The sequence below is a fragment of the Manis pentadactyla genome, chromosome 10, assembly GCF_030020395.1.
Source record: "Manis pentadactyla isolate mManPen7 chromosome 10, mManPen7.hap1, whole genome shotgun sequence".
Lineage (NCBI taxonomy): Eukaryota > Metazoa > Chordata > Mammalia > Pholidota > Manidae > Manis > Manis pentadactyla.
The window spans coordinates 61754826-61863567 of record NC_080028.1 but is presented as its reverse complement, the minus strand read 5'-3'; the positions used below and the strand labels follow the sequence as shown (position 1 = coordinate 61863567).

The window sequence follows — 108742 nt, the reverse complement described above, 5'->3', positions numbered from 1 at the left end:
GCTTTGTTGAACTACCAATAAGTGGACCTGGAATAGATGCCTCATGAAAAGCAACCCTGTGTGGTTAGATTGTATATGAGGAAGGTCACCCTTCTGAAGTGGCAGGAAGCTCTGCACAACAGAGGTCCTCTATTATGTTGAGCAAAATCAACCCAATCAGTTCCCCTCTCTTTGAATATAGGAATGCTAAGTGTGCACAAAGAGGGTGGTCATTCAAGCACCACTGGTAACCTGACTTAGGATAAACTATCCTTCATAGATTTATTAGTCATCCTCATTACAGAAATACTGGGACCCGCATATCCTATAATTTGTAGTAATCCCTGTATCTTTGCAATAATTCTTTTATGCATTCATTTCCTAATTGATTGAGTATGCCTTACATGCCAAGTGATGGTTTAGATCCTGGGAATATGATAGAATAAAACAATGTCCCTGCCTTTACAGCTCTTACATTCTATAGAGAAGACAGTCAATACAGGAATAGATCCATGATATAATGTTAAGTAATGATGCATGCTATCATGAAGAAAAATAAAGTGGGATTCAATACTTCATGAGAACTTAATTGTGTGGCTGAACATGGTTTTAAGAGAGGTTTGAAAATGTGGTCTCTAGGCCGGATGTCATCTGCCCAGGAAGGAGGGGGAACTAGCAGAAGGCCACAAAGAATGCTCAGGGCAGAACAAGGGGAGAAGTTACATTGTGATGTAGTAACGCATTCACAAATTAACAAACAATTCACCCTACATTAAACTGACTCTCAGGGAGTTCTTGCCTGGTCAGTCATGTAAATGTATAGATAACTTGTATTTCCTGGGTCACTTTTGGGGACTCTTAAAGTTATCATCTACTAAGCTTTGCCCTATTTTGATGTTGCACTAATCAATATTTATTGTGTATCATGAGTGTGCTAAATGCCACTCACAGAATATTTCTGAGATAGAAAAAAAAAGTTTCTGCATTCTCTAAGGAAAATCCCTGCCTCAGTACCTTCTCTATTGCTACATAAGTTATCTCAGCCAATCTTATTTGTAAAACCAGTACCTATTCTACTACATATACCAAGTGTTCTCACACAAATACACATGCCCTTATAAATCAGTCAGTTATTATTATCAAGTGGGTACCGACAAAGTGCAGTTAGTGAACCACTAGCACCAGAATCACCCGAGGTGCTTATTTAACCCAACACTATAGTTAGAAGCTCTGAGGATTAGGCCAAACTACTGAGGTTTGTGACAAACATTGGAAGCAATTCTTACAGTACTAAAGTTCAAGAATTAACAAGTAACAGATACATAGACAGTGAAAGAATACAGAAAAGGCCCCCAACTATAATCTTGTTGGGATAACATAAAACAGATTTTTAAACTAGACTCTAGAGAAACTTCCAGAACTAAAATCGTGGAATAAATATAGCATCCTCTATTCCTCCTCCTCTCAGAAATTATCCAGAAGCAAGGATAATGACACACAACAATGAAAAATCCATTTTCACTGAACACAGGATACCCCTGAAACCCTGACTACAATATATGCTGAAGTACAGTGAAGGGCAGGAAGACTCTGAAAAAAGATGTCAATGGCTCAGTAAATCTGTGGCATCTTATTACTGATGAACAGTCACTGCATTGGGGTATGGGTGGGGACTTGATAATATGGGTAAATGTAGTAACCGCATTGTTGTTTTAGTTGAAACCTTCATAAGAATGTATATCAATAATACCTTAATAAAAAATTTTTTAAAAAAAGATCTCAATGGCTATAGATCTTAGAAAACATCAACAAGGCACACTTCACACAATTCAGTAACTTACCTAAGGGGTAAACCCAACCATCCTTCATTTGAAGCTAGGGAATCAAGTATATGGACTGGCAGCAAGGCCTCCCCTCCACCTGATTTGTTATGAAAGAGAAAGCAGAGCTGGAATAGGAATGTTCAGATGTGCCATGTATGCAGGCAGCATTCTCTTGGTGAGGCCAGATGGGAAAAAGTGGACTCTGCAGTGTAAGCAGTCCTGCAACTGCCAGTCTTTCTTAGATGTAGAAGTCAAGGGAACTCCCATACAACCATCATGTTGGGAGGAGAATTCCTGTCAGGCTGGAACATGGTCCAGGCACCTCGTCAGCACAGACCTTCTGCAAATCACATATCTTGGAAGACCTCACCTTCAAAGATGAGTAAGCAACCAAAAAGGAACCAGCATATGAAGAAAGGGGAAAAAGAAAAAAAAAGGGAATAGGAAAAAATGGCAAATTAAAATTTCCATCAAAAAAATGTTGCCATTAAGCAAAATAAATTTTTAACCGAACATATAGTCATAAATTTTAAAAGTTAAGGGTGCAACTTAGAAGAGGGTCTTCACCGGAACGTAAAGCTGCTGGCACCCTGATTCCTGATATTAGACTTCCAACCTCCAGAGCTGTGGGAAATGAATTTCTGTTGTTGATAATAATCACCCAGTCTATGGTATTTTGTGATGCCAACCTGAGTGGACTTAGACAGCAGGATTATTTGTGATAGCAAACTCAGAGGCACTCTGGTGTCTATCACCAGGAGAGTGAATATGTGAAGAGGGCTGGATGCACCCCCTGGAGCATTATGCCAGTTAGAAGCAACCAGTTAGAGGCCCACAAAGCACATGGATGGATCTTAAAAAAACAGTGCTGAGTGAAAAAAAAACTAGATATATGCTCAATACCATGTAAGTACATGAGAAAGTGTATACATGAAAACAATACACATTTACAAAAACATATAAAAAGATCACATTAACACATTTGAATGGTTGCTTATCACAGATAGGAAGAGGAATAAATAGGAAAAAAAATAATACTGGCCTTGCATTAGTCAATTCTGATAATATGGCATGAGCTGATAAGCATGATTAAGTCAACTTTCTTAACTCTCTTCACCTGAAAACTTAAAAAATGAAGAAAACCACAAAAAGAGCTTAAATACAAAATTTTTTAATATTAAAAGAATTTTTAATTGAAGTATTGTTGATATACAATCTTATGTTGGTTTCAAATATACAACACAATGGTTCAACAGTTACCCATATTATTAAATCCTCACCCCCTCTAGTGCTATTGCTATCTATCAACGTAGTAAGATGTTACAAAATCACTGACTATATTCTCCATGCTGTACTACTGTCCCTGTGACCAACTTATATTGTGATTTTGAATTATTATTATTATTTTTTTTTAGATAATTATTTTTTATTGAAGGGTAGTTGACGCACAGTATTACATTACATTAGTTTCAAGTGTACAACACAGTGATAAAACATTTATATACATAATTCTAGGTTCCAACTATCACCCTACCAAGCTGTTACAATATCTTGACTATATTCCTTATGCTATACATTACATCCCGGTTACTTATTTATTTTACCATTGGAAGTCTGTCCTTTTTTTTTTTTTTTTGTGAGGGCATCTCTCATATTTATTGATCAAATGGTTGTTAACGACAATAAAATTCTGTATAGGGGAGTCAATGCTCAATGCACAATCATTAATCCACCCCAAGCCTAATTTTCGTCAGTCTCCAATCTTCTGAGGCATAACAAACAAGTTCTTACATGGAGAACAAATTCTTACATAATGAATAAGTTACATGGTGAACAGTACAAGGGCAGTCATCACAGAAACTTTCAGTTTTGCTCATGCATTATGAACTATAAACAGTCAGTTCAAATATGAACACTCATTTGGTTTTTATACTTGATTTATATGTGGATACCACTTTTCTCTCTTTATTATTATTATTTTTAATAAAATGCTGAAGTGGTAGGTAGATACAAGATAAAGGTAGAAAACATAGTTTAGTGTTGTAAGAGAGCAAATGTAGATGATCAGGTGTGTGCCTGTAGACTATGTGTTAATCCAAGCTAGACAAGGGCAATAAAACATCCACGTATGCAGAAGATTTCTCTCAGAACAGGGGGGTGAGGTTCTAAGCCTCACCTCTGTTGATCCCCAATTTCTCACCTGATGACCCCCCTGTGACTGTGCCTGTCTTAGGTTGTTCCTCCCTTGAGGAATCTTACCCGTCTCTGGCTAACCAGTCATCTTCCGGGGCCATACAGGGAAATGTAAAGTTGGTAAGTGAGAGAGAAGCCTTATTGTTTGAAATGGTTAGCTTTTTATTTCTTTGCATATTTATGCCCTGTAGCTTCTATGCCCAGCATTTGTCTTGAGGTATCTTTACCACTTGGAAGAATTATGATACTCGGTAAATTTGATATGAGGCACGAATTCTATTTAAGGGTTGTAATTAGGAAGGAAGAAGAAAAGCTATAGAAGTAGCAGGCGGAAGAAAACATGGGAAGATTGATTATTTCTTTGACATATCCTCTTGTAGAGTAACTTCAGCATGTATAGGTTTTAAGCTACTACTTAAATTGCGCACACACATTAACATAATAGGAGTATAGTTACATAACCAAAGCATATCTGTAATTACCAGCCATCTCCAGTGAAACCAAGAAAACCAGTTAGGCACCTTAGGCATTTGTGAAAACTTATCTATGATATGGTGGATATTGTCCAACTGAACTTGAACAGTCTGAGAGAAATCAGACAAATTAAAACAACCCATTCCTGGGGAATTATGTTCTTTTAACAGTAAATAGTCTGTAGTTGTAAGATTTTGGAGCGCTACAATTTGCACTTCTCCAAATTCTTGGTTGAGTTCCAACAGTATAGATCCAGTCAAACTTGTTGTTTTACTGTATGCACAGGCCAGCTTAGATATCTCCTTCATTCCCATGGCAAGTCCAGGAGCTGGTGGGATGAGTGCATCTACGGCTGTAGCAGTGCGTGGATCTTTGTTGGGGTTTTTTGATGATCATCTTCTGGCATGAGTCTTCCAGAGAGTGCTGATGTTGGAAGTTCTCTTTCATATCGTATCTTAGTTCATTTTCGGGGTAGCCCAATTAGGCTTTGATCTTCTGTATAAACGCAAACAGAGCCTTTGCCTACACTTTTATATGCCCTTTATACCCTGTGTAGAACTCATTGGAGGTTACCACACAGGAACTGCCCTTTTTTGTTTTGTTTTGTTTTGTTTTTGGTATCACTAATCTACACTTACATGACGAATATTATGTTTACTAGGCTTTCCCCTATACCAGGTCTCCCCTATAAACCCCTTTACAGTCACTGTCCATCAGCATAGCAAAATGTTGTAGAATCACTACTTGCCTTCTCTGTGTTGTACAGCCCTCCCTTTTCTCCTACCCCCTCATGCGTGTTAATCTTAATACCCCCCTACTGATTGTGAATTATTGTACCCCTTTATTCCCTTCATCCTTGCCTCCCAGACCCAACCCCTCCCCTTTGGTAACCACTAGTTACTTCTCAGTGTCTATGAATCTACTTCTATTTTGTTCCTTCTGTTTTGCTTTGTTTTTATATTCCACAAATAAGTGAAATCATATGGTATTTGTCTTTCTCCACCTGGCTTATTTCACTGAGCATAATACCCTCTAGATCCAACCATGTTGTTGCAAATTCCTTTTCTTTTTAAGGCTGAATAATATTCCATTGTGTATATGTACCACATCTTCTTTGTCCATTCATCTATTGATGAATGCTTAGGTTGTTTCCATGTCTTGGTTATTGTATATAATGTGACAATAAGCATAGGGGTGCATATATCTTTTTGAATCAGGGATTCTGTTTTCTTCGGGTAAATTCCTAGGAGTGGAATTCCTGGGTCAAATGGTATTTCTATTTTTAGTTTATTGAGGAACCTCCATATTGCTTTCCACAGCAGTTGCACCAATTTACATTCCTACAGCAGTGTAGGAGACTTCCCATTTCTTCTCATCCTTGCCAGCATTTGTTATTTCTTGTCTTTTGTGTAGTGGCCATCCTAACTGGTACGAGGGTGTATCTCATTGTGGTTTTAATTTGCATTTCCCTGATGATTAGTGACATTGAGCATCTTTTCATGTGCCTGTTAGCCATTTGTATTTCTTCAGAGAATTGTCTCTTCAGGTCCTCTGCCCTTTTTTCAATCAGGTTGTTTTTTGGGTGTTGAGGCATATGAGTTCTTTATATATTTTGGCTGTAAACTCTTTATCAGATGAGTCATTTATGAATATATTCTCCGATACTGCAGAATGCCTTCTTGTTCTGCTGATGATGTCCTTTGCTGTACAGAAACTTTTTAGTTTTATGTAGTATCACTTGTTCATTTTTTATTTTTGTTTCCTTTGCCCAGGGAGATGTGTCCAGGAAAAAGTTACTCATACTTACATTCAAGAGATTTTTGCCTATGTTTTCTTCTAAGAGTTTCATGGTTTCATGGCTTATTAAATATGAAATTTTTAAAGTGAAAGAAAAAATTAAACTATATTTAAACTTGGAAATAGTACAAAGGAGAATAAACACTTATTAAGGAAAACAAAAATAAAAACCAAATAAAATATTTTTTAAAAATCATGAAACACCAGATTGAGAAAAGCATATGAAATGAAATGGAAATGAACAAACTGTTTAAAAGGGTTAAACAGAAAAATTATGTAAATGGAAGAAAGAAAAGAAATCCAATATATGCATAATCAAGAAAACCAAGAAAAGAATCTAGATATTGGAACAGGGAAGGAAAAAAAAACTTACGTAAGTATTTTGAGAGAATTTCCAGAAATAAAAGAGGACTTAAATCTATAGATAGAAAGTGTATTTAATGTCCCAAGGAAGAAAATGGCACAGGGTAGTCCAACTAAGATATATTCTAGTAAAAGCTATTGGATTTCAAAGCTAATGAAAATCTTTTTGGTATCTAGATAGAAATGATCATAATATCTGTAAGGAGAAAAACATCAGAATATGACCTAAAGGGTTTTATACCCACGAATTTTATACCAGAAAAACTTTTTCAAATACAATTATAACAGACAACAATTTGAACATGTAAGCAATGTGGTTTTTCATTAGTTCTTTCATAGGTTATTAGTGGAGGATGAACTTCAGTCAACCAAAAGATGAATTTAGAAAAAAAATATTGCCAGTGATCACTGAATCCATTTATCTGTAGATTTAAATCTAAAATAGTGAGGATGATGGTGATCATAGAACAGAGAGTAAAGGTTATAAACACTGACAATGTAGCAATGAAACAATAATGAAGTTGAGAGAGAAAAGAAATAAGGTCAACATTACAAAAAATAACAGGGAATGGGGAGAGGAGAAACAGGAAATACGCTGCTCACTGCTTTGAATAATATATAAAACATACAGTTACAAACTTATTAAGATATACACTGGGACAAAAATACATACATTTCAAATTAAAAAATCATGTACACATGAAGAATATATAGGCTGTAGTATAGAGACAAAAATTTAAATGAGCAATATGAACTGAAAGCATAACAAAAAAAGATGAGTGGACTAAAAACAAAGCTTTCATTTTCATAAATGTAGAAAGATTAAACTTACCAATTAATTTAAAATTTTTCTCAGATGGAATATCAAAACCCAACTACATGCTCTATACATAAGATAATGAAAACAAAGTGATTTAGAATTGAAAGGATTGACAACGGCATACCAAGGAAATGAAGTCCAAGAACAAAATATCATTAAACAAAGCTAAATTCAGAGAAAAAGCATTAAATGAGACAGATAGGCCTTTTATAACAATAAAGCATGAGATGCAAAATGAAGATCTCACACTTAGGAATGTCCATATACCAAATAACATAGCATTCAAACTCATAAAGCAAAAACTTTAGCCAATTCCCAGATAAATCAACAGAAAGCATGGATAATTCATCTCTCACACAGAACAGATCAAGTGGTCAAAAACAACAAAATAGGTAAGGATGGAGACACCCTAACTAGCATAACAAGGTATATTATATGCACATGTTTATATATTTATAAATTATATAGATATGAGAGCACAAGAATACATCTTCTTTTCCTATACTCATGGAGTATTACCAAAAACTACCAAAACTGAGTCTTCATCAGAATGGGCTTCACACAGGCCTGGGGATTTTGTCCCATAGATGGGGGCTGCTCCTTTATTCTCAGCCCCCTTTTAGCACAACTGGCTTCTCTTTTATTTCCTTTGCAGATCAAATGTCCAGATGTAAAAAAGAAAAAGCTTGAAAACCACTGTGACTCACACAGACTTAAACGACAACGTAAAAGTATTTATTTTATTTTAAATGTCTTTGCCAGAAGGAATCTGTGATGTTTGGCATAAGCAAGGCTGTTTGCCCTAGGCTGGGTACCTGCAATGAAATGGGGCAGAGGTGGGGGGAATGCTTCAGCTCGAATCTAAGACAAAAAAGATGTCTGATGCTCCTAGCCGATTTGTCGGAAAATTGTGTGATTTGAGCTGTGTAAGAAAGATACTTCTCCTGGTGTGAGAATGGAAGTTTTCATGGTTGTTGACATTTTTTATGTCACCAGGTTGGACAAAGCCAAAGCCATGTGTGCACTTTGGGTTTATTTTAATGCGGTTGGAAGGCTAGGTTATGGGAACTTGTTAAAGAGATGTTTTGAGGTCAAGGACTTTGGGGAATGCAAGGACCATCAGGGGACCAACTATTCAACCTGCAGTGGCCCAAGAGACTGTGCTTTCTTGCTGGTCTGATGAAACACCTGAATACACTGAGCTTGGAACCACAGGGGAAAGGAAGGACTTTTGTTTCTGGAAATAAAGATCTCAGGCTCAAACAAGTCATGTGTATTGAGTCCAGGGCGACTGCTCTGAGCTTAATGGTATTAAGAGACTTTGAGGAGCTGCTGTACTATTTTAGTAGAAATAAAGTCCAAATTTCAGAAGACACATATTTTGATGAATATGAAACATACTTTACATTTCTGCAGATGCTTTTGGTATGCAAACCTCAACATGCATTTGAATTACCACGAATTTCTGCTATCTGCACAACTTGTTGCTAGCGGACTTTGATTTCACAGACCTGTAAGGAAACTATTCTATCAAAAAAGACACAATTTAATTAGAGTTTGAGAAGTGGCACATGAATTGCAAAATTGGCCTGAATTTTTGTCTGCATGGTTCTCTTTCAGGGAACTGCTGAAATCTAGGTTGATAGAAACTCTCAGTAACAAAAATTTAGAGTAGGAATTCAGCTATACACTGTTTGAATACATTCCAGATATCTCAAAACTTGTTCAGTTGCAACTGTGTTGTCATACATAACATAATCAAAATTAATCAATGAGTTGCTATTTTAGGCAAATATTTCAGGACCAGAAATACTCTGACATCATCCTCATGTGAAATAAATCTTGCCAGACAAGCAGACACTTTGGCTGCAAGGAATGGGCATCTGTCCCCATTTTGATGCCAGCAATGCCAGCTCAAGAGCTAAATGATTCAGATAATTGTAGAATCTGACCTTGAGGCAAAGAACGGGAAGCAGTACAGGAAACATTGCTTAGCAGGGTATTTTATAAGGACTAAATGAACAATACGAACTCTTAATTAGTCTGCTCTTGAAGCCTTGAAATGTCAAGCATAATGTAATTCTGAGGCTTTGAATAAGGCCTAGCCAAGAGAGATGACTCATCCCTAATTTTGGTAAGCTGTATGTACATTTTTATTAATAGTTGACTGAATAATTTTGAAGGACTCTTTTAATATTATCCTAAAAATCCACAATTTTTAACATCATTAAAAGAGAATTCAGACCACCCACATGAGTTTCTGATTTCCCATAAAATGTGGATATCATTCTCTTAAAGAATTAGTGAGAATTTCTGGTGTGAACATGACTAGCTATATTATTATTGTCTCTGTCTTTGGAAATCATTTAAGAGCTACAAGGTTAAAAACATAACCTATACCCTCTCCCTCCCAAATCCACAGACCTTTTTTTTTTTTTTGTGAATTAGAACACAGATACACTGCTCAGATTCTGAAACATGCGTAAGAGTTGCCAAAAGCAGCTGATATTGAGCAGAAATTGTGTGGAGGTAAAAAACACAGAGACATCAAGAAGGCCCATCTAGATACTGCTAGCAAAAATGTAACTCCTGTAGGTAAGGAACACACCCTGAATTAAGGAAACTTTATCCATTGTTTGCAAAAGGAGGTGTGGAAGGGGCAAACCATGCTGGCAATAAAAGACCCAGTTCAACTCAGATAGACAGTGCAAGTTAGACTGCACAAAGAATCATACAGATAAGCCATATTTGCAGAAAGCGATCTGTTCACGCGGCTGCAGAGAAAAGAGCCTGTAATTAGTGAAAACCAGATCATCCTCACCCATACTGAAAACTCTTACAAATAGCTGGTTTAGGAAAACACACCTCATTCAATGATGCAAAACAAGAAAGGACTTAGCACAGCACCAATATAAAGAAACTATAACAAAACTTTTGGAAAAAAAGGAGCAAAACAACATAAAAAGCAAATTTTACTAGTAAAATCTTACTGTGGCAGACCATTTTTTGAAAAATATCTTCTCTGAATTAGAAAAAAGAAAAGCACTCACTTCTCTAAAAAGAAAAGAAACACAAAGCAGAAATGCAGGAATTCAAGGAAGATCTAGTTAGATAACAGAAGGTGGTGAAATGAGAGATACAAGAATTCAGAAAAGAAGTGATAGAAAAAAACAAAACCATCACAGAAATGAAGAAAATTAGAAGGAATGTAAAAAGAAGAAATTTAAGAAAAGACAACAATATGAGAAAAGAAGTGAGGAAAAACTAGCAAAATGAAATGAAAAATGGAGTAAAAAAGATTAGAAGCAAAGTAATCAATACAGAAAATAGGCAAGGGAGGTTATTTTTAAACTTGTAATTGGTGCCCCCAAGGAAAAGACCCAAAGTAACGGAGCAAAACCAGTATTTAAAGATACAAATGAGGAAAACTTTGCTTAATTAAAACAAAACTTACTTCTCTTTATTGAAAGAATGTATTATGTGCCAAGGACATTTTACCTGGTATAGCTATTGACTACAAAGAGAAAGGAATAGTACTTTGGGGGAAGTTGCAAATAGTCAAGTTGCTAATAAAGGGGAAATAGCAGGGTGGCCTTGAACTTCCACACAGCAACGTTTATTACAAGAAGACACTGGAGTAACATATGCAAGATAATCAAATATAGAAAGTGGACACAGACTTTATGTCTAGCCAAACTGCCTTTCAAGTATAAAGACTACAGAAAAAGAGTTTTTAATATGTAGAAACCCAAGTAACATAGTTTCTATTAGCCCTTAAGAAAACTGCTAAAAGATAAACTTTGGGCAAAAAAAAGTAACTGGCAAAATATAGCAAAAGGACTGCTTGTGAACATTGTATAGTGAAATGACCCCTTCCCTGTGCCCTGTGGAATTTATCTGTCATCAGCCAGGTTCCCTAAATCCTCCACCTTGTCTCTGAACATTTCATTCACCTCCCTGCTCCAGAAACCTGGCTCTTGCTTCTGGACACCCAGCTTACATAGTGGCTGTTTTCCCCCACAGGGGTCATACACCTGGGCCTAAGGGGTAGAATAGGCCTCTGCTGTCATTGCCACTTTCAGACTTTTCTCATTCCCCTCCCTAAAGTTCCCCAGTTTTAATCTCATGTTATCAGATTAGTTCACCCAATATTTTTCATTTCTGCTGTCATCTATTGACCCCTGGATCATTCTTTCTTGTTTCTCAGTGATATTAGCTCCAGTCTGATAATATTTCTATTTCCTCTTAATTCTTGGTGATTCAGTAAACATTTTAGGAGACCCTTCCATCACCATAGTGTTTCAGTTTCTTGAACTCCTCACTCAAATGACATCGTTCTCCACCATCCCTCAGTCACCCCACAGCCATGCTCTAGACCTTATCATTATCAATAACTTCATAATCTTATTTTCATCATTCTGTTTTCTGACAGCTCACTTCCTAACTTTCCAACTTACTCCCTTTAGTATCCTAACTTCCAGCAATCCTTGGATCCCTAATCAAGGGGAAAAAATGACATATATACAAAGTCATTCGTTGCAGCATTGTTCTCTATAGGGGAAGATTAGAAACAAACTAAATGTTCAACTTTAAAGGCCTGGTTAAACAGCTCATTTGGGAGGGAGCAGTCTCTTGAGCTGGGAAACAGGGAACTGTATGGAGAGGGCTGCCTGGCCAGATCTGTCACCTTCAGACAGGGAATGCCATAACCTGCAGTGACTCAGCAAAGGAGGAACCCCAGAAATAAGGGCCGCCCTCTATCTTAGCACTCTGCTGTTTTTTGACTCAGAATTGACTAATTATTAAATTGCCTTCCACTTTGGAATATACAGGTATCAAACAGTTACTACTGGTAGTGGAGTACGTGGTTCACAACCCTAGCGCCCTCCGAGAATTGGTATCAAGCCTGCCTAAGGAACTGGTGGCCAGCCAGGGTCTCTGGATCCTAGAGGATGCACAGTGGTAGATGGGGCTCAGTGAACTGTTTTCAACACTTCAAAAAGTATCACATAACAATTGTCCATTTATCTTTGATAAGAATGTGCAAACAGAAATGTCATGTTTTTTAGCTTTGAGCTGGTGTAGTATGAATTTGTGCCAATCTGAAATGTGATAGGTGGCTTTATACAACATTGATTAATAAAGAAAAGGAGCCAGCATTCTGAAGAGACAAATGGCCACAAGTGCAGATTCCAAGGATAGTGAAATTCTAGGCTTTTTCTTATTTTTGAGATCACTGAATCTAGAATAGTCTGTAATTAATGATACTGTTTTACCACTGAGAAAATAAAATATATTCCATTATTAGACTATTACAATTAAAATGTTGCAATTTGTTCACCTGGAATTATTGGCTAATTCTCCAGGCTTAACATGATAAATAATCAACACCGTGGTATAAGGTGTTTGCATTAAAAATAGTCAACAGTATCATATAAAATAAAAACATAATATATTCTAGTTCTAAATTAAGTAGTTGAATTTGATTTCTTTTTTAAGATTTCTCAAAGCATTCTTTACTGAACATTATTAATCATGTACCTTTAAGGGTTAAGTTACATTAATAATTTTGTTTTTCCTATTTGATCTGATTATTTAAATAATTTCATGATGAATTTGATTTTCATTTTACAGTAGATCCATGTTATTTTATTTCTCTGAGAAAGAAATCAAAAGGGCACTAGAATAAAGAATATTTTGTATTCTTTGATACAATAAAATCTACTGTCTAAAGGGGTTAGTTGACTTTTAAAATAAAGTGAAAGCCAGGAAAATAGCAGATTTTACAAATGTCATTGCTGACTATCCTTGGGTAAGTGGGGAAGGGCACCAAAGTGATCTTCAGAGCCTGTAGCAGTGGAGATGCACAGGGATGGCTGAGCTGCTTAGGGAAGAGGAAAGCAGATGGGGTCCCTGTTGCTCCCCACAAGGGGTCATTACCTTCACAACTGTTAAGATGCCAAAGTGTCAACAAGATAAAACCATAAGGAAACATTTTCCCCCAAAGCACACCTGGAACCTGAGATAGAAGATACATAAAATTTCCCCTGCAGGGTTGTTTTTCTTATCAAAAAACACTTCAAATCTCTTGTCAGGGAATACACAGAGTCCCTCCCCTCCATGCTCAGCCCTAGCCCATTGCCTGACTAGTCACATCTGCCTAGATGATAAGGCTCAGAAACTCAGGCTGGGCAAAGTCAGGGTGCATAGAATTTTATCTCTTCATTTTTCCAAGTCACTTATCCACTGACCAAATAACTCAAATGGAAAGATTTTGGGTGCATACAAAATCTCGCAGAGTTGGGAGCCTGCTGGGAAGGTAGCGTGCCTTCTCAGTGTCGCAGACCTCCAGCTGGAAAGCCAGCAGATCTCAGTCAGGGGCATAGGCTCAGAACTGCTGGACCCTGGGCAAAATGCAGTGGGTATAATTAAGGCAGTCAGGTCAGCAGACTGTGGTGACTGATTTCAAATAAGATCCTCCTTTTCAAATTATTTTTTGAGGCGGAAGATGGCGGCGTGAGTAGAGCAGCGGAAATCTCCTCCCAAAACAACATATATCTATGAAAATATAACAAAGACAACCCTTCCTAGAATAAAGACCAGAGGACACAGGACAATATCCAGACCACATCCACACCTGAGAGAACCCAGCGCCTCGCGAAGGGGGTAAGATACAAGCCCCGGCCCCGCGGGACCCGAGCGCCCCTCCCCCCAGCTCCCGGTGGGAGAAGAGCAGGCAGAGCGGGAGGGAGACGGAGCCCAGGGCTGCCGAACACCCAGCCCCAGCCATCCGGGCCAGAGTGCAGGGCCCTTGATACTGGGAAAACAGGGCAGCAAGAACAGTGAGCAGGCACTGGAGGCTGGGAGACAGAGGGCATAAGAAAAGCGCGCGACCATTTTTTTTTTTTTTTGCTTTTTTGCTGTTTTGTTTTGGCGAGCGCTTTTTGGAAGTCTTAAAGGGATAGGGACCCCAATACTAGGGAAACAGGGCAGCAAGAACAGTGAGCGGGCACTGGAGGCTGGGAGACAGAGGGCATAAGAAAAGCGCGCGACCATTTTTTTTTTTTTTGCTTTTTTGCTGTTTTGTTTTGGCGAGCGCTTTTTGGAAGTCTTAAAGGGATAGGGACCCCAATACTAGGGAAACAGGGCAGCAAGAACAGTGAGCGGGCACTGGAGGCTGGGAGACAGAGGGCATAAGAAAAGCGCGCGACCATTTTTTTTTTTTTTGCTTTTTTGCTGTTTTGTTTTGGCGAGCGCTTTTTGGAAGTCTTAAAGGGATAGGGACCCCAATACTAGGGAAACAGGGCAGAAAGACCGGTGAGCAGAGGCCTGAGGCTGGCACCGGAGAATAAAGAAAAACGAACGATCACCCCCTTTTTTTTTTTTTTTTATTAAAAACTTTTTTTTTTAATTAAAAAATTTATTATTATTATTATTATTATTATTTTTTGTGGTCGTTGTTTTGTTTTGGCGGGTGCTTTTTGGAAGTCTTAAAGGGGCAGGGCGGGTCACTTAATCCAGAGGTAGGGAATCCGGGATCTCTGGGCACCCTAACCCCTGGGCTGCAGGGAGCAGGCAGGCCCCTTACGGAGATAAATAGCCTCCCAGCAGCTCCTGCTCCAACGCGACTCCACCATTTTGGAGTAGCTGCCCGAGCCAGGCCACGCCCACGGCAACAGCGGAGATTAACTCCATAGCAGCCGGGCAGGAAGCAGAAACCCTGTCTGCACGCAGCTGCGCAGTACAAGCCACTAGAGGGCGCTGTTCTCCCAGGAGAGGAGGGCCACAAACCAACAAGAAAGGAAGTCCTTCCAGCCGTCACTCGTCCCAGTTCTGCAAACTATTCCTATCACCATGAAAAGGCAAAGCTACAGGCAGACAAAGATCACAGAGACAACACCAGAGAAGGAGACAGACCTAACCAGTCTTCCTGACAAAGAATTCAAAATAAGAATCATAAACATGCTGACAGAGATGCAGAGAAATACGCAAGAGAAATGGGATGAAGTCCGGAAGGAGATCACAGATGCCAGAAAGGAGATCGCAGAAATGAAACAAACTCTGGAAGGGTTTATAAGCAGAATGGATAGGATGCAAGAGGCCATTGATGGAATTGAAATCAGAGAACAGGAACGCATAGAAGCTGACATAGAGAGAGACAAAAGGATCTCCAGGAATGAAACAATATTAAGAGAACTGTGTGACCAATCTAAAAGGAACAATATCCGTATTATAGGGGTCCCAGAAGAAGAAGAGAGAGGAAAAGAGATGGAAAGTATCTTAGAAGAAATAATTGCTGAAAAATTCCCCACACTGGGGGAGGAAGTAATCGAACAGACCACGGAAATACACAGAACCCCCAACAGAAAATATCCAAGAAGGACAACACCAAGACACATAATAATTAAAATGGCAAAGATCAAGGACAAGGAAAGAGTGTTAAAGGCAGCTAGAGAGGAAAAGGTCACCTATAAAGGGAAACCCATCAGGCTAACGTCAGATTTCTCAACAGAAACCCTACAGGCCAGAAGAGAATGGCATGATATATTTAATACAATGAAACAGAAGGGCCTTGAACCAAGGATACTGTATCCAGCACGACTATCATTCAAATATGACGGTGGGATTAAACAATTCCCAGACAAACAAAAGCTGAGGGAATTTGCTTTCCACAAACCACCACTACAGAACATCTTACAGGGACTGCTCTAGATGGGAGCACTCCTAGAAAGAGCACAGCACAAAACACCCAACATATGAAGAATCGAGGAGGAGGAACAAGAAGGGAGAGAAGAAAAGAATCTCCAGACAGTGTATATAACAGCTCAATAAGCGAGCTAAGTTAGGCAGTAAGATACTAAAGAGGCTAACCTTGAACCTTTGGTAACCACGAATTTAAAGCCTGCAATGGCAATAAGTACATATCTTTCAATAGTCACCCTAAATGTTAATGGGTTGAATGCACCAATCAAAAGACACAGAGTAACAGAATGGATAAAAAAGCAAGACCCATCTATATGCTGCTTACAAGAAACTCACCTCAAACCCAAAGACATGTACAGACTAAAAGTCAAGGGATGGAAAAACATATTTCAAGCAAACAACAGTGAGAAGAAAGCAGGGGTTGCAGTACTAATATCAGACAAAATAGACTTCAAAACAAAGAAAGTAACAAGAGATAAAGAAGGACACTACATAATGATAAAGGGCTCAGTCAAACAAGAGGATATAACCATTCTAAATATATATGCACCCAACACAGGAGAACCAGCATATGTGAAACAAATACTAACAGAACTAAAGGGGGATATAGACTGCAATGCATTCATTCTAGGAGACTTCAACACACCACTCACCCCAAAGGATAGATCCACTGGGCAGAAAATAAGTAAGGACACGGAAGCACTGAACAACACAGTAGAGCAGATGGACCTAATAGACATCTATAGAACTCTACATCCAAAAGCAGCGGGATATACATTCTTCTCAAGTGCACATGGAACATTCTCCAGAATAGACCACATACTAGGCCACAAAAAGAGCCTCACAAAATTCCAAAAGATTGAAATCCTACCAACCAACTTTTCAGACCACAAAGGCATAAAACTAGAAATAAACTGTACAAAGAAAGCAAAGAGGCTCACAAACACATGGAGGCTTAACAACACGCTCCTAAATAATCAATGGATCAATGACCAAATCAAAATGGAGATCCAGCAATATATGGAAACAAATGACAACAACAACACTAAGCCCCAACTTCTGTGGGACGCAGCAAAAGCGGTCTTAAGAGGAAAGTATATAGCAATCCAAGCATATTTAAAAAAGGAAGAGCAATCCCAAATGAATGGTCTAATGTCACAATTATCAAAATTGGAAAAAGAAGAACAGATGAGGCCTAAAGTCAGCAGAAGGAGGGACATAATAAAGATCAGAGAAGAAATAAATAAAATTGAGAAGAATAAAACAATAGCAAAAATCAATGAAACCAAGAGCTGGTTCTTCGAGAAAATAAACAAAATAGATAAGCCTCTAGCCAGACTTATTAAGAAGAAAAGAGAGTCAACACAAATCAACAGTATCAGAAACGAGAAAGGAAAAATCACGACGGACCCCACAGAAATGCAAAGAATTATTGGAGAATACTATGAAAACCTATATGCTAACAAGCTGGGAAACCTAGGAGAAATGGACAACTTCCTAGAAAAATATAACCTTCCAAGATTGACCCAGGAAGAAACAGAAAATCTAAACAGACCAATTACCAGCAACGAAATTGAAGCGGTAATCAAAAAACTACCAAAGAACAAAACTCCCGGGCCAGATGGATTTACCTCAGAATTTTATCAGACATACAGGGAAGACATAATACCCATTCTCCTTAGAGTTATCCAAAAAATAGAGGAGGAGGGGATACTCCCAAACTCATTCTATGAAGCTAACATCACCCTAATACCAAAACCAGGCAAAGACCCCACCAAAAAAGAAAACTACAGACCAATATCCCTGATGAACGTAGATGCAAAAATACTCAACAAAATATTAGCAAACCGAATTCAAAAATACAACAAAAGGATCATACACCATGACCAAGTGGGATTCATCCCAGGGATGCAAGGATGGTACAACATTCGAAAGTCCATCAACATCATCCACCACATCAACAAAAAGAAAGACAAAAACCACATGATCATCTCCATAGATGCTGAAAAAGCATTTGACAAAGTTCAACATCCATTCATGTTAAAAACTCTCAGCAAAATGGGAATAGAGGGCAAGTACCTCAACATAATAAAGGCCATCTATGATAAACCCACAGCCAACATTATATTGAACAGCGAGAAGCTGAAAGCATTTCCTCTGAGATCAGGAACTAGACAGGGATGCCCACTCTCTCCACTGTTATTTAACATAGTACTGGAGGTCCTAGCCACGGCAATCAGACAAAATAAAGAAATACAAGGAATCCAGATTGGTAAAGAAGAAGTTAAACTGTCACTATTTGCAGATGACATGATACTGTACATAAAAAACCCTAAAGACTCCACCCCAAAACTACTAGAACTGATATCGGAATACAGCAAAGTTGCAGGATACAAAATCAACACACAGAAATCTGTGGCTTTCCTCTATACTAACAATGAACCAACAGAGAGAGAAATCAGGAAAACAACTCCATTCACAATTGCATCAAAAAAAATAAAATACCTAGGAATAAACCTAACCAAAGAAGTGAAAGACTTATACTCTGAAAACTACAAGTCACTCTTAAGAGAAATTAAAGGGGACACTAACAGATGGAAACTCATCCCATGCTCGTGGCTAGGAAGAATTAATATCGTCAAAATGGCCATCCTGCCCAAAGCAATATACAGATTTGATGCAATCCCTATGAAACTACCAGCAACATTCTTCAATGAACTGGAACAAATAATTCAAAAATTCATATGGAAACAACAAAGACCCCGAATAGCCAAAGCAATCCTGAGAAAGAAGAATAAAGTGGCGGGGATCTCACTCCCCAACTTCAAGCTCTACTATAAAGCCATAGTAATCAAGACAATTTGGTACTGGCACAAGAGCAGAGCCACAGACCAATGGAACAGACTAGAGAATCCAGACATTAACCCAGACATATATGGTCAATTAATATTTGATAAAGGAGCCATGGACATACAATGGCGAAATGACAGTCTCTTCAACAGGTGGTGCTGGCAAAACTGGACAGCTACATGTAGGAGAATGAAACTGGACCATTGTCTAACCCCATATACAAAAGTAAACTCAAAATGGATCAAAGACCTGAATGTAAGCCATGAAACCATTAAACTCTTGGAAGAAAACATAGGCAAAAACCTCTTAGACATAAACATGAGTGACCTCTTCTTGAACATATCTCCCCGGGCAAGGAAAACAACAGCAAAAATGAGTAAGTGGGACTATATTAAGCTGAAAAGCTTCTGTACAGCAAAAGACACCATCAATAGAACAAGAAGGATCCCTACAGTATGGGAGAATATATTTGAAAATGACACATCCGATAAAGGCTTGACGTCCAGAATATATAAGGAGCTCACATGCCTCAACAAACAAAAAACAAATAACCCAATTAAAAAATGGGCAGAGGAACTGAACACACAGTTCTCCAAAAAAGAAATACAGATGGCCAACAGACACATGAAAAGATGCTCCACATCGCTAATTATCAGAGAAATGCAAATTAAAACTACAATGAGGTATCACCTCACACCAGTAAGGATGGCTGCCATCCAAAAGACAAACAACAACAAATGTTGGCGAGGCTGTGGAGAAAGGGGAACCCTCCTACACTGCTGGTGGGAATGTAAGTTAGTTCAACCATTGTGGAAAGCAGTATGGAGGTACATCAAAATGCTCAAAACAGACTTACCATTTGACCCAGGAATTGCACTCCTAGGAATTTACCCTAAGAACGCAGCAATCAAGTTTGAGAAAGACAGATGCACCCCTATGTTTATTGCAGCACTATTTACAATAGCCAAGAATTGGAAGCAACCTAAATGTCCATCAATAGATGAATGGATAAAGAAGATGTGGTACATATACACAATGGAATACTACTCAGCCATAAGAAAAGGGCAAATCCAATCATTTGCAGCAACATGGATGGAGCTGGAGGGTATTATGCTCAGTGAAACAAGCCAAGTGGAGAAAGAGAAATACCAAATGATTTCACTTATCTGTGGAATATAAGAACAAAGGAAAAACTGAAGGAACAAAACAGCAGCAGAATCACAGAACTCAAGAATGGACTAACAGGTACCAAAGGGAAAGGGACTGGGGAGGAGGATGGGTGGGTAGGGAGGGATAAGGGGGGGAGAAGTAGGGGGGTATTAAGATTAACATGCATGGGGGGGTAGGAGAAAAGGGAGGGCTGTACAACACAGAGAAGGCAAGTAGTGATTCTACAACATTTTGCTATGCTGATGGACAGTGACTGTAAAGGGGTTTATAGGGGAGACCTGGTATAGGGGAGAGCCTAGTAAGCATAATATTCGTCATGTAAGTGTAGATTAGTGATACCAAAAACAAAGAAAAAAAAAAAAAGGGCAGTTCCTGTGTGGTAACCTCCAACGAGTTCTACACAAGGGTATAAAGGGCATATAAAAGTGTAGGCAAAGGGTCTGTTTGTGTTTATACAGAGGATCAAAGCCTAATTGGGCTACCCCAAAAATGAACTAAGATACGATATGAAAAAGAACTTCCAACATCAGCACTCTCTGGAAGACTCATGCCAGAAGATGATCATCAAAAAACCCCAACAAAGATCCACGCACTGCTACAGCTGTAGATGCACTCATCCCACCAGTTCCTGGACTTGCCATGGGAATGAGGAAGGAGATATCTAAGCTGGCCTGTGCATACAGTAAAACAACAAATTTGACTGGATCTATACTGTTGGAATTCAACCAAGAATTTGGAGAAGTGCAAATTGTAGCGCTCCAAAGTCTTACAACTACAGACTATTTACTGTTAAAAGAACATATGGCATGTGAACAGTCCCCAGGAATGGGTTGTTTTAATTTGTCTGATTTCTCTCAGACTGTTCAAGTTCAGTTGGACAATATCCACCATATCATAGATAAGTTTTCACAAATGCCTAAGGTGCCTAACTGGTTTTCTTGGTTTCACTGGAGATGGCTGGTAATTACAGATACGCTTTGGTTATGTAACTATACTCCTATTATGTTAATGTGTGTGCGCAATTTAAGTAGTAGCTTAAAACCTATTCATGCTGAAGTTACTCTACAAGAAGATATGCCAAAGAAATAATCAATCTTCCCATGTTTTCTTCTGCCTGCTACTTCTATAGCTTTTCTTCTTCCTTCCTAATTACAACCCTTAAATAGAATTCGTGCCTCGTGTCAAATTTATCGAGTATCATAATTCTTCCAAGTGGTAAAGATACCTCAAGACAAATGCTGGGCATAGAAGCCACAGGGCATAAATATGCAAAGAAGTAAAAAGCTAACCTTTTCAAACAATAAGGCTTCTCTCTCACTTACCAACTTCACATTTCCCTGTATGGCCCCGGAAGATGACTGGTTAGCCAGAGACGGGTAAGATTCCTCAAGGGAGGAACAACCTAAGACAGGCACAGTCGCAGGGGGGCCATCAGGTGAGAAATTGGGGATCAACAGAGGTGAGGCTTAGAACCTCACCCCCCCTGTTCTGAGAGAAATCTTCTGCATATGTGGATGTTTTATTGCCCTGGTCTAGCTTGGATTAACACATAGTCTACAGGCACACACCTGATCATCTACATGTGCTCTCTTACAACACTAAACTATGTTTTCTACCTTTATCTTGTATCTACCTACCACTTCAGCATTTTATTAAAAATAATAATAATAAAGAGAGAAATGTAGTATCCACACATAAATCAAGTATAAAAACCAAATGAGTATTCATATTTGAACTGACTGTTTATAGTTCATAATGCATGAGCAAAACCGAAAGTTTCTGTGATGACTGCCCTTGTACTGTTCACTATGTAACTTATTCATTATGTAAGAATTTGTTCTCCATGTAAGAACTTGTTTGTTATGCCTCAGAAGATTGGAGACTGACGAAAATTAGGCTTGGGGTGGATTAATGATTGTGCATTGAGCATTGACTCCCCTATACAGAATTTTATTGTCGTTAACAATCATTTGATCAATAAATATGAGAGATGCCCCCACAAAAAAAAAAAAAAAAAAAAAAAAAAAGGACAGACTTCCAATGGTTAAATAATAAGTGACTGGGAGGTAATGTATAGCATAAGGAATATAGTCAAGATATTGTAACAGCCTGGTAGGGTGATAGCTGGAACCTAGAATTATGTATATAAATGTTCTACCACTGTGTTGTACACTTGAAACTAATGTAATATAATACTGTGCGTCAACTACCCTTCAATAAAAAAAAAATAATTATTAAAAATTATTTTTTGAACACTTTAAATCTGTCCTCCAGACAGACTCATACATGTTGTGTAAGGATGATTACTATAATGTGGAAAAGTGGGGACAACCTGTATGTCCACCAATAAGGAAATGGCAAAGTCAATCATGGCATATCCAAGACCTGGAATCTCAGGCATTTGTTAAAAAGAATGTTGCCACAATTCTGACAGGAAAAAATGGCTATGATTTTTTTTTAACAAAACAAGTATAGAACAGTGTGCATAATCTTCCATTTTGCAAAGCAAGTGTATCGGATACAATCTTTTGTACCTTCCCAGATCCCCCCTTCTGCCTCCTCTTTCTGACAGTAACCCCTGCTGCACATCTATCATGGCTTTTGCCTGTGCTGAGCTCCCTGAGCAGGCTGGAGTTCAGGTTGGAGCCCTGGGCCTGCATTACTCTTACTCCCTACTCATGAAGCCATCCAACTCCCAGTCCCCATCACCAGGACCATAGGGCAGTTTCTCCCATAAGAGCAGCTAATACTTACTGAGCACTTACTATAGATCCAGTACGGCTCTAGTACATTTGTGAGTGGAGGAGACCACGGTCTAGGACAGCCATCACTCTGGACTGGGATGAGATACCACACAAAGGAGTGTGGGAACTGGCTTCCTGAGCGGCTGCCAATACGTGGAGTTAGTTCCCTGTGGGATAAAACCTGGCCAAAGCGAAATGAGAGACAGGAGGGACGTGAGTAGGAAATTTCCCTCCCCTTCCTTCATGCAATGGACCACCCTGAGGTATGGTTTCTTCTTGCACCCTTTCCAGAGAAGTCCTGTGTGCCCAGCAATCACACACTACCAAGCACCTGCTCTGCTTTGCCAGGCTCATTTGTGAAACAGTGGCCAGTGAAATGACACAGCACACCACACTGCCGCTGCCTCTTTCTTACCTTTCTTCCAGTGTTTCTCACCCTCAGCATCTTTGGCTTGCATTTCCCCAGTTAAGTGGCCACACTTTAATTCTTGCCACTGGTTCTCCTGTCTAAAGGGCCCAGGCTGAGACTACAAGCAAACTAGATACTGAGACATACAGTGACCCCCTTATCTGCGGGGATAGGTTCCAGGACCCCGAGGGGAAGCCTGAATCTGCAGACAGTACCAAACTCCTGTTTTTTCCTGTATGTACACAACTATGATAAAGTTTAATTTATAAATTAGGCACAGTAAGAAATTAACAATAACTAATAATAAAATAGAACTCTAACGATATACTGTGATAAAAATTTTGTGAATGTAGTATGTCTCTCAAAATATCTGGCTGCACTGTACTCACCTCCTTGTGATGGTGGGAGAGGAAATGCCTATGTCATGGGGGGACTACTGAGTAATGGCTAAATGGCAGCCACTCCCCCCTGCATCCTCATCCCCCGCCCCTTCGCCATCGCTTTTACTGGATCACTCCTCCCAGCTGACAGACATAATCATCCCCCCTTATCCCAAGTTTCTCTTTCCACAGTGCCAGTTACCCGCAGTCAACCACAGTCCAGAAGCAGATGATTCTCCCTGCAAGGCATCCTCAAAAGGTCAGTAGTAGCCTAAGGCCACCTCACAAGGCCCATGTCATTCTCCTCACTTCATCTCATCCTGCAGGTGTTTAGCATCTCACATCATCCTAAGATGGGTGAAGATGGTCTAGCAAGATATTTTGAGAAACACATACACATTCACAAAACTTTTATTACAATGGTTCCATTCTACTCTCAGTAATTGTCTATCGCATACTGTGCCTAATTCATAAATTAAACTTTATCATAGTTGTGTATATATAGGAAAAAGTACAGTATGTATGGGGTTCAGTACTACCAGGGTTTCAGGCATCCACTGGGGTATTAGAACATATCCCCCACAGATAAGGGGGAACTGCTGTAACCAACTAAACACAACTTTAAAAATAATTCTGTTGTTGGCCCGATTATTCCTAGTGCTCGAAAAGAAGAGTATAAAGATGTTGCTACCGCAGAAACTGACAAGTCACCAACAAAGAATTAAGGTTGGTGGCAGAAGGAGCAATTGCCACTAAGGATAGCTACCATTTCGTGACCTAGGTGAAGGCCCACATCTCAAACCTGGCCTGACAACCTTCCCCTTTAGTAACTCCAGAACTGCAATCACAAAACTCGGCCAATTTAAAATTACAGGCATGAGTGGGGAAAAGAGTTGTCACAGGCAAATAGTATTCATTTACGCAATTTTCATCATCCTGGTACAATGTGCCAGGAAATGTTCTAAGCACTTGAAATTCAGCAGTGAGGCAAAGGGACAAAAATCCCCACCCCCATGGAGTTCATGTTCTAGAACTGGGGTGAGTGGGTTGGGAGGGACAGTAACCAAAAATTTTTAAAATTCATTTTATCCCTTAGTTTCCTAGCAAGGTTAGCTCTGAAAAAATTGTCAAAGCCTTGGAGTTCTGCTGTTCTCTTCCCCCATCGTTCTCCTTGTAGTGCTGTCTGGCCCTTTGGCACCAGGCCTACAGCTTCCCCTCCCCCACCACTCCCAAACTGCCTGCTCTGGGCTCCGGGTCTAGTCAACTGAATCTCAAGCTCTTGGGATGGAGCCCACCCATCTGTTTGTTTGTTTTTCCCTAAAAAGCTCCCCAGATGGTTTAGATGATCAGTCAGCCAGCTTTGATCCCCTCTCGCCTCCTTGTTTCCACCCATCAGAATTTGCCCAAGTTGTGTCTTTTTCCCCAGGACTTGCTCACTGCATTCTGAGGCAGCGCAGTTAGCTCATGCTAATGTGCCACGTTATCGTAACAACTTCGTGATGCTAACAGTCTCTGATATTTGCAGAGTGCTATGGTATTCAGGGAGCATTTTCACATAGTGACCATTCAGTTCACACTCCTACTCCAGGAGAAAGGCAGGGAAGGTGTTATTTATCCCTTTTTACTGCCGCAGAGACTGAACCTCACAGACGTCGAGCCTTTACCCAGGGCCTTCAGCTGGGAAGAGCAGAGTCAGCCTGAGAATGCTTCCCACCCCTTACCCACGCTGCCCTTTTGTGCTCTTGTCTCCAGATGAGACTCTGAACGATTTGGAAAACATTTTATTATATAACTTGAGTGGTGGAAATGCCAGGTGCCAGAGTGGGCTGCCGGGAAAGAATCCTGGGGCAGCTTGTCTTTAGTATCTAAAATCAACTAGGTAGACTTTCTGTTCCACCTTCAGGTAGAGTCAGTGCCGTCAGAATCACCATCAAGTAACAGGTACTCGACTAGTTAGACTAAATGATAAAACCCATGGGCCAGTGCGGTTTGGAAACTGGGCTACTTTCTGCCAGTTCAGGTGCTACCGATGGCTGCCACGCAACTGCCCCTCCTCCCTGCCCCCTACACAACGGTACCACTCTTTCCTCACTGCTCCCCAAGTGGAACATTGCTGGGGTGACTATTTAACTTATTGTCTGAACCAGGGCACTATTAATAGTTATACCAGGAAAACAGGTGTACACCAGGATTGTCCTGGGTAAACCAGGACCCTACTTACCACAACCAACTAAAGGGTGAAAACTTTTTTAAAAACAGCTAACTGGATTAGAGATGTTCCCCCTTGGTCTGTTTCTGCTAAAGGTGCCAGTACATACAAATGCATCCTTACACACACAGAAAGAAAGTCTTCTGAGAGGTTGCGTGCTGTAGAATGTTTAGGAAACTGGTGACTTCTTTGGAAATGTCAAAAAAAAAATCCTTTCACTACACACCTTCCCATCTCTTCGGTAAGGTTGTAAAATTCAAATTTTCTGTAACAGTTTCTTACTGGATAGTATGCTTACTGGCCATGGTTGCACTTTACACAGAGTAAGCATATTACACATCGTAGGATATTATGAAACATAGTATGGAGCCCCCTGACAGGGTGCTGCTTCCCTAAGGTACGGCGCCCCACAGGTACTGCTGCCCACCCTAGTGACAAAATCCTTATTCATATTGCTCTGTGCTTGACTATGGTAAGATATATCGTACACTCAGTGAAAAAAAAAATTGAAAAATAAAGAAAAGATAAAAGCAGGGGAAAAAATCACCACAATCATCACCTCACAAGTAACTATTATTAGCATTCTGGTATATTTATTTCCTGATATTTTTATTTATACAGCTTTTTTTTTACCTAGCTGTGATCAGACTATATGTAAAATATTTATCTTGCTTTTCCCTTAAATTATATTATGTGTCTTTCCCCAGGTCATTATAAATTCTTTACAAGCACAATTTTGAATAACTGCTCAGTAATCTATTATGTAAAGAACATCTTGTTTACTTAACTAGCCCCAGCCTGCAGGGCATTTAGGTTGTTTCCAGCTGCTTCTTCTTATAAATAGTGACACAATGAACACTTTATACTAGAAGCTTTTTCTGTACTTCATGTTATTTCTTGAAGCTAGAATCCAGAAACTGAAATTATCTTAAAATATATGAACATATTTAAGATTCTTGTGACATTACAGAATGCCTTCCAACAAGTTTCCACCCAGTTCATTACACCCATCGATAATGAATATGAGCCTCAGCAGCACAGAATAGTTTTGTACACAAAACATGATATATGTTTTTGTTTTGTATTTATTTGATTTCTAGAGAGACTTGGCTCTTTCCCATACCCTGGTTAATTGTATTTTCTGTTTCATGAATTCTCTGTTCATGATTTGCACACCAGAATTTTTACTAAACTCACAAATTAGAAACATGTATAGCATACGTTAAAAAGCTCTTTGTGTTCAGACTTGATAAAATAACAAAAAGATCCACTCAGAATTATGTGGATTTTGGAATGAGAACGATGTACAATTTTCTATGGAAAGAATTGAAAACATAAGTATATAAGCAACAGAGTAGTGATTTTCAGTGGGATCTTGATATACCATTCCATCTTCATCAAGAATTGGCAAACTTCCGAGCCAGGGAGTCAGCTAAGGCAGCACTCAGGCCCCACCTGTGTGTGTCATGTTCTACTCACAGTCTTAGCTCCTTGCTGTCTGCCTCTGTGTTTGAATGATTGGTCATTTCATTTCCTGTTGGAGAAGCTGACAATATTATTGTCATCTCCACAGATAGGAAAATGGGTTCAGAAAGACATATAACTTGTGCAAGACCACACAGCTAGCAATGGGTTGAAGCTTTATGATTCAAAACCTCACGTTCTTTCCATTAATGTGCTTTTTTTCCTAAAGTTAGATGTTTAAAGGCATTCAGGAAAACAAGGAAGACAAGGACCTGGAAAATTTACTAAAATAGCAGCTATTGAGTATGAAAGATGCCTTAGCCAGACTACACTGAACATCAGTAACATAGAAAGTTCATATGCTCTGGATTAGACTTTTCCATTCTTATAAAAATCCCTTCCTGTCCACAACCTGGTTTTTTTGGTACTATTTTACTGAAAGGCAGTAGAGCACCACAGGTAAGGGTTTGAATCCCAGCTTTGCCATCTGCCATATTGTAACCAAGCAGCATTACTCAAAGGCCTTGAGTCTTCAGTTTCCTTGTGTAGAAAGAAAGGGGGGTAGGGATGGTAATAATAGTTTACTGCATAGAGTTGCAGGGAAGTGTAAACAAGGTTATACATGTGGAGCACTTAATGTAGTGCCTGGCACATGGAAAACATTCAAGTGATGCTTGTTACTGCTGTCATTATAAACTTGTGACATTACTGTGACCCTATGACAACCTTGCTGTGATCCCCCTTTCCTGATGAGAAAATGGAGAAGTTACACTAATTATAAAAACAGCATAAAATACTGTTCAAACGTTAAAAAAGGATGCCTGGCTATAGGTGTGAACCAGATTTGAAAAACACAATATAATGTGTTTTCACATCAGTGAAGTACAAAAAGTTAAGAGAAATATGTTACATTTTGCACTGAAAACAAAACAAATAACTTTAGACACTAACATAAAGCTATTTTTGTCCACACTGTATGCGCAAAAAATATCATAGAGATTTTTAAGTGGTTTTCTTAGTATCATGAAGTCTTAGAAAAAGACTGGCACTAACCTTGAAGAGGGACAGCGATGCTGACAGAAGTTACAGTCACCCTCCTTTGTTCTATTTAAATACCTCTTACTCCTATTCTCAATAAGCTTGAATGCCTGCTCCCAGATGCTGTAACTTGTATGTATAAATAATAAGTGTATTAAAAACATATTTTGTGCATCAACATATGTTGTCATTATGAATGAAAAGTGCACACACACCCACGCACATTTTTAAAAATTGATCTTTAGCCTGAGAATAACCATATTATCAAAATCCTAGGGGAAGTCAATATTACTAAATGTTTTTATGAGTGCTAGCCTTAAAAAATACAACTTTGGGGGAAACAGCTACACTCATCTGTTTCTTCCTCTTTCAAATGTAGGGGAAGCCCTTAGTTGATGGATGGTCTCGGCCATGTCCCGGGAACCTGCAGGCCCAACTCGGGGAGGGCAAGTAAGCAGGGGCTGAAGCATGTTGCCAATGTGGAAACCTAGGAGAGCTTACTGTGGATGTGAGAAGCCAGGAGGAAGAGGAGATGGTGGTCGGAGAGGAAAGAGGAAAAATACAGACATGGGGACACTGTGAGAGGAATGGATATAGACAGAGGATTAAAACGGCATGAAAGCCACAGCACACAGGCAAGATTCACCTATTTCACAAGGATATCAAGTTCCTGATAAGATCCCTAGGCTGTGATGGAGACAAATGAAATGGTTTATTCCTAAAGGTGCTGGACTATTAAGTCCAAGCCAAGAAGTACAAAGTGTAGGAAAAAATACAAAAATTAACTTTTTCGACAGCTTATTTTGTGTTTATAAGATTTATACACTGTGCTAAACAGCAAGAAATTTACTTACCTACTTGAATTCACCTATACATAAACCTGAGCCATGGCTTCTCCTGCTTTCTACTGGAGTGATTTAATAGCCAGGATAACTATACTTGCACATCTGCAAAAGTGAATTCTATCGTCCAGCAGTCTGGCTGCCCTGTTGGATGTGACCTAAGTGTTTCTGTACCATTTGGCTTCCTAGATTCACTTCAGCCATACTAGAGATCCTTTAATTTCAAGTTAGTGTTGAGTCTCCCTGAGTAGAGAAGTAACTATTGTGTAAAGAGAAGGGAAGACTCAGATGGCTGGGCATGGACAATGGGCCATGGGGAGGAAACAGGGGCGCTGACACTGAGAGAGCTTGGCTCTTTCCTGCTGACCAAGACCCTCCAGTGACGCTGCCCCGCTGAAGTTCCCTCAGTACCTGCTATTTCAGACCTTTGAATTAATGCTGCTCCATTATAGCAGACAGTAATATCTCCTTGCCTGGCAATGATTTGTTTATATGTCTGTCTCCCCTTCTAGACAGTGAATTCCTTGAAGGAAGGGGGTGAACTTTTACTCATTTTTTTGTCCCTTGCTTCCAGAACCAAGCCCTGTACATAGCTGGTACTCAATTTCTACTTGTTTAATAAAGGAATCAAATAATTATTTTTTACCTATGAAACATTCTTCCTTATGAAAAATTTTTTAAGTTATAAATTAAGGTGGAATGCATTGTTTTGTGTTCAAAATCCTTTCAGCCTCTGTGGCAGTCAATGGAAATATATGTAATATGATTATTTATTACATCCACAAACCTCCAGAGCTGGACCCAATTAAAAGAAACAGAGAGACATATGAGTACTTTTCACATGTAATGAATCACTATAAATAAATTTAAAGGCAATTAAAAATTTACTTGGATTAATCCTAAAGTAAGTATTCTTAACTTCATATCCATGGATCCTTAGCAAGTCCAAGGATGAACTTCAGGGGACACAGCTCTGAACCGCACACAAAAATCAAAGTCAAAACGAGGTATACAAATATGTGCATTTTGCAAGGTTCATGGTCCAAAGCTCTCCTTAGATTCTCAAGGGTCTCTAGGATCCAAAACTAATACAGTCTATTAATGCAAAGACACTTGCAGAGCAGGAAAAGATGTTTGCACAAGGATGTTCATCACAGCATTGTTTGAAAGTAAAAAATTGGAAACAACCTGAATAGACTTCAGTAAGAGAGCGCTATGCACGTACGTAAGATGTATGTGAGATGCAGCATACATATCAAAGCATATTGTTCAGTGGAAGAACAGATTGCCACACAGCATGGATAATATGGTCTCATTTATGGAAAATAATATGCATATGTATCTAGGCAGAGCATGTGTCTGAAAAAACAGTGACCAAATGTTAACAGTTATTGTTAATTGGTGGAATTGGGGGTGTTTTTGTGCTTCTGACACATTCTCAATTGTTTGAATTTTCACAGTGAGCATGTTATCATTTTAACAAAACAATAGGATTATTTTCAAGAATCAGTGGGGTTATTTAGAGAAATGTAAGGAAGGCAGAATCATAATTGCCAATAATACAAACATGAAAATCATGAAGCTCACAGTTGGCTTCAAAGAGATCATTGCTGCTCTCCAAGTTGGCCACAGAGTCCGCTGAGTCCTAAAGCTGACCCAGCATGGCAGTCCCTCTAAGTGTAAGCATGTTCTAAGGAAGTGAAACTGGTCTTGGAAGCTTCTGTGAACTGGTTTTTCAGCGGAGACCCAAGAGCACCGTACAAGCATAAAACGTGTTATAAGAAGAGATGATCGCATATTACCACATGTGGTTGAGCCAGTCAGCCTGGCATGTGGCATGACCAGATCCTGGAAGAGCTCAAGCTGCTCGTCTTCTGAATCAGATTAGAATTTCCTTTCCTCCCAAGTGGGTGAAGACCCACTTTCAACTTTATGTTTGAAATGTGAAATGTTTATTTGTGAGACTCAAACCCATCCCAGAAAGACTGTGTCGGCAGCACACTTGCCACGAGGAAGCGCTGCCCTTCTCGGTATTTCTTCGTCGAAGCCCTCTGGTTTGCTGTCACAGGCATCTGCCTCAAAAGCTACGTACTTTTCAAAATGTCCCTTTGTTTGGTGCCCCCATTTCACTATAGTGGAATGTGAAATACATGTATAAATGGTATATGTATGTGTGTATATACATGGAGTGATGCACTGTGGTAGTATTTGAGATGGGTGAGAGGAACACTTTTGTCAGATGGGAGGACAATTATGAAAGGAAAGCAGATTAATTTTAGGAGAAAATACATATAAAAAGTGGGGGTCTGGAAAAATGAGTCACTTAAAACGATCCAGGTCCCTCTCCGCCCTAGAAGCTCTCATGTGTGCCCAGGTGAACGTGTGCCTCTGTTTAAAGACCACGGCCTTAGTCCCCCTCCCTCATTAATTCACAGATGTGGAAACGGAAGCCCAGCCCACGGGCCAAACCAAGACTGAACTTAGGTCTTCCAACTTGCAGACCGATGGGTCTTCGGTACCACACTGCCTTTTATTGTGATCTTAGATAAGTCTTTTCCCTCTTCAAGGCCAATTTTTCTCACCTGCAAAATGAGAGGGAGAGCCTAGCTGATCTCAATATATTTTTCCTTTTTTCCCGCCGGGAGATAAGTGGTGTGATGACAGCCCCTCAAGTACCTAAAGTAAGAGCATTCCAGGCAGGAAGACTAGCCATTTCTAAAGCTCTGAGATGAAATATGCCTGTTATGTCCAAGGAAGGAGAAGACACAGGTGTGGCTGGAGAGGGGTGCATAGGATAGGTGGGAGTAATGGGAAATGAGACCAGAGAGGAAATGGGAGGAAGTCATGCAAGAGCTTGCAGTCGGGCTGAGGAGGTGGGCTTTTCCTTTGAGAGAAACCTGGAGCCACTGAAGGGTTTTGAGCAGAATAGTGACATGACTCACTTGGCTTACCTTTTGATACAATCACTCTGCCATTTTGTCAGAAAAGACCGAAGGGACAGGTGGAGGAGCACGGAGACCTTCTGGGAAGCTGCCAGAGTGAGCTGGGTGGGCGGAGATGGTGACAAGGATGAGGTGGCAGCAGTGGACACAGGAATGTGAGGTGAGAGAGCGACGCGACGGATTCTACAGGTATTTTGAGGGTGGAGCCAACAGGTTTTCCTGGAAGATTGGACTGTGGTTTGAGAAAGAGATGAGCCAAGGACGGCTCCAAGTCCTGTGACCATTTGGAAGGAAGGAATTTTCATCAACTGAGATGAAAAGTTGCAGGTGGAGCATGTTTTATGGAAAAGACCAGGAGCTCGTTTAGGGCATTGTTGGGTTTGAGATGTTACGAGAATATCCAAGTTAAGTCTGGAGTTGGGTAAAAGATCTGGGCTGTGGAAGTGGTATCAGATTAGACTTTTTATTGCATATGATTAAGTATGAAAACATGAATGTTATTTTTTAAATATAAAATTATATGGAGCAAAAACTGAATTTTCCCTTTTACTTTCTTATGCCAAACCCACTACCCTCCTAAGCAGTAACACCATTATGGAGCCTTTAGGTGTAAGAAACTAAAAAGGTGTCTTCACTACACTCAATCCACCATATAAAGAATCAGAACCAACAGTTGTTTTTCATTTCCACATGCACTTTACTACACAAGAAGAGGTGTTTTATTGCCGCACTGATGGACAGTGACTGCACTGAGGTTTGGGTAGGGACTTGATAGTGTGGGTGGATGTGGTGGCCGCATTGTTTTTTCATGTGAGACCTTCATAGGAGTGTGTGTCAATCATACCTTAATAAAATATTTAAAAAACAAAATAAATAAAATAAAATAAAAAAGAAATATTTTCCTTTGCCATTTATTTTATGAGTAAACCAAGTCATTTGTCCTCTAGAGTGTCCTACATTCTGGACTTTTCTGTTTGTATCCCAATGGTGTTTTTTAAAAAATTTTTATTGGGGTATCATTGGTGTAGGGTCTTGTGAGGGTTTCTCATGAGCAACATTGTGGTTGCTACATTCGCCCATATTATCAAGTCCCCAGTGGTGTTGTTAAACATGTTCCTCTGGATCCTAAATGTCTTCCAAACTAGTAGCTATTTCTGGTTGATATAATTTCAAGTTAAGTTGTGAGGTAAAAATTTGTCAGAGGTGGTAGTGTTACCATCTCATCTTCCTCTCAAAGCATACAGTTTACTGTAAAGGGTGATTCGTGAATACTTATAAAACGCATGCATGCATGAAAAAAAAAAAAGAAGAGGTGTTTTAGTCCAAGAATTTATGCATAAACTTTTTCCTATTTACCTATTTTCCTATTTATCTGTATCCTCCCTTTATCCACAGCTATATAATTTCCAGAATGGCCACTTTCTATTATTATGTTGGTGAAGTAACAAAATTTCACAGCCGTTTGGAGTAAACATGATGCTTTTTCATGTGAAATTAAACTGATGTTTTTAATTGGTTTTTATGCTGCAATTTTTTTTTAACAACCTGGAATGCACTTGAGCTAAGTGGTACCATCCGTTTGAGAAATATCATTGATTATAAAGTACAGGATACACTTTAAGCACCACAGGAATTATTCTCTAGACTCTAAGCTTTCATCCTTAAAATAGAACAAAGTTTCTGTACCTTCCATTAGAAAAGATAACCTTCAGAATTGGAACTAATGCATTTCTGTTTTGTTGAGTTGGCAATTACTCTATGTAAGGAAAGTAGTGATGATTCTTCAATATCCAGTCCCTTGTGAGTTTAGAAAGTCATCTGTAATAGAACTCAAAAGTTTTTCTAGTCCTAGGAGTTTGCTCTCTCTACTTGGAAATTAAAGAAAAAAAATTAATTGAGGAGGTTCCCCAGCCCCTTTGGTTTGATTTTTGGCCGACTTGCAACGCCATCAGAATGCATCAGGAACCATCGCACATCGGAATTGATGCATGACTGACCCCAATCAAGCTGCTTATCTCGCAGCTATTGCATCCTTCATGGCAACCAGGAAATAGGGAGAAAAAAAAAACACAAGAAAGAATAAGGCATGAGTTCTCAAGAAGTTTACAGTCTCAGAGAGCCAATAAAAATGTACTTGCAAGAGTGGTGACTCTATGGCATTGCTGCGCTGATGGACAGTGACCGTAATGGGGTATGTGGTGGGGACTTGATAGTGGGGGGGCAATGTAGTCGCCGCAGTGTTGCTCATGTGAAACCTGAGTGTAGGATTGTATAACAATGATACCTTAATAAAAAGAAAAATGTGAGGAAAAAAAATAATTGAGTGGTTCTCAAACCAACTGAGCCAAGGTATCTTTTGGGGGAAAAAAAAATTAATGAATGATATTCCACTGAAAGTTTACTGTGAATTTTTCTCTAAGCTTTGGCACTGACTACTGTCTTTTTTTCTAGAGCAGCCCAGCACACAGCAAAATGAGTAAGTGCCAGAAACAATTATTAACAGAAAAACCAAGGATCGGCTCATCAATTAATTCAACAACTTGATTTTTTTGTGGGCAATATGATGCCTACTTGTGACTTTATTTTGCATGCATTTTGCTAATAAGATGCTCCTATTTGCAGGAAATCAAATAAAACGTATCAAAATTACATGGTGCCCTACAAAGACCCATGTCACCTGAACAAATTTGAGATCATATTCTGTAGTTCTTGTTCGTGAGCAGATGGGCTCAAAGGACAAGACAAGGGTTGTATCAGACTTCTCCGTTTGTTCGTTCCCCTGGGGTAGTTTCCCTCTTTCACTGTGGCTCTCTCACCATCCTTCCTCTTCATTCCACTTACCCACCACCCCAGAACCTCTCAGAACACTAATAACCTTCAAACTGACTCCCTTTTTACACTCCCTGCCGCTCAAAGCCATCACTTGCCCTTAGCATAGATTCATCTTTCTACTACACAGACTTTTTCAAGCCCTTTTCCTGTCCAAAAACGTTTACTGATTTCTTATTCCCCATTTAGTTATGTCCAAAAGTCTTAAAGTCAGAATCAAAGCCTCTAGACCACAACTTCTTGTCTTTGAATATTTGGATGCAACTTTTTATGTACACGTTTATGTTCAACCAGGCATGCAAAAGAAATTTGGTAGATTTCTCACATCAGTGCAGTAAGTCAATCAGTTTTAAAAGGCTGTGGGGCTTTTAAAATAAATATATGAATTAATGTGGGGCTTTTTGGTTCTCTTTTAGGAAGTGGCAGGGGCTTCCTAACCTTGTTGTTTTCTGTTCCCTTAAGGAACAAAGGATGATTTATCCTGACATCTGTGGATGAATATCAGTACTCCCATCACTAAGAAATGATCAGTTGTTCTTTTTTATTAATAGTCCTGTCACTGGAACTTTACTGGAATAAAGACAAGTGTGTTTATCAGGATTGTTGAAAATCAGTGGTCAGGACCTCATAACTTGATGCTTGCTGTCAAAAGAAAATATGACTGTCATAGCTATCTCCTAGAGCCCTGAAATTGCTCAAGTGTCTATCATATTGTTTGCTATTAACTACAGGAGTTAAAATATTTTCTACAAAAGTCTGGAAAGATGAAGTTTATGCCAAGTGATCATCACCCCTCTAGGGTGGCAGGATAGAGTGCCACTCCATTCTTTACATGTTTCACTTTTTATTTTATTTACTTATTTCTTCTACATTTTATTTTTTAATATGCATTTGTTCCTGTTAGAACCTGGAAGGAATATATCTATTTTAAACAAGAACTTTAATGCTTTCTGCAAAATGTCATATGAGCAGATAAATTTGCAATTTGGTGTTTGTTGGGTATTTTGAAATAATTTCTGAATGGCTATTTTGGTACCTGTTAGAGATAGCCACCATCTATGATGGTGAGAGCTCGACAATGGGAATTTGCTATTCAATCTAATCATTACTGACTGATTTGCATTTAGAATGCTATCTCAAGCACTAATTAGTCATTCCCCAAAACAGCCTGATGGGAAAGACGAATGTAATTACCCCTGTTAAAAAGTGAGATCAGCCAGCAGTGCCCCGTAGAGGAGGCAGATTCCTCCACATGCAGTCATGACTGCTGGGAATCAGGCCATGTTTCAGCACCACTGCATGTCCACTAGGAGACATAAGAGTGAGAACTTTTTTAAATAACTCTGTTTCTATTTCATAAGTACTTGGACTTTAGGTTTGCTCAAACTCTATCACATTGATCAGTCTTGCAAACCTTTATAAATGCAACAGCAGGTCTATCTGATCAATTTGCATGGCAATCCAGATACAAAATGTGCAGCTTTGTGTAGACAGTTTTTAAATGTTCACAAATTCCCCCAAATATACTCACAGGAGTGGCATAGTGGCAATTAGGTGATAAACAACAAATACATTGTGAATGTCCATTATGCACAGGGCTCTGTGCTGCAACTATGACCAGGGATGGGGGCAAGAAACCAGACCCCTACAACTCTGTCTTTGCTCTAAAGCACTTACAGTTTGATAAAGAAACCAGTCAAATGCACATGAAATGTAAGAATGCTTAGAAAAACTTTTCGGCGCAAATAAATTCTCACTTGCTGAATAAGCACCTTTTTTCTATATCTTTCTCCATAAAAATACATGTTATTTGTAGTTATTTTACTCAAGCTGAAGGTACAATGCTTGGTGCACAAGCACATTACTTTAGAAGTTTGAAAAGATCCCAGAATTTACCCTGAAATTACTTTTTATTATTTAAAGACTGCTAATGAACTCTCTCTTTCTAGAAGGAAAACATGGAAACACAATCAACCTAAGAAAAAACATTTTGAATAATTAAAAAATTTTCCCTAGCTGACCACAGAAGGATAAGAAATGTAATGAATCAGTGTGCTATCATTTTCCACCACGCTAAGCCACCCCACCATAGTAATTCTCTATGCTCTTCTGAAATATGCACCCAACACATGTATACACTCTCAAAAATACACTGTTGCTTGTTGCTTTTAATGGAAGAGCATTCTCAATACCTCTCAAATGAGTGAAAATCCTGTTTATATTCTTGCCTGCCTTAGTTCGTGAAAAGAACGTAGTCTTCGTTTTAAGCACAGACGGTCCTAATTCCCTTTTGTGGCTGCTGGAGCCCCTTCAGTGCACTTCATGAAGAAATGAACCTTTCTTCCTTGATCCCAGGGTGGAGTCAAGATGAAAACGTCAGACTCCAACAGCCTCCTTCACGTCACCACCGACTTCTCATTCAAAGGGACACTTTGGATGGCAGGTGGAGTTATAATTATAGATCAGAAAAAAGCCACATCAGCTGCTGTTGCTTCTGTTTGTTCCCAGATATAACTGTCATCAGTGGGCGAATTGGCACAAACACGCCTCCTCAAGTGGAAAGACATTTAACCCCTGTACTTGTCACACTCTGGGTCTCCTCAGGGGCCAGAGAACAGAAAGAAAACCCAAGTGTGCTGAGCGAGGGGTGAAGCCAGGAGTGCCACACCGGCCTGGAGGCCCCTCTTCAGGAGGAGCCCGAAATTTGAAGAGTTTATTTCCCATCGGAGACTCCAAACCCAATAAATAGGTTAGTGCACAGAGCATACCTAAGCATTTTAATCCTGACCTCTTCGCTATCTGATCTTAGTTTTTCTGACAGAGCTGCAATAGAAGGGTGAACTATTAATCAAGGACTGTTATTTAAAACTACTCTGCCCATGAGAAATGGGCCTGGTTTATTAGGCTCCACTCCCGGTGCTGGCTGTATTCACGTTACATGAATAGACAACGTGAAGATGGGAAAATGAAACCAACTTTGTGGCGTGAGTCCCATCCTCTTGTAATGCCACTTACTCATGTCAAAAAGCCCTGGTTTCTTTATTAAAATGAGTAATGTTGAAGGCTAAGTTTGTGATCACAAAAACATACTGGGAATATAGCTCCAGAGGTTCATTTCGTTACAAGGCAAATTAGAGTTGGATTGTTTTCCTACCTGTGCATAAAGACAGAGTTTCATGTTGATGATAAAATGTGTGCTGTTGGCTACTTTATATAAGAGATCTGTGATAGGATTTACTTCATGTGTCTGGTACAGTTCTACTAAAAGCTCCGTAATTTCATTCTAAGTAGGTCTGTAATAGTCTCTTCCTCATAGGTCCTTCTGAAACCAATTCCAAAGAAATTCCATCTTATCTGTGTATGCTCCATGTTAGAGAGTAGGAGAGCAGGATTTTCAAACAAAGATTAGCTTTGGGCCATCTCCTCAAAACCCAAATGTTGGATGTTTTGGTGAAAAGCACCGGAATTTCACGGAACTCTTGAAAACTAGGTTCGGGGGCCCAATTCTCATCCTACGCATATCCACAGAAAGATCCAAGTAGAAAAAGTCCTAAATAACGGGTTCTCCAAACAGAAATGGAACCATCCTTAAATATTTGGTGCAAGACTTTTCAACAGGAAAGCACCGCTTAGGATTGCTGTGTCCCCGCGTTTTGTCTGCTTTTTGTGAAGCGCATAGAGGGCTAACCCTGCACTCAGAGCGCCGCTGGAGAGACACACACCTCCAACCAAAACCACCAAAAGTAACCCATCAATTAAATTCCCATGAGAAGCTTTTGTCTTTCCAACAGTACCTCCCGACTTCGGAAAGCCAAAACTTCCCCTTAGGAAATTGAAGGGTGAAATCATTAACTCTTTATACTTTGGCAAATAAGACCCAAACAGTAAGTTTGTCCACTGCTTTTGAAAATGTCAATGAATATAGCATACCAATAACCTAAATCTCCCCATGGATTAAGAAAATACATGACAGGTGATATTAGAACATATCTCATATATTTCACTTATTCATTCAACATTGGAGTAATGGTTATATAGTCTAAAAATAATATTTAGAAATTAAGGCAAGCTTAAGGTTACTGAAATTACTCTTCCCAGAGACTCCTTTCCTCCTCTTTTCTGCTAAAAGATTTAGCGCTGAGACAGTGTTTATCTCAAATTCTAAACTGTTCAAACAAAAGAAGGCAGAAAGGGGAGATAGCTGACTGGCTGCTGGCCTGGGTTTCTTTTGAGATACAGATTTATGCTCTGCCTTAAACATTGCTTTTTATTTGTGTTTTGTCTTCTTGCTCTTCTAGAAAAGTACTGTCCAAGATGACTGTCACTTACTCCAGTAAAGTAGCAAATGCGACTTTTTTTGGATTTCATAGGTTACTCCTCAAATGGAGAGGCAGCATCTACAAATTGCTGTACAGGGAATTTATTGTTTTCGCTGTTCTTTACACAGCAATAAGTTTGGTGTACAGGTACTTTCCTTTGCATGTCTTCCTACAATGGCCACCAAATATCATGGAAGAATACAGTCTCAAAAACCCGAGTCACCCATTGGTTGCTGCTGAGTTTTGCATTTATGCCACCTCCTCCTTTGCATGATCCTCTCGGTTGCCTTCCTCTCCTCCAGACAGGGTATGTTAATCCGTACCTAACTACTTTTAGGGATGTTAAGTAGACTCTAACCGTCATGTTCAGGTGGCTCTCATTCCAGCCACGCATTAGTTGATCATGACAAGGTGTTAATTGATCATGATAAGGTATTAGCTGTGCTCCATGAATATTGCTATAAGCATGAAACGGGAGATCTATACTTTAGTCCTCACAACATGATGACTTTGAATGGCAAAGTCCACAGAACAGTACTTACTTGTGCCTCTCTACATACATCATTTCATTCACAGTCTGTGGTTTGACAGCTTGTAGCAAGTACCTGCATATTTAACATGTTTGTGAATGGTGTACAGCAGGCCACATTCCTTCCTTTTGCCTGGAGCAATAAGGTCTTCTGCAGGATGGTGCCCAACACCTGCACCAATACCTCTGCTAAAGAAAAGGCCTGAAAATTGATTCGTTTTCTTGATATCACCTGTGTTTGGGGCATGTTCTATTCACAAAAGATGCTTATTCTTTATAACATGGCAACCTGTGCCTGTCAGATTGACAGAAAATTTGAGCAATCTCACATCCAAGAAATGTTTTATGACTAAAAAGTATTGCCTTAACATTTTTATTAAAGGGAAGCTTTGTGATTTTTTTTATTAAAACTGATTGCATACATTTCTTCCCTGGGGGAAGTTAAAACTCAAAATAGAAAAGCTAAAGGTTTTTGAGGCTGTGTATCTTCCTTTTCTATGTACCTCAGTTTGTTGTTTTTCTTCTGCATACAGATGAACAAGTGTGTATATCATTGTTCCCACCTGCATTCTTCCCTGCAGCAACAGGACCCCATTTGAAGAAAAGGGATATTAATTTGGCTGGCTGATAATTATCAAAAGTAGAATAAGAAAAGCTATTTTGCTATATGTCAAAACCATCATTCCAAGCAAATGTTTATATTGGTAGACTACATTTTGACAAAATATCTTCAAAGAGAGAGTTCTGTTAAAAACCTTTAATAATTTTTCAGATGTGTCTTATAAATACAATATTATTTTGACAGTTTATTTCTGTGTCACCTAGTCCTTCAGCAATATGAAATGGCAGGATATGCATGATGTTTCAGGATAATTGTCTCATTAGTTTATTTTTACTAATATGAATTTATTGCTGCTACTGCAGCTTAGAATAGAAAGCCCTCAGAACTGTTGCACCTTAGCCAGAAATGCTCCATGGGGCCTTCACGGTTGCTCCAATATCTTATTTATGCCCCACAAAGTTGTATGCATATATTTTTTCTTAAAACTAGTGAGTGCATACATTTATAACAATAATCAATTGTTCAAATCATTCTTCATTTTTAAAAGTTCGACTGTAAAATGTTGTTAAAATAGATCCCCACATCTTGATCAAAGGTGTACCAGGAATGATAAGCTGAATTTGTCAAATATACCTGTAGAAAAATATAGACATAGTTTCTTTCTCATGTCTACAAATGGCTCTAAGCTTTTTTAATCCTGTTACTAATTATACTTAGCACAAGTCCTAAGACTGAATCAGAATTCATTAATCTGATTCTATCTTTTCCTATTTTTGAATGGATTTGACAAAATAATTCCCATAGTACTTTCCAGCTTGTAAAAGTTCTATGTATCTATTAGCTAAATATTTTTTCCTTTGGCTAATTATTAATAATAACCACTTTATTATTGATTAAGTATGACAACTTATGTTAAGTAATTTTATATGTAATATATTCTTTAATCCTCATAACATCCCTGATACAAAGGCATTATTATCCTTATTTACAAAGGAGAAAACTGAGGCTCAAAGAGATTTAAAAATAGGCACCAGACCCAAATCTGTAAGTAGCAGTGCTGGGATAGCAACCTGGCTGCATCTGACCCTGCCGTCTGTGCTGTCCACATTTAAATCGTCTTTGACCATTTCTACCAGAGGACCAGAAACCATTCTGGCTGTAACTTGTCATCAGCATGACCTTGATAAGCCTGTGCAACCAGGTGATTGCCACCATCAGCTTTTCCTGACTTCAGGACTTCTGACACCTTCTCTAAAGCTGAGCAGGAACTCTAAGCCATCCTGCACCCTACACTCCTTTCTCACACCTGCTCCCAGTTTCATCTGCAACCTGATTGGCGGTTCACTGTTACATCCTTGTCCCTATGCCGCCTTTATCAAAGTTGTACTGACCCAGATATGCCTTTGACATATGTTATAATGGAACTTTCCAAGGGAGTCCTTCCTCCCTTGGACATTTCATGTATGCAAATTCATTGGTGCTGCTTCTCTTTACAGATTTCAATTATTATTATTAACCTTCTTCAAGACATTTCTTCTGACTCTGAATCCCCTCCCTGTAACATAAATCACAATAATAGCTCCATTGAATGAATTTATGTTTAACAATACCAGAAAATGGGTTTGGGTCAGATCTATAATATAAATTCTGACATTCATATTGTATAAATATACATTCATCAACTATAGTAAAAATTTTCACTTCTAATTGTTAAATCTGTGTTATTTTATATTTAACAATTATAGGCTTTAAAATAACCAATAGTAACATACCTTGAAGTAAAACATGTGTAATCAATAATGCGCTAAGTAGTATATTCAGAAGAAAGTAGATCAAGATGTCAAACTCAGGGTTATTATTTAATTATTACTTAATAACTATAATCCACTTAATCAAGACACTTTTTTTAAAGTACATGTGATGAATGACTGGAAAATGAACCCTTTTATGAGTATTTTGCTCCAAATCAATGCATTAATCATATAAAAGTTTGAAAATATAGAGTATATAAAAATAAAATGGTTAATAAATCCCACTATCTAATGACCAGCAAAATGTTAGCATGTGAAACACTCTGTAATTAAAAAGCTTTAGAGACACATCAGCTTAGGAAGAAAGAAAAAACTATTGCTCCTTAAAAGAAAAAAAATTAAGATTATTTGTGCTTAATTGTTTGCACTGAATGTCACTTGCAAAGCAGGTGCAGGAGTATCATATCATAAAGGGCTGTGCATTTTATTTTTGCTCCAGATTGTTACTTACAGGAGCCCAAAAACGTTACTTTGAAAAATTATCAATTTACTGTGACAGATATGCTGAACAAATTCCAGTAACCTTTGTGCTTGGTAAGTATAGGTCACACACAGAACGCAGCCACCCAGCTGTCTCCATTAGGGTGACACCTGTGACTCTGCATGGAGTGCTTCCAAGCTGAGAGGCATGTCTGAAAAGCCACTGCTTGCAATAGAACCAGAATCATCCATAAGGATTGCCTTTACGGCCGCTTTCGCTAAATTAACCCCAAACACGTTTGAGGTAATAATCTGCCACTGGACAATGAAGCTCTCTCTCCACTAACCCTCTATTTTTTGCCATCAACATTTGAGTTCTAATACCACTTACTGGCTGCTATGACATTGCCAGGCACAAATTACACTTTCTCTGGAGGGCAAAATGATAAGGTATGGATAACACCGTATTTTTATACCCAGTCTCTAAAAAGGCTAAAATACTGCTCAAAGCGTCAGTGCCAACAACGATTTGCCACGAGAACTTGCTTTATGATTTCCTGTTATTCTTCAGGGTTTTATGTTACTCTGGTTGTGAACCGGTGGTGGAACCAATTTGTGAATCTTCCCTGGCCAGACAGGCTGATGTTCCTCATCTCCAGCAGTGTCCACGGGAGGGACGAGCATGGGCGCCTGCTCAGAAGGACATTGATGCGCTATGTCAACCTCACGTCCCTGCTCATCTTCCGCTCGGTGAGCACGGCTGTGTATAAAAGATTTCCAACCATGGACCATGTGGTTGAAGCAGGTATTATGAATGACTTTTTCTTTCATGGGCTCCTCTCAACCTAGATGGGATACCTTTAAAATTCCTTTGAAAACTCCTGTTATTATGAATGGAAACATTTACTGATTACCTACTATGTACCAGAAACAGGCTCAAGAGGCAAAAATGAATAAGACATGGTTCCTTCCCACAAGAAGTTTAACTGGGGGGTCATAGGAGGGGAAACAGCAGACAGGCAACCTCAAATTAAGTTGCAGTCACATGGCCTTTAGATAAATAAAATAATAATTATCATATTTATTAAAACCATCTGTAATACTACCTTACATTTTGTAACACAGTTTCGCCACTTTCATAAAAATTTCATTTGACCTTAAAAATACATAAGAAAGCTAAGAAACAGATTCAAAGAGGTAACTGCCTACCGTGCATCATACAACTTATTAGTGGGGAGCCAGAACTACAGTTGAGGCTCAGGACTCCTATGTTAATGCTTTCCCCCAAACAGAAGTAGATTCCAGGAGGAACCAGCAATGTGAGTTTTCAGTAAAAGGCTGCTTCAGTGTGAGTCTGTCTGTGGTCTCTCCTATTCTTCAAAAGTAGATGCAATTTTTCTACCTGGGCTACAGGACACAGTGTGTTGGAAATCATGTTAGAAAGACAGTTATCTTTGGTGTGTTAATATTCAGCAAAGAAGCTGTTAAGGCAGTCTTCAACAGGCTGAGGATTAAATGAGATAATTGTTGGCATGAACCAAATAAAAATTGGTTGTCATGCAGGGTTGTTTTTAATAGATTGTAGTTTGTTGGACTGTACTAATGAATATATAGATATAAGAACCATGAAGTGATTCTGCCTTTATATTGAGTACATGCTCAAATTAGTTTGCTATTTCCAGTCTCCTTTTCTGAAATGTCTTTGAAAATAGATTTTTTTTAAAGAGTATTATTTTTGTTTGCTTCTGGAGGATTTTCTGGCTTCGGCCTGGTTTTGCCTTCTTAGATGGGTAGTATATGGACATATAGATACAGATAGTGAGTGAGAATGCAGGTTGGAATCCTTAGTCCCCCACTTACTAGCTACATGACCTTGTGTGAGTTACTTAATCTTTCTATGCCTTAGTTCCCTCATCCACAAAATGAGTTCATAGTAATCTATAAAACCACCAATCTCATATACCACATAGACCTGTAGTGAGGATTAAACAAGTTAACATTTGCAAAGTATTTCGGCACATGGTAAGTGTTACATGAGTGCTTGCTATTAATAATGACACCATCTAGCACAAAGGTGTAACATAGCCCCTTGCTCACTTGAAGACATTTAATACCACATTCTAGGTCTTCCTGATCTACAATGACCATGAAGAAAGTCAAGGTGGAAATAAGAAGGAGGCTTGTAGAGGGTGTTGTTAGGGGCACAGAGTAAGGGGTAAGAGGTTGGTTCAGATCCAGATGAAGGCTAGAGATGACCTGGCAAACACACAGCTATCTCACGATGAAAACCAGTTGGAACTTTTTAAAAAAGTTAACTGCCATACCTCCTTCAAATTTAAAAGTTGAATGTCGCTTCAGAATGAACAAGTTGAAAATGCCACCTGATAACTTAATTTTCCTACCCTAACTTCTAAAGGATCAAATGCAATAGGAATGTCTTCCTCTGAGGAAAGTCCTAAAAACCAACGAGGAGGGTTTGACCCATTCAGAATTGATGAGTAAGACCTAAGGTTTACTCGGATGAATAAAGGTGGTGTTCCTCTAGTCCTGATGCATCCTTGGAAAGAGGAGAGTGCGTTCTGACAGGAAGCAGAAGCCAGGCCCCGCTCTCAGAGAAAATTCTCATCCTCTTCCTGTCACCTCCATATTCAAAACACATCAGAAGGAAGTCAGGAGGGCTGGCGACGGAGAGGCCTTTGGGGCCTCTGGGCATCCCTGAGTCTAACCAGATCTGATCCCTGAATGCTGCCCAGATCTGAGGGGCAAGCAGAGATGGCAAAATGAATAGGAGAATGGCATGATTTCATTTCCTTTAGGTGTATTTTTCATGGTATCAATGCTTACTCCTTGTCAAATATGTGCAAAGCCTGTCATGTATTTGCATCCACTCTTTTTCCCTTTCCAAGGCACTTGGAATAGTTATCTCTCCCCAGCCACCGATACTTCCAACCATCCCAAGGGAAGCATTCACTCCTTGATGTACATTTAAACAAATGTGTCTCAAGGTGGGATCTGCAGAGTACAGGCCATTTACAACTTGAATAACTAGAGTTGTTTATTTAAAAGGCATATTCCCAGGCTCTTTCTACTGAATCAGAACTGGATCTAAGTCTTGGAAACTAGCCTTTAAACATGCCCTTGTGCTGCCTTTTTAACACACTGAGATTTGAGTTGTTCTAAGTTTTTTCTGGGATGCTTATTTTTTAAACCCTTTTTCTTACCCTGGAGGGTAAAGGCTTTGGCATCCACCAAGCAATTCATTACTAGTAACAGAGGAACAACAATTAAGAAAAAGGATGAATTCAAGGTTTCAACCATGCAAGAGGCTCCAGAATTGTAGAGGGGCTTCAGGCAGCTGCCTGGTGCGAGGCCACTGTCTAGAGGATTTGAAGTAGACCTGTTTGGACATAATGAGCACTGTTCTGACTTCAGTTTTTTGGTAGTTTGTGTGGACCATCTGAAGAGGGGAGAGAACTGAGGGAGATAGGAGGGGACGAAGGCCTTTGCAGGGGCCCTGGGGGACCATCACTGATGATCGCAGTCACGAGGTCCTGTGCTCTCTTTCATTCCTGAGTGCTTTCTCATAAGGCAGAAAATGGGGTCATGGGACAGCCTCCCACAGGAACATAAAGTTTGTGTGTTCGGTGAGGGGCACAGCTTCCTAGCCCTGGCCCTTGAAGCTGGAGGAGACAATTCATAGGCTGCCCCATGGCCAGCCACATGGGTGAGCACCCTCTCTGTCCACAGGCAGCTCTGACTCATGGCCTTCCTGCTCCAGTCCTCCCACAGTCAGGGCAGATGCAGTCCGTCCATGGGGTCAGTCTCCAAGCTCTCCCAACTGGGCACATGTGTCCAGCACTCTTCGACTGTCCTTGGCCTGTGCCAACATTTCTGGGAAGAACAGGAAGTTTAGGGACAGTGGAAAATATTTGGCAGGTGCCCTGAGCCCAGAGCCAGGGCACCTGCTCTGCCCAAGGCCAGAGAGGGCTGGTAAGTAAAATGCAGGGACCCCAAAGAGGTGAGTAAAGGCAGGAGGCAATGTTGAGGGCATAAAAAAAACCTCTTGCCAGGTGACTCCCCTACATAAAATCACCTGCCAGGAAAAGTACATATTCTCAAACTTCAGTGCACATTAGATATTGTTAAAAATGAATTATTGCTAAAAATGCAAATCCTAAGAATCCACCCCAGAGACTCTGATTTGGTAGGTCTAGTGTGGGGTCCAGGAATGAGTGTATTTAACAAGTTCCTGGAGACTTCAAGGCTGGCAGGGGTGAGGGTGGGGATCCCTGGATCACCCTCTGAGAAACAGTGGGCTTTATGGCAATCGGAGTCCCTCCAACCTCTTTGCCTTGCTCAGGGAGGGTCCCTCCCACAAAGACTTGAAGCTAGCTGGGAAGAAATGAATGGGAGGGCCGCGAGAATAAAGATCAGCAGCTCCTTCTGAAGCATCCAGTAATCACTGGACTGGAGCTGGATAAGCAAAGTCACTCACCTGCTAGTCCCCGAACTTGCCTTGCTTTTAAAGTTGGACAGTCAAGTGACATTATTCTGGAAAATTACAAGAACCAACATGCATATGGAGAAATACATATGCTTTGGTATTTCAGGTTAAACTTCTTAAAATAAAAGTAAAGAATGTTTTATTTTTGCTCACATGATAATAGAAAGATAACAATTGAATGCAAAATACTGTCTATTATGCTAAAAAGTCCCTGAACTAGTCTGTTATCAAACAGTTATTTACCAGAGGAGCTGTAATAGAAGAGTCTCTGTTATTTTGCCTGTTAGCTACAAACCTCTCCTGGAAAAATCCCAGTCATTCCAATCACCTGCCCTGGAAGATGTCTCTCATTCTAGGTCAACTCAGGTGCACAATTCCAGATCTTTGCCAATTCAAATGATGGCCATACTTGGGTGCTTACCTGATGGTATGAGACTAAATCAAAACATTTTATCAGGTGTTTTACAGTGATCAAGAGGAGAAAACATCTGTCTTCAAAATCATTCACCAGTAGCACAAAAATAAGTAATACGAAATTATATATATTCCTCTAAAAGAAACATTACTAAGTCTCAGTCAGTCATGCACTTGCTCATTTAACAAAGATTTATTTCCTATATACTATCTCTCGGGCACTGTACTGAGTACTGGAACACAGCTGTAAGCAAGAGCAGATATGGTTCTTGCCCTCAAGGACCAGCAAAATTTACTACAAATCTTTTTCAGAGACAAGCATAAATACATTTACAGCTAAACTTCACATCTCTATATTGCATTTCTATGTCTCTAGTTTTCTTCTGTGCTTAGTAGCCTAGAAGAGTGGTTAGAAAACAGTAAAATTTGAACAAAGAGCATTATTTAGTTTTCTTAAAGCCCAGGAATCTTCACATTAAGTTCCTCGAGCTTAATCTGTGATGAGAGAGCCTGAGGAGACCTCACCAGAATTGTTAGTGACACTTAAAGATTAACAGACATTAATACAATTAAGTAAGATTCCAACTGACAGGTGGCTGTTGAGCTAAAAGTTCTAACTTTACACACCCTGGCTGGAGAGCTGGCCCCATGTTTGGATCACTTAATCTGTGATCTTCCCTAAGTAAAATCAAGTGGATTTTGTATAATACTGACTTTCTTCCCTGTGGTCTGCTATTCAGTCCTTCTCGAAACATTTCAGGGCACTGGGTCTCTTTGAAATCTCCAACTGCTCTGTGTTACAGGGGACAGGATCCAGTGGGTGGTAGTATTCAGGGCTGGGCCAGTTTTTTTCTCTGTTGGCTGGACGTTTCCAGGCTGAGTCAGTTTCCCCTATGGTCTCGCATGACGAGCCCAGACAGACAGAATGTCATCCTGTGGTGAAACTTGACTCTACTGTGGAGAGCAAGTGCACAGAACCAGCCCTCCTGGACTAAGCGCCGTGGATGGGCAGTCTCAGCCGTCAGTGCCCGAAGGTTCCCCACAGTTCTAAGAATTAAATCAGACTATTGACTCAGTCTTTCTCAAAGTATGATCATAGACCACATTCACCGAATTATCAAGGCTACTTATTTAAATTAAATTTCACATTCCCAGGCAACCTACAGAATCAGCATCTCTGGGGTTTGGGCCCTGGGGATCCCCATTTTAAACAGCTCCCCAGAAGCACAGCAAGATGTTTGATCCCCAAGAATGCTTAAATTACCAGCTTGCTGTGTGATTCTGTATACTATGGTAATTATTCCCAAGCTTGGTTGCAAGTTGGAATCACTACAGATCTTTCAAAAATACTAATATCTGGCTCCTACCCACAGACATCAGGATTCAATAGGTACATGGTACAATCTGGGCATCGGGAGTTTTTAAAGCTCACCAGACCATCTCAATAGGCAGCCAAGTTTTGGAACTACTACACTAGAGTACATTGCCAGCTCCTCCGACTTTATCTGCATATCGCCTCAGATTTGGTCACGCAGGGCAATGAAATTCTGGGCTTCCCTGGGCAGATGAGCACTGATTTTGTGTATATTATTGCCTGGGTGTCATGTGTAGAAGGCAGTGAACTACCAGATGGGACAGGAATATGGCTGACCTGTGTTGCTCCTATCAGGAAAACAGAGGAGGGTCTCTTTCTCTGTTCAGCATCACTACACCAACAACTCACAATATCCTATTTCTAGCTTTTCAAATGGGGTGGGGTGATTCATTATTAGCTTCTTAATCATTTTAATGGCTTGCAGCCAGACTTTTTAATGGAATGGAATGGGATAAAAGAGCATATCATGTAGGAGAGCCAGTAATTGTTTGGGGAACCACATATGTCTTATTGTGGCTCATGGTAGCAAAAAAACAAAAAAAAAGTCTGCCATGCTGCCCTAGACAATGTTTTCACAATGTGACTCCATCTCCTGCTCAGTCTCATTGTGCCTCGCCTTGATTTTCTCAACTGACAGATTAGTAAACCTCTACCCTTGAACTTAAAGGACAGCTGTAGTTGAAGCTAATGGCTTCATTCCATTCATCTGTACAGTACCAAGATGTCACTGAGCCAGGCAGCATCCTGCAGTCTTCTTGAAAAAAGTCATCTCCCTGAGAGGAGCTCACAATGCTGAATGGAGGACTTTCTCCCTAAGAAAGACCTGGCAATAAAGCCACTCCGCCGCCAGGTTTTGAGGGGCAGAGCTTGTATAGTTCTGCTAATGGCTTCATTTGCATACTCTGTTTTAAAGGCAAATGACATCTGCCTCAGTGTCAACTGAGGATAACAGACCAACTGTCCAGCAGACAAAATCCCTGATAATTGAAATGTTGTTTATTGACAGACCTAATTAGTCCTTTGTATTGAGGGCAATAAAATTTTGCTGAAAGTAGCAGATCCTCCTCCATCAAACACAATATATATGTGTGTGTATTTTTCAAACTCTGACATGAAATACTAAGGAGGGTTCTTTGGGATATGCAGTATTAAAATTGCTGAGCAGAGCTGAACCAGCCAGAAAGCCAGAAGGAAAAGAGACAACAAGAGAGACTGTAGGCAGATGCACTGGCAAGCAAAAATAGCAATGGCAGGGGTGTAGTCAGGGCCTTGGGGAGCTCAGCAGGCAGACAGCTGTGTGAAGGGGACAGGGTGGTGTGAGGGCCATCCAAGCGAGAGAACAGCCAGACTGCAGCAGTCCACACCTGTGGTTAACAGAGCCTTAGAGATACACTAATGACCACATTCTGAAAAAGATCATGGGTCTCTAATAAAAATGACCCAAAGTGCTGATGTGGATAACATTGCATTTCATAACAAATGCTCTTTGAACTGATTTGGCTAACTCTATAGATTTTCTCTCAATCCACCAATAATTTGATTGTCAAAGAAGGGATTACTTGGGATAAGATGGGTGGCCCTGCAGGGAACAAAAAATATCATGCCTGTCTGTACCTTCCCGAGGACACGTTAATGCCTGGCCATCATTTCTCTTTCACAGTACCTAGTAAAGTACTCAATAAATTTGGACCGAAAATTGTAAATCGCCAGCCTTCCTTGCTCTCCACATCTCCTTCCAATCAGTGGGTGGGCTCCACAGTAGGGAAGAGCTAACTCTAGCCTTAGTTTTTGCACTAAATAAACCCTCACTCTGCATATTTGCCTTCTGTTAAGAAGCCAAGAAAGGACTTACCAGCACTTTTTGATTAAAAAAACAACAATAACCTGAATAAAAAAAAAAAAACCAGTGGTAATGTTACTCTTTAGTCAAATGACAGAGATTGCAGCCAGTATATAAATGGAGTCATCTTTGGAAATTGCAGTACAAATCCCAATAATATAACTGCTAGAAACCCGATGTGAAATGTCTGAGAAAAGGCTCCCAGGTAAGGGGTGAACTGCTGTAGTAAGTCTGTAGCATAGAGCCACACACAATAGGTCAAGTCTATCTGTTAACTTCTTATAGTAAGACTTAATCATGCTCTGCAAGTCTTTAAAAAGAAAAAAGCAGACTGTCTAACTCATGCAATAATTTTGAGATGTGCTGATAAAACAAGAAGAGAATAACCAGGTTCATTTCATTTGTGACCTCCAAAAAGTCCAGTTCCCCAGGCACAGGCAGGACCCTTGTAAACTAATATAAATAACCTGAATGTTATCTAAAACTAGTGTCCTGTTGGTAAAGATTGGCTTTGTAGTTGTTATTCTGTTTATTTCAAATATCAAATAAACAGAATCTTTATTCAGTGGAGCAGTCATTTTCAAATATCGCTCATCTGTCAGAATTACCTGCACAGCTTGGTAAACATGCAATGGACCAATTCTATTAAATTACCCAGGAAGATTTAAAAGAATATTGATGCCTGGACCTCACTCTAGACCAACTGAATCAGCATCTCAGGGGATAAGGCCAAGGCATTGCTATTTTCTAAAATTACCTACATGAGACTCTAAAGTGGAGACCTGGGTCTGATTTAGTAGGTGAGGGTGGTACCCAGTGCTGCCCGTGTATGATAGGTGTCACAAGTAATTCAGCTGCCCATGATCTGTGGACTTTATTCTCAAAAACACTGGTCTAGGTCATCAGGTGAGAAATTGGGGATCAACAGAGGTGAGGCTTAGAACCTCACCCCCTCTGTTTTGAGAAAAATCTTCTGCATCCGTGGATGTTTTGCTGCCCTTGTCTAGCTTGGATTAATACTTAGTCTACAGGCACACACCTGATCATCTACATTTGCCCTCTTACAGCACTAAATTATGTTTTCTACCTTTATCTTGCATCTACCTACCACTTCAGCATTTTATTAAAAATAAAAAAATAATAATAATAATAAGGGAGAAATGTGGGATTCACATATAAATCAAGTATAAAAATCAAACAAATAATCATAAAAAAAACACACACTGGTCTAGATCATATCAAAGACCTAGGTAAGGCCAAAGCTCTGTGAATCAGTGACTCTCAAAACAGGCATGTCTCACGCTCCCTTGACTTCTTTTCTCAACACCTCTGAAATAAAACTCAGTCTGCATAGTGAGGAAGGAGAATTACTTTCATCAGAACAACCAGATTCAGAAATTGATTACAGATGGTTAAGGATAGAAAATGTGTTACATTAGGGCAAAAGTTGATTTTTATGTGAATGTGTTCTCAGAATTTCATAAGCAAAAATGATCGCATTTCTGAGACAAAAGTAACTTAAAATTAATAGCTAACAAAAATCAGTTTTAGAAATTAGCTTCAATTCAGAAAACATTATTTATATTAAATCATAATTAACATTTAAAGGTCCACTTAGAAAGTCCAAGGGGTAAGTACAAAAATAGCCATTGCAGCATTATTTTTAATAGCAAAAAAATTAAAACAATTATGTCTATTCAAAAGACTAGTCAAATAAATATTGCATCTAATTAACTAGAATACATCATTCTTTAAACTAGAATACAATTCTTTAAAAAGAATGATGCTGCTCTGTATATATTAACAACAATAACAAAATATCTCCAAGATAAAACTGAATAATATAAGCAAATGGCAGATACGTATGTAGTATAAAATCATTTGTGGTTTTAAATATTAGGCCTGTATGAAATCCATAATATTTCTCTGGGAAGATGCCTAATAATCTGGTCGCAGTGATTTCATTCAGAGGGAAACTGTGTGGCTGGGAAAATGAGATTTACTTGCCCCGTTAATATTCCTTTGTATCTTTGGGATATTTTTACCATTTGAGTTCATCTTTTTTTTTTTTCAATGGACAATGTAAACTCTCTTTAAGTGCATCTTTGTATGAACAAACCCTGGTACATAGTAGACATTCAATGATTGTTTGTTTATGAAATAAACATGCCACCTTATTTCTCCTCCCCTATTATTCAAATCTCTTCTTTCCTTCATATGGGTGGAAGGAAGAGTGGTTAACTAAAGTCTCACATAATGTATTATACCTTGGCACTTACTGAGTGCTAAGTACATGCTAAGCATTATGTTAACCTCTTGACATTTCATCATTTCAGGCAAATCTACAACTCCTGTGGAGTAGATATTATCATGTCCCTCTTACACATGAGAAAACTCAGGTGCAGAGAGGGAACTGCAAGCTGGAGCACATTGTGTCACACACACACACACACACACACACACACACGCATACACATGAACAAACCCAAGAAAGTAAAGAAACACCTTTAAAATACATGCAAAATGCTGTGAGGACTATGAAGACAATACGCTCTTTGCCCTTCCAAAGGGTCTTAGCAGGGGAAGCACTGTTGTGTAACATTGCTGTAATTCAAGGCAAGAGAAAGTGCCAAGGGGGGGGGGGGTCCTGAAGTGGAGAAGTCCCAGAGGAAGCAGAAGGAAGGGCTCCTCAGAAGAGCAGGCTCACAGAAGAGGACCTGGTACTTAGGACTTTGAGGGAAGTGGTCAGGAGGAAAATCATGTGATTTATTTATCCTGCATTACGCTAGGTGCATTGTATACACATCACCTTTTCTTCTAATCCTAACAATTCTAAGCATTCTCGTCCCAATTTTGGCTGAATAAACCAAAACCTGAAGAAGAAACTTTCCCCAGATGTTTTAGTCCTCATTTAATGTTGCCTTACTTCCTACTGGCCTCTCTAGTAGGGACTGCCAACATTCACTGCCTCGTATATTGTTATGTAACTTCGTGTGTGTGTGTGTGTGTGTGTGTGTGTGTGTGTGTGTGTGTGTGTGCTCGAGTGAACACATTCCTTATCTCTAATACATGTGTAAGCTACTTGAGACAGGAACCTTTATTTTATATTTCTTTAATATGCCCCATTACATGCTCACATAGTAGACACTGAAATATTTAGGGGAATGTATTAGGGCTAAGTTAAGTGTGTATAATTAAGCTGTTTTTATTTCATATAAAGGTTTTATGACAGCAGATGAAAGAAAATTATTCAACCACCTCAAATCTCCTCACCTGAAATACTGGGTTCCATTCATCTGGTTTGGAAATCTCGCAGCTAAGGCCCGAAAGGAAGGCAGAATCAGAGACAGCGTAGATCTGCAATCATTGATGACTGTAAGTACACTGCAAAAAGGAGATACTAATCAGAGGCAGACAGGATCTGGATGTAACAGGAACCTCGTCACACCAGGACAAGGCCACTGTGATCAGTCCTATCCCAAAGGGGCCAGGAAGACTGGCCTGGTGTCAGAACCCACAGCATGCAGGGCAGCGACAGTACGCAGGTTTTAACTCCTGTTGACCAGTAGTCGTTACTTAGAAGCTGTGTTTTAAACAGACCTAGGCTTTGTAATAAGCTCTGTAAGAAAGCGTCCCTAAATTGATTAGCAGCATCTGCCAAGAGCTCTGAATGATCTGGCGCCCACCTGGTTCACTTGCCATCCCTGACTCCAGGATCCCAGAATAGAATTTGGAGTGAAAATACATCTCCCCAGTCAACTGCCCAAAAATGGACTATCCTGAGGTTAAGCCAGCTTTCCAGATGCTCCAGGAAGTGACTGTGTTTGCATTAGATGAAATAACCCTGAATTCATCTGAGAAACAAATTTATGGAAGGGCTAGAGAGATGTGTGCCATGACAGGTTCCCACTTGGATTAGGCTACAAGGAGTGAGTGATTTAAAAATAGTTCCCAGATTAATGTAAACTGTTTTTCCCAGTCTTATAACTAATGTGCAAGAGAAGAAAAAAAATCAATGGATCTCAGTCCTTTCTGCTCCAAATAGAGAGAGATTTTCTGTCAATATAAGCATTCCAAAGTCCTCATTTGTGGGGGAAAAGGTTTAGGATATATTCACTTCTTTTTTCTAAGATCTATAGTAAGCATGTTTTCAAGAGATAGAGAAACAAAGAATAATAATAATCTGCTCTCCACATAATTTACCAAAATGGCTAGAAATAATTTTTCAAAATATTAACCACTGCCTTCTACCACTTTGGACAAACATACCTGTTGTAAATTAGGGATTCAATAGAATAGAGATATTTATATAATACCCTGAATTATCTGAATTTTTTTTCAATGTCCATCTATAATCAACCTTTTTGCACATTGTTCGATGATACTGGTTGCCTGTCATTTCCAGAATTTTCCTTTTGGAGTAGCCTTCAGAACCTGATATCAGCCTTGCAAAGTCGGTCTCATCATTCTCCAGACACATTCATAAAAGACATAGCCACATTCTGAACCCCAGGGAAGATTTCTTACCACACCCATCATTTTAGTAAATTGTGTCTTCTCCGTTTCTGGCTTAGGAAATGAACCGATACCGCTCTTGGTGCAGCCTTTTATTTGGCTATGACTGGGTTGGGATTCCGCTGGTTTACACCCAGGTATCAGATACTTTGCATTTCATGTTTATTTCTCCTTCCCTACTTTGGTGCTGGCACTCAGTTCTCACTCAAATTTCTCTGTATTTCAGGTTGTCACCTTGGCCGTCTACACCTTCTTCTTTGCATGCTTGATTGGACGCCAGTTCTTGGATCCCACCCAAGGCTATGCAGAGCATGACTTAGATCTCTACATTCCAATCTTTACTCTCCTGCAATTCTTCTTCTATGCAGGATGGCTCAAGGTAGCCAAGTGTCATTGCCTGAGACCCTCTCTGTAATCTCTGAGCATGTTCTGCTCTGCACACTGATCCTTTATCGGGTCGCTCATTCATGAGTGAGCCAAAGACAGGTTTAACAATTAACAGGTTAGAGATGCTATTACTCCTCAACAGGGAATAAAGTGGATGTGGTGACTGCTTCACAGCAGCAGTCTGAAGCAGAGGTTACAGGAATACCCTTTCATGGGTGTTGGTTTTTTAAAGTCTTTGTATCCTCCTATTAGGATTACAATAATTTAATTACAGCAATATCTGTACCTGCACTGATATTTTATGCCACAAAAGCAACTAGGCAGATTCAAAGAGAGTAAATAAGAAACCTTGTATCTCAGACTTAAGCATTAATATTGTGCTGTTATAGCATCATTCCCCGAAATCCCACTGGCTGTCCCACAACATTAAAAGCATCCCATTTGCAAAACCAAAACTGAGATTCAGAAAAGAATTCATTGGAATCAAAACCAGAAACACCAGGATTAATGATGACATTTGGTCTGCCAGGAAACTAAAAACAGGTCAGAGTAAGGAGGACTTGTCCACTTATCAGTGCAGCAGGTATTTGCTCCCACTACCACCATCGCCCCTCCCTAGATGGATGTGTAAATATCAGAGGCCTGCTTCTTCCATATCTTTTTGTGAACTTCCAAAAGAGAAATATGTGATGCAAAAAAAAATCAAGTCAATGGCTTCTTTAAGCTCACTGAAATCTAATGACAGTTTGAAGATGACTTTAATTAAACAGAATGTTCAAACATTTGACCTCCCAAACAGCCACATGTTGACATGCGCTGGGTGGAGGAACCTTCCAGGTTGGACAACATTTTCCCAGCAGTTGTCTTTACTTTTGTTGGCTTCAATCTTAACAAGGAAAAACAAATATGTTGGCATTTCAAATTATACTCCAAAGAGTAAAAAAGGCATGTCCTTTGCAAATGGCAAAAACATTTTAACCATTTGTAAATTGACAGTCATTTGTAATTATTTTCACCCATTTAAGGCAGAAAAAGAGCAGGAGAGATTAACGGTCCTCATTTCCCAGAAAAGAAAAAAGTAGGCTCTACTTTTATAAACAGAAAACCACCACAGTTGGCCCAAGTGCTCAGTCATCCTGGTCTTAAACTGTCCTCTCTTCTGATTTGTGCTGAGGTTTTCATTCCTTGCTTGTGTCTGTGTGAGGTGCTCAGCCAGCCTATAAGACATGGTTAACAGTTCCTGCCTTCTGATACGCTCCGTAAAATACCAACAACCTCTTCCTTTGTAAAACAGTTTTAAAGGCAAAATGTTAGGAGACGATCTTAGCTCCTTTAAAAGCTATGCAACCACAAGAGATGTGAGTTTTCCCGGCCAATGCATTGTATCTCAATTTCTAAACAGCTGCTTCATCTTGAACATTCTAATATTTATAAATCTTTTCAAAGTATAGAAAACCTATCTTAATCTTAGGAACAGTGTATTACTCAATTATTTGCTGGAAACAGAGCCTCCAAGAGAGTTAAGAGTATTTTTGTGAGATAGATAATTCAGAAACAGGGACAACGTTTTGGTACTTGAATGTGACTCTAATACTATATGCAGGACTGATGCCATAAAAGTGAAGTTTTGGATATAATAAGAATATATTCCCTTTAACTTAAGGAAAACCCTACACAAAAAAAGGGTAGAAAATCCCTTAGAACTTGCAGTAAAGGACTTTGATGTAGATATTGCTGTATGGCTGACCGAGTCAGAGCACAGGCCTTGCCTAGGGCTGTCTGTTAAAAATAGGGAGATGTACTTCTTTAAGTCAGTGGTTCTCAAAATGCACTGAAGTCTGCTAGGAGCTTTACTCAATACTGATGCCTGGGGCTCAACCTCACACTACTGGATCAGAATCTCTGGGGGAGGCACCTAGGTATCAATTTTTTTTTAAAGTTCCCCGGGTGATTTTGATGTTCAACCAAGGTTGAAACAACTGCTTTAAGTGATTAGACTTAAATCCTAAAAATAAGTAGGTAGATTTTCTACCAAATCGTCTCAGAATCTAGAAACTCAACTAATCAATGGTGCTTTTTTTTAATGCACTTTTTTTCCCAAGTAGGTCCAGTGTGAAACCACACACACACACACACACACACACACACACACACACACACACACACACACAGGAAATAAAAATCAAAGGAAAATGACAGGGTCATATCTGAGTCATATTTGGCATTTACATCTCTCATCAAGAAGGCTATAAAATTCAGGAACATTGTGAGAACATCTAATATTAACCAACTACTAGAGTATATGGGATAAGACATCACCTAAACTTTTCCCAGAAGGAAAACTAACTTACTAGATAACACTAAATCCTTCAGGGTAAAACTAAGTAATACAAATTCCAGTTTTATGAATTAACCTGCTCTCTCTGACTCATTCATTTAGCAGTTATGTCTGGTAACTGTGAAAACTCCTTGTATTGTTTTCTTGAATTGCATCTTAAGTCTTTCTCTGCTGTTTAGCCTCCCCCATGTTTACATTTTGGGTGGTCACCTGGGCCTTTGTAAATTAAGAGCACCGGCTATGTACCCTTTGAAGTGCCTTCCACATTGTCAATACTTCTTCAATATTCACTGGTTTAATCATACCTAAAAGCAATCATTTGACTCCTAAGTTGTGCATGGCTTCTCCTGGACAGGGTCGCTTCACCACAGCCAGATGCACTGGACAACTTACCCATGCAGGTGTGTTCTGCATAGTCTGAGAGGTGAGTCTCACTTGCTGATAAATATCTGCATTTTGTAGAACAACCCACTCCCCTCTAAGTTTTATATTATGAAAGTGACAAAAGAAAGTAGAGAGGGAAACAGTAGTCATCTTCAACCTCCATTCTGTCTTTATAAGCATCACGATGGACTCATCTCTGTTCTCCACTGCAGGTAGCCGAGCAGCTTATCAACCCTTTTGGAGAAGATGATGATGATTTTGAAACTAACTGGTGCATTGACAGAAATTTGCAGGTTAGAGGAGCTTTTCTTTCTTTCATAAACGTTAATAATAAATCACTGCTGATGTTTCTAATATAAAGAGATGGTGAATGAGCTTGAATCCCCTGCACGGCAGAGCTTTAGCCTAAAAAAATGTGGTTTGGTTATGGAGTGGTTGTCTTGGGTTGTTCTGAAACCTCACAGGTCCTGGATCTCAGTTCCAGGTAAAACATAGCCCCTTTTAAATAGAATGTCAAGCCAGCTTTCTTTGTAAGTTTCTTTATTAACTTTACACAGCCTCTTCTATCTCAGTACAGAATAATATTTCAATTCGTTCCCTAATCTGTTTCTATGGGCAGTGACATAAAGGGGCGGTCAAACACGATCCAGTGTGAGCTCCCACACTGGTACCCAGTGGGTCCCTGCAGCTGATGTTCAGCAGCTGGGCACTGGAGGGTAGCCAGATGGCCTGAGTCTCAAAGTTGCCTAAATCACACCAAATGGACCACAGGGCCCTTCCCTAAAGCATTATTTCAAAGAGGTTTTTCATGAAGAATCAGCATGAGAGAATTTTCCTTTTAGGCAAGACACTCCTCAGCCCATCCTCTTCCCCGAGAACCACAAACAAGGGTCTTTGACTTGTCTGTTTGTTTGAGCCCTTACACAGCTCATAAGCAGGTTCAAAGATTTCACAGGTAGATCACTGTTGCTTCGCAAAACTGACACCCATACCCAGAGGGCAGAGAGAGACCAAAGAAAGAGGCAGACCTCTCCAGGCTGACACGCAGCAGTTTTAAAACACAAGGGAGCTTCTAAGGCTTGTCGTGGGCGCCCAAAAAAATCTCCAAAGTTTGTTTAGAGGCCTTAACTGGGTCCAGTCATGTGTGCCATTTTGGTAGTCCCAACAACACCTCTCTCAAGGCTATGATCCCGAAACTGGGAATAGTGGGCAGAACGTACATTCCACAGACAAGGGAGGGGGTGAGGAGCTTCTGATTGCTCAGGACCAGCCCGGGAGTCAACAGGTGGGCACATCCTCTCCAAGATCTCCTCCAACAATCCCCTTGTTGCTCTGTTGAGAAGTGCTCTGCTCCCCTTGTTCTTTGCAAACACTGGGTTCCCAGAGGATTCATTATTTATTCATGCACCTGTTGGTCCAAGTCAAGAGGAGAGACCATGACAGCTCCAAGCAGGATAGGCTTGTAGAACCATTTTTCCAAACAACCAAATAAAAATTCAGGGCACAAGGAAATGATATCAAGTATAAAAGTGTTACTGGAATCAACTGAATGGGATACTGAGAAGCTTCCCCTTCCTGTAAATCCAGCATTGTGTGGCTGCTGTCAGGATAGCCACTAGACAATATGGTAACTTTGAGCAAAGAAGAAAAAGGTGCCTCTCCTGCCTGCAGGTAAGATGTGGCTCCACCATAGGGCACATGGCCTGATAAACCAAGTCTGGACAGTTTGACAGCCCCACTTACCCTGCTGCCAAGTGATCTCATGCAGCAAAAGACACGGACAAGCCTTTGTAGCAGGCCTGGCTCCTTCAAATATGAACAATGGATGTGTATATATTCACTCACTCAGATTTCTGTTCTATCCACTCCAAATCCCACCCAGCCACTGGAATTTACTCTTTTTTTATACAGTTCAAATCTGAATTATTCTAACAATATAACATTGATTTTAGGTCTCTCTTTTGGCTGTGGATGAAATGCACATGAGCTTACCCAAGATGAAGAAGGACATTTACTGGGATGATTCTGCTGCTCGACCCCCATATACGCTGGCAGCTGCTGACTACTGCATACCCTCATTTCTGGGCTCAACAGTCCAAATGGGGTAAGTGCATTTTTAAAAAATCATCAATATTTGGAAAATAAATAGATCACTGTTCTGATCTTTTTACGCCCTAGTCTTGAAGTTAACATTCATGACAGTTTTCAATTATTAATGACTGATAACAGTAGCCTTTTCAAAATTTCAGATATAATTAATAAGCCTAAGGGAGTTAGAGAGAAAAGAGACTGTTGTTTCTGGTTTAAATGTGGTATATGTATGTGTGTTTGGAAGTCATTTGCATTTTTACCTCGCTTTTATACCACAGCAAACTTTTCTACTATTTGTAAAACTATCCTCTTTTTTGCCTTTCCACTTGAAGAGTTGTTTAATTAGTTAACTATGTGGTCATTTATTATTTAATCATGACTATCATAATTAAATGTATTTTTAACCAGTGTTTATTAAGTATATAGCATGTGTAGGCACTGTATTTGACTACTTGGAGACAAGCAACTCTAAAAGAATGAGATGAGTTTTATCAAAAGTTTTCTCCAAAATTATAATTCAATCCAGAGCTATGTTCAGTATGTATATATTCTCTGTCCCGTGGTTTTAACATAACAATCTGTCCCTACGTACTGTGAGCTTTAAATAAATGGGCAAAGGCCTGAAGTAGATCATGCACAGTTCTTGAATAATTTTATTAAATCTGATAATGTATTTGATTTTGGAGAAATGTGTGAATGTGGGGGAAGTTTAAGTATATTTGTTGAAGGCAGATGCTACAGTTTCCAAGTAACTTAAAGAGTGTGGACAAATTTAGAAAAATATGAGGAACACCTCTAAAAAATTGTAGAAAAAGAGAAAACATCTTCAGAATTTGTCTTATAACTCTTGGCAAAACTGTGGTTCCTTGTTCCCAGAGGCCAGCTCTGAGCAGATCGGTGGGGCGATTTTGAGACCCGGGGTTGCCACCTGTGACCCTTTCCCCCTCTCCCCATGGTGTTCAGCCTCCTCTTTTCTGGCTCTCAGGATATCTAGCTTCCGTCCTCTTCCTACAAGGCTTTACTCTTAGCCAAATGCCTCCAATCCTTATAAACGATGATTTGTGGCCAAAAAGTGGAAAGCCCCTCGCGATCCAAAGAAAAAGATGACAATGGAGAGTTTCAGGAGTTGTGGCAAATAATGAGGTGATTTAGGAGCCAGGAGATTTGCATTGTTCTCTTCAAAGCACACCATAGAGAAGGCTGCCTGCTTCAGACTAGACTTGCATCTAGGCAGCCTGCTACGCCCAGCGCCACCGGCTCAGGGCTTCTGCCAGGCCAGGGTACTCATCCCGGCCCCAGCCCATTGCTCATTTCCCGTAGCTGGCACTTCTCTGGATTTTCTAACACACTCCGCACTAGCGGTTTCATGGATTGTTAAATCCTTCTCAAGTTTGGGAATTAACACATTATTTTCTTGAGTTTGTTTTTAGGTAGTTACATATGCTTTACATCTTCCCCTTCACTCCCTTCTTGATTAACGCGAAGCACTGGGAGATCCACAGTGTAAAACAAAAGACACCCACTCTATTGACAGGGTCAGGGAAAATCATAGGATGATGTGATTTAAACTGCAAGTGCCATTTGCACTCTGCTTCTAAAGCTCCATCAGCTGTCTTGCATGATAATTAAAGTGGTATTTTTTTACTCTTCAAGATTTTTATCTTGATCTACAGTCATCCTAATCATCATAATTTTACATGCCTGTACTAGTGTCCATGTTCTTCAGAAAGCACTAAAATATGCATTTCTCCCATTTCTAAATATAGAAAGATAGAACTTGGAATTTACAAGAACTCAGGGAAACTCTCTACCCCAAATGATTACTGAGAAGACTAAACGAGGTTTTAAACATGAAAACTCTAGATGTAGTGCATTATTCTTATCTGCTCATGCAGGTCTCATATTTGGGGGTGTCAAAGTGAGGCACAGAAAGATTAAACAAGTCTAAGATATTCCTCACATTAAACTAGCCCTGGAAATTTGGGACAGAAAATAACATGCTTGAGAGAAAACCAGGAGGGACAGTACTTAAGAATGCAGCAAAACATTGCAGTCCTCAGAGAGATCTGTACTGAAGATGTCCTATTGACTAGCACGGTGGGAGCAGGCCAAGGGCCAGAGTCTATTAGGGGAGTTTTCATGAGACATTTAATGACTCCACTAGACCCAACTGCTCAAAGAAACAATTAGGCAAAAACTCACTTGATTGAATTTTCTGCAATCCAGGACAAGTCGCAGCAGGAGTACTGCCTTTGGGAAGTCAGCATTCCGGGGACACCCCCTTTGATCCCCAAGTGTCAATTCCTACCACAACTGTGCAAGTAGACAAGATGTTTCTGGTTGGCTGTGACAGAAAACCAACTCAATCTGAATTAAGCAAAAGGGGTTTCTTGGGTCACATGCAGGGACTAGCCTAGCTTTGGGTGTGGCTAGATCCAGAGGCTCAAAGAATGTCACCAGGACTCCCTATTGCCCTCTCTGTCCCTCAGTTCTGCTTTTCTCTCCACTGGCTTTGGTTTCAGGCAGGCTCTACCCTCCTGATGGCACACTGGCAAGAAGGCGGCCAGCAGCTCCAGTCATACAACCTATCCTCTCTGTAAATCTTTGGAAAGAGCACATTTCTTTTCCAACTCTTAAAACTCAAGTACTGGATTTATGAGGATTGGCTGTGCTTGACTAACATGTCCACTCCCGACCTGCATCAACAGGGAGACACAATATTTTGATCAGCCAAGGCTGGTGTATGGGGTCCATTTGGACCAAGGGGTGTGGTCAGCCGGAGCCAACCACATGGAATAGGCGACGTGAAACCAGGGTGAATGCTCTGCTGGGCTGACAAAATCAATAGATGTCCTCCAGAATCACAAAAGGCAATTCCCTAAGCATTGAATTATTCACTCACCAAATACAAGGCCAATATCAAGATAGCCATCTGACCAAACCTGGGGAGGAAAGAGAAGGTAAAAGCAAGGATCGTGGTAGTGTGGGTGGCCCTGTGGGCAAGCTCCTGGTATCATGGTGGAGACCAGGTGTCAGCATAGCACACGTGCAGAAGAGTGTTTGCTGCTTGATGAGCATATAAAACCTTTTCCTGGATGAGTGAGTTTTTATTTTCTTATTCTATTTAGGGTATATGTTCCCAGTATATTTAATTCCGAGATCAAATTTCCCTTATCACTTCATATCAACATTTCAGGTTTGTAACCCTAATTCTCATGACCCAGAAATTCCAAAAGCAAGGCAATGCCTTCTCTAACTGAGCAAAAAAATGTTCTCTAGGAGCAACTGAGAAATTATTCTCCTTTACAGTCAGGACACTTCTCACTCCCATGAAAAAAGGACACTCCGTGGAGACAATTCCTTTGTTCTCTATATTCAGGAACATGTCCAAAATATTGTTCTATGTTTCTACACACTTCCCCGAAATACATTACTGAATAAAGTAAGTTTTCCCCCCTTTTTATCTCAAGTACAAACTTGAAATATCATGTTTTTCCCTGTGTCTTCACATGGGGAACATTTAGTCAAGTGAAATTTTCTTTCAGGGCCTAGTATATGGTAGGTTCTATGCTGGAGATAGACCGGAAAACCCCCACCTCTTGAGCTTACAGACACAATAAGGGAAGAAGTTATAATATAAGATGGTAAATATAGCAATAAAAAAAACACTATACTGAATGAATGCACACTTCACCCACCTGGTGAATCAGAGAAGGCTTCTCAGCACTAGGGAGTCAAATACACATCTCTAAGAATAAATTAGGAGCTAACACACAGATAGGAGTGGGCCAATTCAGCAGAGGCTACATTCCAATATGAGCAAAAACAGAAAGGAATGACAGTGTATTTAGAGTAACAATTTTTCTTAAGACTCCAGCTATGAAGGTATAGTTGACATATAAAATGATAATATATTTAAACTATACATCATGGTGATTTGATATAGATTTACATTGTAAAAGGATTCCCCTACTTAATTAATACCATCACCTCCCATATTTATCTTTCTCTATTTTTTTTGTAAAACATTTCAGTTTTACTCTCTTAGCAAATTCCAATCATATAATACAGTGTTAACTATAGTCACCATGTTTTACATTAGACCCTCAGACCTTGGTAACCTTATAGCTGACAGTCTGTACCCTTTTACCAACCTCTCCCTGTTTCCCCATCCCCCCGCCCCTAGCAACCACTTTTCTACTCCCTGTTTCTATCAGAGTAACAGTTGAGAGGCAAAGCAGAGGACCCAAGATCTGAATCTGGAGAAGGAGGTAAGGGAGGATTGTGGGGGTTTTATAGTCTGAGTAAAGGCCTTTGGCCTTTTTCCAAAGCTATTAAGTGTTCTGGCCACATTTGTGCTTTAGATAGGTTATCCCAGCAGCCAGCTGATGGACTGCTGGGGATAAGTCTAGAGTCAGAGGGACTAGTGAACTGGCTGTTAGTGAAGTTTAGACAGGAGAGGATAAGGGCCTGAGCTAGGGTGGCATCACAAGGGATGTACACAGAGCAGATGACAGAAGGGAGAGAGTCAAGAAAGAGAGAGGAGTGGAGAATAGGTAGGAGTTGGTAGTGGAGCAAGTATGCTAGAGAGTAGAGAGTAGGAGCTGCTATAAGGGAAAGGGGATGAGCTCCCTTTTGCTCACAGGAGCGGGGGGCAGAGGAGGTTGGCATAGGATGGCAGAGGCTGGGGCTGGTTGCGGGGAGGGAGGCTGCAGTGTCTGCACGGGAGGATGGAGCTGTGGATGGGTGCTAGATGGGCTGCCACATAAAGGGTGCCTGTGCCGCTAGGGAAACAGGACCCGATGTTCTCACCACATCCCATCAGCAGCATGGCTTAATCCAGATGAAGTTTTAATTAACAAGCCCCATCCTTATCTCTCCAATCTGAGACCAAAAAACTTCTGTTTTAAACTGCATTTTATTGTTTCTAACACCAAGCCAGTGCTGAAGGCCCACACCCCTGGTCTTTGTATGAAGCATGTTACAAATCAACTTCAGAATGACCACTTGGAATGAAAAAAGGCCAGTTGAAAATCTGAACTGAGCGCCAAAAATAGAAATGTTTTCATAAATAGACGTGTCTTGAGCATTTAATAAATAGTGTTAACTTATTGTATGGACAGTAATCTCCACTCAACAGACCATCCTATAAATTAACTGAGCAATGAAAAAAAAAAAATCTTCCCTATTTGAATCCTGTTCCCATTATCACACCTGAGATGAGCTCAGTTGAATCTGCGCAGTTTGTTCTTTTGTCATGCTACGGAACACTCTCTGATCTGCAGTTTTGATTAAGGCATCTTTTCATTATCTTAACCATGGAGACACTATTAAAATCAAGAAAATACCCACAAGCAGCCAAAAGAATTATCCACAAGGTGCATGTCAGGAGAACACACCCATGCCCTAAAACGAAAATGGGTCTTCTTTGGGCAATGGTAAAGATTTATGCTCGATAGACCTAACTTTTCCAAACCTAGAATGTTTAAACTCAAGCCAGCGTGGTTGAGAATATATTTCTTTTTAAAACAAACAAACAAAACATAAGGCCCAGGTCTGGCCCACCACAGCTAGCCTGGCATGGAATGCTTGCCTTCACATTAAGCCATTACAAGTCACTCTAAAATTCTTCTTATTTATTTAAATACTTAGGATTATCCATTAGCACACATTTCTAAGTCTCTGAGGAATGAAACACATGGAAGTTAAAGGCCTGAGGTCTCATAACTCCCTTTAATCCTGTCTTGAAAATCAAAACAGCCAACAATAAAGAAGCATAATCCCATGAAGGTGCTGGAAAGACCCTAACATGGTATCCATCTGTGGTGGCTGAAGGATTTGAAATTCCTGAGAAGAGAGTTTGTAGCTGCTTATGAAAGGGATCACTCAAATGTGTCACTCACTCTAACTCTAACTGTCCCGCTAATCTAAAAGCATGCTCTTAGATGGTCTGGAACTTGAACTGCTGACTTCAATCCCATTTAAAGAACACTGCTTTCTTGGGCTTTCTGCCATGGTGCATATATGTTAGAAATTCCTCACATGTGTAGCAATCTTAAGGAATGCATCTATGAAGTCAAGGATCCTCTTAGTAAAGAGAGGAAGGAATATTCACATTTTTGTAAGAATTCCTTCTAGTTAGGAGTTAAAGAATTTATTTACATTTACTTGACACTGTGCAAATACAACCATTTATCCCATAAATAATAACTTTTACTTACCCGTCTTCTTTCTGAAAGTTCTAAGAACATGCATAAATAATGCATTTTTTTTTGCAATTATAATATATGTACTTAAGGTGCACAAGGCATTTAAGATGGTCCAGTATGGTCAGAATTATTCCTAGTGGTATTGGCTCAAATATAACAAAACATGTATTTTAGCAAACAAAGATTTATTGAAGTGTATTTAAATATACTTCTAGATGGATGTTTTATTCAGCAATCCTTTCTTAGCCAATTGTATTCAAATATTTTAGCTTTACAAGAAAATACATAGTCTGATATACATTTTTGCATGCTTGTGTTATAAACAACCAAAATACCTCAAATTTTGCATCACTAATTTCAATAAAAATGTATCCTTGGAACATTGATTTTCACTTAATGCACTAGGAAAGGAAGGAAAGACGGAACTGTCCAAGTAGATGAATGTGCATTAAGTTTATCATTTTAGTACTTACTCAGGAATTCTTTCATATGCTGACATGGGGTCACCACTGGCCCACAGTTTCCACCTCCTAAATGGTATGAGACATACAGATGGTTTAATTTCCTTTTCTAACAAAATTCCTGTAGAATGCAACAGTATTGAAAAGCAGGGGACTTCAACTGAACTGGGCCACAATCCCTTTTGCATCAGCCAGCAGAAGCCAGATCAACATGATGAGAATGGTTACATGCAGCTCATGTGCCTCTTTAATAGGTTTGCCTTAATGCCTGAGCCAAACTTCGCAGTGAGGAGAGTTCCTGGCCCTGCATGCAGCTCCCTGGGCTAAGCATGATGTCCCTGACGCTATCTGCTACTTGAAGCTGTCTGGAAGGAGCAGAGAGGAGGGCTGGTGGACACCACCTCCCATCCACTGGATTCTCCTCACAATGCTCAGCCCCCTACCTCCAAGCTCAGCTTGAGGGTTACCTTGCCCACCTTATAAATCCTTGGCTACAGCTTTGATGGTGACTCTGCAGCGCAGAAGGTTAAAACTAACAGCATTCACCCCTAATGGGTTTGAAGAGTACATTTCACTTTGCTCCCATGAATAAATGCTCCTCCATGTGTACCTCTGTCCTGATTTTCAGGCAAATTTCGGCTCCCTCCAAGGCAGCCACCTGACTTTGTGTACACCAGCCATTTGAACACAGTAAATCTCACATGAGTAGTAGAACTCATCATATTAAATATTATTTTCCTAAACTCCTCATTTTGGTCCTGTTAAAATAACCTCTTATTATTCAAATTTAAACTGCCAAAACACAACCTTAAAAGTGGCACAACAGAAACTATGTGAGATTCTGATGCTAATTAACCTTATTGTGGTAAGCATTTTATAATAGATAGTGTGCCAAATCATCACATTGTACATCTTTCAATAAAGGGTGGTGAGGTGTACAGAGGAAGAAAGGGGGCACCCATCATCCAGTTTCTCCTTCAGCCTTTTGAAGCTCTATTTTTATTTACCTGATCACACTCATGAGAAGGGGTTGCTTTGCAAAAAAGCTTGCTTTAAGAACATTGCATTAACCTTTCAGGTCTTCAGGGATGTTTTGATCTATCCATATCAGACACATCCCAGAAAGTCTGGAAGTCTGGACACATCTCCAGCAGATGGGTTCCCTGCGTCTCCTTTGTTATGGCCACAGCAGACAGGAAGTGTTCTTCTGCACCCCTGACAAGCCCGTGCATCTTTCCAGGGGGCTTTAGTTGAATCACTGCTGTCCCTGCCCTCTGTTACCTGTCACTAGCAAGGGAGATTGACAGGCTGACCACTTTGTAGGTGTTCAATAGGTATTTTGAAAATTGGGGTTGTTTTTCCTTTACCACTTGCAATTAAAATAAGAATACATCCCACTCCTGATGTCAATCTGACCTGTAGAAACCATGCATGCTCTCCCTCTTTCTACAGTCAGAAAGAACCAGCTAGTCTGACTAGCTTCACATACCTATTCTCTCTCCCTCTCCTGCTCATGTCCTCCCTTTAAAAATTATCCCAATATATGGCAACAATCTTTCTCATTTTTTCTGTATTCATGATTTATATTGTGCAACAAATGCTGACTGCAGGATTTGGCAATGTATGCAAATGGCACAACAAAACTGTGAGAGGCAAAGTCAGGGCAATACCACCACCTGAGAGGCCCTCTTTTCCTTCTCTCAACCGGGCTTCCTCCTATCCTTACATTTCCTCTCTATTCACACAGGGCCCCAAGTCTAACCATTAAGTGACTGTTAAAATCGTCCATTCTAACATTAGTTGTTAGGTGGCAGCTCAGAGGTATAGCAACATTTTAAAAAGACACTCTTGAAGGAGAAAAGGGAATGACCTTGAGGCAGACACTATCATATCCTCCAGCCATGAGCAAGAAGTCAAAGGTAATTTGGGAACCACCTCTGAGAGTGTACCAGCCCTTGAGAGAGTCTTTTTATATCTTCTACTCATCAGAGCTTTTCCACACGTTACTCCTTTTGAACTCCCCACAGTCTGCAAGGCAGGTAGAGCAGGTATCGTTGTCCACTACTTTACCAAGTATGATGCCAAGTCGCAGAGAGGTTAAGTGGATCTCCTAAGGTCACACAGCTAGTTAGTGTCAGCCTGGGCAGCAGTCCTGGCTCTGCAAGCTCCCCAAATAAACCATTTTCTTCACCACAGAGGCAAATCTCAAATTCCGTATTCTGGAGACTAATGACTGCATGGCACTTTCCATGAATGTCCTCCTGTCTCTCATTACCTGCCTGTCTCTCAGTCCAAGTGAATTCCAGAACATAAGACCTAGCTTTCTCAGCTGACCTTCTCTAATACAGAGTAATATAATGAGGCTGCTTACATTCTATCATATAATATTTTTGCTATAATTGTACTGGGACATTTTAAGTGGTGTTATATTTAGTGCTCAGGATTGTACTAACCCTATACTACAAGTACACTTTAAAAATCAAATACAGAGGAGCAGAAAGTCTAAAAGGAATTAAAAGCTACATCCAAGCCTCCGAATTGGGAAATAAAGAATCTTTTTAACATATTCAATTCTGTATGCTCCAAGCTTTAAACCATTTTGTTCTTAAGCCACAGTTTCGCTATCTTACTGGGCACCATGACCGCAGGCAAAGGAGAGAAAGGAGATGGGCATGGCATGTTAGCAATGAAACCTTCCGTTATGGAAACATTTGGAAGAAAAGTCATTGGCTTCCCCTGCAAGGGCTTCACTGCTGCTCTTTGATAGCGTAAAGACCATAATGAAAGACTTCCTTTGCCACTTCGGCATGAGATTCAAAAACCTGCCTGCCAGACCACAGACCCCCAACTGCTCTTCCAAAGTCCCGCACACTGGTCTTTTTGACTGATGGTGCGGAATGTGCCACATCGTGTTTCTCAGCCAGAGCATTTCTAGGTGGCAATACTCATCAGTGTTGCCTTCCATGTAGGTGTTCCAGCTTGGACACTGCTACCAAGGGACACAACTCTAGTTATGCCCTCCAATCATAAAGACAACCCGTAGCTGCCCAGAGCCTGGGGAATAATCTCTGAATCCCTCAACCTGGTATATAAGACTCTTCATAACACAGTCCAAGGCTACCTTTCCAGCTTGATGCCTGGTGACTGTGTTTAACACAAACTTGAGTATTTCCCATTCCTCACGATCATCCTGAAGTCTCCTGTTGTCTTATTTGCTCAAGTCACTTCTTCCACCCAGAATACTCTACCCCTTCTCTGCCTACGATTCCTACTCAATGTCAAAGGCCAGCTCAAAAACTTATTTTGCCCCAAATTTAGCTATTTATATACATGCCTTTTCAGTTATGTTACACAGTACTTAATGTAACAAATTTATTCATGATAGATGCTCAATAAATTTAATTGGGTAAGTGGGTAAATGTCATGCCTCCACACCATAGTCTCATGCGGCAGGAAAGTGCAGTAGGGTCTCACTGGCAGCCCAGCCCCATATCAGCTGGCGAATCAGTAGAACATTAGCAAGAGCCCTTTGCAGTTTGCTCTTTGCAACTGGTCTGCTTTTCTCCATTTGGGATTCAGGGATTTGGGCCTCTTGCCCCAGTTGAATGTATATCCACCACATCGGTGCATAGTTAGAAAGTTTTTTCCTTAGGATTCACGAAGGTTTGAAGAAATAATGATACAAACATTTTCTCCTAGAGGACTTTGTCATTCTGACAAGGTTGTGTGGTTTAGAAGTAGTTAAAAAAGACAAATCCCAAATAAAAAGTCAAGATCCCAAATGGAGGACAGAGGACTGTCGCTTAAAGAGAGATTTGCCAGCCCCACCTCAGAGTCCCAGGACACCTCTAACATGGCAATCTTAGTGAAAACTGTGCTTGTTGCTCCTCCAGTGTCCTCCGTAACCGGACTCCTAAAGTGTGACTGAGACTTGACCTAATGAAATCCAACAGGCAGGGTCCCTGAGGCCACTGAAGCATGAGTCTGCATTTCTCAAGTCAGTGTAAGAGAACCTGAGCCGTGCACAGCGGAGGGTGGGCCAGGAAGCTATCTGGTATCCAAGGGCACTGCTGGGGCTTTAGAATAATCACACAAGGTTGTAACTGGATGCTGTCCGGGGCATTTAGGCACTTAATCATCTCAATCACCCATCTTTTATTCATAAACAAGAGAAACATTTTCTCTAGCTGTTCGCATTGCCCTTTCATGTTACACCAATATTATGCTCTCCCAACTTTTTCCTTTATGGCACATAAAATGCCCCTGGCCAAGTTCAAGCACTGTGTCACCATGGGCATCAGTATGATACTGGACTGAGAAGGCTGATCACTGCTGCTACCAGAGCCAGTGTGAGCATCTGTAGTTCAAAGGCAACACTGTCAGCAGTTCATTAACCGCATTAAGGCTGTAAATCCACAGAGATGTGAGACAAAAAAACCATGTCATGGGAGGCAGGTGCAGACCTTACCATTCTCTCAGTTGTCCATTTCATTCTAGCCTTGAAGGAGAAGATTCCAAGTGGTAGGATTATTTTCATTATGCCTTAACTGTTAAAAAAATCAGCAGGAAATTCTTAGCAGTACCAAATCCATCAAACTTAATCACGAGGGGAGCCGGACCACACTGCAAGTCCACACCACCACAAAGGGTATACTCTTTCCACAGGGTCCAGCTTCTCCTACCTTAACCCCAAGTGAGCGGGCAGAAATGCAAAGCATGGACTGTGTCAACAAGTTACCTCTGGGCAAGGCCTCTATTGCAGTCATTATTCCACCCCTGGGCTCTACCTCATCGCTTGACCCCCAGAAGCAGACTTTACATGGATTAAGGGATTAAGAACAAAGGCTCTAGAGTCAGACTTCTAGGGTTGGCTCTGTTTTAACTACATGGCCTTACTGAATCCCTTAGGGTCTCACTTTCCTCATCCATAAAGTGTGAATAATAATAATACCAATGCACACAATTACTGGAGTAATTAAATGCATTCACATATGGGAGGTGCTCAGTCAAGGTAGCCGTTATTTGCATTGTCTTGAATTCAGCTATGATCCATTGTTTTGGGGGGTTTATAGGTCCTAAATTCATGACCTCAGTTCATCTGTAAAAAGGGAAAGAAAACACAGACTTTTTTTTTAATGTCAAGCCTCTAGCTCATGATTCTCCAAGTGCAGTCTGCGGGCTTCTGGGAATCCTTAAGACCCAAGACCCTAAGACCCAAATCCTTAAGACATAAACTATTTTCATAGTAACACTACAATGTTATTTGTCTTTTTCATTCTCACCCTTTCATGAGTGTACAGCAGAATTTTCCAGAGGCTACATGTTATGTGATGATGTCACCACTTAGTTAATGGAATGTACAGTGTGCTTGTACACTCTTGGGTTTTTTTATTTTCCTAAATTATTATTTCTAACACAGCAAGTAGCATTAGCTATAACCCAAATCTCTTTGGGGATACTTAATATTTTTTAGAGCTTTAAAGAGACCTTGTGGCCAGAGTTTGAGAACCTCTGCTAGACTGTCTCAAGTTAAAGTCCCCCTCCCCCACTCCATTTCAAAATCTGTAATGTGAACAATGCAAAACTCAGTCCCCACCTTGGAGACTCTGACGCTGCACCTCCTGCATTTTGCCATTGTGTGTTTCAGGCTGTCTGGGTCTGACTTCCCCGGCGAGGAGTGGCTGTGCGACTACGAGAAGCACGGCCATCGTCACTCTGTGATAGGAAGGGTCAAGAGGTTCCTGAGCACCCACGAACAACCCCCCATGCCCAGGAGGAGAAGCTACGGGAGGCAGACCAGTGACAGCTCCATGTTCTTTCCCCCGAGTGACCTCAGCGCCGCCCAGGATCTGCTGGACGTGCCCTGCAGAAGCCCCCACCGCGCCACAGCCACGCGGAAGCAGTTCTCCTCCCCAGAGGGGAGCCCCAAGCAGTACTGCAGCCTGGGCGAGCTGTCCACGATCAGGGAGGCCAGCCGGACCAGCACTTTACAGAGCCTGACCCCGCAGTCCAGCATGAGGGTCTCCCTCACCAAAATGCCGCAGGTCCCCGAGGTCCTGATCACAGCGGCGGAAGCCGCAGAGCCCATATCTCATGGCTCCACTGCCTCCGTCCAGAGCTCCGAGTTCACTGGGGTTCAGCCAAGCAGTCCTGGGCAGCAGGAGGACCCGGGGGGACCCATCCTGTTCCCCTCAGAAAAAGGGACACCTCCTAGGGAGAGCAGTCCCCAGAGTGTTTCAGTGGAAGCTGAGAGAAACATCCCCCTGTTAGCCTCTGAGGAAGACCCTAATGACAATGACAAGTTCTGGCCAAGGTGGAGCGGCCCAAGGATCCTGGGGCCCCACTGCACCTCCCAGGCGGGCCTAAGTCCAGATCCCCTGAGTCCTCAGCCGATTCTTTTACTTGACACAGAAACATCCCCAGACACCAGGGGAATCAACCCAGTAGCTGGCTCTCAAGTCTCTCCTCATGTGCTGTATTTACTGGAAAACCTGGACACCAAGGAAACAGACATCATCGATTTTAACAATGAGCAAACAGAGGAATCACCCCAAGGAACGCCAGAAAGTTCCAGGACCTGGTTCTAGCCTAGATTCATACTTTCCCAGAAGTTACGCATTAGTTATAGAATATGACTGGAGACTGGCAATTTTTTTAAAAAACCATCATAGTGTACAAGCTACTCAAAACTTTGAAGGGCATTAAGATCCTGACTTTGGAGAACTGAGAAAATCAAACACATTCATGTCATCCATCCCAAAGTAACTTCCATGGAAGTTACATAGACCATAGTGACATATCTTAATCAGATAAGGAATCTTAAAAATATATATATATGATGGATGCATTCATAGACCGTTAGCTCTAGAATCAGCCTCCATAGGCCCATAGTCTAATCCCTTAGCTTTGCCAACAGGGAGACAAAGGAGTCTCTTTCCCTTTTTTTTTTTTTTCCTTCAATCAGAGACAGGGAGGTGGATCATGTAATGCCTCAAAAGCCCCATCCTCATTACGATTCTTTGAGGCTGTCTAGCCATTGCACTCCTATTTTTATAGCTACTGTCACTTCCTAATATTTAAGCTTCCTCTGCATCTGGAAGCTCCACCTATCCTCAATTTCATTTTCTACTTTCAAGACTTCACTATGCTCTCTTCTCCCTCTATTCTCTCATCCTTCTGTCTGTCCTGCTACTCTACTAACCTGCCTGGCCTTTCAGCTTACAGTATTTTCTCTTGCCAACTCCGTTGCCTACTTCTTACCATGGTTTTCAAATATGAGCCATCGGGAAGGGCCCTGCAGAGGAGTCAAAGCTGGCAAACCAGCCGCACCTGCCACCCCGCTCACAGAAGGGGCTGGGAGCTGGTGGGCCCCACCTTGTGCTCCGCAGCTGTTGCTCTACCTTCCTGCATCCACCCTTTAGTCTTGAACCCTGGGGAAACATGAAGTCAAGTGGACATGGAACCAAAGAATAACGAGGCTTGAATGCATTTAACTCAAACTCTTAGAGCAAAACTCCCAAGGTCACAGCATGGGACCATTTCCTGCATCTGCCATGTTGTCTGGGTTGAGGTAGGATATTGGAGCTGGGAGGAGAAGGGGCCCAGGGCTGCACAATGCAGATGGGAGGCTCACAGCTGCCTCTGAGAGTTCTTGGGGCAGCTGTTTACTGGGGCCTTCCAACTTCACCTTGTGAGTGTTGCTCGATCCCTGTCATGTGATGCAGCTCTGCCTCAGAAATAAAATAACTTTAATTGCTGCCATTTATTGAGTGCTCACAGTTCCAGGCAACAGTGTGTGATGCTCACAGATAATCTCACTAATCGTCACAGGAATCCTACAAGTTGATGTCCTCTTACCTCCATTTTAAAGAGGAAGAATATGGCCTTTGGAGAAGTACAGCATTATGACTAGAACCACATAGCCAAGAAGTGGCAGAGCCCAGATTCAAACCCAGGCTTGGGACTCAAGAGCCCTCACTCTGAGCCAGCAAGCCCTCTCACTGGACTGTGTGTCAGGTCTTGACTCGGCCAATAGTCTGCCCAGAACCCTACCGCCAAGGGAACCATGCCTAAACCTCTCCAGCCTGGAGGCCCCTCTGTGTCCTCCCTGTTTGGGTCTGCCTGTGCCTCTTATGTGCACAGGAGGGCACTGCTCCACCTTTGAGCCCAGTCACAGTTCTCTCAAATTTTCTGACCAAAGAAAATTGGCAGGGCCTCTCCCTCCCTCCTGCCTACTCCTCCTATTACGCAATGTTATAATCAGCACATGTTTACCAGATATTGCATCCAATGAACCATCCCAGCTGCAATATTTACTTTAACTATTGTTTCTCAAAGAAACTAAAAGGAAATCATATTGGAAGAAATGCTGTACCCTGATGGTTCTCTGCAAAAGTGCGAGCCTGTGGGAAGACACTGGTTTTCTCAAAGCCTCCCATACAGATGGTACCATGAAGCTCAGTATAAAATGCTGAAAGGCAGGCACCCTAGCCTCCCCCTGCCTCCTGTGCTATGTTCTTGGATGTTTCAGCCTAAGTCCTCTGTTCTCTTCAGTTTTATCTACTGCTCGGATTCAAATACTTTTCTACTTAGCTGCTTTTGAAATATAATCAGTTTGTGTTCCTAAGTCCAAGTGAGAAATGGTACACAAGTAGAATCATACATTTGTGGAGGACCAAGAGAGTGTCCATGTACCTCTGCTTCCATCCATCCCTTATGCACCTTTGTCCACAAATTTATTTAATTTCCTCAATATTGCATCAAAATCTAAGGTGGCCTCCCATTTCCTCCCTGCACTGAGAAATGAGCCTGTGTGGTTCAATTCAGCTATAAATTCAAGCCAGCAATTGCCCAGCTCACAAGAAGATATTCTCTAGTTATTTGAAAATGAGGTTTTACCCAACATAGACCAAATGCTAAAACAAAATGCTTTCTTCCCAGGTGCCTGATTTCATTGCCTGCCTGGCCCATTTTCTCCTGAGCTCTGGAAACTTCCACCCCTGGATGAATGGTCCCATGACCTGGTGGCTTGTTCATTGCAAGGACAGGCTCTGTTCTGCGTGAGATGTAATCCAAAAGCCAGAAGGTACAACAAAGCCGACCCCTATTTGCTGCAAGCTCTCTCTGCCCACTAGGGACAACTCTGCCCTGACGCCAGCGTCCACAGGTCAGGAAAAGCAAAGGCCCACAAGCTTTTTCTCATTCAAGAATTTGGGGGATGACTGGCCCCCCACAAAACAACGAAGGCTCTTCTCTCTGCATCTGTAAATGTCCTGTGTGCTTCCTGGCTCACCACCACTCCCACTCCAGGCATCCACTTTCAGCCCAGCTCAGCTAAACTATGGAAAACATATTTTAAATGGAATAGAGAAATGGTAACTTTACCATTAAAGAAAAGACTCCCTTAAACATATATCCTCTTTTTCAGTGTTTTTCCCCTCTGGCTTTTTCTCCAGAGAAATTAAGTCAATCCTCAGTCATTATTCTCAGACCTTCTCTTCATAAACTCTGCTCCCCAAGAACTTGCTGAGCCCAGGCAGCCATGGGGCATAACAGCAAGGACTATAAAACCGGCCTGTGACTTCCCTCCAAGCAGCTTTATGAACTTGAACAAGGCCTCGTCCCTCTGAATCCCGTCTGCTCATCTGTGAAATGGGCTTTCCTCTGCACCAGCTCCCTGGCCATTGGGAGGCTCGAAGGTGTTGATGTGGAAAGGCTGAGCTGGGGCCCCAGTTCACACTGTCTGGGGGACAGCATTACTGGGACAGATCATCCCCGGCCTCACCCCAGCTGCAGGAGAAGAACTCATGCCCTCCTCTTCAGTCATCTGCTTGTCAGGATCCCCTTATTCTCCAGGACTGCAGCCTCTTTCATTCAAAAAGCTTGTCATTTCTCTTTTGGCCTTATTTTGTATGCTCTTTCATCTGTTTCTGAGCATCTGCCACCTCTACCTTCTGTCTAGCATTTTCCATCATTCCCTCATCTCTCACCATATCCCAGGTCTCATCCCCCATGGTGACCAGCTCCTCCCCAAACCTGGTATATATGTATCAATCCCCTCAATCAAAATATGGAATGAGAGAAAAATGAATTGCTCTTGCTCTTTCTGCTATAATTCTAGGGGATTAGTACCCCTGGCTCGAAGTCAGAAGACCCTCTTAGGGTGTCTGATCTCCCTAAACTTGCTCTTACGGCCACTGATTAGGAACAACTACAGCTGTAAAAATTCCCAAGCAAAAGCCAAATTCGAATCCAGTTTCTCCCGTCCTTCCCTCATCATCACCACCATCGCCGACAGAATCCATGGCAAGCATTTCCTGGGGTGCGGAATATCAACAGTAACAGCCAAGGAGTTTCCTCATTTCTTCCTCTCAAACTATCTCAGGGACATCCTCAGTCCCTTCACCCGCTGTTTCCTTAGTTCTATGAACCCTGGTTTTTAGGACAGTCTTTCCCACTGAAATGACCGTTGAGTCAAAAGAAACAATTTCAGAATGCCAGGATCATTCTCTTACTGAAAATCTTAGAAAACCCAGAAGCCAGAGCTTAAGACGCAGGACCCCAGCGAGCATTTGCTTCTGTCCAAACTCCACTCTCCCTGCTGCCCCTCTGCTGTGTGTGGCCAGCTCCCCAATGGCCAAGGCAGGTGGAAAACGGAAGCAAATACCCTGGAAAGTAGGGCATGAAACCATACTTGCCCTGATTACTCAATTTACGCAGACTGAAGATTCAGTTCTGTGTTCTGTTTAGTTTTGTTTCGGAACTAATGCAGAAAATAGGCCCAAGCCCCCCTTTCACCACAGGTAGATTCGGCCAGATTGTTTCCTGGAACCATTTCACTGAGCTTCAAGTTTTAAACATTTCCCCAAAAGAGTGAGTGAAGGGAATATTGTATCTTGTATCCTAAAAACAAGTAAAAGCATTTCTAAAATAGATTTTGTGCAGAAATGCCACTGTGCCCCAGGTTCTTTGTCTAGGCTAGCAGTGATCAGGGGACATTTTGGTTGTCACACTGGGGACTGTGACTGGCATCTAGCAGGAAGAGGCCAGGGGTGCTGCTTGATATCCTGCAAGACCCCACCACAATTACTGGGCCCCAAATACCGAGCTGGGGATCTGATTCAGGCCAATAGGAAAAGTAAAAATGAGATAAGCACCCAGGAAATCAATGAAGAGAAATAAGAGAGAAAAAAAACTAGAAGAGAACAAGGGAACCCAGAAACTGGCTAGATTCCTATTCTGTGCCCAGGCTGTGAGCTAACCGCCATTTCTCCCTGATGCTAAAAGGATCTGATAGGCCACATCCAGAAAAACAGGATGTGAGCCCAGAGGTGCACCCTCAGAGATCTCCTGGGATGGCTCTTACAGCAAGAGTAGTTCAGCACCTTTGTAAGCCTAAGAGTGTAGCTTACATAAAAGGTAACAATCATATACCAAATATTGTACAAGAACTTGCGCCAATAAACTGCTAGACAATGGAGAGCCATCTTACCCAGCGTCAGCCTTTATATAGTCTTACTTAGGACCAAACCAATAAACCATACCTTCTTGAGAAATAATTCAGCATTTTATTTTTTACAGAAGGAATTTTTTAGAAGGAAATAGTTATGGTGGGTAGGATCAGTCTATCTCCTCCCTGCAGGCCAAGCACCTCCAAGAGAGTACAGCAGGGAACTGGCACTGTCTCGGATGATGTCACCAGCTGGACTTATAGTCATCCATCAAACATGAAGCATTACCGGGGTCAGGCGTTCAGCTGAAGGTGGGTGGGTGGGAGTTGCGCCCTTCTGCCCACCTGCCTGACCTGTCACTCCTCTGCAGGGCTGTGTCAATAACAAATGCCCTCAGAAGCTGAGCCGGTTGGTTCGTTGCTTTCCTTTCATCCCTAGTCCCGTTCCCCCTCCCAACTATTCTAATTTGTTTAATGTAAAGCCCTTTGTTTCTATATGTTCTTACAAAACATGTATTACTGCTTTGGTTACTGGACCCTACAAACTCCAAGGGGAAAAGCATTTTGCAAGCAAAGGATCAGTCTCATTTGTTTCCTAATAAAAACAGAATTCAATCACTTTCATCACTAAGGAAAGTGAGAACACAAGCAGATTCACCTCCCTTCCCTGTGAACTTGCTCCTCCTGGCCCTGATTCAGAGGCTGGGAGGATCCTGCTACTTCCGTCCAAGGAAGAAGGTCCAGGTATAGCTGCCAGAGGTCAGATGGGATAACGCCATTCTCATGGGTATAGTGGAAATGGGGCACTTGCCCACCTGTCCGAGGAGGCAGCCATGCCCCTTCCACTGGGATGTGAGCTCCATTCACTGTCTTATGCAATCAGTGTACCCCCCTTGCTTAGGACAGTGCCCGACAGGGAGGGAGGATGGAAGGAAGGGAGAGAAACCAAATTAGATATAGATCTAGATCCGAAGCCGAGAGACCTGGGAATCTCCATCAGATGTGGCCACAACCTTAGCTGTGTGGTCTCAATCAAGTTATTTGACACTTTGGACTTCATTTTGCTCAACTCTAAAATTAATGGTTAGAATAAGTGACTTCAGGTCCCCTTCAACTGCTGATTCTAATAATTTTTCTGGAGATTCTATACATGGGGGAGGAAGAAGAGACAATTATGATAAATATTGAGAAAATGGACCCAAAAGGCAGAAAGAAACAAAAAAAAGAGTGGGATAAGGGAGAGGATAAGGGATAAGAGTTAACACCTACTGGGTAGTTGGGGTGTTATGGGTGTTTTACATTTATCATTTCAGTCCATCCTCACAAAGTACTGTGACCCATTGTATGGGAAGAAAGAGACATTAAATAAGTTCCTGAAGGTAATGTATCAGTTAAAATTTCCATCAGGGATTTCAGCGCGTGCCGCATCAGCTCATTGTTGACCGCTATTCCACACTGCATCCACAAAACAATGGCCTAGGTTACAAGAGAAATTTCTGGATTTAGAAAACAACAGATGAGCAGCCAATTGCCATAACCACTTAACCGGCCTCATCGACTTGGCCTCAAAGCCTATGGGGAAGCCAACATTAAGTGAGTAACTTATTATGTGCCAGGTGCTCTTTTTAAGTTGTAGGTAGGTGCTGTACAAACACTGTCATGTTCAATTCTCTTTTAACAACTGTGAGGAGTTGCCATGCCCCCTTCACAGACAAGGCAACCAAGGCTCAGGGAAGTGAAATGGTGAGCCTGTCACAGAGCTGATCACTGGCAGAGCTGGGATGCCAGATCAGGTCTCCACATAAGGGATGAAGCAAATATACCATCTCCCTGAAGGCAAGCCCAACCCTAGGGCCTATTTATCTATAAAAACATCTATTTCTTCCCCATAGTTAAACCTGTTCTTGTGTCCTTCTCTTCATGTGGAACAACTTAAACTCTGGGGTGTAATATAGAATTACAGTTTCTCATTAATGAAGGTGGTTTGAGTGCCTGAAACAGGCCTGTGGATCTGGGACAAGACCACCAATTCCTTCTCTGTGAATGTGTGAGGTATACATGTGTGTCCTTCAGGCTGCTGGCATCATAGTAAATGTGTGAGACTTCGATGAATTCAACTATGGGAGCTTGGCAAAGGAAAGAGAAGCCCTTGTAAACATGTATAAAGAAAAGGCCCTCCTCACACAAACCCTCCTCCCCAGGGAACACAAGTCTCAGAGGGAGTGGGAGATGGAAGGGGTAAATTCCTCTCACCCAGCCTCAGTTCCAATGTGCTGAGAGTGATTTCAGTGTGTAAAGGCATAAAAACTAGAATTTCTCAACTTGGCTCCTAAATGCAAGCCAACCATTTCAGGTGCTGTTCCACTGAGAAACTTCCAGCAATTTTTAGCATCCAGCCACGTGGGCTTCCTGAGAAAGGTATTAATAAACATGCCAACACGGATCCTCCCTAAGAGAGCTTCAGTGGTAATTTTAATGAGGTAATTTTCCTCATTATGTGCTGACTGTAGGGCCTAGCCTCCACATAAGGTCACTGCAGTGTGTTCATTCCCCAAGGGTTTATACTGGGGTGTCCCAGAAGTACCAGTTTCCAGGAAGAGAAAGGGCAACAGAGAAGCACTTAAAGCAATTTCAATGACTCTGGTTTTTGTCACTTTTCTTTTTTACATTAAAGAGAATAATATTTACTAGCTAGTTCCTTTATTTAGTGGACTGAGCCAAAGTTACATATATAACTTTGGTCTGCAGTGGAAAACTGGTGACTGGTGGTCTGAATCTGATTTTCTGAGAGCTCTTGCTTGGCCATGATTCTCCAACTTATCACAGTCTCCACCATTCCTTATCATCCTACACTGGGCCTGCCTCACTCAGTGTTGCCTCTTTGACCCTGGTAGGTATCTTGAGTTTGCAATTCTTATACAAAAGCATCACCAGTTCCGTGTAAACCTGCAGCACTGTGAGTTCCCTAAACTCTGCAAAGAGGGAAAGAAGATGCAAAGTTAACAGTCTCAGATCATCTTTCAATTCACAACAAATGCCAGCAGCCCCATGCTACATCTAGACATGTTAAACCTGTACTCTTTTCTCTTTCTGACCTGCCTCTCTGGGTGACTGTACAGTCTTAGTGTTCTCCCTGGCTTGGTGACAGTGCAAATCACTGGAGTCCCAGGGAGTGCCAGCACTAACTGGCCATTCTTGACCAGACTCCGGCAGCAGCAGGCCTTGCAGGATGCCAGATCTCAGACTGGGACAGTATGCCATTCCTGTGTCATTCCCACTGGAGGAACTTGAGCCTCTCCACTCGGGTCTGTGTAGCCACAGCTGCTGTTCACAGTACCCAGCAGGTGGCTGTCACTCACCACGGGCAGAGGCAGTCCCGAGTGCCCCTGCTATTTCCAGCCATCAACCGCAGACGCATGGGTCTGTCTGAGGTCAGCTCCAGGGCAAGTGGCACAGAGCACAGAATAATGGGGGCAGCTCCACAGAGAGGGGAGGTGAAAGGGTATGTAATTTTGTAAAGCCAGTTTCACTCACCTAAGGAAAAGGGCACCTCGTGAGCTCTCTTCCTGCTGGGCCCTGGCTTTGTTTACCAACACCAAGTCCACAGTCCCTTCTCTTCAGGGGTACCCAGACAGCCTGTGACAGGACCCCTGAGGAGTATGAGGATAAAGAACAGGAAGCGCAACATCAGGTTAGAAATGGGCTCTGTCCTTCTGTCCCATCATGGGGTCCCCCAGCCACCAGGGTGGTTTCCTCTCAGTTGCCTTGCCTCTGCTACCCAAGATCAAGGGGGTCAATGCTGGCCCCACGCATGGCTTTTGCAAATCCCACTGTGCTGTTACCCTGTCAACCCCCAGTGCAATTCTGATGCAAACACAGCTCCCAAGACCCAGAGCTGTCCAGAGTTGGTGGTGACATCCAGAACTTGAAAGCTGCTGATCTACACAGTCCCATCCTTCAGGGGCTGTGGAATCAAAAGGAGCAGATGGGGATCACATGGGTATTACTGCTGCCCACCATCCACGAGTGAGGCTGGCTGGGTACCAGGCTTGCATCTCCCTATATATTTTTCAGCAGATAGTGTGTGCTTCTGTGGGTCAGTGGCACAGCTTATGTAAGACAAACCAACAGTGTTCCAAAGCGCACAGGCTCCCAGGGCACAGAAGGAAGAGGGAGCTCGTTTCCTCTTTACATTCCACTCATAAAACTGAATTTCACATGTGGCCTAATAGGCCTTTGTCAGGAAGAAAACGCAAGTGTGGGCTTTGGGACTCAGGTGGTGTGGGCTCAAATCCTGACTCTGCCACTGCTTGGGAAAGTCACTTAGCCTGTCTGCAACTTGGTTTCCTTCTAGAAAACAGGGGGATAAAAGTAATACCTATGATCATGACGCAGTTATACATACAAAACTCGTAATTTATTGTGTATCATCTATTAAGTTCTTAATATATGTTTGCTATCATTATTTTATCCTCATTATTAAATAGCATGGTGGTTCGGGGAGAGGCCACTGGGTCCTTTTTGGGCCCAGACCCTTACTAGCTGTGTGACCTACACCAAGTTACCTGACCTGCCTTGGCCTCGATTTCATCAACTACATAAAATGGTACTAATGCCAGTACCTTCACTGTTGGTTGTTTTAAAAATTAAAGCAAACAATCAATGCAAAACAATAAACACAGGGCCTGATGCAAAGTTATGGCTCAGGAGTTGTTACCTATCTTTATTATTACTTAATGAAGTGGGCTTATTTTAGAGCAAAAGTAAGATTTGAGAATATTTTTTGTTTCTTCCCTGAAGTTACATAAATGACTTGCTGAATCAAAGATCGAGGTACATCATTTCTTAGCCTTCCCGCCTTAGACTGATTTGATAAAACAGCATACAGCAGACTCCACTTGCAGAGGCAAAGGCCAAAGAGCAGAACAAAAGCAGAGGCTTTCTCAGTCAGTCGGCCCTAACCTGTCTGGTGGGGGAGGCCTGGGACGAAGACAGGGCTGCGGGGTGATCAGGGCCACCACTGGGATACACGGGGCCCCATCTATATAAACAATCTGAAGCTCCCCAAATCAGCATGTCCTTTCTGGGAGCCCAGTCTCACAGGGAAAAAGGGGAGAAAATACACTTGCCCAGGGAGGGATCTGCTGACTAGCCAGTTCCCTCCTGCACCCAGCACCCGGGGGTGTCCCTAGCCCCTGCCATGAGGGAGGGACTTTAGAAGAAGGTGGTCCAAAGCACAGAGGGCTTGTGGAGCTGGAGATTGGGGCCTGCTGAGGGCAAGGGTCCCTGGGACTAAGGTGACAAAGGAGAACAAAAAGGGAGGAAGCATGGGGTGGAGAAGAAGGAAAGGGAAAAGGCAAAGCTGGGGAGAGGCCCACGCAATCTCTCAGGCCCACTTGGCACCCCCAGGGGCCTGCCTCCTTATAGTAACGACAGCAGGCCCCAACGCCCTGAAATTCAAGGACATTGCCAGATTGGGGCTAAGAGGAGCCCATCACACACACTTTATTTCTTAAAACTTTTGTTAACATTTAAAATCTCTTCCAAATAGATTGCTTACCAAAGAGAGAATCCAAGAAATTGGCAGCAAAGAGTCTCACCAGGAGGGAAAACAATGCAGTAAAAGTGAGTGTGCTGAGCTCAGGAGGTGATTCCACAAGCCTGTCCCAGGAGTGCTTAGTGCCCGGGGCGTTAGCCAGGCTGAGGAGGTAGAGCAGGATGGGGACAGAGAAGGCAAGCTTGCGCCCATAAAATCCAACAGTCCAAGCAGAGGTAGGGAGCTTCAGCCTTCCCCATATCTGGGGTCCCTCAGAGCCAGCTGCTCCTCTGTTTTTGAACCAATGGGACATTAAGGAATAGAGTCCCTTCATCTGCAGGGCATCAAGGAGCAGACCTCAGCGGCCACTGGTAGCCCACTGGCGGCAGGCTGCTCACCTTGGTCTCCACATCACTGATCTGCCAGTTCCTAGGACCTTGGGGGAGAAGGACATTTTGGTGTTGCCTAGTTCAGTACTCCACTGTGTGATTGAACTCTCCATGATATCCCTGCTGAGATTCAGCCCGCTGGAATCCCTCCAAGGAAACAACTCACTCCTCCCCAGGCGCCCCACTGCAGGCTGCCACATCACTCTCAGTAGGTGGCCTTCTCCACGCTGAGTAGAAAGATGCTTCCCACTGGTTCTCATTCTGCATCAGGGTCCATACCTAATTAGTCCATCCTTCTTCACACTCAGGACCAGCCTCAGACATGTGAAGCTTGCCATTATGCTGCTTGTATCTAAGCCCCCAAAACACATACACACACACATACACACACACACACTTTTCTTGAAACCAAATCTTTCCAAACCAAGAACCAAATTGTTCTTTATCCCTCATGAGCTTGAGTCCCTATACCATTCCAGTCTCTCTCTACATGATTTCCCAATGGCCCTGCTCAGATGTGTCCCAGAAGCAAGCACAGTTCTCCTTTTTGTGTGTGTTTTGTCTTTTCCATCAGTGAACAGATGAGTAACATAATAGCTTTCTTACATACACTTGGCTTCTATTCATGTGGCCCCCTGATGGGAGGGATCCCGCCTGTTCTGTTCCCTGCTGTACCCACCAGAGATCAGTCTGGCACTGGGTGGACACTCAAGGAGTAGTTGTTTAGTAAATGGATGACACTTGAAAGGATAGGCTTGCTTTTTGTTTTGTTTTTATTGTAGTGGTAGTTGGTGGTGGCGGTTGTTAATAGCTAGGAGGAAAAGTTTTATTTTGCATATAATAAAGTCCCTCCAAATATACACATCAAATAGACAACTGGAGGTATAGACAGGTCTGGAGCTTAAAGAGGTCAGGCTTGGAGAGAGCACGTGGAGTCACCAACTCACAGAAACTGATGCAACCTTACTGCATGAACCTGCCTAGCAGTTCAGCTGATCGAAGATTCTGTCCCCTTTCCATGTGGCTTCCCAGAGCCAGCGGCCAGTAGAACAGAGAACATCGGCCTCTCCTTTGCCGCTGACACCCAGCCCAAGCCGTAGAGACCGCATTCACCTTCCCTTTCCCTAGCCCCACCATCTCCAAGAGACGCCCTGTCCAGTACTGACGGGGGAATGCCTGCCCTCCCTGCCAGTAGGAACTCCAGAGGAAAGATTCAATGTGCATGTACTTCCAGGAGCAACACGGTCAGCTTCTATTACTCCTAGAAAAAACCAGCCATTTTCAACTCTAAAAGTGACTTCTTTCTCGAAGTTAAAAGCTAACCTTTTCAAAGAATATTGCTTCTCTCTCACTTACCAACTTTACATTTCCCTGTATGGCCCCGGAAGATGACTGGTTAGCCAGAGACGGGTAAGATTCCTCAAGGGAGGAATAACCTAAGACAGGCAAGTCGCAGGGGGGCCATCAGGAGAGAAATTGGGAACCAACAGAGGGGAGGCTTAGAACCTCACCCCCCATTTTGAGAGAAATCTTCATCCGTGGATGTTTTGTTGCCCTTGTCTAGCTTGGATTAATACTTAGTCTACAGGCACAGACCTGATCATCTACATTTGCCCTCTTACAGCACTAAATTATGTTTTCTACCTTTATCTTGCATCTACCTACCACTTCGGCATTTTATTAAAAAATAATAATAATAATAATAATAATAAGGGAGAAATGTGGGATTCACATATAAATCAAGTATAAAAATCAAATGAATAACATATCTGACTTGATTGTTTATAGTTCATGATGCGTGATCAAAACCGAAAGTTTCTGTGATGACTGCCCTTGCACTGTTCACCATGTAAGAACTTATTCACTATGTAAGACCTTGTTCACCATGTAAGAACTTGTTTGTTATGCTTCAGAAGATTGGAGACTGTGAGAATTAGGCTTGGGGTTGATTAATGACTGTGCATTGAGTCCCCTATACAGAATTTTATTGTTGTTAACAACCATTTGATCAATAAATATGAGAGATGCCCTCTCAAAAATAAATAAATAAATAAATAAATAAAATAAAATAAAAGTGACTTCTTTCTCAGCACTTGGCTGGAAACTGAGAGATCAGCAAGCAGGAAGGGGCATTTGTCTGCTTTCTCCTCACATCCATCTACCTGGAACATGTAGGTACACAGTATGAGAATCCTGGTGTCCCCTGGACTGGTGGACTCCCAGGGCCAGGAGTGCCCTCTTCTGGTCAAATAACACTGATGTTCATGAGAATAGCACCATGAGCTATTTGGTGATCAAAATAACTAACAGTTACCAAGAACATTACTGTGAGCCAGGCTTGTAATAAAAATTTTACCCAGATTACCCCCATTTAATGATCATCCTGACTCTATGAAGTCCTACTGTTCTATTCTTACCCCATTTCACAAATGAAGAAATTGATCAGAGCCCTTAAATCACAAATGATAGAGGAGGCTGGCTGGTCTCCACTTGTCATCTATCCCCTCAAATGCCTCAAGACAGACGTAAGCCATTCCAGAGGGCAGAGAAAGGGGGCAATGTAAATAGATAGGCCTTTCTTTACTAAAGTAAACACATTACATACATAGATTGGAAAAATTGGAAAAAGAAATAAATTGCCCATTATTAAAACCAGTTAGCATTTTAATAGGCTTCCTTTCAATCCTTTTTTCCTTTTCTCCTTTCCATCTTTTTGTCATAACTGTAACCAAGGTATAATATAAATTGAAAAGATTCTTAAATATATTTTTCCGTCAAGAATTTTCTGTTCTTAGATGTGATGTTCACATTCTTTAGTCAAAGCAACAGGTGTTTACTTGGAGCTCCAGGAAGAGTCTGACCGGGAGCTCCCTGCCAGTTCTGTGACACCCCAGCCTGCCCAGCACTTCTCTGATCGCCTTCCCACGGGTGCTGTGGAGGCTGAGTGTGGCCGGGAAACCTCACAACAGGTCACAGGGCCAGTCCTCTCGTGCACTGCCCCCTGGGCAGGTGGCCCAGAGGGGACTTTGGGCCTTGCAGCTGACTGACCCCATGGGAGAGGTTACCACAGATGCTCTGGGACAGCCATCCACAGGGCTAGGATTCTTAGGAAGTTTTTCTCTGGCCATCTTAAGGATGTGGCTACATGGCAGGTGTCTCTGTGAATCTGTTTCACTTTCCTGCGCTGTTTCCTGGAATCTGCCTCCCCTTGCTGCAGGCCTCTGCGCCACTGCCTGTGTACCAAGGGACTCCCTGCCACAGCATCCCTGTGGGGCAGCAGCCTCTGGAGTCAGACTCCCAGCTCTGCCGCTTGCCAGCTCTGAGACAGGGGCACTAGGGAAGCTCCCACAGTGATTTTCTCATCTGGAAAATGAGAATAATAATCGTTCGTACTCACAAGCTGTTAGGGGAGGTAAATGGACATTAGTGAGACTGAACACACAGTAACAGCTCAATAAATGGTGGCTATTGTCCTAGAAACCTGCTCCATTTAGGTGGCTCATAGGGAAAGGGGTAGAGGTGCTGCACAGAAACCACACAGCAACAACTCATGACTCATCTGCATTGTCCAAATTCCTGCATCCTATTAGTTCTACACAAGTGCCAGACAACAGGGACACGGTCTGAGGCCTCTCCTGCCCCTCTTTGCCTCTCTCCCCTCATCCCTCTGCCATTTCCCAAGAACACAGGAAGGAATATACCAGGGTAAAACTCCGATTATGTAAAGAGTCGGACTGAAGCAATGTGATGCCAGCCCCAGAGTTGAATCAGGGTCCTGGGACCCTCCCGTTGCACCAGATACAACCTTATTTGCTGGCTTGTTGGGAGGTGAGGCGCCCCAGGAGAGGACCCAAGGAAGCTGGAGCAGTGGGCAAAATAGCCTCCAGCCTCCGGACAAGGCTCTTCACCAACTGATGCAGAAATATGTTTACATTTTAACAGGCAGTATGGCCAAACCATCATGTCTCAGCTAATTTAACTCCAGTTAAGACCCTCAGAAGGTCATCATGACCCCCTGAATGACACAGGGACCACCAAATGGATTAAGCTCATGCTTGCAGAGTGGGTTAGGGAGAAGGGCTTTATTATTCCAACGTTTACTCAAGTGCTAAAACACCTCTACCCATGTGGCTCCTTACTACGTGCCTTGCCAAGCCCCTCTTCTGGGACCCCTCACCTCCTGCCAATAGGAGGAAGGGACCCAGAAGTTGGACAATCCAAAATCAAACCCCATGGTGAATTCCTGAGTTGGGTACCAATGCTGACAGCTTAGAAGAAGAATACACCAGCCCAACACCAGCCTGATGCCCACCCAGGCATTCATTCCACTAGCATTTGTCAAGCCTGCATTAGCTGCCAGGTACTGTCCTGTGGGCAGAGCACACAACAGGGAGCAAGACCAATAGTGTCTCTGCACACATGGAGCTCAGCCTAGTAAAGAGCCAGACATAAAATTATAATCCAGGGTGATGAGAGCTTTAGTGGGGAAAAGACAGGGAGCTAGGAGAGCAAAAGGGGACACCTCATCCAGCAGCCCAGAGGCAGGAAGTAACGTATAAGCCACGGTCTGCGGGTGGAGTGGGAGCTAGCCGGAGGACAGGCCAGAGGAAGTGTGGAGCAGCATGTGCAAAAGCTAGAGACCAGCTGAGCCACCAGAAGAAGCAAGCCATTGGGCTGACCTTCCACATAATCATTGTGATGTGTCAAGTTTAGGATGCAATTAATACTAACATGTGGGCCTGGCTTTTTGTTTAACCAGAGAATGGTTTGGGGAGATGACAACCCTTTAAATGAAAATTTCCAAACCAAAGGTGCAGGTTGGCAGGGAGAACAGGTTAGGAGGCAGTGTCTCAAGGGGCTCAGTGTTGGACTTCGGTATCACATAAGCTTGGATTCCAGTCCCAACTCTACCTCTGAACTGGGTGACCTTGGCTAAGTCAGTGAACCTCTCTGGGCTGTAATGTCCTCACCTGAAAATGGAGAATAATGCAAGTACCTACTCTGTAGCACAGTAATAATATTCAAATGAGGCAGTACATAAAATCCTCAGCAAGGTGATGAGCATGGGTCAGCTCTTATTATTAAAATAACTTCCTGTATTCTACCCCCAACTAACATCATTTCATGCCCAAGAATCTCAAGCATTTTCAAGAACAGAAGTCCAACATAATACAAACATCACTGCTAAAGTTTATTGAGAGTTTACATTTTCCAGGCCAGTCCTATGTGCCTCACTCACACGGTTACTTTATTTAATCCTCATGACAGCCCAATGGAGGGGCTGCTGTTTTTTGGGTTTCACAAACTAGGAAACCAAGGCAGAAAGGTTTAGTAACTTGCCTCAGGTTACCAAAAGCTTTAAAAATCCAGAACACTGACAACACCAAATGCTAGCAAGGGTGTGGAGCAACAGGAATTCTCATTCACTGCTGGTAGAATGGTATTGCCACTTTAGAAACAGCTTGGCAGTTTTTGACAAAATAAAACATTCTCTTCCCATATGATCCAGCAATCATGCACATTGGCATTTACCCAAAGCAGTGAGAACTTACCTCCAAATGAAAACCTGCACACAGATATTTATAGCAGCTTAATTCATAATAGCTAAAACTTGGAAGAAGAGAACCGGAGGAGCCAAGATGGCAGCATTAGTAGGGCAGCGGAAATCTCCTTCCAAAATCATATATATTTTTGAAAATACAACAAATACAACTATTCCTAAAAGGGAGACTAGAGGATACAGTACAACAGTCAGGCGACATCTACATCTGCAAGAAATCAGCATCTCATGAATGGGGTAAGATACAAGCCGCAACCAGGCGGGACCTGGGCACTCCTCCCAGCCAAGCTCACCGGTAGGAGGAAAGGAGTCGGAGCAGGGAGGGAGTGGAAGTGCAGGACTGTTAATTAACCAGCCCTAGTAATTCGCACCAGGAGCACAGACACACATTGCATGGTGTGCTGGATATTAGGAAAATGGAAAAGTAAAATCTGCAAGTGGGTCCCTGCAGCTGGCTCCCCTGGGACAAAGAAAAAGTGCTTTTTGAAAGTCTTAAAGATACAGGGGCCTCACAGCTGGACGGAATCATCCTGGCACACTCAGCCCAGTAGGCTGGGAATCCTGAGGAACTCCAGGCACCCCAGCTCCCTGGGTGGCAATGCAGCCCTGAAGCCCCTCACAGCGATAAGCAGCCTGCCATTCGTTCCCCCACCAGAACAGCCACACCATAGCGGCTGAGCAGCCAGAGAGCAGCTGCACCCATAGCAACCGCCCAGAATCTCCTCACGGCTCACAACTGCCCAGGCCAGACCCAGAGGCTGCTGGCAGCGCACAGCTGCCTGGCACAGGCAGAGGAAGCCAGGACAAGGCACGAAGGGGCACCATTCCCACAGGAGAGCACAGCTGGCACATCTGCCACTCTCCACAGTGCTCTAGGCTGCCACAATGACAGCTGTCCTGCCCACAGTGTGGCAGGGGATTAACCCGGAGGCTGCTCCCGGTGTGCGGGGAAGCGACTCAGGCAGTGGAGAAGGGCAAGGCGACCAGCAAGCAGGAAGCGACTTTGTTCTCCCAGCTGATACACATGCCACCTGCCTGCGACTACCTCTATCACCATGAAAAGGCAGAAGAATTTGGTCCAGTCCAGAATTACCCAGACAACCACCAAGAGAGGGCCTGGGAGATAGAGATAACGAATCTTCCTGAAAAAGAATTCAAAATAAAGGTCATAACCATGCTGAGAGACCTGCAGAGAAATATGCAAGAGCAAAGGATCAAGTCAGGAGGGAGAACACAGAAATAAAACAATCTCTGGAAGGACTTAAGAGCAGACTGGATGAAGTGCAAGAGACCGTTAATGGAATAGAAATCAGAGAACAGGAATACAGAGAAGCTGAGGCAGAGAGAGATAAAAGGATCTCCAGGAATGATAGAATATTAAGACAAATGTGTGACCAATCCAAATGGAACAATATTCGCATGATAGGGGTACCAGAAGAAGAAGACAGAGAAAAAGGGATAGAAAGTGTCTTTGAAGAAATAATTGCTGAAAACTTCCCCAAACTGGGATAAGAAATAGTCTCTCAGACCATGGAAGCTCATAGATCTCCCAACACAAGGGACCCAAAGAGGACAACACCAAGACATATAATAATTAAAATGGCATGAAGATCAAAGACAAGGACAGAGTATTAAAGACAGCCAGAGAGAGAAAAAGGGTCACCAACAAAGGAAAACCCATCAGGCTATCATCAAATTTCTCAACAGAAACCTTACAGGCCAGAAGAGAATGCATGATATATTTAATGCAATGAAACAGAAGGGCCTTAAACCAATAATACCATATCCAGCACGATTATCACTTAAATATGAATGAGGGATTAAACAATTCCCAGAAAAGCAAAACTTGAGGGAATTTGCTTCCCACAAAAGACTTCTACAGGGTATTTTAAAGGGACAGCTCTAGATGGAAGCACTCCTAAGGCTAAATAGATGTCACAAGAGAAAATAAAATTGCACCAAAGAAAGCAGACCAACCAAATACTAACTAAAGGCAAAAAATAAAATCAACTTTTCACAAAATCAGTCAAAGGACACACAAAAGTGTACAGAGTAAAACACCTAACATATAAAGAATGGAGAAGGAGGAATAATAAGGGAGAGAAATAAAGAATCATCAGATTGTGTTTATAATAACTGAATAAGAGAGTTAAGTTAGACAGTTAGATAGTAAAGAAGCTACCCTTGAACCTTTGGTAAACACGAACCTAAAGCCTGCAATGGCAATAAGTACATATCTTTCAATAATCACCCTAAATGTAAATGGACTGAATGCACCAATCAAAAGACATAGAGTAATAGAATGGATAAAAAAGCAAGACCCATCTATATGCAGCCTACAAGAGACTCACCTCAAACCCAAAGACATACACAGACTAAAAGTGAAGGAATGGAAAAAGATATTTCATGCAAAAAATAGGGAGAAAAAAGCAGGTGTTGCAGTACTAGTATCAGACAAAATAGACTTCAAAACAAAGAAAGTAACAAGAGATAAAGAAGGACATTACATAATGATAAATGGGTCAGACCAACAAGAGGGTATAACCATTATAAATATATATGCACCCAATGCAGGAGAACCAATATATGGGAAACAAATACTAACAGAATTAAAGGAAGAATTAGAATGCAATGCATTTGTTCTAGGAGACTTCAACACACCACTCACTCCAAAGGACAGATCCAACAGACAGCTGTTCTAGATGGACCTAACAGACATCTACAGAACTCTACACCCAAAAGCAGCAGGATACACATTCTTCTCAAGTGCACATGGAACATTTTCCAGAATAGACCACATACTAGGCCACAAAAAGAGCCTCAATAAATTCAAAAAGACTGAAATTCTACCAACCAACTTCTCAGACCACAAAGGGATAAAACTAGAAATAGATTGTACAAAGAAAGCAAAAAGGCTCACAAACACATGGAGCTTAACATGCTCCTAAATAATCAATGGATCAATGACCAAATTAAAATAGAGATCAAGCAATATATGGAGACAAATGACAACAGCACAAAGCCCCAACTTCTGTGGGACACAGTGAAGGCAGTTCTAAGAGGAAAGTATATAGCAATCCAGGCCTATTTAAAGAAGAAAGAACAACCCCAAATGAATAGTCTAAAGTCACATTTATTGAAACTAGAAAAAGAAGAACAAATGAAGGCCAAAGTTAGCAGAAGGAGGGACATAATAAAGATCAGAGAAGAAATAAATAAAATTGAGAAGAATAAATAGAAAAAAATCAATGAAACCAAGAGCTGGCTCTTTAAGAAAATAAACAAAATAGAAAAACCCCTAGCCAGACTTATTAAGAGAAAAAGAGAATCTATACACATGAACAGAATCAGAAATGGGAAAGGAAAAATTATGATGGACCCCACAGAAATACAAAGAATTATCAGAGAATACTATGAAAATCTATACGCTAATAAGCTGGAAAACCTAGAAGAAATGGACAACTTCCTAGAAAAATACAACCTTCCAAGACTGACCAAGGAAGAAACAGAAAATTTAAACAGACCAATTACCAGCAATGAAATTGAACTGGTAATAAAAAAACTACCCAAGAACAAAACTGCCTGGCCAGATGGATTCACCCCTGAATTTTATCAGACATACAGTGAAGACATAATACCCATTCTCCTTAAAGTTTTCCAAAAAATAGAAGAGGAGGGAATACTTCCTAACTCATTCTATGAAGCCAGCATCACTCTAATACCAAAACCAGGCAAAGACACAACAAAAAAAGAAAACTACAGACCAATATCCCTGATGAACATAGATGCAAAAATACTCAACAAAATATTAGCAAACTGAATTCAAAAATACATCAAGAGGATCATACACCATGATCAAGTGGGATTCATCTCAGGGATGCAAGGATGGTACAACATTCGAAAATCCATCAACATCATCCACTACATCAACAAAAAGGACAAAAACCACATGATCATCTCCATAGATGCTGAAAATGCATTCAACAAAATTCAATATCCATTCATGATAAAAACTCTCAACAAAATGGGTATAGAGGGCAAATACCTCAACATACTAAAGGCCATATATGACAAACCCATAGCCAACATCATACTTAACAGCAAGAAGCTGAAAGCTTTTCCTCTAAGATCAGGAACAAGACAGGGATGTCCACTCTCCCCACTGTTATTCAACATAGTACTGGAGGTCCTAGCCGTGGCAATCAGACAAAACAAAGAAATACAAGGAATCCAGATTGGTAAAGAAGAAGTCAAACTGTCACTATTTGCAGATGACATGATATTGCATATAAAAAACCCTAAAAACTCCACTCCAAAACTATTAGAAATAATATCTGAATTCAGCAAAGTTGCAGGATACAAAATTAATACACAGAAATCTGTGGCTTTCCTATATCCTAACAATGAACTAGCAGAAAGAGAAATCAGGAAAACAATTCCATTCACAATTGCATCAAAAACAATAAAATACCTAGGAATAAACCTACCAAGGAGGTCAAAGACCTATTCCCTGAAAACTACAAGACACTCTTAAGAAAAATTAAAGAGGACACTAACAAATGGAAACTCATCCCATGCTCTTGGCTAAGAAGAATTAATATAATCAAAATGGCCATCCTGCCCAAAGCAATCTACAGATTCAATGCAATCCCTTTCAAAATACCAACAGCATTCTTCAACGAACTGGAACAAATACTTTAAAAATTCATATGGAACCACAAAAGACCCCGAATAGCCAAAGCAATCCGGAGAAGGAAGAATAAAGCAGGGGGGATCTCGCTTCCCAACTTCAAGCTCTACTACAAAGCCACAGTAATTAAGACAATTTGGTACTGGCACAAGAACAGACCCACAGACAAGTGGAACAGAATAGAGAGTCCAGATATTAACCTAAATATGTATAATCAATTAATATACGATAAAGGATCCATGGACATACAATGGGGAAATGACAGCCTCTTCAACAGTTGGTGTTGGCAAAACTGGACAACTACATGTAAGAGAATGAAACTGGATTATTGTCTAATTCCATATGCAAAAGTAAACTCAAAATGGATCAAAGACCTGAATGTAAGTCATGAAACCATAAAACTGTTAGAAAAAAAACAGGCAAAAATCTCTTGGACATAAACATGAGGAACTTCTTCATGAATATATCTCTCTGGGCAAGGGAAACAAAAGCAAAACTGAACAAGGGGACTATATCAACCTGAAAAGCTTCTGTACAGCAAAGGACACCACCAACAGAACAAAAAGACATCCTACAGTATGGGAGAATATATTCATAAATGACAGATCCGATAAGGGGTTGACATCCAAAATATATAAAGAGCTCACACACCTCAACAAACAAAAACCAAATAATCCAAATAAAATATGGGCAGAGCTGAGCAGACAGTTCTCCAAAGAAGAAATTAAGATGGCCAACAGACACATGAAAAGATGCTCCACATCGCTAGTCATCAGAGAAATGAAAATTAAAACCACAATGAGATATCACCTCATACCAGTAAGGATTGCCACCATCCAAAAGACAAACAACGACTAATGTTGGCGAAGTTGTGGAGAAAGGGGTACCCACCTACACTGTTGGTGGGAATGTAAATTAGTTCAACCATTGTGGAAAGCAGTATGAAGGTTCCTCAAAAACCTAAAAATAGAAATACTGTTTGACCCAGGAATCCCACTCCTAGGAATTTACCCTAAGAATGCAGGAGCCCAGTTTGAAAAAGACACATGCACTCCTATGTTTATCGCAGCACTGTTTACAATAGCCAAGAAATGGAAGCAACCTAAGTGTCCATCAGTAGATGAATGAATAAAGAAGATGTGGTACATATATACAATGGAATATTATTCAGTCATAAGAAAAAAACAAATCCTACCATTTGCAACAACATGGATGGTGCTAGAGGGTGTTATGCTCAGTGAAATAAGCCAGGTGGAGAAAGACAAGTATCAAATGATTTCGCTCATCTGTGGAGTATAAGAACAAAGAAAAACTGAAGGAACAAAACAGCAGCAGACCCACAGAACCCAAGAATGGACTAACAGTTACTAAAGGGAAAGGGACTGGGGAGAATGGGTGGGAAGGGAGGGATAAGGGGGGGAAAAAAGAAAGGGGGCATTATGATTAGCATGTATAATGTGCAGGGTAGGGGCACAGGGAAGGCTGTACAACACAGAGAAGACAAGTAGTGATTTTACAGCATCTTACTACACTTATGGACAGTGACTAATGGGGTATGTGGGGGGGGACTTGTTGATGGGGGGTGTCTAGTAAACATAATGTTCCTCATGTAATTGTAGATTAATGATACCAAAATAATAATTAAAAAAAAAAAAAAAAAACTTGGAAGCAACCAAGATGTCCTCCAGTAGGTGGGGGGATAAAGTGCAGTCCATCCAGACAATGCAATATTAGCTGGTGCTAAAGAGAAGTGAGTTATCGAGCAGTGAAAAAGCATGAGGAAACTTAGTCACATCACCAAGTGAAAGAAGCCAATCTGAGAAGGCTATTCTGTATGATCACAACTCTGACATTCTGGACAAGGCAAAACTATGGAGACAGGAGAAAGATCAGTGGTTGCCTATTAGGGGAGAGGGAGGGCTGAATGGGCAGAAGCGCCGACGATTTTTAGAGCAGTGAAACTGCTCTGTATGATCTGCTACTACAGGAATGGATACATTTCCCCATACATTTTTCCAAACCCACAGAAAGTTCACCACCAAGAGTGAACCCGAATCGGACTGTGGACTTTGAATGAGAATGATGTGTCAGTGCGGCTCCTCGGTTGTGACAAACGTACCCCAGGGGTGAGAAAGGGGGTGTCCATTAGTGGGGGAGGTCATGTTGTGCTGGGGGGACAAGGGTGTCTAAGGACCCTGAACTTTCTGCTCAGTTTTTCTGTTAATGTGAAACCACTCTAGAAAATAAAGTGTATTGATTTAAAAAATCAAAATAGGATTCAAACAAGAAGTTTGGTTCCAGAATGCACCCCTTTAACCACTATGCTTTGCTGTTCCCAGATTCTAAAGAGAGGAAAAATCCAACTTTCAATAGAAGTAAAGAAAAAAATAATACATATATATCAAGTGATACAAGATTGCTGGGTTTTGGAATGTGCTTAAAGTCCCAGATGTCAGTCCTTCCTGATCCTTTCTAGAGGGCCAGTGAAGTTCCAGGCGGATTGAGCAGATTTCTGCCTCACATGTAGTGTTGGATGAAAAGCACCTGACACGTGGCGTGAGGCCGGCATGTCCAGGACACTTTTCGTCTGGAAAACAGCTGTGGGTAATCTCGGACACCCAGGCAGAAAGCTTATCAGCTGGCCTGTCCCAAAGCCACTGGGAAGACTATCTCCTGGTACAGCTGCCCTATTTTTAGAGAAAGGCATTCTTTCTAGGGCTGTGCTTCTGACAAAGGAGCAGGCCAGCTCTGTCCCAAGGTATAGCCGGTGAACATCAAGCCACTTTCAGTGGTCTGCCTGACTTAGGGCTCATTTTCAGCAGCAGGTGTGTGGAACACCATCCATAGTATTTAACCAAAAGATTTATGAAACACTAGCTCATTCCACAGCTGGAGGAATCTGGTGTGATATTGCTTTCTCTCACGGGAAGGGGGACATGAGACACTCTAAGGTGCCACTCAGCATCTCGCCAACGTTTCAAATACCATTCAAGGTCACTAAAAAGCCATTTTTTGCTGTAAGGAAGCAAGTGTCTACATGGGAAACCACAGGACTAATCTAAAACACCCTGGTGGGAGGATGAGTTGGGGGAGTGGATGTGAACCAGAATCTGTAGAATCAGCCCCGTCAGTTTTAGGTCTTTGTGCCACCAACCCAGGAAGCCAGCAGGGCCCAGGGACTGAGGGAACCCACAGCGCTGACCCAGGGCGCAGCTCACTTGAGCCTCCATTCGGCTCCCTGGAATAATCGCAGCCCAATAGCTAAGAGTTGCACTAACAATAAAAGGATAATAATATTAACCGTTTTTCAAGCACCTTCTGTGTGCGAGATACTTTAAGCACATTGTCTTCCTGGCTCCAGAATGATCCCGTGCTATGAGTGTTATAATCCCAATTATGTGGATAGGGAACTGGAGCTCAGAGAAGGTGTTTAATTTACCCAAGTGAATGGCAGAGCTGATAGGCAAACTCAGATTTTTCTGAGTCCAAAGTGCATGCATTCTCCTTCCATTTGCCGTGCTGGCCCCCTAACCGTCTTGGGGGTGGAGGGGAGAGTTATACAAAAGGAAGGCTGTAACAAGGTTATTGCCATTTTAATTTAAACAAAAGCAACAAAGTCTCAAGCACAGACTCCATCCCATTTACCCAATCCTAGCCTGCATTCACATGTGAGTGACATTTGGTGACAGGAAAGTCACTCAGTGGGAAGCCGCTGCTGCCAAGCTTGATGGGAACTTTAGGCACCACTCAGTCTAACCTCTTGTCTCCAGGTGAGTGAAGGACAGCATTAGAAGTTGGTTTGCCAGGGTCACACAGCAATTAGAGAAATTCAAACACAGATCTTCAGAGGCCAAGTCTGCAACCCTTAGGCAATACCACCTCCACCCCATCTGTGTGACTCCGCAGCAGCTACATTGAGCCCTACTGCTTGAGAGACACCTGCAACAGGGGCAATATTGAATGAATGCCACTCGTCCCTACAAAAGGAAGTGGGAGCAACTCTTCAACATGAGAAAAACACAGCTCCTCCTGGGCCTCTGGGGAGCCCAGGTTGGTTTGTGGCCTTTGAGAGCCAGATGTCCCCAGATCCCCAATCTGCTCAACCTCACAGAATTACATACTGCTTTGTTATCATTCTGTAAATACATTCCTGCAGGGAAACATCAAAGATCTACACACAGACACTTGAGCTGGCGATCTTTCACAGACTGCTCCAGGGCCCCTGCTTCTCCAGGATGATGGCTGCTAGGCTTCCCTTGGATCAAAGAAATCCCGGAGAGGTAGAGGGATAAGTGAGGCTGCAGTGTCAGCCCCATCCCCAGTTTCAACTGGTCTCATTCGTGTCAGCTCAGCAGCGTGTGGGGGATGGCAGGTGACAGCCAAGGAGAGCCTCTGTATCACCTCCCCTTGCACCTGGGTTCCCTCACCTGTCCCTGCCCTGACAACCTGCAAGCACATCAGAGCCGTCAAGATCAGCTTCATTGTCCTTGTGCACTGGCTACTCACTACTCACCAGGCTTTTTGATAGCTCATTGGCTCCCCAAGTTCTGAGGTTACTCCATCGATTCCAGGAGGTCCTAAGTTGGCAGCAGTTTTAGTGATGTGGCTGGAGCTGACCACAGGCTTGGGCAACTACTGACATTCTGTAAAGACAGTAAGGTGGTACCAAGCAGGCATTGATAAGAAAGAAAGTTCACAGTGGGAAGGGGAAAAGCTGACATATATTAGCTGCGATTGTGCTCCAGGCGTTTACTGGCACTTAATCCTCACCAGGACATTATCATCATCTCCATCTGACAAATGTAGAAAGACCTTCAAAGAGGCTCAGCAGCTGCTCCAAGGCCACACAGGCAGGAAATGCTAGAACTGTAAGTACCCCCCAGATTCCATCCGCCTGCCGGCCCCCACCTTCCAACTGTCCCCACGGCAGGCTCTGCTGGTTCCCTACCTAACCTCTCCTTCCTTTCTTGCTGATGGAATCTGGTTGCACTGAGGCAGCAATGTGCCAGCTCCATGTGGCCCTAGAGGTTAGTAGCATCTCCCACCCTCAGTAGCATCTCAGCTACTGAGCCTGGTGCTTGAACTGCAGCTCAGAATTGACACACAATGGTCAAGAGGACTGCGATCACTGTATCTTCACTGTACTCTATTGTTCTCTGGACTAAGCTGATTCTTGCAGACTAACCTGGAATACTACTACATATAGTATTGTTTCTACTGGCAAGTGCATTGAAGAGCCACCCTCCCCCCAACAAAAACACAAAAATCCAACATGTAACAAGAGACTTCATGAGTCCTTTATAAAGTTTATAGTCATTTCAAATTTTCAAAGCTACTTTCATGTTATTGACCCTTTTCTTATCAGGAAGATCTAGGAATATCAAGAATGCCAAAGGACTCTCTTGGAAGTATAAGTAAATATGGGGTATTTAAGTCTATATTTATTCTATACTATCCACTACACCATATTATATTGAAAGAAAATCTTCCCTATGACTGAAAAAATATGTATTCCAGTCAAGAAGATAAAATCCTAGCTGTTGTGTCCATTTTATGGTAACAGTGCTGCGTCTCCCTGGAAGAGGACTGGCTGGCATTAGGATGGCCTAGGTTTTTCAGCCTCAGCACTATTGGAATTTGGGGCCAGACAGTTCTCTGCTGTGGGGGCTGCCTGTGTTTAGTAGCATCCCTGTTCTCCACCCACTAGATTCCAGGAGCACTCTTTCCTCTGCGATAACCAAAAATATCTTCTGATATTGCCAACCATCTCCCAGACGGCAACGTCACTAGTTTAGGGCCACTGACAAGGGCTGATAGCGCAGAAGGACCTCTGCACCTCCAGGGCTGAATCAGACCTGTCAGAGCCGTGAAGCACTCCGATGCCGTCAGGTCTGCTCCGTGTCCTAATGGCATCTGCCCCCGGTAAGGCAGGGAGCCAGTGGTTACGACGTGCCCTTCAGCTGTAATCAGGGGCACAGTTCCAATGCAGGCCATCAGGAAACCCAGCTTCAGAGAGAAGACTCCCTCATTGCTGGTTCCTAGGGATTGTGAGGCAGAACCTCCTCAAGGCCCGTTTTTGCGACCTTGGTTCCTTTCACTCACACACGAGCTATGAAAAGGCTGCCTTCCCCCTGCCGGGCATGTTCCCCTGGCTCTCCGCCCTGTAAGGCGATGCAGCTCCTCATCATATGTGCTTCCTCTCGCTGCTCACTTTTGAAGCCCCCTTTTCTCAGAATAATTGTCTTAGCACAGCAGTTGCTGTTGAACAGATTCCAGTAGTTCAACACTGAAAGAGCATCTAACTGACTTCACAGAGTATTTTGGGAGACTTCTCAGGTATCCAGGTTTGAACATGTCCTCAGAGCGGGCTCAGCATATTCCATAATTGTGGGCTGAAATCTCAGGGGAATCCCTCAGCTTCTGCCCAGCATTGTGCTCTGGAAAGTACAAAATTAGTTTATCCCACAGGTTTACCAAGCGAATCTTGAGTTCCTTTCTGGGTTCTTCCAACTCTGTATTGTTAACTGTTCTAAATAAATTCTGATTCTTGCTCAGAATCATTCCCTTTTACCTCAACGATGATCAATGGTAGAAAAAAAGTCTATTTATTCATAAATACATATTGTAAAGTCACTGTCTACCAGCAATTTGAGTTTACATTACCAAACAGAGTAATTCAGCATTGATTCATTCATTCACTCTGCTCAATTGCTCCAGAAAAGCAGGGAATTTTATTTGTTGAATAAATCAATGCCCACTTTGTTTGAGGTGCTGTCTTTAGTGTTGAGAATATAGCAGTGAACAGGGTGGCACAACTCCTGACCTCAGGGAGTTTACAAACCAGCAGGAGAACAAAAGAACTGAAAAATAAGTAAAACAATCACAAACTGTGGTAAGAGCTGAAATGTGGTGAAACAGGGGAGGGAAGCAGCCTATCTTAAATAGGGCAGTTGGAGACACCCTCTTCCAGGAAATGCCCATTAAGTGAGACTTGGAGATGATTTTCAAGGGACTACACGCACAACACACACACACACACGCACAACACACACACACACACACATAGCCTTTGCTTTTAACAGAACATTTCAGGGCTGAGGAAAAAGACTATAGAATAAAGGCCCTGAGACTTAGTTGTTTGTATTACTCAGTAAAAAGACACTCTATTTCCCATAACAACTGTATTCATGGTAACACTAGGAGATGAATACATAAGAAGACCTTGAACTGGTAGTGATGTTGTATGTGATAGGAAAAGAAAAGCCTTTATTCCTGGGCCTAACCCTGGACTTACTCCCACATACATATATATATATATATATATATATATATATATATATATATATTTATGACTATGAACTTAAAGTATTTTTTATTTAGGTGAAAACATATCTATGATTAAATACGAGCTAGAAAAGTAACTTTATTATTGTTGATCATTCTATATCTGAAACTATCAACCTCTAATCCCCTTTTACCAATGAAACAATTACTTTCATACTTTTACTATATATGACATTATAAATATATTATAGTACAATCATGTATATATAAAACTCAAGGATTTTACAAAGGGTACAGTTCGTAGCAGTACTGACAGGGGATAATAAATTTGTGTTCTTACCTGTATTTAGTGCTGTCTTTAGGATCTAAAGCCTAGATACTAGGCACTGAGGTGAGGAAGAGAAAGACAGATCCAATAGGGAGCCAATTCCAGCAGATCTCTGCCCTCAGGGAGATTACAGGCCAGTGAGGGAAGATGGGCAACCAAAAAAATTTTAGGGAGAAGTACTGACAGCACATTACAAAATCACTAACCCAACTGGAGAAGTCAGCAAATGACAGGGAAGGTGGGACAGCACAGACGAGTGAGGGTGAGGGTTGGGGCATTGCAGGCCAAGAGGGCTGCTCGTGGGAAGGCCCTGACTGATGGGGAAGAAAGATGGCACATTCCCTGAACCAGAGGAGGAGACACAGGCAGCCGACAAGTGAGAAATGGGTAGAGTGGGGCCAGGGACGCAGTGGAGGGGAAGAGTAGATGAAGAGCAGAGTTGAACAGTCAGGGTTCTTGTCCTGAAGCCTCCAGATCTCAGCCCTATGAGCCATGAGCAGTGGAGAGCTGTGAGCATAGAGCCCTTGGAAACAGGGCCTCTGTCCCCTATTTTTTCTTGATCTATTCCTGTATTTAGTGCTGTCTTTAGTATCTACCCACTGTTCCAACATTCCTTTCCAGAGATTTTCATCATCCACTTCAGTTCTTGGCTGAACTATGGTCTTAACATCTTACAAGTGTTCCTTAGATAGAGCTGTGTAGGGCTCTCTGGGGCCACACAATACATTTTTATATATTTACAGATACTTGTGGACAGACAGGTTGTCTCCTTCTGGTGACTTTGTGAAGAGCTCACGTGGGTCTATGAAATGCCATCAAATCAGCAGGCTCTCCCTTTGCCAGTCAACATGTCAACAACCTAGGTGGGTCAATAAACAATCGTGATGATGATTAACCCATAGCCCTCAGTGCTTTCCAAGGGACATTTTACTCACTTTAAACCTGATACAAATGCATGAAAAGTGAAGGCAGGTAAAATCCACTAGAAAGTGTTAAAAGGTTTCAACTAAGGCTTAACTGGGCAGGGAGGGGCCTCCAGGGCTGCCCATCTGCCCCATCAGTAAAATGCTGCCTGGTCAGTGAAAAGGATGGGATCATTTTCGTACTGCAAAGTGGCTTTCTGGGAAATCCTGGTGGGGTAATCCAGGGAAAGGAGGGGAGGGGCCAGAAGCTCCTGAAAAGGGGGAACCATCTGTAGAGTGACAAGAACCGCAAGAGCAGCAGGATTTAAGATATGCCTGAACTCTTACCTGCAGGAGGTTTCCCATCTGCTTTGGGTCTTTATTTGCAAATTGAAATAATGTGCTCTGGAGAAAGATCTAGAAGGGCTAGTGTTATTTAATTCCAAACGATCTGAGATCTGTCTGGAAAGAAAAAGAATGGTACAATGGCAGTCGGGAAAGAAAGAAGCCAGACTACCTGCAAAGGGTTTGGGATGGGGAAAATGGGAGTAGCTGGGAGGGGGCTTGCGTGCCACCTGCAGAGGCCCCTGGAACGACAGAGGCAGTGCTCAGGAGCAGGCCTCCAGGGCACGTGCCCTGGGTGGGAGATGGAGAGAAAGGCAGGCAGGGGGCGTCTTAAGAGGAATTGCATCAATGAAAGCAATCTGTCCTTTGTCAATTTCCCAAACGACAAAAGATTTAAATTGTATTTCACTTATTGTGGAATGCTGTATAATTTTTTTTTAATGCAACACCAAGTCAAAACAGGATCCCAAGTCACCTCAACTTTATAAGGATTGCATAAGCATACACTTGCCTCTCATCAAATGCTCAATTTACCCATTCCAGTCATTCACAGACACCAAGTGCCAATGACTTGCTTGTTCTGTTCTAGGTGCTGGGGAGACAGTCCAGAAGTCATTCCTAGTAGAGTCTTTTAAAACTCCAGCTGACAGCAGGTTGCGGTAGGCAGACCCGCAGGCTGCTCGGCCCCTGTAGGCAGAGCCCAGTGAGCGGGCAGAGCGGCCTGAGAGAGCCAGGCGACAGTACCCGCTCAAGGGAAGCTCCACTGTCAGATGCTGTGTTGATTACTAAATCCATTATCCACTTACTCCTCACGATAATCCAGTGAGAGGACACCAGGATGATGCCAGGATGATCTCTGCTCTACAGATAAGAAGCCCAAGACACAGAAGCTTTGCCCAAAGCCTCAAAACTAATCAATAGCAGAGTCTGGATTCAAACTGTGCAAGGTGTCTTTAATGCCAAAGACTTTGCCTTTAACACAAAACTCAACTGCCATCTTGTTAACCAAATTACAATAGTCACTCTGAATTAAACAAAAATCTAAGTTACAGATCCTAGTAAAGAGAAATCTTTTCTTTTCTACATCTAAGTATGTAACAGAACCAGGTTAATCAAATGGACGGATTGCTTTCATTTCATTTCAGTGTATGTTTATTCATAATTGATAGAAATAATTCATAACCATTAAAGTTCAACTGACATACCATTTTCCCATCTAAACAATACTGTCACCTGCTCAGACAGCTGCTACACTGAATTATTAGATCCTTTTGAGGGTCTAAGGGCTCTTTCAACCCCACACAATCGTTAAAAAAACTGGTCATGTCCCAGCTCATATTAAGTCAGCTTGAGTAAGTGGCTCACAATAGTCCTATAGAGAAAGAGAAACTAACTGTGCAGAGCCAGTCAGCCCAGGGTGTAGTAGAACCACAGGCTAGTGGCCATGGGCATTTGTGGTTCCTTTTCACTGTCAATACACATACCAGGGGAATTTCTCCCCATATGAATTTTGCTGGTGGAAAAAGACCATTCTCCCTCATAGAATCCAAAAACTCAACCCCAACCCCACTCAGGTTAGGTGGTCATGTGGCCAATGCCCTCCCCTTCAGACCCAGACTCAACCACCAGTGCTGGGAAGAAGCAGGGCCTGTGCAAGATCCATTCTGGAGGCCAGGGGCTATGCCAGATTCAGGAGCAGTGTCCAGAACCAGTGGGGTCGCGGGTAGAAGCAGCAGGGGCAGGGCCAGGGGCAGTGTGACTAGATGCTCTCCCAGGGCCAGCTCTGCTCTGTGCTTTAGAGCACTGGTCCAAGGGCCTCCCTGGGGCACTCAAGGAGTCTGTGAGTTTCCTAATACCTTCCAATCAACTCCTTTTCAGCAAATCATCCAAAGATGGTTTCTGTTGCTTTGAAATTAAGAACCTCGATATCACAACTGCACCTTATGGCATGTGAAGATTCAGCATCAGTGGGTTCTGGACCAAGGTTTGAGTGAGATACCTTGATGGAGGTGTCTGGACTCAAAACCAACAGGTGCAAGGGGTGGACCTGAGTCTGGGCATGGCTTCGGGCTTGAGAGACCCTGCTGGAAGGCCCAGGATTTCACCTGCAGGAACTCTCCACATCCAGCCCACGGTCCCCATGGCTAGCTGTCCATCGAGGCTAACTGGAAGACAATTCACTTTATGTGTTCTGTTCTCAAGACTTCTTGTGTCTTTTGCAATATGATTGCCTCTTCTTTGGGATGTGTGTATTTGGGCGTGTGTGTTTTCCTTTCAGTATAGGCTGTTTTTCCTTTTTCTTGGGGTCACCTTGGTAACTTTATGCCAGTTTATCATCAGGGCTGCACCCAGGAGAGTATAATAAAAATCAGCTTTATTCTTCCTACTTCCTCTTGCACACATGCTCATGGGGATCCCTACCCCAAGCTCCAGAAGCATCTTGAGCAGATCCCAAAGCTTTCTTGTCACTTTCTGGTATTAAAACATTCAGTCAAGTCTACATCAACATTCTGACATCTCAGCCAATTTCAAACTTCTTTCTGCCCAGCTGAGGCTGAGCCTGCAACGTGGGAACCAACAAGAAAGGCACTTCGGGCAGGTAGGAGCTACACACTGTCATTTCATCCTCTTTGTCCCTCTCCAGCTCCCTCCCCTGTTCCTACACTCTCTCAGAGGTTGGGCCCAGCAGGATGGGGAGGCTACTTTTTTCTGATACAAATCTGCCTGCTGTGGTGGCCGATGTTCAGATGCCAGCTCTTTGGAGGAGGTGCTCTGTGAACCCCTCTCTGGGGCCCCACGTGCACTGCCCAGGCCTCTTCCTGCCTGTCCTGTCTGGCTGGGAGATTCAGCTGTTGTCCTAAGTCTCCCTTTATCCCTTTCCTTTGTTGGGGCCATTTGTTCCTGAATATGGGATTCTTTCCCCTAGAATTGTGAAGGCATTTTTATCTTCTACTGTCCAGTAGTGCTGTTTAAAAGTATCGACATTCTAATTTCTACCTGTCTGTATGTAATGTTGTCAGTCTACAAACTTCTTGAGTCTTCATATTCCTAGTTTCCTGAAATTTCCCCATGGTGTGTCTTGGTGTCGGTCCTTTTCATTTACTGCTCAAGTGATGAGCCTTTCCATCAGAGAACTCATCTACCTCAACCCTAGAAAACTATTTTCTTTTGATTCTTTCATAATTGTCTTTTTTGCTTCATTCTTGGAACTCTTATTATTTGGATGTTGGACATCTTAGTTTGATCCTGTAATGTTCAGATTCTTCCTACCCTTGTTTTTGTTTTTGTTATTTCTCTGTATCTTTTGTCTTTCTGTTCATTTTTCTAGATTTCTTCAATTTTTAATGAGACTTCTCAAGCCTTTTGTTGTGCTTTAAAAAATTTTTTTAAATTGAGGTGCATATAATAAACGATTTTAGTGTACAGCTTGATGAGTTTGGACATGTATATACACTCATGTAACTGTCACCCAGATCAGTGTCCAGTTCAGTAGTGTTATGCTCACATTGTTGGGCCACCGACCACCAGAACCTTCTCATCTTTCAAAGCTGAAACTCTACCCCCTTTAAACAATGACTCCTCATTTCCCCTCGCTGGCCCCTGGCAACAATCATTTGACTTTTTGTTGCTGAGTTTAACTACTCTAGATACCTCAGGTAATGGAAATCATACAGTATTTATCTTCTTGTGACTACTTAGAGGACTTTCAAGGTCCACCCAGCTGTAGCATGTCAGAATTTCCTTCCTTTCAATGGCTGCACAGTATTCCCGTGTGGATTCACACATTTTGTTTATCCATCATGGACACTTGGGTTGCTTCTGCTTTTGGCTATTCTGGATAATGCTGTGAACCTGCGTGTACCAATCTCTGAGAACCTGCTTTCAATTCCTTCAGACCCAGAAACAGTATTGCTGTATCATTTGGTAATTCTGTTTTTAATTTTTTGAGGAATGGCCATATTGTTTTCCTTCTATTTTTTAATTGTGTTTTCATATTTTTATTTCTAAGATCTTTCTTGTTCTTAGAATGTTCTTTTTTCTACTTCTTTTTCCTTTTTACAGCATCCTGCTCTTTTCATGTATGTCATGGCTTGGAGCGAGGGACATAGTATTCAGAACACAGATCATACAGCAAGACTTCCTGGGTTCAAATCCTGGCTCTCCTACCCACTAGCTTGTTCAGGTTACATAATGTGCTTGTTCCCCCATTTCCACGTGTATCAAATAAAGGCCTGAATTGGAAAAACCTCAGTTCTTCTTCCTGTGTGTCTCCTTTACTACTTACACAGAGCACTTTACTTCTGATACTTCTGGTCACCACCCTGGTTTGGTGTGTGACCAGAAGTATCAGAAGTAAATTTGTTATTTCTCTGTATCTTTTGTCTTTCTGTTCATTTTTTCTAGGAGATTTCTTTAATTTTTAATGAGATTTCTCAAGCCTTTTGTTGTGCTTTCATTTTTTAATTTTTTAAAAATTGAGGTATGTATAATGAACAATTTTAGTGTATAGCTTGACTAAGCAAATCTCTGTGACACCAGCTCGGTATCCTATAATTTAACTCAATTCTGACACTGTCTACCCAGAGAGAGTGTCCAGTCCCACAGATAAGAGCTCAGTCCCACAGGGCTGTCCCCATCCCACTTCAGATACCAGTCACAGGTCCCAATATACCCAAACCTACATACAACTTGGCTACAAACTGGAGGTTCCTGTGACTCCTTCCTTGGGTTTGATTAGTCTACTAGAGCAGCTCACAGAACTCAGGGAAACACATTATGTCTATCAGTTTATTAAAGGTTATGATAAAGGACAGATGAGCAGCCAGATGTAGAGATACACAGGGAGAGGTCTGGGAGGGTCTAAGTGCGGGACCTTCTGTCCCCAGGGAGTCGGGGTGCACCACCCTCCTGGTGCGCATGTGTTTGCCCACCTGAAGCTCCCCGAATCCCAACCCTGGGACTTTATGGAGACTTCCTCATGAAGGCACGATTAATTATTAACTCCATTTCTAGCCCTTCTCCCTTCTCTGGAGGATAGTGGGGTGGGCCATGGAAAGTTCCAAGCTCCTAA

General features: G+C 41.7%; 1 protein-coding gene and 1 long non-coding RNA gene across 8 annotated transcripts; one reads left to right on the top strand and one right to left on the bottom strand.

Moving 5' to 3' along the window:
* The first annotated feature begins 37609 nt into the window (after positions 1–37609).
* Positions 37610–107959, top strand: BEST3 (bestrophin 3). 7 transcript variants are annotated; one of them, XM_036920959.2, is made up of 10 exons: positions 37610–37778; positions 39328–39495; positions 42690–42784; positions 43242–43475; positions 54024–54178; positions 55378–55455; positions 55545–55697; positions 58640–58720; positions 60380–60531; positions 72836–80434. In XM_036920959.2, exons 2-10 carry the CDS (start codon positions 39344–39346, stop codon positions 73773–73775), a joined length of 2040 nt encoding a protein of 679 aa, XP_036776854.2. In that variant the 5' UTR covers positions 37610–37778; positions 39328–39343; the 3' UTR covers positions 73776–80434. The 7 variants fall into 7 exon arrangements, with proteins under 7 accessions (XP_036776854.2, XP_036776859.2, XP_036776858.2 ...); XM_036920966.2 differs by lacking the exon at positions 72836–80434 and adding an exon at positions 107734–107959 and having other exon boundaries at positions 37614–37778; XM_036920967.2 differs by having other exon boundaries at positions 37615–37778; positions 76129–80404.
* Positions 43487–47227, bottom strand: LOC118930122 (uncharacterized). Its single transcript, XR_005031892.2, has 3 exons — positions 47166–47227; positions 45152–46561; positions 43487–44800 (listed from the first exon to the last, which is right to left on the bottom strand). It is a non-coding gene; the product is annotated as an uncharacterized LOC118930122 (long non-coding RNA).
* Positions 107960–108742: the final 783 nt, after the last annotated feature.

Bases quoted from the DNA above. Each gene is read 5' to 3' on its own strand.
- BEST3 (XM_036920959.2), top strand. From the start codon at position 39,344: ATGACTGTCACTTACTCCAGTAAAGTAGCAAATGCGACTTTTTTTGGA. The intron at 42,785-43,241 runs GTAAGTATAGGT...GTTATTCTTCAG, and splicing joins TCCAGTAACCTTTGTGCTTG to GGTTTTATGTTACTCTGGTT. The intron at 54,179-55,377 runs GTAAGTACACTG...TTTCTGGCTTAG, and splicing joins ATCTGCAATCATTGATGACT to GAAATGAACCGATACCGCTC.